This window comes from Thalassophryne amazonica, chromosome 15, assembly GCF_902500255.1.
Source record: "Thalassophryne amazonica chromosome 15, fThaAma1.1, whole genome shotgun sequence".
In the NCBI taxonomy this organism is placed as follows: domain Eukaryota; kingdom Metazoa; phylum Chordata; class Actinopteri; order Batrachoidiformes; family Batrachoididae; genus Thalassophryne; species Thalassophryne amazonica.
Genome location: NC_047117.1, coordinates 4,449,088 through 4,572,140, shown reverse-complemented (window position 1 = coordinate 4,572,140; position 123,053 = coordinate 4,449,088). Strand labels below are relative to the sequence as shown.

Sequence of the window (123,053 nt, the reverse complement as noted above, 5' to 3'; positions counted from 1 at the left end):
AACTGGTTCAAACCATTTTAAATCACATTTCATACTGGTTTAAAGAAAAACAGTTCAAAGCAAATTTGATCAATAATCAAATTAAAAACAGATTACGACTGTTAAAATTAGTTGAAACTACCATTATGTGTAATTTAAACTTGTTCAAAACATGCTGCGAAGAGTTTAAAAATGGTTTAAATGAAGACAAATTATCATTAATAACACATGAAATCTGATTAAATCTGTTGGCTCAGAGTCTTTTAAAACTACTTTATTTATATCTAATTTAAACCAGTTTACATCATGATTAAAAGAGTTTAGTATAGTTGAATAGTTGAAACCAGTAGCATCCTCATGTGAAACAGCTTTAAACCAATTTAAGGAAATTATATCATTAACCAGATTAAGTCTAATAATTTAAAACTAGTTGAAAATATGCTAATATCTGTTTTAATCTCACCAAGTTACAAAAACCCCACTCTAAACAAATTTAAAAAGTTGTACACGTACATAATAAAGTTGTACATAATACACACATTTGTTAATACCGTTATTGTAGGGTTATACTATGCTATTGTACTTTATATGCTAGCTACCAGCTTTGTTTAACCTTGTTGGCTAGCAAGGTACGGTTGGCTTATTAACAGCTACTAATTTAACGGTAGCTCATCTAGCTATAGTTAGCTTATTTTCATGATTTACATTTTTATTTTACATGGTGTAGATTTTTAATGATTCTTCAGTTTATGGGTGCTTTGATAGATATCAACATATAGTATCTAAGTTTAGGGTTTCCATTAGATAGCATATAGAATATGTATTTTGTCTTCCTATAGTAAGCTAGCAGGGTGAACTTCAGATAGATACCTAAAACATATTACATCATAGCTTCTGTTTCTATAATAAAATAACCATATTTATAGCTTAGCCTACTAGCTATAATTTAATTTTACTACTAGTCTACAGACTAGGTATACGTATACTACAATCTTCTCTTGTATGAATATTTAGGTTTTAGAAGCTAACTCCTATAATATTATGTAGTAACTATATTTCTTGTATACATTGTTTATTATCCTTATTGTGTAAATATCACTTATATACATGATGTCCACTTTCTTGAGCCACTTAGGTGGGTAGGGAGAGTTCCCATGGGATAAAAAAGCTTTTCATATCTACCATCCCTGGTTCTGAAGACCAGGCACCTAAGTAGCTCTACTCTACTCTACTCTATTCTACCCGTCTTCTTTTTTTAGATATACCTTAGTATACGCTAGTAGAGTTCTACCTTAGAATTGGACTGTATTATAGAAGATGCACCTTACTGAATTTTCATGTGAAAATGTTTTGAAAAGAGTTTGTCAACAATAAAACAGAAAATAAATAAATTGGAGATGACGAACAAGGCAAACTGTGCGTGTGGTAGAAAATATAGAATGTTGGACAATTCAGACAAAATTAATATTTCAATAATTATCAGACACTCTGTACCAAAATATTTCAAAAATGATATGACAGAATGTGATTAATGAATAGGGAATATTTGTATTATATGTTGTCTAATTAAATTATTTATCTTAATGCAAATGAGAATTACTTGATGTTTTCTGGATGAATGAGGAAAAATGATCCAGAATCACTTCAGAGTAAGAGAACAGTTAATGCTTATTACTGCATCAACTAACAGTGAATTAGGACTTAACTGTAATTAGTAATCATTTATTAAGGGCTTTCACTAGCTTTACAAATTATTAAATAAAGTATATTCATCCATAATTTACTAATTGATAAAGATACTGGATATTGACGCCCTTAATAAATGATTGTTATTAATAATGCTTACTAAGCATACTAAAAACCCTTAATAACTTTAATTAATAAAAGTTATTAGGGGTTTTCAGTGTTTATAAATAAATAATCTATATAAATTTATATATTATTTAATGCATGTTTTACAATTTTATATATATATACTACACACCCTTAATAAATGATTACTAAGCACAGTTAAGTCTTAATTCACTGTCAGTTAATGCTTATTATTAATAAGCATTAACTCATGTGCTCTTATTGTGAAATGGCACTAACAGTGTATTATTGAAAAATGCCATTTACTGAACCTCTTCAAATTTAAAACGAAGTCTTTCACAGTGGTTTTTGTTTTTTAAGATTCGAGTGTCTCTGTGTTGTGGATAAATCAGCCCAGTTACACATTAACATTATCCAGGTGAGTCAAAGTGCACGTTTAGAGCTTAAACAGCAGCACAAAACATTTGATGTTTACCAAAAGAAAAACCAAAAACCGTTCAGTATTTTGTGTTAATGATATTAATTCACTATTTTTATTAACTCACAATTTTCCCCCTTTCTAATTTCTGGATTCAGTACTTTGTAAACTAAAAATACAAATTAATTTTTAATCTGTTTTTTTTTTTATTATTTTTATTATTGACACAACTCTTCAACACAAGCGACAGCGACCTGTAGTGGTCACCAAGATCCTCCGATTAGCAAATACGTTTCACAACTAACTTGACAGGCCTGCGTGTCTTTAGTTTACTGTATATGTTAGAAGACACCAACAAGGCCCAAAATATGAGGTTCTCAGGTCCTCACTGGGTTCTACCAGATCCCCAAATTCCAGAGCGGAACATGCAGTAATTTTTACGTGGTTATGAACGGAATATTTGCAGACCGACTGAGTCTGATGATCCGTTCTGCGAATCGCAGGGAAATAAAATATATTCATATTTTTAGGGATCATTCTGCTCAAAACTATACTTTGCGCAAAATTAAATATGAACAAATGATTATGTTTTCAATTTTTCCACTGTGCAAATATTAAGTGAACTTTTTAAACTACCAACAAACAAAATGCATCAATTTTTCCTGCCAGAATCATTTAAACATAAACGTGTTCAAATTATCAAGAAGAGGGTTTTTTATGTTCATATTCTTCATTAGAGCCGAAACATCAATTCACCAATTAATGGAAATCTGTGTGGATGATCAATTTATCGATCAATTTTTATCAATGCAGATTATTTTCTGTAAATGACATGTGACTTTTTGAACACTGATCATTTCTTCTGATCGATGACAGATTGTTCATTGGAATTTATGTGCTTCCTGTTTATTCTAAAAAACTGCAAAGATTTAGCTGCATGTAAGAGTTTTTCAGTCCATAAAATAAGAAAGTTGGAAAATGACCATTAAAAATTCCCGGAGTGTAATGCAACATGCGGGGGTGTTTTGTTTAGACTGAGCAAAAGTTCAAAGGTGAAAAAAAAAAGAGAAAAGATCCGTGAAAAGAGAAGGTTAAGATCTTTCTTACCTGACACGGGTCCGATCTGGGGTCCATCAGGACACTGGCTCTGAGTTTCTGTTGAGCTTTCCGCGGTGTGAATACCTGAGCTGAAGCAGACAAACAGGTTCCGCCTCCAAAACCCCGCCCCCTGCACCTGTCACACGCCCTCGTGCAAACACACCTTGACGACAGCGGCGGCTGCTGGTAAAAACACACACACACACACACACACACACACACACACACACACACACACACACACACACACACACACACACACACACACACACACTAACAAGCTGAAGCTCCGCCCATCTGTTCAGACACATATGTCGTCACGGCAACAGCCGAAACTGACAGGAATCCAAACACAAGAACATGACGTAAACATGTGAAGGAGTGAAGAAAAAAAAAAAAAAACCCTCTGATCTGTGCCAAGGGCGGGGTGGGCGTCGACCATGTGAGTCACTCAGATTACAAGACACGCAGGCCACGCCCTGCGGCGAGCAGAATTCTGCACTCACACCTGGAGGGCGGGGCAACTGTAAAGGTCAGGTGAAGTCAAACATATCAATGTTTACAAATAGACTGAAAACACACACAAAAAGAAACCCTCATATAATTTTTTGTTTCACACTGTAGCATGCTTAACATAATACACATCAGAGCAAAAAAGTTTTGTTAAAAAATTTTTGCGGTTTGTATTTTTACCACCTTCAATAATTTGGCTCAATGTGTGTTTGTTGGATTGCAGAAAAACATAAACTCATTTCACAAAGTGCAACAAAACTTTAACCTGGAATACAAATGTTTACATTCTGGGTGGGAGCTGCACTAAAAGGGGCGGGGCCAGAGCTGATGACTGACCTGTTATGTGTTATGTCTTTCACTGGGCTCAAACCAACAACTGCTGCTACAGGAGGCAAACATTCAAACCAAGACACCAAAAACCTGCAGCATCCAGCATCTGTTTCCACAACATCTTGTTGCTATATCAGGGAGTGAGGTTGACCCACTGCATAGCACCACCTCCTGGCCACCTTTACACTAGCGGGTCACTGTATGGCGTGTTTGAACACTGACCGATCATCAGCGTGTGAATGTGAGACATCTTTGTAAAGCACTTGAAGCTTCTGCTTCAGATGGAAACATGCTACAAAGACTGAATTATGACACTGTTTCAACAAGTAGGTTTGAGAAATTTTTTTAACAAATACTTTGTAATAATGGAGTACGTTAAGTAACAAGTCAGATATAAACAAAGGAAACATATCTGTAAACATCATGTCGGCCAACAGGGAATGCTCTTCGTGACCAGGGGGAAAAGTTAGTCACTTATGCTCACAAGATGACCAAAAAGCAAAAAAAAAAAAAAAAAAAAATGTTTTTTTTTTTTTTTACAAAAACACTGTGTTTACAGTGATGTTGATAAACTGTATTTTTGCTTTATGAGGAGATAAAATAAAAATTCAAAACCATTCATCATAATCATAAAGAGAAAATAATTTCAATCAAAAACAGACATTTTTTAACCTTTAAAAAGATACAAGAAATAATAATAATAATAATCAAGATTACTAAACATTTTGCAAGATTTTAACTTTACACTTAATCAGAATCACTTACATTTTCTAACCGATTTAGAAAAACAAGGAAGAGACAAGAAATTTCAAACTTGTTGGGACTTAAAAATGTAGAGTTTTGTGTTTTGTTTTCAAAAGTCAGATGTTACTCTCAAGGAGCTGCGACAGAAAAAAGTATAGTTTAACAAGAAGAGCAGGAGATCAAAACCGCTTCCCTGAGGAACGCCAAAACATGTACATCACTATTTACCTGAAATATTCTGATGTATGTAAAATGCTCTTCTTCTACATCCAACCCACTTCTTTAGATGGTTTATGAAAAACGTGCTCACGAGTAAAAGTACTGCACCAAAAAATACACGGATGTCAAGTTCTGTATTTAAATCTAAGAGCAGAACTGAGATTTAAATAACTACAGCTTGAATTACTTCATATTTGCCCCATTGTTTTCCTCCAGAAGGATTTCAACAGCCTTGGTGAAGCATTTGGCTCCCTCTTCATTTTGCCCTCCCCTACAGACTCTACGCACACATGGACAGAGACTGATATGAACTCATCTGCAAACATGATGCATGCCCCCCACCCCTGCCCCTCCTTTGTGTTTCTGTCCCCACCCGCAGCCCACCCTGACCTCTCTGCTCTGTCACTCCGGGAGGCCCCGCAGCAACAGCTGCAGCCCCCCCCCACCAAGCTCAGCTGCTGCGGCCTACACTCACTTTGCCTCGATTCGGATGATGGACTGCTTCAAAATTTAGCGTACATAAACAAATCAAATGTATATATGCAGTTGTTTTAATTCTGATGTGTGCCATTATTACATTTAACCAGTAACAATTGTGGATTAATTGCTGTATTTCTAAGGTAATTGGGTGTGAAGATAATTTCACTGCACTTGTTATAATGACAATAAATCATCATTCATATTTTATACAGCAGTCCCCAAACTGGTGTCAGCACAGAATTTTCTTCACTAGAATGTTAATAATTAAAACAGATCACTGTTCAGCGGGGTTCTTTTTTTAAGAGCTGAGGTAGTGTAAACATTGTGAAGAAAATTCACATAGTTTTCAGTGAACAGTGGAAAAAATGAACCTTCAACAGCAAAATATTAAAGAAAAATCTTATTTTCTTATTTAATTTTATTTTAGGAAATGAAAGTCTGACTATATCCTAGCAAATGTAAACTAGATGATAAAGAATGAAAGAGGAAGGAAGAGGTTAGTGAAAAAGAATTCAGATAGATGGAGAGATAAAGAAAGCAGACAAAAGTAGCAGTCTAGCAGATGTGGTGTAAGTTGAAAATAGATGTGGCAAAGAGCAACAAAAGGTGTGTTTTAGTGAGCTCTGTGTGAAGCAGAATACTAAGGAAGGAGAAAATTTGTTTTGCTGATTGTAAGCTGACAAGGATGTACAGCAGGTTAGCGTGATGAAAGATGCAGGTGGAAATGCTGTGACCTACAAGGAGAGTGTGTTAAGAAGGTGGAGGAAGTATTTTGAGGAGCTGATGACTGAAGAAAATGAGAGTGAGCGAAGACTGGATGATGTGGAGGCAGTGAATCATGAAGAGTGGAAAGGCAGTTGGTCCAGATGGCATTCCAGTGGAGGCATGGAAATGTTTAGGAGAAATGGCAATAGAGGTTTTCAAACAAATAGTTTTCTAAAATCACAGAAAGCCAGAGGGCGCCTAAGAAGTGGAGAAAAAGTGTGCTGGATCTAGTTTTTCAGAACAAGGGTGATGTGCTGAGCTGCAGTAACTACACAGGCATAAAGTTGATAAGCCATAGCATGAGGTTATGGGAAGAGTAGTATAAGTAGAAACAGAAGCTAGGTTTAGAAAACAGGTGAACATCTACGAGCAGAAACATGGTTTCTTGCCAAGAATGAGCAGTACAGCTGCAATGTTTGCTCTGAGAGTGCTGATGAAGAAGTATAGAGTTGGCCAGAGGGAGCTGCATTGTGTGTTTGTGGAGTTAGAGAAAGCTTATGACAGGGTATCAAGAGAAGAGTTGTGGTATTGTATGAGGAAGTCTGGAGTGGCAGAGACGTATGTGAGGGTGGTGCAGGAGATGTACAAGGACAGTGCGACAGCGGTGAGATGCTCAGTGGGAATGACAGATTCATTTGTTTGTAATGGTGATGGACATGTTGACAAATGAGATCAGGCACGAGTGGACTGTGATGTTTGTGGATGATGTTGTGATCTGTTGTGAGAGTTTTCAAAACTTCTGATTATCTGAATCCAAAATGAAACCGAATTTGGGGTACAATTCCAATAATATTAATATGCATCTGACTGAACATTCCACTTTTCAGCTTCATCCTGTTTGGTCTGTAAAGTATATAAATCCACCAATTCTGGATTTTACCAGCTGATGACTGGATCATTTTCTAAATGCATTCTGGGGGGTGAAGTGTTGACTGATCAGCTTATACAAATAATCAATACGAGCAAAGTTGATTTTGTGTTTGCTGTTGGTTAAATAACTTCAAACTCTTTATTTGCAGATGTTTTCCTTTGCAGATGAAAAATGTACCCAAAATTCAAATCAAGCACATAAAAAGTGCCATTTGTGATATAAAAAAAATAAAAAATCTTTCCCAGAGGAATTTTCTTGACTTAAGGAAAAAGTGAATGTCATAAATGTGATGCATCAACAGTGTCATAAAAACACTATTTCCCTTCAGTTTCTGAGAAGGTGACATCCTCAAAAACAAACACGGCGTGATGCTGCTTCAGCAAAAAACAGTGACCTCTGTCTTAAAAAAAAAAAATCACTGAGGAACCCAAACCCTCCAGGATCCACTATGACTTTATCTTCTGTCTTTCTGGGGTCAATCCGCCTCCTCACTTGTCTGTCACGGTGACCAGCCGGTGGAAGATGGAGTCATCAGTTTGACACAGAGCAGCGGGAGTGTCGAACTCCACCACCTTCCCAGCGTGCATCACCAGCACGCGGTCACAGTCCATGATGGTGTTAATCCTGAGGAAAGAAACAAAGCGGGAATCTCGGCTGGATTCCGCCCAAATATAACCACTGATCCAAGAGATTAAAGGAAGGGGTTCAACCACGAGTCGCTATCAATAAAACAACAAACTCATCATCAATTATTCTATTCGTTTAAAATCATCATCAGTCATTTACTTTATAAAAAGCAGAAAAAGTCAAAATGTGGTTAAAAGAAATCATCTCAATTTCTCAGGTGCCAAAAACCCCAAAATATTATTACTGACAAGCAGCTCATATTGAGCCTGTCGACATATTAAACAAGCTTCATACTGATTTAGAGCCAATTTAAACCTGTTTACAGACATTTTTACCTGATTTAACACATATTCCAGGAGTTTTAAAACCAGATTATCTCTCATCTCTTATTATCTCTTATTAAAATTAAATTCATCTTAATGACTTTAGTTCTTGGTTAAAACAAAATCAAGGAGAGTGCAGAACTGATTCCATAGAACCAGAAGGAGTTTGTGGGAGGTTTAAAGTCTCTGAAAAATTAGATATCTAGTTTAAAACCAATTTCCAGTGACCGTTGTGAAATTGGCTCCTCCCACATTCTTCAAATCGAACAAAAATGGTGTCAGTCATTGGTGCTGGTTTATGCTGTTACGATTTTTAGCAGAACCAATGATCAACACCATTTTTGTTTGATTTAAAGAATGTGGGAGGAGTCAACTTCACACAAGTGTCCAAGTGTGTTAAAACCAGATTATCCCGCTTAAATTCAGTTGAATAATTTACTCATAATCTACAGTTGGGTAAGAAAAAAACAAAGATCAAAAACACGTAGAACAAACTCAATATAACAAATGTAACCAGATTCAAGTTTTAAAATCACTTAACAACAAGATATCTGATTTAAAACATGTTAAAAGAGGTTTAAAACCATCTAAACGTCCATCACGTGGAACATTTGTGAAAAGAATCACATAAAAGAGAAGAGCAGCAAATCCTGAAATTATTTTTATTATTATTAAATGACTAATGTGATGACTTTATATAAAAATGATAAACGCAAAAGAAATATCCTTATTTCTGTTAAACATGACACACGTCCGGTCCAAAGAGTCTCTGTGATGTAAAATTGGAGACTCGAGGTTTAAGAGAGTGGATCTGATTCACTGTTTCCGGCTTGGATCAAACAGAATTCCAGCTCCACAACCACACACACACACAGATGGTTTGGAACTCGGAGGTTTTACCTGTGGGCAATGGTGAGGACGGTTTTGTCCTGAAACGTCTCTCTGATAGTTTGCTGCAGAAGTCTGTCCGTCTTGTGATCGACGCTTGCCGTGGCCTCGTCGATGCATAACACCTTCAATAATCATTAAATACAGTCAGAGCAGCGCAGAAACCGCCTGACGCGGAAAGAACATTCAGACAAATTAACGTGTAACTCAGAACAACAATCTCTGACAGGGGGTTGAACACAAGACCCTGAGGTTTCTAACCTTTAGAGGATTTACACCAGAACCATCTGTAATCTGGAGCATGTGTGTGTTGTTCTCACCTTGGCCTGAGTGAGCAGTGCGCGGGACAGACACAGCAGCTGTCTCTGTCCCACTGAGAAAGATTTCCCTCTGTCTCCCACCTCAGCATCCAGACCACCTGATGAAAAGACACATCAGTGAGGAGGCCCGCAACATGAAGAAGACACATCAGCGAGGAGGCCCGCAACATGAAGAAGACACATCAGCGAGGAGGCCCGCCACATGAAGAAGACACATCAGCGAGGAGGCCCGCCACATGAAGAAGACACATCAGCGAGGAGGCCCGCAACATGAAGAAGACACATCAGCGAGGAGGCCCGCAACATGAAGAAGACACATCAGCGAGGAGGCCCGCAACATGAAGAAGACACATCAGCGAGGAGGCCCGCAACATGAAGAAGACACATCAGCGAGGAGGCCCGCAACATGAAGAAGACACATCAGCGAGGAGGCCCGCAACATGAAGAAGACACATCAGCGAGGAGGCCCGCAACATGAAGAAGACACATCAGCGAGGAGGCCCGCAACATGAAGAAGACACATCAGCGAGGAGGCCCGCAACATGAAGAAGACACATCAGCGAGGAGGCCCGCAACATGAAGAAGACACATCAGCGAGGAGGCCCGCAACATGAAGAAGACATCAGCGAGGAGGCCCGCAACATGAAGAAGACACATCAGCGAGGAGGCCCGCAACATGAAGAAGACACATCAGCGAGGAGGCCCGCAACATGAAGAAGACACATCAGCGAGGAGGCCCGCAACATGAAGAAGACACATCAGCGAGGAGGCCCGCAACATGAAGAAGACACATCAGCGAGGAGGCCCGCAACATGAAGAAGACACATCAGCGAGGAGGCCCGCAACATGAAGAAGACACATCAGCGAGGAGGCCCGCAACATGAAGAAGACACATCAGCGAGGAGGCCCGCAACATGAAGAAGACACATCAGTGAGGAGGCCCGCAACATGAAGAAGACACATCAGCGAGGAGGCCCGCAACATGAAGAAGACACATCAGTGAGGAGGCCCGCAACATGAAGAAGACACATCAGGGAGGAGGCCCGCAACATGAAGAAGACACATCAGCGAGGAGGCCCGCAACATGAAGAAGACACATCAGCGAGGAGGCCCGCAACATGAAGAAGACACATCAGCGAGGAGGCCCGCAACATGAAGAAGACACATCAGCGAGGAGGCCCGCAACATGAAGAAGACACATCAGCGAGGAGGCCCGCAACATGAAGAAGACACATCAGCGAGGAGGCCCGCAACATGAAGAAGACACATCAGCGAGGAGGCCCGCAACATGAAGAAGACACATCAGCGAGGAGGCCCGCAACATGAAGAAGACACATCAGCGAGGAGGCCCGCAACATGAAGAAGACACATCAGCGAGGAGGTCCGCAACATGAAGAAGACACATCAGCGAGGAGGCCCGCAACATGAAGAAGACACATCAGCGAGGAGGCCCGCAACATGAAGAAGACACATCAGCGAGGAGGCCCGCAACATGAAGAAGACACATCAGCGAGGAGGCCCGCAACATGAAGAAGACACATCAGCGAGGAGGCCCGCAACATGAAGAAGACACATCAGCGAGGAGGCCCGCAACATGAAGAAGACACATCAGCGAGGAGGCCCGCAACATGAAGAAGACACATCAGCGAGGAGGCCCGCAACATGAAGAAGACACATCAGTGAGGAGGCCCGCAACATGAAGAAGACATCAGCGAGGAGGCCCGCAACATGAAGAAGACACATCAGGGAGGAGGCCCGCAACATGAAGAAGACACATCAGCGAGGAGGCCCGCAACATGAAGAAGACACATCAGCGAGGAGGCCCGCAACATGAAGAAGACACATCAGCGAGGAGGCCCGCAACATGAAGAAGACACATCAGCGAGGAGGCCCGCAACATGAAGAAGACACATCAGTGAGGAGGCCCGCAACATGAAGAAGACACATCAGTGAGGAGGCCCGCAACATGAAGAAGACATCAGCGAGGAGGCCCGCAACATGAAGAAGACACATCAGTGAGGAGGCCCGCAACATGAAGAAGACACATCAGTGAGGAGGCCCGCAACATGAAGAAGACACATCAGTGAGGAGGCCCGCAACATGAAGAAGACATCAGCGAGGAGGCCCGCAACATGAAGAAGACATCAGTGAGGAGGCCCGCAACATGAAGAAGACATCAGCGAGGAGGCCCGCAACATGAAGAAGACACATCAGTGAGGAGGCCCGCAACATGAAGAAGACACATCAGCGAGGAGGCCCGCAACATGAAGAAGACACATCAGTGAGGAGGCCCGTAACATCAAGAAGAGACATCAGCGAGGAGTCATGTGATTCTGATGTGACACTGCGTGCTGTGAAGCTGAACACCTGAAGCTGAACACCTGAAGCTGAACACCTGAAGCTGGACTGGGCCAACTTTTAACTAGGAAGACCGTCAGCGAGCACATTCATCTACCATGAAAGTCTCCAGTAACAGTAATGATGTCGCTCATAACGGTTCATCGTGTTGGTTGGAGAATTTCACTTTGAACGTGACCTTCAGTGTAACTTTGACAGAGGACCACCTGAGAAACACTGTGTGCATTTGGTCCAAATCGGACTGTAATCGCCAGAGGAGACATGTTTTTTTGTTCCATGAACACAGAATCTAACCTTTGACCTTGAACAAGACTTTGAGTCCAACTTTGAAGTATGGTAAATGTGAGGCATCATTGTTAAGCACTCTGAGCTTCTGCTCAATGGAAACGTGCAACAGAAATAGTCTTTCTTCTTCTTGTTCTTCTAAATGTTAATAAAGTGCATCATTTATCCCGATCCAGTCTCACTCCCATCAATGACTCCAGAAATCTCCAATTAATGACGATTTCTCGTCTTTAAGCCGCTTCACTGCTGAGAAGAACAGCCAGAGGCCCTGAAACCGACGGCAGCATTCCAGACGCTGGTCAGGTGACCAAGCTGGAATGATTGTGGGTGGAAATAGCTTAGAGAAATAAAGGCGTGAGTCAAAGCATTACATTTAAGACGGACACACCTCGTCCACAAACGCTCCGATCATCATGTCCGTCCAGGTCTTTGTCTTTCTTAGTTTTCTGAATCCATCCTGAAACTGTTTCCTCTCCCTCCCTCACCCGCTCACTCACCCATCCTCTGGACCACAGTGCTAAGGTGACACTGGTCCAGGACTTCAAGCAGGTTCTGGTCCGGGTGTTTCCCACACGGGTCTAGATTCTCCCTGATGGTCCCGCTGAACAGGAAGGGGTCCTGAGGAATAATAGCCAATCTGGACCTGCAGAGGGTACCACCAACACATACAAAAAATAAACTTGAAATTGTTTCTGCCTGTTTTTAATCAAACAATTAAAAAGTATTCAGTCGAATTATTTAGATTAGATTATACAGAACTTTATTGATCCCTTGGGAAGACTCCCTCAGGGAAACTGATGTTCCAGCGGCGTTGGTAGTAGTACACAGGGTAAGAAACACACAGAGTATAGTTTCATTCTCTCAGACAGTAGTCTGTATGTCTACGATACGTTAGGTAGTCTGTCCGGCAAAAAACTCAAACGCCACACACACAGTCATCCTTTTGTCAGGCAACTTTTTACCTGAAGATAAGCTTTTTCTCAGCAAAAAGTAACTAATTATACTTTTAAACTGCATCATGAATCCTGCTGCACACAATGAAGGCACTCACGTCATGCTAATGTGCGGCTGTTAGCATCACGTTATGTGATGCTAGTGAATTTTCATGCTAACATTAGCCAATTAGCATCGTGTTACGTGATGGCCATTAGCATCGCATTATATGATCCTTGTGAGTTGTCATGCTAATAGTCTGTTATCACCATGTTATGTGACGCCAGTTATCATTATGCTGTATCACGCAAGCAAGATTTCATGGAAACTTTAGCCGGTGAGCAACACATTATGTGATGCCAACATTGTGTTATGTTAGAAAGTTTTCATGCTAATGTTAGCCTGTTAGCACTCTTATCTGACACCATTGCATTATGTGACGCTAGCAGGTTTTCATGCTGACATTAGCCCATTAGCATCATGTTGTGTGATGTCAGTCAGCATCTTGTTAACAAGTATTCATGTTAATGTTATCCCATTAGCACTGTGTTATGTGAGGCTACAGTTTTCAAGACAAGTGAGTGATAAAATCTATTGTGAATCACTGCTTTAAGGCGCTCCCCTCGTGCAGGTCCTCAGCCACCACAACTATGTATTTTTTAAAATCACATTATAGATACCGTTGCTCATAATGGACACATTCAGCTCATGCTAATGTTAGGATGTTAGCAACGCATTGTGACGCTACTAAGCCTAAAAGCCACAAAAAAAAAGACCATTAGCAACACCATTTAGCTTTGTGTTATGCGACTCTTGCGACTTTTCGTGCTAATGACAACTCATTAGCATTATGTTGCGTATAGTGAATTAGCATTGTGTTATGTCACGCTAGCAAGTTTTCATGCTAATGTTAGCCAGTGAACATCACGTTATATGATGCCTGTTAGCGTTGTGTTATGTATCGTTGGCGAGTTTTCATGCTACTTTTAGCCCATTAGCATTGTGTTATGTGAGGCTACAGAGTTTAAGACCTGTAAATGATAAAAACCATCATGAATCACTGCTTTATGACGCTCTCCGCATGCAGCTCCTTGGTCACCACATCTATGTATTTCTTATGTACATTATGAATTCCGTTGCTCACAATGGACACATTCAGCTCATGCTAACGTTAGGTGCATAGTCAACTCCTCAAGGGGGAGAGTCCAACAGTCCTAAGGTCCACTGGTTCTAACCTCTTTTATTATACCTCTTTTATGTTATTCGATTGTGTATATTACAACCATAAACTGATTTTAAAGTTCACCCTAACCCTACCCAGGACTACTGGACGCTAGGACTCGGATAAGAACTTATCCTTGTGGACTGGGATAAGTGGATCCTAGCACCAGTGGACCCTCTCACCTCCTCGACATTGCACCAAAGAGAAGCTAGCACCAATGCAGGACCAGAACACATTATATAAAGAAACAGCACTGCAACACAATGACAAGATTTAAAGACTAATGATTCAACAGATTACTGGCAAATTTATTGGCTGTGATCAAAACAAATCAACTCATATTTCTTAAACACGATGACTAAGCAAACCTGAAATTATTATTTGGGATATTTTATCTAAGTAATTCATTTTATTTAATAAACTTACTAAAACAAAAAGTATCTTCATTTTGGGGGATTTCGGTGAGACCAGAGTGGATTCATCCATGGAGACTGCGCTAGTTATATTTATATTTTCACTATTTTTTCATTTGCATGATTAAAAGAATCTAGTCCTTAATCCACAATAATCTGTAACTAGGCATCTTTTGATCTAAATATGGATCAAATGCAGATTAAAAACTCGAAAGTCACACATCAGAGTGCAAATTCTATCATTCCATCTAATAATGCTCAGAAAAGACCTTCACGATTTTCTGGTTCTGCCCCAAATTATGGATTCTTTTACAAAACCAACTGTGACTTCAGATTAAAAATTAACAACGGATGCAGACAGACGCGGTTAAACCTCCTACCTGAGCTGATCCAGAGCCACAGTGCTGATGTCCAGCTGATCCAGCAGAATCTGACCCTGACTGAGCTCCACCATACGGAACAGGGCCAGGAACAGGGTAGACTTCCCTGAACCAGTGCGGCCAACGATGCCCACCTTCTCCCCGGGTTGTACCACAAAACTCACTCCATCCAGGGCGTTGGGGAGGCCGTCCCTGTAGGCCAGACCCATGTTGTGAAAACACAGGCAGCCATGCTGCGGCCACGCCGGTGGCAACTGATCAAAGTAGGAAGACAAGAAGAATGGCCACGTTATGTCTCCAGCACCAACTCCTTTAGATGATACACCAGTTCACAATGTTGCCAGATTAGGGGGACACACAGAAAAACAGCATTAAGATGGAAAGAAGTTAGTCCTGGTGCAGCCGTGACCACAACACATGGAGACGATTCTGACAGTTGACACAGTAACACGACACCTTAAACAAAGATTAAATGAAGGGCTAAAAATTGGGAAAAGATGTAAAACATCATCTTATTTGTGAAGATTTCCACAAGTAGAACAAAAAAAAAAGTGGTGATCCACTTTGAAATCAGAAACAAACCGGCGTTACTTTTCTGTTCATTCTAGGTCTTATAGTCTGAAGTTATGAAAGAAAGTCGGAACCTTGAGCGTGAGACCAGTTTCAGAACATGAACCACAGGTTCTTGGTCTCTAAACTCCTCGATCATGTCCAGCTGGCGTTGGACTGACCTGAGCACTTTGGCACTGCGGCTCGGCTGGCAGGCAGGTGGAATATTCTTCGGTTCGCTCCACGCTCACCAGCTGCATCTCAGTCTGGGTGAAGCTGAAGATGAGCCCAGACAGGAGGCTGGTGATTGACAGGGCGTAGGACAGCGCCAAACCCACCAGACCTTTCGTATAAAAAAAAAAAAGCATGACCAACATCACCAAAAGCTCCAAAACTCAACCCAGTTCTAGCACCAATAACACTAAAAGACCAAAGAGTTTTAGGAGGAGTCTGACTCAGGAATATGATAAGAAGAAGGAAGTCCTAGAGGCCGTCAGAGACAAATATAGAACACTGCATCATCTGCATAGAACGATATCGCACACTGCGTTTCACAGCAGCTAATTACGTTCATTATGCTGATCTACAGCCAACGATCTCACCTGGATCAACAGAATTAAACTGGTGCTGGATGACAGCAATCACCCCAAGGCCTGTTACCACGGCAACACCAATCATCTGCAAACGGATATCCAGCCACTGCATGGCAGCGCTGGTGAGGAAGACGCACCGTTGGTTCTGCTCCAGACGCCTGGTACTCTCCTCCTCAAACCTGGAACCACCACAAAGATAAAAGGTACCTTTATTCATTTGGTGCAGAGAAAAGCTGAACAATAGCAAAAAGGTTTGAAGAATGCACGCAACTGTAGCAAAACATATAATGCAATACATGACTGTGATAAAAGAAATGTAGAAGAACGGAGTCTGAAATTACACAACATGGTCTCACACTATAATAATAATAATAATAATAATAATAATAATAAAAACTTTTTTCTGGATTACGTTTTTCCAAGACCGTCTTCCACTATCATCCACTCTGAAATGTGGAAACATGAAAACTAAACCACTTTACCTTGAAGAATCCCAGCAGCCTTAAAACTATTCCAAGGAAAAATATAATCTTGCATTTATATTTAAAATCTACATTACCAAAATAAAAAAAATTAAATTAAAAATTGAATGTTGCAAAAAACAAAAATTTTGAACTACTTTTCAGTAGCTGTGGCGACTCCTGCTGGTTAGTGTGAAGATTTTCTGTCCTTTCTGTGGACTCGGATGATGTTGCCAGATTTATGGTCTTTGCTTTGCAAATTTTAAGGTCAGATTGATGTTGATTAGAGTCAAATGTTTTATCAAAATAAATCAATCTAAGCACTTTTTTCCCTTTTTAAAATTGCTATGACCACAATTATGTCGAACAGGGGTGCCCAATTTGGGGCCCAAGGGCAACATTTGGCCAACAGTCCCTTTGTTTTCTCTGAAAATTAACAAATTACTCTTTAATAAATCAAAGAGAAGTGTTTTTTTAATTTAATTCTAAAATCTTATTTCAGCAGCCGGTCTGCTCTGTGTCAGTCTGATCCTGTCAGATCTCAGAAGCTAAGCAGTGTGGGGCCTGGTTAGTACTTGGATGGGAGACCTCTTTGGAACACCAGGGGCTGTGCGAGTCTCTCCAGGTTACACTGGAGGCTTGTCAGGAAGAGCAGCCGGCGTAATACGTGGATCCGGCTGTATCTGCTGTGGCGACCCCGAACAAACGGGAGCAGCCAAAAGGACAACAACAACTAAAATCTTATTTCAGATTTGTAATGTTCATTTTCTATTTCCAGTGTGTGTGTGTGTGTGGGGGGGGGGGGCGCTTGGTCACCTGGTACAGCTGGAGCTGGCCCGGATGGTTCCGAGCCCCGTCAGCGTCTCAGAGAAGTGTGAGTAGACGGGCGACAGGGTGAGGCTGTAGAGCCGCTTCAGCTCACGCGACGTGTGTCGGTAGAAGCTCTGAGTGCGGTGATAAACCAGAGCCAGAGGCAACAGGGGCACTAAGACCCACGGCAGACTGTAGCTCATCACCGCCAGCATGCCCAGCAGGCCGAACACGTTGGCCAGCAGGATGTTCAGGATGAACGGCAGACTATCGTCCACGGTGTACACGTCCGAGGAGAAACGGTTCAGGATGCGACCAAGAGGCGTGGTGTCAAAGAAGGTCATGGTGGCCTGTGCGAGAGCAAACGTCAGACTTTAGTTCATGCACGCGTCATAATTTCACAAACCGCAACAATCAGAATGTGTCAGAATCTTCTGGAGACACCATCTGCACAGAGAAATGTGTTCCAGTTTTATGTGAAAACACGATCCCTCAGTGACGCGATCGAGAGCCAGCAGGAAGACTCTTACTTTGAAAACCTGCAGGTCGACTTTCAAGGACAAATGTTACAATAGAAGAAGTAGTAAGTGATCATGTTATGAAGTATAATATATAAATATACTGTAAATAGGTTGTTCCGATCCAATATACAGTAGTGTTCAGAATAATAGTAGTGCTATGTGACTAAAAAGATTAATCCAGGTTTTGAGTATATTTCTTATTGTTACATGGGAAACAAGGTACCAGTAGATTCAGTAGATTCTCACAAATCCAACAAGACCAAGCATTCATGATATGCACACTCTTAAGGCTATGAAATTGGGCTATTAGTAAAAAAAAAAAAAAGTAGAAAAGGGGGTGTTCACAATAATAGTAGCATCTGCTGTTGACGCTACAAACTCAAAACTATTATGTTCAAACTGCTTTTTTAACAATCCTGTGAATCACTAAACTAGTATTTAGTTGTATAACCACAGTTTTTCATGATTTCTTCACATTAGCGAGGCATTAATTTTGTTGGTTTGGAACCAAGATTTTGCTGGTTTACTAGTGTGCTTGGGGTCATTGTCTTGTTGAAACACCCATTTCAAGGGCATGTCCTCTTCAGCATAAGGCAACATGACCTCTTCAAGTATTTTGACATATCCAAACTGATCCATGATACCTGGGATGCGATATATAGGCCCAACACCATAGTAGGAGAAACATGCCCATATCATGCTGCTTGCACCACCATGCTTCACTGCCTTCACTGTGAACTGTGGCTTGAATTCAGAGTTTGGGGGTCGTCTCACAAACTGTCTGTGGCCCTTGGACCCAAAACGAACAATTTTACTCTCATCAGTCCACAAAATATTCCTCCATTTATCTTTAGGCCAGTTGATGTGTTCTTTGGCAAATTGTAACCTCTTCTGCACATGTCTTTTATTTAACAGAGGGACTTTGCGGAGGATTTCTGCAAATAAATTAGCTTCACACAGGCATCTTCTAACTGTCACAGCACTTACAGGTAACTCCAGACTGTCTTTGATCATCCTGGAGCTGATCAATGGGTGAGCCTTTGCCATTCTGGTTATTCTTCTATCCATTTTGATGGTTGTTTTCCATTTTCTTCCATGTGTCTGGTTTTTTTTTTGTCCATTTTAAAGCATTGGAGATCATTGTAGATGAACAACCTGTAATTTTTTGCACCTGCGTATAAGTTTTCCCCTCTCCAATCAACTTTTTAATCAAACTACGCTGTTCTTCTGAACAATGTCTTGAACGTCCCATTTTCCTCAGGCTTTCAAAGAGAAAAGCATGTTCAACAGCTGCTGACTTCATCCTTACATAGGGGACACCCAGTGGCGGTCCTAGAGTGATTTACTCCCCGGGCGAAACCCCCTGCGTGCCCCCCCGCGCACACTAACGTGGCCACCACCTCCGCCCCACCACCCATGAAAACACTAACTTCGTCCAGAACACCCACAATCAAATCAAATCAATTTTATTTATATAGCGCCAAATCACAACAAACAGTTGCCCCAAGGCGCTTTATATTGTAAGGCAAGGCCATACAATAATTACGGAAAAACCCCAACGGTCAAAACGACTCCCTTGGCAACAGTGGGAAGGAAAAACTCCCTTTTAACAGGAAGAAACCTCCAGCAGAACCAGGCTCAGGGAGGGGCAGTCTTCTGCTGGGACTGGTTGGGGCTGAGGGAGAGAACCAGGAAAAAGACATGCTGTGGAGGGGAGCAGAGATCAATCACTAATGATTAAATGCAGAGTGCTGCATACAGAGCAAAAAGAGAAAGAAACACTCAGTGCATCATGGGAACCCCCCAGCAGTCTAAGTCTATAGCAGCATAATATGCGCATTGAATGACATATCCTGATCAAAAATGACTCCAAGATTTCTCACAGTATTACTAGAGGTCAGGGTAATGCCATCCAGAGTAAGGATCTGGTTAGACACCATGTTTCTAAGATTTGTGGGGCCAAGTACAATAACTTCAGTTTCATTTGAGTTTAAAAGCAGGAAATTAGAGGTCATCCATGTCTTTATGTCTGTAAGACAATCCTGCAGTTTAGCTAATTGGTGTGTGTCCTCTGGCTTCATGGATAGATAAAGCTGGGTATCATCTGAGTAACAATGAAAATTTAAGCAATGCCGTCTAATAATACTGCCTAAGGGAAACATGTATAAAGTGAATAAAATTGGTCCTAGCACAGAACCTTGTGGAACTCCATAATTAACCTTAGTCTGTGAAGAAGATTCCCCATTTACATGAACAAATTGTAATCTATTAGATAAATATGATTCAAACCACTGCAGCGCAGTGCCTTCAATACCTATGGCATGCTCTAATCTCTGTAATAAAATTTTATGGTCAACAGTATCAGAAGCAGCACTGAGGTCTAACAGAACAAGCACAGAGATGAGTCCACTGTCTGAGGCCATAAGAAGATAATTTGTAACCTTCACTAATGCTGTTTCTGTACTATGATGAATTATAAAACCTGACTGAAACTCTTCAAATAGACCATTCCTCTGCAGATGATCAGTTAGCTGTTTTACAACTACCCTTTCAAGAATTTCTGAGAGAAAAGGAAGGTTGGAGATTGGCCTATAATTAGCTAAGATAGCTGGGTCAAGTGATGGCTTTTTAAGTAATGGTTTAATTACTGCCACCTTAAAAGCCTGTGGTACATAGCCAACTAATAAAGATAGATTGATCATATTTAAGATCGAAGCATTAATTAATGGTAGGGCTTCCTTGAGCAGCCTGGTAGGAATGGGGTCTAATAGACATGTTGATGGTTTGGAGGAAGTAACTAATGAAAATAACTCAGAACAATCGGAGAGAAAGAGTCTAACCAAATACCGGCATCACTGAAAGCAGCCAAAGATAACGATACGTCTTTGGGATGGTTATGAGTCATTTTTTCTCTAATGGTTAAAATTTTATTAGCAAAGAAAGTCATGAAGTCATTACTAGTTAAAGTTAAAGGAATACTCGGATCAATAGAGCTCTGACTCTTTGTCAGCCTGGCTACAGTGCTGAAAAGAAACCTGGGGTTGTTCTTATTTTCTTCAATTAGTGATGAGTAGAAAGATGTCCTAGCTTTACGGAGGGCTTTTTTATAGAGCAACAGACTCTTTTTCCAGGCTAAGTGAAGATCTTCTAAATTAGTGAGACGCCATTTCCTCTCCAACTTACGGGTTATCTGCTTTAAGCTACGAGTTTGTGAGTTATACCACGGAGTCAGGCACTTCTGATTTAAAGCTCTCTTTTTCAGAGGACCTACAGCATCCAAAGTTGTCTTCAATGAGGATGTAAAATTACTGATGAGATACTCTATCTTACTTACAGAGTTTAGGTAGCTACTCTGCACTGTGTTGGTACATGGCATTAGAGAACATAAAGAAGGAATCATATCCTTAAACCTAGTTATAGCGCTTTCTGAAAGACTTCTAGTGTAATGAAACTTATTCCCCACTGCTGGGTAGTCCATCAGAGTAAATGTAAATGTTATTAAGAAATGATCAGACAGAAGGGAGTTTTCAGGGAATACTGTTAATTCTTCAATTTCCATACCATAAGTCAGAACAAGATCTAAGATATGATTAAAGTGGTGGGTGGACTCATTTACATTTTGAGCAAAGCCAATTGTGTTATGTGCCGACGCGGGTTGAGGAGCGGACCTGCGTCTGACTGAACCCAGCGCTAAATAACCAGAAAGCGGTTCCAGAAAAAACAAAATTTATTTTTCCCCTTTTGTGCAATACTCAGTGTACAAACAAAAAGTGCGTTTATCTGGCGGAGCGAAGGACGGCGCGCTCTCCAGCGCCCAAAGGGATCGAAGCCCGGCGCTTCTGGACTCACGTTCACCGCCAAACACCCCCCAGGTGGACACGACAAACCGACTCTGCGAAGGATAGAAAAGGTGAGGTAAGTCAGCAGCTACAACTAATATCCTTCAAAGGCACACACTATCAGCAACACATTCAGGTCTGAATTTAAGCTTTATGTAAATGAGCAGCTTCTCACAACAAGTGGAGGATCATCTGTCCGCACGCCACGGCCGTGAGAAGCGAGCTGCACAATTCTCATCAATGTTCAAATATACTGCGTAACAAAATACCAAATTACTGTTAACACTTATTCAGACAATCAATCACCTCTGATGTGTGCTGACAGCATGTATCCCTCACCCGTCCTCCTTCACAGGCACGATGTGTCAAACCCAGGCGCGGTCCTCAGCGTCTCACAAACAAACGTCACAAGGTCGAGTTCCCGATAATTCTGCTCCAATCACACATGGCTTAAATGCAGAACGCCATCTCATTATCTACCTCAGCTGAAAGTCTTAAAGGTTGCACGTGAGCATCATCCACAGGTGCTGCATATCACACTGATGAGGGTGAAGGACTCTTCTGCCAGCACCTTCTCCACAGACAAAAAAACAGTTTGCATACCACCTGGAGAGCAAAGAAAAGAAAAGAACACCAAAATGTCCAGCCAAACCCCCCCAACACACAACAGTGTGTTCCTTCAACGGGAAGCCTCCCGGCGACCGAACAAACCAGGTCCGAGAACAGCACCTCCCTCCGGGGTCCTCGTCAGGAAGCAGACAGCGTAACGCTCCCAAGGTCCACCGCAGACAGCAGGACAGGGCACCGCAGCTGGAAGGCCAGCTGGCATCAACAAAAACCCCAAAAGAGTCCCAAGTACCAACCTAACATACAAGAAAAACACAAAACCCACCCAAAACCTCCCCAGGGGACCGTCCCATCCAACCCCGGGAAGAAAAGAAAAACTCCCAAACGCAAAAACCCAACACAGCCCCAACAACACAATACAAACATAAATTCACAAAGAAAAATAACAAACAACCCCCCCAGAATGACTTGCAGAGCCCAACACCCCCCAGAAGACCTTTACCGCCAGTTCCGGGAGAAACAGCCAAAGCCGGAATCCCACAGAGGTCCCCAGGTACACATGGGGCAACCGCGCCCCCCAGAGAACCGTACCATCAAACCCCAGGAGGCACCCTCCCCACAACCCAGGAACCCCAGACCCAGCCACACTTGGCTAGTTGGCCCCACAAGCCAATTCCCCCCCAGAGGACCGTCCCATCAAACCCTGGAGGTGGAACCTGGAAGGAAACAAAAGAAACACAAAAATCCAACCCCCGGTGGACTTCATTAAACTACCCCGGGGGCAAATAAAACAACCGACAAACCCCATTACCTCCCCCAGCACCCCGAAAGACCCCAGATCACTCCCAGAGCCCTTCGTCGGCTCAATCTTGGCGAACAGCACAAAATTATTAAGCCGGGGAAGGAAACAGGAAAAACTAACCCGGCCCCAACCCCGAAGCGCAGCGGAAAACCGGAAATACGTCCGGTGCCCCAACCCGACCATACCCCCAACCTATCGGGAGGGGTGGAACTACCGAAATGGCGAACGGCAACAGATCGGCCCACCCCTCCGACTGAGGTATGTTCCCGCTGCACCACACCCCGGCAACACCAATGATGAACGGTCAAAGGCCCAGCGAGGCTGGAGTGGAACCGGGCCCTAACCAAACCAAAAAAAATGCCCCTGACAACCACCCCCCCAGGTGCAGAGGTCTTCTGAGAACGCTCAGCGTGACAAACCTGCACCACCCCACAACCCACAAGACGAACGGTCTTAGGGCGAGTGAGGTTGGGGTTAGGGAAGCAGGGAAATAAAAACAACAAAACGACCCCATCCCAAACAGAAAATACCTAAATACAAACAATAAAAACCAACGATTAACTGAGTCCTGCCGAGCTCCGAACCGCCAGTCGTTCACTCCACCAGAACCGCCACTAACACCCCAAACAATCTATAACCCCTTACAAAAAACAAAAACAGCCCAAATAATTTTTTTTTTTTTGTGTGTGTGCATTATTTTGCCTGTCCCAGAACACCTGGAGATACGTCACCACTATTTTTCTTGACGCTTATGTGACGGGGCAATATGGCGGCTTCAGCTCGTCCGAGCTGCATGGGCTCATCCGCAAGAGGAGCCAGAGGTCCCGTCGGAGGAGTCTCAGTGGGGCGAAGAAGAGGCAGCCCAGATCTGTGTCGGGAAAAGCCCAGAGACGAAAAAACCCGCTCTGATGTCCGCCCTCTCTCGCGTCCACGCTCCTTTATCCGATCATCTAGACGAATCACCAAAGATATTAGCTCATCTAAATCGTTTGGTTCGTCACGGACTGCTAGCTCGTCTTTTAATGAATCATTTAAACCATCCACAAACACTCCGCTTAAAGCTGCGGCATTCCAACCGGACTGAGCAGAAAAAATTCGGAAATCCACAGAATAATCCGCCGCACTCCGCCTCCCCTGCCTGAGATTCAGCAACCGTTGGGCAACGGTATGAGCAAAAACCAGAGAACACTGCATCAAAAACGGAGCACAGGCTTCAACATTTCCCGCATAAGGCTCCGGACGACAAATAATCAGTTCGGAAGCCGAATCTCTGGGTGACGGAGTTATCTGCACCGGTATCGATGGTGCCGCAGCTGGAGCAGCAGGAAGCGGAACGGCTTGCGCTGCAAGCTCCGTAACGCGGGCATCTGTTTGTTTAATTTGGTTTGCGAGATGCTGTAATTGCTCCCATATTTTCTCCAAGTGTTCTTGAACTCTTTCGGCAAATGGAACCGCTTCTGCCGCTGGGTCCATTGTAGAATGGCCGGGAACTACTGTTATGTGCCGACGCGGGTTGAGGAGCGGACCTGCGTCTGACTGAACCCAGCACTAAATAACCAGAAAGCGGTTCCAGAAAAAAACAAAACAATTTATTTTCCCCCTTTTGTGCAATACTCAGTGTACAAACAAAAAGTGCGTTTATCTGGCGGAGCGAAGGACGGCGCGCTCTCCAGCGCCCAAAGGGATCGAAGCCTGGCGCTTCTGGACTCACGTTCACCGCCAAACACCCCCCAGGTGGACACGACAAACCGACTCTGCGAAGGATAGAAAAGGTGAGGTAAGTCAGCAGCTACAACTAATATCCTTCAAAGGCACACACTATCAGCAACACATTCAGGTCTGAATTTAAGCTTTATGTAAATGAGCAGCTTCTCACAACAAGTGGAGGATCATCTGTCCGCACGCCACGGCCGTGAGAAGTGAGCTGCACAATTCTCATCAATGTTCAAATATACTGCGTAACAAAATACCAAATTACTGTTAACACTTATTCAGACAATCAATCACCTCTGATGTGTGCTGACAGCATGTATCCCTCACCCGTCCTCCTTCACAGGCACGATGTGTCAAACCAAACCCAGGCGCGGTCCTCAGCGTCTCACAAACGAACGTCACAAGGTCGAGTTCCCGGCAATTCTGCTCCAATCACACATGGCTTAAATGCAGAACGCCATCTCATTATCTACCTCAGCTGAAAGTCTTCAAGGTTGCACGTGAGCATCATCCACAGGTGCTGCATATCACACTGATGAGGGTGAAGGACTCTTCTGCCAGCACCTTCTCCACAGACAAAAAAACAGTTTGCATACCACCGGGAGAGCAAAGAAAAGAAAAGAACACCAAAATGTCCAGTCAAACCCCCCCAACACACAACAAATTGAGTCTAATAATAGATTAAATGCAGTGTTGAGGCCACAAATTAATTAATTAATCAATCCCACAAATTAACTCACAACAGCTATTTTCAAGAACAAATTTCTGGTTTTAATGACTACTGCAATAACAAACACAAAGAAATTGGCACAGTCTAATGTGTCATCATCCATGGATTTATCTGCAATGATCATCTCAAAAGTTTGCAGGAGGGCATCATAATTGTTTGCCACAGTGCTCACTACCCATGATGTGAAATTCCATCCAGTAGGAGCATTTCTGGGCAACCTTGAGCAGCCTGCAGACTCAAGAAAAGACATCCTCTTTGTGGATTTTGAGAAAAATGTGGCAAACCCAGAGAGTGATGCAAAAAATATTCTGCACTCAGATAAGCATTTAGCCCCCTGAGACAGAACCAGATTCAGTCTGTGTGCATAGCAATGCACAAACATTGACCTGGGGGCTGTTGCTTTAACTTTGGCCTGCAAACCATTGAGAGCTGAAGCCATGACAGCAGCCACGGCTTCTTCGTAAGGAAGACTATCAAATGGCTTCACCAAAATCCGGTCCACAACATTCAAATTGTCTGCCATTATGTGCAGCTTGCTACCTAGCTACCTAGCTAGCTGACGGGGGGGGGGTCAGCCGCCCGGGCAGCCCGCCTCCAGGACCGCCCCTGGGGACACCTGATTCACACCTGTTTGGTCCACAAAACTGACGAACTCACTGACTGAATGCCACACTACTATTATTGTGAACACCCCCTTTTCTACTTTTTTTTTACTAACAGCCCAATTTCATAGCCTTAAGAGTGTGCATATGATGAATGCTTGGTCTTGTTGGATTTGTGAGAATCTACTGAATCTACTGGTACCTTGTTTCCCATGTAACAATAAGAAATATACTCAAAACCTGGATTAATCTTTTTAGTCACACAGCACTACTATTATTCTGAACACTACTGTATGATAGTATAACATAAGTGTATATGTTAGTAAGTGATATAAGTTATTAAAAATTCAGAGTAGCGACTGCGACATCTTGAAAAATCCTCTTAACCCATAAAATACACAGTCCTGGGGCCTCAATGATGACCGCTGTACACACACAAAAACACTTTTTAAGCTAAAAGGAATAAATTCTTCCATCAGGGAGTCTCAGGTTTCAAACTAGCAACCAGTCAGTCAGTGGTGTGGTTCTACCAATCAGTTGAGCTGCTGGGTTCCGACTGTCTTGACTGGGTGTTTGTTTGGATGATGCACCTTAAGGACGCGGTCCAGAAGCCTGCTGTGGATGGCCGTGGCAGCGCAGATGGCGCCGTAGGCGAAGAGGAAGGCTCGGAGGGCGGTGAAGACGGTGTTGGCCACGGCAATGGAGCCATACACCATCAGATAAAACTTCACGTCTGAGCTCATTGGTTCTGAAGGCAAAGTTTGCATAGAGGGCAGAAGACACCTGTGCAGGCAGACATTTGGTTACCAAAAACCTGAAAACGTTCTCAACTTATTCAAGAAACTTTAGAACATTACAGAAGCCTTTAAACAGAGCTTTGACTGTGATATTTTCAAAGTTTTTCCCCGTGTCCACTCACATCGTCTGTCCCGTTGAGAAGAGCAGCAGCGATCGCGATGGCGAGCGGAACGGCACTGTGAAGGAACCGTTAGCTGTGGAGGAACCGTTGTTCTTCAGCTCTGAGATCCAGTGGGAAAGCCACCAGTCGGACACGTTCCTGGAGGCTGAATCCAACGAGAAGAGCCGTTCGTTGGGAAAATATAACACAGATGTTCATTAGAGTGCAGACCTCTGCCAACACCACAAACATTTTAAAATTGTTCCTGCCCTCAGTACTTTGGTGATCTGCTGTAGAATTTTTTTTCTCTGTTTCTAAATGTTGGAGTATCTATTCCAGACTCCAGCCAACATTTACAGACACTTCTGTGAACCTACTAATGAATTTATTGGCTTCCTCAGTGATCGGCAGCGTTTCAGGTGACGTCAATGGAACGGTCTCTTAAAGATGGACATCACACTTCTATCTGATGCCTCCAGCTCCTATACGAGTTCCTCAGCCATGATGCTGAGGTTCTGCTGGACCTCTTCAACAAAAGTCCATTAAGTCCTCTGTGGTATTGAAGACCACTGGTGGGAATCGGCATTAGGTGGTATTCATAAGATATCTATTTGTGCCCGCCTAACTCTAATACAATTTAAGGTTGTGTTCAGATGCCATTACTCTAAAACTCGGCTGGCACAGATATTTCCAAATACAGCAGACATCTGTGATAGATGTTCTGGTTCTTCTTGTAATTTGACACATATGTTTTTTCCTGTCCAAGTTTAATAAATATCTGGCAGACATATTTTGACACAATGTCTAAAGTACTTTTGAAGACGATTGCTGTATCTCCCCATATAGCTATTTTTGGCCTTCCTAAAGATTATAATAACTATACAGCTACCCAAAGAGAGGTCTTGGGTTTCACATCTTTAGTTGTGAGACGACATCTCCTCCTAAACTGGAAATCAGTAAATGTTCCATCTAACAAATTCTGGATTAGCGAGGTCATGTCCTTCTTAAAATTAGAAAAAATAAGATTTATCAGGCAAGGAAATGTGAGTAAATTTGACACAAAGTGGCGACCATTCATTTTGTTTTTTGACTCAAATTAGTTCCTACATCTCCTTTCATTTCCCCTTCTTTTTATTTTGGTACCTAATTTTATTTATTTATTTATTTATTTTAGTTTGTATTTATTTACTTTTATTCTTTTTTATTTTTGGGGGGTGGGGGGATGGGGGTGGAAACGGGGGGTTGTCTGTGTGTGAGTTTTGTTTTTTATATTAAGACTACATTTTTCTTTTTTCAGTGCAATACTATTGAAATGCAACATTATGCTGAGGATACGGTATCAATATTTTGAGCACACTTTAAATATCGCTGTTGTTATCTTTACTTTGCACTGTTCTCCAACTTTTTTCTATAAAAATGTAAAAAGGTGTGGAAATGTGGAAATGTATCTATGCACATTGAATTGACTTTTGTTCCATGTACTCCAATAAAAACATATATATAAAAAAAAAGTCATCTGTGGTAGTTCAAGCCTCGTTCTTTAATAACGTGGAGTAAGTGAGATCCCAAGATTCTTAAATTTGTGTAATTTTTTTGTAGTTACTCGTGTTCTTGTGAATCTTTTAGAAATGTCTCATAAGGAAGAACTGGACTCGTGGAGATCCAAAAATTTGCTCTGGAATCCTTGATTTTTTTGTTCGTTCACTTAAACTGAAGAAGTCCTGGTGATAGAGTTTTCTATATATTGTCAATATTATTATCCAATATTAATGTCTTTGTCTTTACTTTTATGAACTGCCTTTGCTCTTGTTTTTGATTCTGTTCTTTAGTAGAGAAGCTTGAATCTTCGTCTGGACTGGGTTGCTTGACGCAAGGACATTTCGCTTCAAATCGCAGAAGCTTCCTCAGCTAAAATTCTTGCTCTGGTAGTCTGACTTCTGTCTTGACTCTTGTAGAGAAGAAATCTGGCCAATTTTTTTGGATCCTCCAAACTGTGACTGTCTAGCGTTGGGACCAGGAGGCAGAGCTGTGGTCTTATACACCTCTCTGCAGCTTCTCTCCCCCTGCCATCCCCTTATTACCCCATCCCCGTAGAGACGGTGCCTGCTCCCAGACCACCAATAACTAGCAAAAATCTATTTAAGCATAAAAATTCAAAAAGAAAAAATAATATAGCACCTTCAATTGCACCACAGACTAAAACAGTTAAATGTGGTCTATTAAACATTAGGTCTCTTTCTTCTAAGTCCCTGTTGGTAAATGATATAATAATTGATCAACGTATTGATTTATTCTGCCTAACAGAAACTTGGTTACAGCAGGATGAATATGTTAGTTTAAATGAGTCAACACCCCCGAGTCACACTAACTGTCAGAATGCTCGTAGCACGGGCCGGGGCGGAGGATTAGCAGCAATCTTCCATTCCAGCTTATTAATTAATCAAAAACCTAGACAGAGCTTTAATTCATTTGAAAGCTTGTCTCTTAGTCTTGTCCATCCAAATTGGAAGTCCCAAAAAACAGTTTTATTTGTTATTATCTATCGTCCACCTGGTCGTTACTGTGAGTTTCTCTGTGAATTTTCAGACCTTTTGTCTGACTTAGTGCTTAGCTCAGATAAGATAATTATAGTGGGCGATTTTAACATCCACACAGATGCTGAGAATGACAGCCTCAACACTGCATTTAATCTATTATTAGACTCTATCGGCTTTGCTCAAAAAGTAAATGAGTCCACCCACCACTTTAATCATATTTTGGATCTTGTTCTGACTTATGGTATGGAAATAGAGGACTTAACAGTATTCCCTGAAAACTCCCTTCTGTCTGATCATTTTTTAATAACATTTACATTTACCCTGATGGACTACCCTGCAGTGGGGAATAAGTTTCATTACACTAGAAGTCTTTCAGAAAGCGCTGTAACTAGGTTTAAGGATATGATTCCTTCTTTATGTCCTCTAATGTCATATACCAACACAGAGCAGAGTAGCTACCTAAACTCTGTAAGTGAGATAGAGTATCTCGTCAATAGTTTTACATCCTCATTGAAGACAACTTTGGATGCTGTAGCTCCTCTGAAAAAGAGAGCTTTAAATCAGAAGTGTCTGACTCCGTGGTATAACTCACAAACTCGTAGCTTAAAGCAGATAACCCGTAAGTTGGAGAGGAAATGGCGTCTCACTAATTTAGAAGATCTTCACTTAGCCTGGAAAAAGAGTTTGTTGCTCTATAAGAAAGCCCTCCGTGAAGCTAGGACATCTTTCTACTCATCACTAATTGAAGAAAATAAGAACAACCCCAGGTTTCTTTTCAGCACTGTAGCCAGGCTGACAAAGAGTCAGAGCTCTATTGAGCTGAGTATTCCATTAACTTTAACTAGTGATGACTTCATGACTTTCTTTGCTAACAAAATTTTGACTATTAGAGAAACAATTACTCATAACCATCCCAAAGATGTATCGTTATCTTTGGCTGCTTTCAGTGATGCCGGTATTTGGTTAGACTCTTTCTCTCCGATTGTTCTGTCTGAGTTATTTTCATTAGTTACTTCATCCAAACCATCAACATGCTTATTAGACCCCATTCCTGCCAGGCTGCTCAAGGAAGTCCTACCATTATTTAATGCTTCAATCTTAAATATGATCAATCTATCTTTGTTAGTTGGTTATGTACCACAGGCCTTTAAGGTGGCAGTAATTAAACCATTACTTAAAAAGCCATCACTTGACCCAGCTATCTTAGCTAATTATAGGCCAATCTCCAACCTTCCTTTTCTCTCAAAGATTCTTGAGAGGGTAGTTGTAAAACAGCTAACTGATCACCTGCAGAGGAATGGTCTATTTGAAGAGTTTCAGTCAGGTTTTAGAATTCATCATAGTACAGAAACAGCATTAGTGAAGGTTACAAATGATCTTCTTATGGCTTCGGACAGTGGACCTATCTCTGTGCTTGTTCTGTTGGACCTCAGTGCTGCTTTTGATACTGTTGACCATAAAATTTTATTACAGAGATTAGAGCATGTCATAGGTATTAAAGGCACTGCGCTGCGGTGGTTTGAATCATATTTGTCTAATAGATTACAGTTTGTTCATGTAAATGGGGAATCTTCTTCACAGACTAAAGTTAATTATGGAGTTCCACAAGGTTCTGTGCTAGGACCAATTTTATTCACTTTATACATGCTTCCCTTGGGCAGTATTATTAGACGGTATTGCTTAAATTTTCATTGTTACGCAGATGATACCCAGCTTTATCTATCCATGAAGCCAGAGGATACACACCAATTAGCTAAACTGCAGGATTGTCTTACAGACATAAAGACATGGATGACCTCTAATTTCCTGCTTTTAAACTCAGATAAAACTGAAGTTATTGTACTTGGCCCCACAAATCTTAGAAGCATGGTGTCTAACCAGATCGTTACTCTGGATGGCATTTCCCTGATCTCTAGTAATACTGTGAGAAATCTTGGAGTTATTTTTGATCAGGATATGTCATTCAAAGCGCATATTAAACAAATATGTAGGACTGCCTTTTTGCATTTACGCAATATCTCTAAAATCAGAAAGGTCTTGTCTCAGAGTGATGCTGAAAAACTAATTCATGCATTTATTTCCTAAAAGTTCCCTAAAAAGCCTTCAGTTGGTTCAGAATGCTGCAGCTAGAGTACTGACGGGGACTAGCAGGAGAGAGCATATCTCACCCGTGTTGGCCTCTCTTCATTGGCTTCCTGTTAATTCTAGAATAGAATTTAAAATTCTTCTTCTTACTTATAAGGTTTTGAATAATCAGGTCCCATCCTATCTTAGGGACCTCGTAGTACCATATTACCCCATTAGAGCGCTTCGCTCTCAGACTGCGGGCTTACTTGTAGTTCCTAGGGTTTGTAAGAGTAGAATGGGAGGCAGAGCCTTCAGCTTTCAGGCTCCTCTCCTGTGGAACCAGCTCCCAATTCAGATCAGGGAGACAGATACCCTCTCTACTTTTAAGATTAGGCTTAAAACTTTCCTTTTCGCTAAGGCTTATAGTTAGGGCTGGATCGGGTGACCCTGGACCATCCCTTGGTTATGTTGCTTTAGACGTAGACTGTGGGGGGGTTCCCATGATGCACTGTTTCTTTCTTTTTTTGCTCCGTATGCATCACTCTGCATTTAATTATTAGTGATCGATCTCTGCCCCCCTTCTCGGCATGTCTTTTTCCTGGTTCTTTCCCTCAGCCCCAACCAGTCTCAGCAGAAGACTGCCCCTCCCTGAGCCTGGTTCTGCTGGAGGTTTCTTCCTGTTAAAAGGGAGTTTTTCCTTCCCACTGTGGCCAAGTGCTTGCTCATAGGGGGTCGTTTTGACCGTTGGGGTTTTTCATGGTTATTGTATGGCCTTGCCTTGCAATATGGAGCGCCTTGGGGCAACTGTTTGTTGTGATTTGGCGCTATATAAGAAAAAAGTTGATTGATTGATTGATTGAAAAGCTGGAATTTTAAACCTAACCAGACCCCTCCTACCGAGAGGAAGACTGCTATAGGCTGGTGACTAAACAACAGCTCTAATTAGCAACTATTGTGCTCTAGTTAGCACCCTCCTAATGACAGGGCAGCTGTCCCTCCTAATGATGGGATGGACCCTCTCCTGATGGCTCCCTTGATGACTCTCCTGATGACGTGAATGACTCACTACCATGAATAAAAGACTGAAACTGCTTTGACCTGAGTACCCCATTGTAAACAGGGGATAAAGCGTGTCTCAGACCCCCTCCCCGGTTAAGGCTGGGTTTCAAACATTTCACAAAGAATGCCTCCTTGACCCCTCTCTCAAACCATTTCTTCTCTCTGGCTAATATTTTAACTTCCTTGTCCTCAAACGTGTGGTTCGTGTCTTTAAGGTGGAGATGAACTGTAGACTGAGGTCCTTTACTTTAAACCAGTTAACACCTTGAGACAGAAATTAGTTCACCCTAAGGACAGGATCCCTAGTTACAAACAGAGCAATGTAGTGTATTCTATCAGATGTCAGGAAAACTGCATGCAACTACATAGGTGAGACTAAGCAACCTTTACACAAAAGGCTATACCAGCACGGCAGAGAGGGTGCCAGTGGGGTTTTTGGGTTTTTATTTGAGAGGAGTTGGGTTATTTTGCTTGTTTGTCGTGGCAGTTGTGGTATTCTGTTCCTGGCCTGGGGTGTTGGAGGAGGAGCGTGTACACACACAGCTGCTGAGGGAAGCTCTAAATGCTCACTTCCCTCCTCCTCCTCCTCTCCCTGCCGCTCCACACACACAACTTGAGGATTTGAGAAACACTGCAGCAATGTTTTGTTGTGCTTTAACACATGAAACACTGGGGTTTTACATGTAATTGCTTACATGTAATTGTTACTAGTGTTTTAAAAGTGTTTGTTACTGTTAAATTTAGAGGGATATTGTTTGATATAATCAATTCCAGCTTTAATGTTGTTTTGCATTAAGTGTAATTTATCACTCCAGCCGAAGAGCAGAGCAGAAGGTTGTACAGTGTGTGAACAGTAAGATTATGTTGATTATTGTAACATGTTTATTGAGCTCCTGTTGAAAGCATTAATGTTGATGAGGGTGAATTGACAGCAATGTAGAAGCAACAAATAATAACAATATTTTGATCATCCTGTGTTCTGACTGAAATAATGTGAATTCTCATGAGATGTAACTAACCCCTGCTGCAAATCAAACAAGAAGCTGCAGGCTTTCATAAAGCATTGATGACCAGTGAAGTGCTTATTAATTATTAGTTGATGTATGCAGATTAAGTTAGGCCTTAAAGGATAGAGATTGTTGGACAACTTTTCACATGATTATTGTCCATCCTGACCCATAGTTATTCCTGCAAACCAAACAGTTTATGTATCAGATTCTGTCATTATTTCTATTTATTATTGGTGTTTAAGCATTGATTAATCCAACAGTTCTATTCTGGGATAAATTGCTAAAAGATACTTCAGTTCACTTTCATTGATCCTGCATGTTTGATGTTCTGTGCAATTAAAGCTGTTTTGACATGACACCTCTTAATGGGTGTTCCCCCACCCCTTGGAACCCCTGCCCGGTATGGAAGGCTGCGAGCCCATGACAGGTAACATCCCATCTTAAACTCTGGGACAACCTAAGGCAGGCCCAGTCACGATTACTCGACCATGTCTCTGTGACGCTCTGACTCACTAGGACATGAGGATATGGCACTGGGGTACTGTGGTGGGGTCAAATTTGCCCGTATGCCTACATGATAGGCAGTGTATTGATCTAATTGGAGTGTTGGATCATTGTCAGGAATTGAATTGTCATATTAAGACTGGCCTGCACGTAATAATCGAGATTAATCAATGCTTATCATTCATCCAATCAATTTTGGCAAATTAATGCGTCACAATGTCCACCAAACCGCTGATGGTGTGTATGCCTAATCCTCAAACAAACCGGTCCTACCCCGCAGCTTTTTCAATTGGGCAGCTGTCTTAAATCATGGACCATGTCCGGTTTCTACGGCTGTGATGGTTGGACTGGTTAATAATCATTTTGTGACATTTGGATTTCAGGCATATGCAAAACATTACTGCAGAGCATGTTTAATTTATGCAAAGCACAACCCACAGGATAATGAGAGACCAAAACGAGGGAAATTTCCAACCCCTCAATACCCGTTTCAAACGATCCATATGGATTTTATTGAATTGAACAAAATGTGAAGAGAAAAAATATTGCCTAGTATTGATTGATGCATATAGCAAATGGGTAGAGGTGTTCCCTGTTAGACATGCAGATGCTTTAACAGTTGCAAAGATACTTTGTAGAGACATCATTCCAAGACATGGACTACCTGAAACAATGTACAGTGATAATGGTACACATTTTGTAAATAAAATCATCCAACATTTAATAGAACATTTGAAAATAAATGCAAAAACATATTGTGCTTATCATCCTCAAAGTGCAGGTTTAGTGGAAAGAACAAATGGGACAATTAAAAGTAAGCTCAGAAAATGTATGGAAGAAACAGGAAAAAATTGGGTTTATTGTTTGGATTTGGTGAAACTGTACATGCATATAAAACCCAACTCAGACTGGCCTGACGCCATTCGAAATTTTGTATGGCAGGCCCTACAGAATACCAGATTTACAGAAAATAGTAGTGGGGCCTGACAGTGAGGATAAGGGATTAGTTGATTACATGAGATGAGTATTGTCCCATAAAAACGTTATACATCCTAACACGATACCAGACTCTCCTATTTCTGTGCAGGGCCCTGAGAATCAGAACCAGATTGGCAACTGGGTGCTGATAAAGACTATTAAGCGAAAGAACTGGTCATCTCCGAGGTGGGAAGGTCCATTCCAAGTGCTGTTAACCACCCCCACTGCAGTGAAAATTGCAGAGAAGTCATCTTGGGTGCATCTATCCCACTACAAAAGACAAAGATACCTGAAAGATCCCGAACAAGACAAGGGGAGCGACGTGTAACAGTGACGGCTGATGGCCTATAGGGCCAGCAATGGCTGGAAGCGCATCATAACAGAGAGAGTGACCAGGAGTGAACAAAGGCAAAGACCAGAGGTTGAAGCAGATATCAGGGTCCTGAAGCAGACGAGTAACCAGCTGTGACCAAGAAGAGGCTGGTCAACTTGAACCAGGATCAGAAGCAGACATACTACAAGCTTGAAATACAGCACTAACGTGACAAGACCAGGAGACAGAAGCAGACGAAACTGCATCTTTGGGAATGGGAGACAAGAGAATCCTGTTCTATTCCTGTACACCTGTGTTTGAAGAAAATGTCAAGAACAGGGCACAGGACAGAATACATGACACATTATTTTAATTACACTTGCAGCATGCCTTACACATACTGATGATAGTACAGATGTATGCACTACAGCTGAAGGGAAATAACAAAAAAAAAAGTTCCAGAGTCCCTCAGTCCCTTGCTGAACTGAACTGTCACCTTCAGCCCCTAAGCCCAGACAAACTGCACCTTTTGAACTGTCACCAAAGAAAGAAGACATCTTTAAGATCAGAACTGTAGTTTCTCTCTGTCCCTTGAAAGCCAAAAAAAAAAACCAAAAAAAAAAAAACACAGGGACAGGAGAGAAATATCAACAGGTTGTTCAAAACACTGTTTTAGCTATGGAGAGCTTTGCTGCCAGAGCAAGATGCAAACTTCGCACCCTGATGATGATTTTGACAATTATTGCTGTGATTGTGGCATTTACTGTGTGGTGGTATGAAAAAAAATATATGAACCATGTTACAATTCAGACCAGAAGAAAGTGATACCTTTATTCAAATCTGGTAACAAGCACCTTTTTACTAACCATAGGCCTGTGTCTTTCTAGTGTCACAATTTTCAAAGATATTGGAAAAAACTTTACAATAACAGATTGGATAAATTTACTGAACAACACAACTTGCTTAATGATAGTCAATATGGGTTTAGATGCAACAGAAGAGATTAATAAACATGTGGACCAAAGGAAAATAGTGATAGGATTATTTGTTGACATAATAAAAAAAAAAAGGCTTTTGACACAATCAATCACAACATATTATTTCAAAAGATGGAGCTTTATGGGATCAGAGAAGTGGCTTTGAATTGGATTAAAAGCTATTTACAAAACCGGAAACAGTTTGTTAAACTTGGGGGCTGCTGTTCTTCATATCTGGACATCGTTTGTGGAGTTCCTCAGGGTTATGTGTTGGCACCAAAGTTATTCATATTGTATATCAGTGATTTATGTAAAGTCTCAGATCTGTTTAGAGCAGTCCTCTTTGGGGATGTTACAAACATATTTTGTTCAGGGGATAATTTGCAACAATTACTAGATGATCTGGGATCAGAAATGATAAAGTTGAAGAGATGGTTCGATATGAACAAACTGTCACTAAATTGGTCTATAAACTAAAATAATGTTATTTGGAAACCATAAAAAAGACGGACGAATACAGTTAAACATACAGGGGGTAAATATGGAACCTGTCAAAGAGAACAAGTCGCCAGGTATGGTCATCGATGACAGAATCAACTGGAAAGCACATATTCAACATAGTCAAAAGAAAGTATGAAAAAGTATGGCAATATTAAGCAGGGCAAACCACATTCTTGATGGTAAATCACTATATGGGTGATTCTTAGACTATGGGCACTTATTATGTCCTTTGATCATATTGTATGAAAAACAGAAAAAAGGGGAAATTTCACACTTTTATAGTTATCTTTACAATGAAAGTGTGTTAAGAAATTTGTTCTAGTAGTCTATGATGACTTTTTTACCTTTTTTCAGCATCATTATATGCAAATATTGCCGTTTTGTGCTTGTCCCACACCCAGACGTTTGATCTTCAATGATAAAAATGAATGGTAAAGAAACGTTTTTTCTAATGTTTTAAAATATCTGTGAATAAAATATCAGTAAAATAATTAAAACATAATTGGGGTATTCAATGTCATACAACTGTTGTGTTTTTTTTTTTAAACAAAATGTAGTTGTCCCACACTATTGCCGTAATTTCCACCACAACACTGTAATGTCCCTAAACAGTTTGTATGAAAGATTGTTTGGGTAGTTTCTATGGAGATAAACAGTGACATCAGAGCACATGTATATAGCGCCAAATCACAACAAACAGTTGCCCCAAGGCGCTTTATATTGTAAGGCAATGGTGTGGTGGAAATTACATTTACAAGGCCAATAGTGACAAAGTTTTTAATTAATTTGGCACACAAAATATTCAAATAGAAAAAAATGAACAATTCCACAAACAAACACAGACAAAACTAGTGAGTCCGAAAGGGTGTGGGCTGAAGCAAAGCTTATTAGCACCCACCCCTGCTAGTACAAGTCCAACAATTCTAATCAGTCATATTTACATAAATATAAATTCACTACTACATGTCGACACACAGACATACACATCAATAGTGCCCGTAGTTAAAGAATCACCCATATACTCTGTATTGCACATTGATTGCACCTTACTTGACTTATGGTGCAAGTATGGGGCAATAACTACATAACTACAGTACAACCATTATTCAACCTTCAAGAGCATTAAGAATAATTTATAATGCAGGTTATCGGGATCATACCAATCCACTGTTTATTACATCACAGATTTTAAAACTCCGTGACATTTAAGCCTGTTTGATTGATGTATAAAGTAAAAAAAAAAAAAAAAAAAATTAATTAAGCAAGTACCTCTTAGAATTCAATGATATTTTATGCAACAAGAAGGAATATATGATTTAAGGGGTTTGTATCGTTTTAAAAGTTGTGGGTGCAAGGATGACCAGGAAATGCTTCTGTGTCTCTATTTGTGGCCAAAAAATTGGAATAAGCTACCTGAGAGACTCCAACGATGTCCAAATATCAATCAGTTTAAATATTTATACAAAGAAATGGTGTTCGACGGACGTGTATCTGTTGGAAAATGTTGAATTGTGTTGTATGATGAATGTGCTTCCTTTAAATTCTTACTATTGAATGTTCTGGGGTAACTAGCTTACTAAGTATTGTGATTTGTCCTCTTGCTTGATCAATGACTCGGATGATTTCCACCACAGTTTATGGTTTATTACTGGCCCGTTACTATATTGCGTTATTGCTATTGGATGGTGAATCATGTCACCCAAACGGGGCAAAATGATGGTTAAGTACACTGTTTGTAAGTTTATTGACGTTTCTACAGTGATGATGTTGAGAATGTAGACATTAAATTCGATAAACAGGGGGGAATAATGATAGAGTTTTCTATATATTGTCAATATTATTATCAAATATTAATGTCTTTGTCTTTACTTTGATTGTTAATGCCTTTACTTTGATGAACTGCCTTTGATCTTGTTTTTGATTCTGTTCTCTATTTTCCATATATACATATATGCATGTGTAAGAGTTCATGCACCATTATTCTTCTAAATAATCACTCATTGTCAAAGCAGAAATATACACTGAACTGTTGAAGTAATCATTACAACTGCTCCCATGAGAAAAGTAACATTTGTCCTTTTGCTTAATGAATGCGCAGACTGTTTTGCTAGAGATATGTTTTTGTCAAGTACAGATTAATATTTCGGCCTTGAGCAAAGAATAACACAGCCTATACACTAGTTCGAGGCTGGCACTGTAAAGTCTCAATTTGAAGAACAATTACTATCTGTCTGAGCAAGACCACAAGGTGCCTTCCAGGTGCGAAGTGATACAAATATGAATTGACTGAAGAAACGCAGCTGTGCCTTGTATATTGTTTTGTAATATGTCTGTGTGTAAATAAATTCAGGAGCAGAGTGGGCGGGCCCTTCAGAGCTGACTGACGGACAGTGACGAGGGGTCATGCTGGCTCTCCCTGATCAGGAAATGAAATTCAGTCTCTAGCGTGATCATTCTTTGTGTTAGTTAACTGAGTTGCTTTTTTTTTTTTTTTTTTACAGATTACAACTCTGACACCTGGTTTTGCAGGCAGCTCTTTAAATACAACCACAGGGAGATCATTCCACAGAACAGGGGCACGATAAGAGAAAGCTCAGTGACCTGCAGACTTTTTATTCACTCTAGGGACACAAAGTAGTCCTGCACCCTGAGAAGGCAGAGCCTGGGCCGGTACGTAGGGTTTAATTAGGTCAGCTAAGTAGGGAGGTGCTAGTCCATGAACAATTTTATAGGTTAGTAGCGGAACCTTAAAATCTGATCGCACAGGGACAGGAAGCCAGTGAAGAGACGCTAAAATGGGTGTAATGTGGTCAAAGTAGGAACAAAGCCTTCATGTTTTTTTGTTTTGTTTTTTTAAAGAAAATGAGACTGTGGACTTAATTAAACATCATGTAGTTCTGCAACAAAACTGTGACAAGACAAAATCTGAACCCTGTCATCATGAGAAAGAGTAAAAGATGAAACACGTGTCGCCGTGTTATTTTTCACTGTCAAACTGAGGTGCCTCATTAAAGGTGAGCGATGGATCCAAACCTTGCATCAGCAGCAGAGACATCAGGACAGAGGCGGCCAGCGCTCGGCCCACTGCCACCCAGTAGGTCTGGTAAACCATCCACGACAAACCACCCGTCTGCTTCTGCTCCTCCCCTGACAGGTCGGGGTCGCTGCCCACGCAGAGGTCAGAGGCTGATCCCGGCTCCGCCTGCTCCTTCACGCCATCTGTTTCAAATCAAACACTTCCTGACAACGACTTCACAATAAATCCTGATCAGCTCAGTTCCAGGTGGGACTGAAGGTTCGATACAGAGAGCAGAATAATCTATATTATAACACGGACCACGGACAAACTGGGGAGAGCTGACATTTGCCGTTTGGTATGCTGATGTAATTTGGGTCAAGGATGAACGCCACCAAAACAGAATGTTGATAGGTCAAATAGTTTTGGAGAAACTACAGATAATAGCTAACAACACTGAATGATGGGCATTGATAACATTCTGGACTCACACACCATTCCAGCAGGAGGCTGTAAATCATCTATATATTAAAAGCGTGCATGTGTGCGTGATTTTATTTAGTAAGATCAGTGTAAGTACACAACAGAACTGTAAATATGTTAAAAATACATGATGACACAAGAAAGTGAAAACACTCCTTTTAACACAGAAGTAATAATAAAATAATAATAAAAATAACACTGATAATAATAATGATGATGATAATAATAGTGTGTATATGATAACAAGAACCTAAACAATACTGGACACTGACGTCTTTGGATCAGCTGTGAGTCCGACTGTAGGACCCAGAAATCAACGTAAAATGGTAGCTGGTGTGGTTCTGGTTTGAATGGGAACTTGATACCTTTCTCATTTGTGTTCTGGTTTTTCTTCCAGTTTTGGGGCACCGCCTCCACCAAAGGAAGGATTTCTGCAGGTGTTCCTGTTTAACAGCACAAACACAGAAGAACCGTTTGAGCCGCCTCCTGCAGGGGAACTGGGACTGTTTCCTGGATCCAGGTCTGGGAGGGGGGTTTGCGTGTGAGAACCCAGGACAGAGCCACAATCATTTAAAACTACTAAAGCTGTTGTTTGTTTTTTTTTAACCTGTTCTGGTGATGGTTCCGTTGTCCATCAGAACCACCACGTCAGCTTTGGCCACAAACTCCACGCGATGCGTGCAGAGGATTCTGGTCTTTTCCCCAAGAAGTTCCATGATGCATTTCTGCATGAGATGTTTGGCCACATCTGTGTCGACAGCTGCCAGTGGATCATCCAGCAGGTAGACCTCTTTATCCTGAAGAAATGTAGTGAACATTTATCTCAGTTCTAACATTTATCACTGACATGCAACCAACGGATTCTGGGAGGATCCAGTTCTGAGACAACTGAGAAGTTAAACACAGCAGCCTCTGAAGCTCACATGGGGGCTAATGGCATAAGACATGTGAAGGCTAACAACATAAGACGCGTGGAGGCTAACGGCGTAAGACGCGTGGAGGCCAACTGCGTAAGACACGTGAAGGCTAATGGCGTAAGACGCGTGGAGGCTAACGGCATAAGACACGTGGAGGCTAATGGCATAACACACGTGGAGGCTAGCAACATATGGACATATGGCCACATGTTACACGTGGAGTCTTTTGTTCTTCATGAAACAAGCACAAAGTAAAGCATTAACTCTTTAAATATGTCAGATCTTTACAATAAATGATTTTAACTATTATTTTGTCTGTGAGACGGCGGCGTCTCAGCTGCTGAAGTGGCCGTCTATCAAGTGCAGTAAGTAAATACCCGTTTCAAATGCACTACATTCAGAGGCTATAACAACCCGCTACATTTCTTTTTCATCTTTATAAATCTCATTGCATGTGCCCCTAGTGGTTGGATTGTGTCTAACTGTAACTAGGATGGTTAAATAGAGGACAAACTTCACTGTATTTATGTACAATGACAATAAAGGCTCTATTCTATTCTATTAAATCCAGAGATAATCAGCGCCACCTACAGAGGACTTACTTCATCTGAACAAAACTTCACTTTGTTGGTTATTTGTTGGTGAAGGTGTTAGGATTTAAGGACTGACCATGTAAACAGCTCTCGCCAGAGCCAGCCGAGCCTTCTGTCCTCCGCTCAGCATCACGCCGTTCTCGCCCACTTCCGTCTTATCACCATTTGGCAAAACCTGCAGACGAGTTTTCAGACAAATGAAACACTGAATTGGTAAAATAATAAAGAACAAATCCTGGTCCACCTGATGATATTACACTCAGCTCAGGAAGAAATGCATGATGGGAAAAAGACAGTGGTCATGCAGTCATAACTGTTCAAAAGTTGAAAAAACATATTTTGGTGTAAATAAAACTAAAACATTTGCACCAATAAGTCCAAAAAAATAATTCAGTGCAATAAGTGCAATCAGGGCTGTGCCACTTGTGAGCACAAGGTGGCGCTGTGAGGCACCACTGTTTGTCATAATGTAAGTTTTGCATCGCTGTAGGTGATGCGTTATGATGAGAGAGAGACGCACAGTGCATGATGGGAAAAGAAGAGTGGACCCAGAGCCTGAAGGTCTTCTGACCAACTGTTGTTGGAGGTGCCAAAAACCAGACTAAGGACTCGAGCTAACAGGACCTTAGTGGCGGCTGCCTCCAAGATCTGGACCCGCCTCAGCCTCCATATTAGGCCGTCCCAGACCCCAGAGACTTTTAAATCCTCCCTAAAAGCCCACTTCTTCTCCCTCACATCTCATAAATGAGCAAAAGCAGAGTCTATGTTTTAGTATTTTTACTGACTGCTGTAATTTTGTTATTATCATCATTGTTATTATTATTTGAAATATATTTGTTTATTTACTTAGCATTGAGCGTAACCTGGTGTCCACGTCTGTACAGCACTTTGGTCAACTGCTGTCATTTTAAATGCGCTCGAGAAATAAAGTTTGAGTTGAGTCGAGTGTAGTTCAGCACCGTGTGTGTGTGTGCGTGTGTAGAAACTTTGTGTCAGTAATTTATCTGTACGTCCTCACAGCCTGCATTATTTTTCTTTCTTCATTTTTTTTTAACCTGAGGTCAACCAACCAAATGATCTGTACATTAAAATATAATGGTGTGACCACAACCATTCAAACTAGGACGTCCCAAACTGAACAATCCGATTATAATCGGGATTGATCCGGACTGAGGGGGTGGAGTTGCCAGAAGACAGGATCATGGACATACAGGACAGGTAGAAGTACCTGGGAATCCCACAAGCCAATGGGCACCATGATGAACATGCAAGAAGGTCAGCCACAGCCAAATACCTCCAGAAGGTAAGACAGGTGCTGAGAAGCCAGCTCAGTGATAGGAATAAGATCTGAGCCATCAATACGTACGGCCTACCAGTCATCAGATACCCAGCTGGGATACTCAGGATGAGAAGGATGCCACTGATGTCAAGACACAAAAACTCCTCACAATGCACGAAGGTTTCCACCCAAAGTCCAGCACCCTGAGGCTCAACACAAGGAGGGAGGGCGAGTGAGTATCAGAGCAACAATCCAGGATGAGACGGGACTCTGTACCGGAAAATATTCAATATTAAGAGACTCAGATTGGAATCAGGGGCAGGAAAAACTGACTGGGACGTCCCTCATATGAAGACAAACAAACCGAAGAACAAACACACTGTGTGTGTGTGTGTGTGTGTGTGTGTGTGTGTGTGTGTGTGTGGGGACCATACGCTAAGGTCTTCTGACAGCGCACACGCCGCGATCACAGCCTGGTAGAAGGCGGGATTAAAGTCCCTGCCAAACAGGATGTTGTCCCGCACCGTGGCGTGCTGGATCCACGGCTCCTGACACACCAGACCGAAACCAGCCTCTCTGTCTGCCACATAGAGACGACCGCCGAGCCTGAACAGGAAGGAGGAACACTGATGGACCTCCTGACCCACAGCTACACAATTGATTCACCAAAACCACATCTGCCGTCTGAGGTACAAAAACGATGTGCTGTGTTTTTGTGTTCCTGTGTTGGACTGTGGCCACATCAAGGCTGTCATCACTCACAATTTAACCATGAAACAGGAGTTTGGTTTGACTAAAATCTCCTCCAAACAGGAAGTGTCCTGAACCCAGTTTAAATTTCAACCTTGCCAAAAAAAAAAAAATTAGGGAGATTTCTTGTCAGTTTAATTATTTTGGAGATGGTTTCTTCATATTTGACTTTTAATTTTGACCTTGAAAGACGTAGGCTAATTTTTAGATTGTATTTGTAACTGAGACTAAAGCATGTTTTGACATTTTTTAAAGTTCAAGGTAAAGGTCATAATCAAATTTTTATTCTATGAACCCAACCTTTTCCATTTCTTAACAATACAAAAAAAAAGTTTTAATTTCCCCACGATACTGAACTACAATGTAAATTTTTTGGCAAATTTTGAGATTATTTATTTGTCTTTAACTACAATGGACTCCCCCGCCCCATTGGAACAATAATCATTTGTCCACTTGTTGCAAAACAATGTCAAGTTTATCAATTTTCCATTGTTTAGTCAATTTGTAAAGTTCATCAATGTTACAATGCACATTTAGTCTTTTTTTCTGTTTGTTTCAAACAGCATTTTTAAACATCCATCCATCCATTTTCTTCCGCTTTATCCGGAGTTGGGTCGCGGGGGCAGCAGCTCAAGCAAAGCCGCCCAGACCTCCCGATCCACACACACCTCCCCCAGCTCCTCCAGGGGAACCCCAAGGCGTTCCCAAGCCAGCCGAGAGACATAGTCTCTCCAGCGTGTCCTGGGTCTTCCCCGGGGCCTCCTCCCAATGGGATGTGCCCGGAACACCTCTCCAGCGAGGCGTCCAGGGGGCAACCGGAAAAGATGCCCGAGCCACCTCAACTGACTCCTTTCGACATGGAGGAGCAGCGGCTCGACTCCGAGCTCCTCCCGAGTGACCGAGCTCCTCACCCTATCTCTAAGGGAGCACCCAGCCACCCTGTGGAGGAAACTCATCTCGGCCTCTTGTACTCACGATCTCGTTCTTTCGGTCATGAGCCAAATCTCATGACCATAGGTGAGGATCAGAACGTAGATCGATCGGTAAATCGAGAGCTTTGCCCCCCTACTCAGCTCTCTCTTCACCACGACGGTCCAATACAGCGACCACATCACTGCAGATGCTGCACCGATCCGTCTATCGATCTCACGCTCCATCTGTCCCTCACTTGTGAACAAGACCCCGAGATACTTAAACTCCTCCACTTGAGGCAAGGACACTCCACCGACCTGAAGAGGGCAAAGCACCTTTTTCTGGTCGAGAACCATGGCCTCGGATTTGGAGGTGCTGATTTTCATCCCGGACGCTTCACACTCTGCTACAAACCACCCCAGTGCACGCTGAAGGTCCTGATTTGACGAAGCCAACAGAACCACATCGTCCGCAAACAGCAGAGACGAGATTCTGTAGTTCCCAAACCAGACCCTCTCTACACCCTGGCTGCGCCTAGAAATTCAGTCCATAAAAATAATGAACAGAACCGGTGACAAAGGGCAGCCCTGGCGGAGGCCAACGTGCACTGGAAACAGGTTTGACTTACTACCAGCAATGCGAACCAAGCTCCTGCTGCGGCTGTACAGGGACCGGATAGCCCTTAGCAAAGGACCCCGGACCCCGTACTCCCGGAGCACTCCCCACAGGGTGCCCCGAGGGACATGGTCGAACGCCTTCTCCAGATCCACAAAACACATGTGGACTGGTTGGGCAAACTCCCATGAACCCTCGAGCACCTGATGGAGCGTGTAGAGCTGGTTCAGTGTGCCGCGACCAGGACGAAAACTACACTGCTCCTCCTGAATCCGAGGTTCAACCATCGGTCGAATTCTCCTCTCCAGTACTCTGGAATAGACCTTACCGGGGAGGCTGAGGAGTGTGATCCCCCTATAGTTGGAACACACCCTCCGGCCCCCCTTCTTAAACAGAGGGACCACCACCCCGGTCTGACAATCCAGAGGCACTGTCCCCGATCGCCACGCGATGTTGCAGAGGTGTGTCAACCAAGACAGTTCCACAACATCCAGAGACTTAAGGTACTCAGGACGGATTTCATCCACCTCAGGAGCCTTGCCACCGAGGAGCTTTCTAACCACCTCGGTGACTTCGGCCTGGGTAATGGATGAGTCTGCCTCTGAGTACCCAGTCTCTGCTTCCTCTTCGGAGGAAGCAGAGACTGGGGACAATTAACAATTGTTTAATTGTTAACAATTAAACAATTGTTAACAATTACATTTTGCACCTTTTTAATAGCAAAGCAAATTTTGTTCATTTTGTTGTGTAACATTGTGAAAGTGAGGGTCAAACATTCTTTAATGTGCAAAGGACCAAAGCTATTGTACCATGTTCTGTGTTCATAATTTTTCTCTTCCACTGAGATGTTTTGGTATATAGAAGAACAAAAGCCTTTTTTAAGTAAACAAATGAAACTATAATATCTTTGCAATAAAACAGTACAAAAACCTTCATATTGTCCACAGAAACAACATTTTCTTTTGTGGTTTAATTAGATAAGGAATGGACCTTAAGTTGTTGCATGTTTCCTTTAAGTTGTTGCATGTTTCCTTTACATTGTTGCACGTTTCATTTAACTTGTTATATGTTTCCTTTAAGTTGTTGCATGTTTTGTTTAACTTGTAACATGTTTCCATTAAGTTGTATCACTCCACAGAGACAGCACTCACTAAAGTAGTGAATGACCTTCTGCAAGCAATGGACTTGGACACCACTACGGTTTTGGTGCTGTCGGATCTTAGTGCTGCGTTTGATACTGTGGATCATCATAGTTTACTGAAGAGGCTGGAGAATCATTTTGGGATTACTAGAACTGCCCTTGCGCGGCTGACATCGTACCTGTCCAGTCGTTCTCACTGTGTTTTGTACAAAACAGTACCTCTGATCTTAGGGACATGACGTTTGGGGTTCCACAGGGATCCATTTTAGGTCCTGTGATTTTTCCGTATATGTAGCACCCCTTGGAATTTACTGCAATGTTTTGGGATTGCCTTTCAATGTTATACTGATGATACTCAACTGTACATGCCGATAACTGCTGGTAATCCCGCTCACATAAAATCTTTAAAAAATTGCCTTCCATCAGTGAGAAGTTGGATGTCTAGTAACTTCCTACTTCTAAATTCTGGTAAGACTGAAATGAAGGTTCTTGGTCCAACGAGGCATCGGCATCAATTTGACCAGGTGGCGCTTAGCTTAGGTTCGTATGTTATACGTCATACAGACAAAGTGAGGAATCTTGGGGTAATTTTTGATCCCACGTTGTCTTTTGACCTCCACATTAGAGACATTATGAGGACTGATTTCTTCTATTTGTGAAATATAGCAATGATTTGTCCCATCCTGTCTACGGCTGATGCTGAGACTTTGATACATGCATTTGTTTCTTCAAGACTGGACTATTGTAATGCTCTATTTTCTGGTTTGCTGCAGTCCAACATTAGGGCTCTCCAACTGGTTCAAAATGCTGCTGCCAGACTTTTGACTTGAGGCAGAATGTTTGACCACATTACGTCCACTTTGGCGTCTGTTCACTGGCTTACTGTTGCTACATGATCAGATTTTAAGATTCTGTTATTGGCTTTTAAAATTTTTAAATGTTTTTAAAAATTTTATTTAAAACTAAAACTTACTGCACACTGGATTTTTTCCCCCGTCTATATGTTAATCTGTGATTAAATCCAAAATTAAGCAAAACAGACAAAAATAAGACGTTAGATGGTGGACAGAAACAAGGGAGACACATGCAGAAAGATCACCCGGGCTAGGATTTAAACATGTGGACCCTGCAAACCGCATTCTTTGGCATGTGGTACTTTGACCCCTCAGAATGAAGGTGGATTAAAAAAAAAAAAAAAAAAAAAAAAAAGGAAAATACATACATTCCCTTAACTTTGTATTTTATGTGAAATAAATGTGAAATGTTTGAGGAGGTGTCAGATGTGCTGCACCTGTTGAGCTCCCCGGTGAGAGCAGCCAGCAAAGAACTCTTCCCGCAGCCGACTTTCCCCACGACAGCAACTAGAGATCCCTGAAGCACAAACAGGTGACTTACAGCACCGGAACCAAAGCGGACTCTAAAAACCAGTGGTGGGCACAGCTAACCAAAAAGTTAGCTTTGATAACCGCTAATCAGCTAATTGAAAAGTTATCTTTTATAATGCTAAACTGATAAACCACCAAAAAATTTATCAGAAGCTACAGCTAACCGCTAACTTTCAGTATTATCTCCGGTATACTCTTAGCTATTAACAAGCCGATTTTGAGTTTAAACACCGTCAACGCTTCTGATAGAATCAAAGGTGATCACAAACCTAAACAAAGCTAATGAGTCAAAGCGCTTCTGTCTTTGTGTGCCCTGCCCCCTGCTGTAGGGAAGCCTCATTATCCTTGACAGCATACGGTGGACCAGCCATGAGGCAGACTCTTGAAAAGGAAAGCAGGTTTGATTTATGGTTTTGATTTATAAATCAATTAATCCGGATAGAATAACGACAATGTAAACTCTGTCATGTGTACAAAGTGAAAATATAACACATATATGTTCATTTTAACATAATGCACTAATTCGGAGGTTTTGAACATTAACACACAGTGTTGGTGTTTACAAATAAATGTGCTTTTGTAAAATATGTCTTTTTTCCCATTTGTAAAAAAAAAGGCATTTGTAAAACCGAAAAGTCTATTAAGTTGTGATTTGACTTATATTCTAAGGTACCAAGAGTTAATTTAGATCAAACTGACACTTATCTAAATTCTTTAGAGCTGCCCACATTAAATGAGGAACAAAATTAAATAATGATCGCTGATATAACAGAAGGGGAATTAATAAATGCAATTACTAGACTCAAATTAAATAAATCACCAGGATCAGATGGCTATACAGCTGAGTGGTATAAGAAATTTAGAGATGAATTAACACCTATTATACTTCCCACATTGAATTGGGTTTTAAAAAAGGCACAAACACCGCCCAGTTGGAAGGAGGCGATCATATTGGCTATACCAAAAGAAGGCAAAGATAAAATGGAGTGTGGATCCTATCGACCAATATCTGTTCTTAACATAAACCACCGATTATTCACCTCGATTTTAATACATAATGACCAGACAGGTTTTATATAAGAACGCCAAACACAAGATAATATACGAAAGACATTACACATCATAGATCATATACAAAAAAATAAGACTAAGGCAATAGTGATAAGTGTCGATGCGGAAAAAGTATTTGACTTGGTTAATTGGGATTTTTTGTATAGGGTGTTATATAGGTTTGGCTTCCATGATACAACTGTTAAAACTATACAGGCATTGTACAACAATCCTACTGCTAGAATCAAAATAAATGGATCCTTATCAAAGAGCTTTACTCTGGACAGAGGCTCCAGACAGGGCTGTGCATGGTCACCTCTACTTTTTGCATTATATTTAGAACCGTTGGCTCAGCACATTAGACAAAATAATAAAATTAAGGGAATCTTTATAAAAGGTACAGAGTATAAATTATTCTGCTATGCGGATGATATTTTAGTGTATTTAGGACAACCAACATATGCTTTACCTGAATTGATGAAATCATTTGAGCAATATGGCATATTATCAGGATACAAAGTTAACATGGGTAAGACTCAATTGCTTGCATATAATTATAACCCACCAGATGTAATAAAGAATGAATACCCATTGATATGGCAAACAAAATCCATCAGATATTTAGGCATAAACATCCCATAAACAATCCCATAAACATTGCTGTTATAAAGTTATAACAGCAATCTACTCCCTAACTGTTTCGGTTCTGCTTGGGTTGTTTTTTGTTGTTGTTGTTGTTTTTCTCTAATATTGCTTTACAGCATTTTGTGTCGAGGTATGTGTGTACATTGATGTTGATAGTATGAGGATGATGAACACACAGTGGTTACAGTATGTTATGTATATATTTGACACGAAATGCTAATAACAAAAAAAAAAGTTGTGATTTGACCACCGTGTGATATAACCGGGGGCCAGTAGATGGCAGTGTTCTATGCATTTTGACAAATCTACTGGATGGCCGTGGGAATGGCGCCAGGATGCCCAGTGTGGTCAGCACCTGTGTGAGACAACCCCTGGCTCCTCACCGTATTGCCATCTGGGACGGACGCAGTTCTGCACGCAAGTCCAGTTAACAGTGGCCTTCGCAACTGAAATCGGCTTATGAACAAATTATCTTCATTTGGAAATAATTCCTCGCGTTCCCTGAATACACGCTCACGTTGGATTGCACCACTTACAAGGTCTTCTAACAACACTAACGCAGCCAGTTGGTGCCATTTCACTCATCACTTTGCGCATGTTTTTATATCCACATAAATAATTGCAAACACGTGGGTGTGTTAATTATTCATCAGTGTGTCTATGATGTGCACATCACTGTAATGACTTCATGTTTTCACATTATTAACGGTTCCCAGCATCACCTCTATGTGTTGGCAGAGGAACAATAGCTGTAGAAACATGCGTACGCCAACCAGGATTTTGGTGTGGCGCACCGCACATTTCCACAGTCACTTTTGATACGTGGAGACGAACGTACGACAAGTTTTTGTGCATATGCACGCTTTGTACATGAGGCCCCAGATGAGTTAGAAGCTGTTCAGATGGTAGAATCTGGTTAATGATGGTTTGTTACCACGGTGACTGCAGCTCAGATGTTCCCTAACAATCAAAGGTTGTTAGTTAAATTCCCATCTCATCCGGTCTCCATGACGATGTCCCTGAAGAAGACACTGAAGGCCAACGTGCATTCAGGTGTGAATGTGAGTAAAGTGGTTTGAGCTGAGTCGTTCCTGAACGAGCTGGCGAAATGTGAGGATGCAATAAAAACGTGCACGTTGCTTTTTTCGGAGACGTGTTCGTACCTTCCTGACGTGCAGATTCAAACCGTGGAGCAGCAGACTTCCTTCAGCAGCTCCAGCTTCACTTCCTTCATCTTTGTTTGTGTTTGCACCATCGGACCCCTTCCAGGAAAACATCCCCTGACTTAAGAGGACAGACGTCTGTCTGTCGTCATGGAGACAGACTGTGGACACACAGAATTCAGTTTTAAAAAATTATGTTTAGAAACAATATGCAAACTGCATCTGGAACACTAAGAGTCTCCACGGAAACCTGAAGACGGCGTACCCGTGCTGTAATACGTCTCCAGATCCTGGTCAGTCAGTTTGAAGAAGCGCTGGATTCGCTCCAGCGACACTTTGGCCTCCAGGATGCTGCTGAGCACCCACGGAAAGCTGTTGAGTGGGATGATCAGCATTCCCACCAGAGCCAGCGTGGTGAAGACCTGCAGGGACAGCGAGGATGTGTCAGATCCGTTCACCACACAGCGGTAAAGGTGGCGGCTGTGCACGCTACTCTACCTTGGCAGCCGTCAGCTGGTGTCCCAGCAGCACGTACGTAACAAAGGTGAGGATGGCGATGACCACGGGCAGAGCGGCCCACGTGTACACGCACATGGCGTCCAGGTACTTAATGGCTTTGAGGTGGGAAACTTCTTGTTTGCGACAGTCGGCGACCTTCTGAGCGAAGTGGCGCTCCCAGTTGTAAAACTTGACGATCCGAATGCCGAAGAGGATCTCTGTCATCAGCTGCCAGGGAAGATTTTAGTTTGTTATTCCAGAAAAAAAAGTTGGAGCACCAAAAAGAAAATAAAGACACATTACACTTTTTGCAACATCAGATATCGAAACCAGATTTAAAAAAAGACACTCAAACTCAAATAAAAATACAAATACATCAAATATAAAATTTTAACTAAACATACACTATGCAACATTATTTCTATTTCATATCAAATGATTCTTCTGGAATCTTGTTTTAACAATCCCTGAATGGTTATAAGCCAACTGGCTGTAAAAGTGATCATTTCTTTGCACTATACAAAAAGGAGTCAGGATTTTAAAAGCGTAGTGAGTTTATAACTTTTTTTATTTAAAATCACATTTTCTTTTTTCCACTTTCACATTAAAACTTTATATTTTTTGAAAGAAGCCTAATTTTTTTATATTTTTCTCAAAAAAAAAAAAAAAAAATTCTTGATCCAAAAAGAAAAAAAAAATTTAAATCAACTATTGCCTTGCTTGCCTCTACTGGTGGTTGGCTCTCACTGCGGTATTGTATCACTTCCTGTTCCGGAGCACAGCGGTGTTTTGCTGTATCTGTTTAATCTGCGCAGTTAGATTGATCTAGTTAACTAGATAACGATTTGTTTCACAGTGTAATCTTCACGTGCCTTAACTAAAGCACTCCCTCTGCTGAATCACCTCTAAATTATTTACACATTATTAATTTTGTGTGTTTTTAGGAATCCGCTAGCTTAGCGCAGCTACTAGCTCTTAGCCGGTTTAGCATGGCGGCTTCTCCTGTCTCTCCCGCGCTTTTCTGCTCTGGGTGTGAAATGTTTAGTTATTCCTCGGCCTCCTTTAGCAGTAACGGTACTTGTAATAAGTGTAGCTTATTCGTAGCTTTGGAGGCCAGGCTGGGCGAATTGGAGACTCGGCTCCGCACCGTGGAAAATTCTACAGCTAGCCAGGCCCCTGTAGTCGGTGCGGACCAAGGTAGCTTAGCCGCCGTTAGTTCCCTTCCAGCAGATCCCAAGCAGCCGGGAAAGCAGGCCGACTGGGTGACTGTGAGGAGGAAGCGTAAACCTAAACAGAAGCCCCGTGTACACCGCCAACCCGTTCACATCTCTAACCGTTTTTCCCCACTCGACGACACACCCACCGAGGATCAAACTCTGGTTATTGGCGACTCTGTTTTGAGAAATGTGAAGTTAGCGACACCAGCAACCATAGTCAATTGTCTTCCGGGGGCCAGAGCAGGCGACATTGAAGGAAATTTGAAACTGCTGGCTAAGGCTAAGCGTAAATTTGGCAAGATTGTAATTCACGTTGGCAGTAATGACACCCGGTTACGCCAATCGGAGGTCACTAAAATTAACATTGAATCGTGTGTAACTTTGCAAAAACAATGTCAGACTCTGTAGTTTTCTCTGGGCCTCTCCCCAATCGGGCCGGGAGTGACATGTTTAGCCGCATGTTCTCCTTGAATTGCTGGCTGTCTGAGTGGTGTCCAAAAAATGAGGTGGGCTTCATAGCTAATTGACAAAGCTTCTGGGGGAAACCTGGTCTTGTTAGGAGAGACGGCATCCATCCCACTTTGGATGGAGCAGCTCTCATTTCTAGAAATCTGGCCAATTTTCTTAAATCCTCCAAACGGTGACTATCCAGGGTTGGGACCAGGAAGCAGAGTTCTAGTCTTACACACCTCTCTGCAGCTTCTCTCCCCCTGCCATCCCCTCATTACCCCATCCCCGTAGAGACGGTGCCTGCTCCCAGACCACCAATAACCACCAAAAATATATTTAAGCATAAAAATTCAAAAAGAAAAAATAATATAGCACCTTCAACTGCACCACAGACTAAAACAGTTAAATGTGGTCTATTAAACATTAGGTCTCTCTCTTCTAAGTCCCTGTTAGTAAATGATATAATAATTGATCAACATATTGATTTATTCTGCCTTACAGAAACCTGGTTACAGCAGGATGAATATGTTAGTTTAAATGAGTCAACACCCCCGAGTCACACTAACTGTCAGAATGCTCGTAGCACGGGCCGAGGGGGAGGATTAGCAGCAATCTTCCATTCCAGCTTATTAATTAATCAAAAACCCAGACAGAGCTTTAATTCATTTGAAAGCTTGACTCTTAGTCTTGTCCATCCAAATTGGAAGTCCCAAAAACCAGTTTTATTTGTTATTATCTATCGTCCACCTGGTCGTTACTGTGAGTTTCTCTGTGAATTTTCAGACCTTTTGTCTGACTTAGTGCTTAGCTCAGATAAGATAATTATAGTGGGCGATTTTAACATCCACACAGATGCTGAGAATGACAGCCTCAACACTGCATTTAATCTATTATTAGACTCTATTGGCTTTGCTCAAAAAGTAAATGAGTCCACCCACCACTTTAATCATATCTTAGATCTTGTTCTGACTTATGGTATGGAAATAGAAGACTTAACAGTATTCCCTGAAAACTCCCTTCTGTCTGATCATTTCTTAATAACATTTACATTTACTCTGATGGACTACCCAGCAGTGGGGAATAAGTTTTATTACACTAGAAGTCTTTCAGAAAGCGCTGTAACTAGGTTTAAGGATATGATTCCTTCTTTATGTTCTCTAATGCCATATACCAACACAGTGCAGAGTAGCTACCTAAACTCTGTAAGTGAGATAGAGTATCTCGTCAATGGTTTTACATCCTCATTGAGGACAACTTTGGATGCTGTGGCTCCTCTAAAAAGGAGAGCTTTAAATCAGAGGTGCCTGACTCCGTGGTATAGCTCACAAACTCGTAGCTTAAAGCAGATAACCCGTAGGTTGGAGAGGAAATGGCGTCTCACTAATTTAGAAGATCTTCACTTAGCCTGGAAAAAGAGTCTGTTGCTCTATAAAAAAGCCCTCAGTAAAGCTAGGACATCTTTCTACTCATCACTAATTGAAGAAAATAAGAACAACCCCAGGTTTCTTTTCAGCACTGTAGCCAGGCTGACAAAGAGTCAGAGCTCTATTGAGCTGAGTATTCCATTAACTTTAACTAGTAATGACTTCATGACTTTCTTTGCTAACAAAACTATTAGAGAAAAAATTACTCATAACCATCCCAAAGACGTATCGTTATCTTTGGCTGCTTTCAGTGATGCCGGTATTTGGTTAGACTCTTTCTCTCCGATTGTTCTGTCTGAGTTATTTTCATTAGTTACTTCATCCAAACCATCAACATGTTTATTAGACCCCATTCCTACCAGGCTGCTCAAGGAAGCCCTACCATTGTTTAATGCTTCGATCTTAAATATGATCAATCTATCTTTGTTAGTTGGCTATGTACCACAGGCTTTTAAGGTGGCAGTAATTAAACCATTACTTAAAAAGCCATCACTTGACCCAGCTATCTTAGCTAATTATAGGCCAATCTCCAACCTTCCTTTTCTCTCAAAAATTCTTGAAAGGGTAGTTGTAAAACAGCTAACTGATCATCTGCAGAGGAATGGTCTATTTGAAGAGTTTCAGTCAGGTTTTAGAATTCATCATAGTACAGAAACAGCATTAGTGAAGGTTACAAATGATCTTCTTATGGCCTCGGACAGTGGACTCATCTCTGTGCTTGTTCTGTTAGACCTCAGTGCTGCTTTTGATACTGTTGACCATAAAATTTTATTACAGAGATTAGAGCATGCCATAGGTATTAAAGGCACTGCGCTGCAGTGGTTTGAATCATATTTGTCTAATAGATTACAATTTGTTCATGTAAATGGGGAATCTTCTTCACAGACTAAAGTTAATTATGGAGTTCCACAAGGTTCTGTGCTAGGACCAATTTTATTCACTTTATACATGCTTCCCTTAGGCAGTATTATTAGACGGTATTGCTTAAATTTTCATTGTTACGCAGATGATACCCAGCTTTATCTATCCATGAAGCCAGAGGACACACACCAATTAGCTAAACTGCAGGATTGTCTTACAGACATAAAGACATGGATGACCTCTAATTTCCTGCTTTTAAACTCAGATAAAACTGAAGTTATTGTACTTGGCCCCACAAATCTTAGAAACATGGTGTCTAACCAGATCCTTACTGTGGATGGCATTACCCTGACCTCTAGTAATACTGTGAGAAATCTTGATCAGGATATGTCATTCAAAGCGCATATTAAACAAATATGTAGGACTGCTTTTTTGCATTTACGCAATATCTCTAAAATCAGAAAGGTCTTGTCTCAGAGTGATGCTGAAAAACTAATTCATGCATTTATTTCCTCTAGGCTGGACTATTGTAATTCATTATTATCAGGTTGTCCTAAAAGTTCCCTAAAAAGCCTTCAGTTAATTCAAAATGCTGCAGCTAGAGTACTGACGGGGACTAGAAGGAGAGAGCATATCTCACCCATATTGGCCTCTCTTCATTGGCTTCCTGTTAATTCTAGAATAGAATTTAAAATTCTTCTTCTTACTTATAAGGTTTTGAATAATCAGGTCCCATCTTATCTTAGGGACTTCGTAGTACCATATCACCCCAATAGAGCGCTTCGCTCTCAGACTGCAGGCTTACTTGTAGTTCCTAGGGTTTGTAAGAGTAGAATGGGAGGCAGAGCCTTCAGCTTTCAGGCTCCTCTCCTGTGGAACCAGCTCCCAATTCAGATCAGGGAGACAGACACCCTCTCTACTTTTAAGATTAGGCTTAAAACTTTCCTTTTTGCTAAAGCTTATAGTTAGGGCTGGATCAGGTGACCCTGAACCATCCCTTAGTTATGCTGCTATAGACGTAGACTGCTGGGGATTCCCATGATGCACTGTTTCTTTCTCTTTTTGCTCTGTATGCACCACTCTGCATTTAATCATTAGTGATCGATCTCTGCTCCCCTCCACAGCATGTCTTTTTCCTGGTTCTCTCCCTCAGCCCCAACCAGTCCCAGCAGAAGACTGCCCCTCCCTGAGCCTGGTTCTGCTGGAGGTTTCTTCCTGTTAAAAGGGAGTTTTTCCTTCCCACTGTAGCCAAGTGCTTGCTCACAGGGGGTCGTTTTGACCGTTGGGGTTTTACATAATTATTGTATGGCCTTGCCTTACAATATAAAGCGCCTTGGGGCAACTGTTTGTTGTGATTTGGCGCTATATAAAAAAATTGATTGATTGATTGATTGAAATTGAAGACTTAACAGTATTCCCTGAAAACTCCCTTCTGTTTGATCATTTCTTAATAACATTTACATTTACTCTGATGGACTACCCAGCAGTGGGGAATAAGTTTCATTACACTAGAAGTCTTTCAGAAAGCGCTGTAACTAGGTTTAAGGATATGATTCCTTCTTTATGTTCTCTAATGCCATATTCCAACACAGTGCAGAGTAGCTACCTAAACTCTGTAAGTGAGATAGAGTATCTCGTCAATAGTTTTACATCCTCATTGAAGACAACTTTGGATGCTGTAGCTCCTCTGAAAAAGAGAGCTTTAAATCAGAAGTGCCTGACTCTGTGGTATAACTCACAAACTCGCAGCTTAAAGCAGATAACCCGTAAGTTGGAGAGGAAATGGCATGTCACTAATTTAGAAGATCTTCACTTAGCCTGGAAAAAGAGTCTGTTGCTCTATAAAAAAAAGCCCTCCGTAAAGCTAGGACATCTTACTACTCATCACTAATTGAAGAAAATAACCCCAGGTTTCTTTTCAGCACTGTAGCCAGGCTGACAGAGTCAGAGCTCTATTGAGCCGAGTATTCCTTTAACATTAACTAGTAATGACTTTATGACTTTCTTTGCTAATAAAAATTTAACTATTAGAGAAAAAATTACTCATAACCATCCCAAAGACGTATCGTTATCTTTGGCTGCTTTCAGTGATGCCGGTATTTGGTTAGACTCTTTCTCTCCGATTGTTCTGAGTTATTTTCATTAGTTACTTCCTCCAAACCATCAACATGTCTATTAGACCCCATTCCTACCAGGCTGCTCAAGGAAGCCCTACCATTAATTAATGCTTCGGTCGTAAATATGATCAATCTATCTTTATTAGTTGGCTATGTACCACAGGCTTTTAAGGTGGTAGTAATTAAACCATTACTTAAAAAGCCATCACTTGACCCAGCTATCTTAGCTAATTATAGGCCAATCTCCAACCTTCCTTTTCTCTCAAAAATTCTTGAAAGGGTAGTTGTAAAACAGCTAACTGATCATCTGCAGAGGAATGGTCTATTTGAAGAGTTTCAGTCAGGTTTTAGAATTCATCATAGTACAGAAACAGCATTAGTGAAGGTTACAAATGATCTTCTTATGGCCTCAGACAGTGGACTCATCTCTGTGCTTGTTCTGTTAGACCTCAGTGCTGCTTTTGATACTGTTGACCATAAAATTTTATTACAGAGATTAGAGCATGCCATAGGTATTAAAGGCACTGCACTGCGGTGGTTTGAATCATATTTATCTAATAGATTACAATTTGTTCATGTAAATGGGGAATCTTCTTAACAGACTAAGGTTAATTATGGAGTTCCACAACGTTCTGTGCTAGGACCAATTTTATTCACTTTATACATGTTTCCCTTAGGCAGTATTATTAGACGGCATTGCTTAAATTTTCATTGTTACGCAGATGATACCCAGCTTTATCTATCCATGAAGCCAGAGGACACACACCAATTAGCTAAACTGCAGGATTGTCTTACAGACATAAAGACATGGATGACCTCTAATTTCCTGCTTTTAAACTCAGATAAAACTGAAGTTATTGTACTTGGCCCCACAAATCTTAGAAACATGGTGTCTAACCAGATCCTTACTCTGGATGGCATTACCCTGACCTCTAGTAATACTGTGAGAAATCTTTGAGTCATTTTTGATCAGGATATCATTCAATGCGCATATTAAACAAATATGTAGGACTGCTTTTTTGCATTTGTGCAATATCTCTAAAATTAGAAAGGTCTTGTCTCAGAGTGATGCTGAAAAACTAATTCATGCATTTATTTCCTCTAGGCTGGACTATTGTAATTCATTATTATCAGGTTGTCCTAAAAGTTCCCTGAAAAGCCTTCAGTTAAATCAAAATGCTGCAGCTAGAGTACTAACGGGGACTAGAAGGAGAGAGCATATCTCACCCATATTGGCTTCTCTTCATTGGCTTCCTGTTAATTCTAGAATAGAATTTAAAATTCTTCTTCTTACTTATAAGGTTTTGAATAATCAGGTCCCATCTTATCTTAGGGACCTCATAGTACCATATCACCCCAATAGAGCGCTTCGCTCTCAGACTGCAGGCTTACTTGTTGTTCTTAGTGTTTGTAAGAGTAGAATGGGAGGCAGAGCCTTCAGCTTTCAATTCAATTCAATTCAATTCAATTTTTTTTTTATATAGCGCCAAATCACAACAAACAGTTGCCCCAAGGCGCTTTATATTGTAAGGCAAAGCCATACAATAATGATGTAAAACCCCAACGGTCAAAACGACCCCCTGTGAGCAAGCACTTGGCTACAGTGGGAAGGAAAAACTCCCTTTTAACAGGAAGAAACCTCCAGCAGAACCAGGCTCAGGGAGGGGCAGTCTTCTGCTGGGACTGGTTGGGGCTGAGGGAGAGAACCAGGAAAAAGACATGCTGTGGAGGGGAGCAGAGATCGATCACTAATGATTAAATGCAGAGTGGTGCATACAGAGCAAAAAGAGAAAGAAACAGTGCATCATGGGAACCCCCCAGCAGTCTACGTCTATAGCAGCATAACTAAGGGATGGTTCAGGGTCACCTGATCCAGCCCTAACTATAAGCTTTAGCAAAAAGGAAAGTTTTAAGCCTAATCTTAAAAGTAGAGAGGGTGTCTGTCTCCCTGATCTGAATTGGGAGCTGGTTCCACAGGAGAGGAGCCTGAAAGCTGAAGGCTCTGCCTCCCATTCTACTCTTACAAACCCTAGGAACTACAAGTAAGCCTGCAGTCTGAGAGCGAAGTGCTCTATTGGGGTGATATGGTACTACGAGGTCCCTAAGATAAGATGGGACCTGATTATTCAAAACCTTATAAGTAAGAAGAAGAATTTTAAATTCTATTCTAGAATTAACAGGAAGCCAATGAAGAGAGGCCAATATGGGTGAGATATGCTCTCTCCTTCTAGTCCCCGTCAGTACTCTAGCTGCAGCATTTTGAATTAACTGAAGGCTTTTTAGGGAACTTTTAGGACAACCTGATAATAATGAATTACAATAGTCCAGCCTAGAGGAAATAAATGCATGAATTAGTTTTTCAGCATCACTCTGAGACAAGACCTTTCTGATTTTAGAGATATTGCGTAAATGCAAAAAAGCAGTCCTACATATTTGTTTAATATGCGCTTTGAATGACATATCCTGATCAAAAATGACTCCAAGATTTCTCACAGTATTACTAGAGGTCAGGGTAATGCCATCCACAGTAAGGATCTGGTTAGACACCATGTTTCTAAGATTTGTGGGGCCAAGTACAATAACTTCAGTTTTATCTGAGTTTAAAAGCAGGAAATTAGAGGTCATCCATGTCTTTATGTCTGTAAGACAATCCTGCAGTTTAGCTAATTGGTGTGTGTCCTCTGGCTTCATGGATAGATAAAGCTGGGTATCATCTGCGTAACAATGAAAATTTAAGCAATACCGTCTAATAATACTGCCTAAGGGAAGCATGTATAAAGTGAATAAAATTGGTCCTAGCACAGAACCTTGTGGAACTCCATAATTAACTTTAGTCTGTGAAGAAGATTCCCCATTTACATGAACAAATTGTAATCTATTAGACAAATATGATTCAAACCACCTCAGTGCAGTGCCTTTAATACCTATGGCATGCTCTAATCTCTGTAATAAAATTTTATGGTCAACAGTATCAAAAGCAGCACTGAGGTCTAACAGAACAAGCACAGAGATGAGTCCACTGTCCGAGGCCATAAGAAGATCATTTGTAACCTTCACTAATGCTGTTTCTGTACTATGATGAATTCTAAAACCTGACTGAAACTCTTCAAATAGACCATTCCTCTGCAGATGATCAGTTAGCTGTTTTACAACTACCCTTTCAAGAATTTTTGAGAGAAAAGGAAGGTTGGAGATTGGCCTATAATTAGCTAAGATAGCTGGGTCAAGTGATGGCTTTTTAAGTAATGGTTTAATTACTGCCACCTTAAAAGCCTGTGGTACATAGCCAACTAACAAAGATAGATTGATCATATTTAAGATCGAAGCATTAAATAATGGTAGGGCTTCCTTGAGCAGCCTGGTAGGAATGGGGTCTAATAAACATGTTGATGGTTTGGATGAAGTAACTAATGAAAATAACTCAGACAGAACAATCGGAGAGAAAGAGTCTAACCAAATACCGGCATCACTGAAAGCAGCCAAAGATAACGATACGTCTTTGGGATGGTTATGAGTAATTTTTTCTCTAATAGTTAAAATTTTGTTAGCAAAGAAAGTCATGAAGTCATTACTAGTTAAAGTTAATGGAATACTCAGCTCAATAGAGCTCTGACTCTTTGTCAGCCTGGCTACAGTGCTGAAAAGAAACCTGGGGTTGTTCTTATTTTCTTCAATTAGTGATGAGTAGAAAGATGTCCTAGCTTTACTGAGGGCTTTGTTATAGAGCAACAAACTCTTTTTCCAGGCTAAGTGAAGATCTTCTAAATTAGTGAGACGCCATTTCCTCTCCAACTTACGGGTTATCTGCTTTAAGCTACGAGTTTGTGAGTTATACCACGGAGTCAGGCACTTCTGATTTAAAGCTCTCTTTTTTAGAGGAGCTACAGCATCCAAAGTTGTCTTCAATGAGGATGTAAAACTATTGACGAGATACTCTATCTCACTTACAGAGTTTAGGTAGCTACTCTGCACTGTGTTGGTATATGGCATTAGAGAACATAAAGAAGGAATCATATCCTTAAACCTAGTTACAGCGCTTTCTGAAAGACTTCTAGTGTAATGAAACTTATTCCCCACTGCTGGGTAGTCCATCAGAGTAAATGTTATTAAGAAATGATCAGACAGAAGGGAGTTTTCAGGGAATACTGTTAAGTCTTCTATTTCCATACCATAAGTCAGAACAAGATCTAAGATATGATTAAAGTGGTGGGTGGACTCATTTACTTTTTGAGCAAAGCCAATAGAGTCTAATAATAGATTAAATGCAGTGTTGAGGCTGTCATTCTCAGCATCTGTGTGGATGTTAAAATCGCCCACTATAATTATCTTATCTGAGCTAAGCACTAAGTCAGACAAAAGGTCTGAAAATTCACAGAGAAACTCACAGTAACGACCAGGTGGACGATAGATAATAACAAATAAAACTGGTTTTTGGGACTTCCAATTTGGATGGACAAGACTAAGAGTCAAACTTTCAAATGAATTAAAGCTCTGTCTGGGTTTTTGATTAATTAATAAGCTGGAATGGAAGATTGCTGCTAATCCTCCGCCCCGGCCCGTGCTACGAGCATTCTGACAGTTAGTGTGACTCGGGGGTGTTGACTCATTTAAACTAACATATTCATCCTGCTGTAACCAGGTTTCTGTAAGGCAGAATAAATCAATATGTTGATCAATTATTATATCATTTACCAACAGGGACTTAGAAGAGAGAGACCTAATGTTTAATAGACCACATTTAACTGTTTTAGTCTGTGGTGCAGTTGAAGGTGCTATATTATTTTTTCTTTTTGAATTTTTATGCTTAAATAGATTTTTGCTGGTTATTGGTAGTCTGGGAGCAGGCACCGTCTCTACGGGGATGGGGTAATGAGGGGATGGCAGGGGGAGAGAAGCTGCAGAGAGGTGTGTAAGACTACATAAATACTAATAAAGAAGCGAACATGTGCGACAACTTAAAACTAAATAACGTGATGATTAACGGCTGCAGTAGATTCACACTGTTTGAGATCAACAACGTAAAATAAAACATGACCTAATTTAACTCCGTCTCCCGTATCAGCTGTTATTTTCAAATATAAAAACAGCTTATTAAGTAAGAAACTCTTAACATATTTCACAAGTTTGCAAAAAACACACTGCAATTCCCTTAAAAATACACAAGCGGAATCTGTGGAAAAAAAACCTGATCCTTTCTGATAAGTCTGCTAATCTTGAATCTGCAGATGATTTCAGCCTGTGACGTTCTAAAACTCTACAAACAGCTCTCACCTTAACACGACTGTCCTTGTATCTCAGCATGCTTCTGTTGTTGCTGAGGATACGGGACGCCAGGAACTTGTTGAAGGGAACGAGTAGCAGCGCCACACCGAGCCCTCCCACGAAAGCCACACCCACCTGCAGGTAGAGCAGGTAGAGGGTGACGGTGAACTGCAAGGGGAGGCTCCACAGCTCATGGAAACTTCTGAAGAAGTTGACCACACGATCCGTGTCTGTGCTCATGAGGTTCACCACCTCCCCCAGGGTGAAGGCCGCCAGGCTGCTGCTGCTGACCCGAAGAGCTTTGCCGTAGATGGCTGAAACCAGAGCGGCGCGAGCCGACAACGCCACCTTAAAGACCTCAAAGACAAAGATATTTTGGAGGATAGATATGAGTAGGGCGCTGGTAAAGAGGCCAAAGGTGCACCAGGCTCCCCAGCTGATAGACGCCCCCTTTTCACCAATAAAGTTAACCAAACTGCTGAGGAGCAGCGGCCCCACAAAGTTCAGCATGTTTATGAGAAACTTCAACACCCCGAGAATGTAATAACGCACGCCAAATGCTTTGTGCAGCACCCTCAGCAGTCCCACATCTTTGTCCAGCTCTTTACGTCCTTCCTGGGATTGTGAAGGCCACGTGCCATTAAGTACGTTTCTGCTGACCGGCCTAGGCCACGGATCCTGTCTGTTACTCACAGGCACTCCCCGCTGGCAAGATTCCCAACACCGACGAAAGTACTGACAAACCACAGCAGTGCGCAGTTTCCAAGGAAGGTGATATACATCGTCCGGTCTGTTGAGCTCGCCACGCTTCCCTCGCGAGAGGAGTGGACTCAACCACAGATAGAAGATCCGGGAGAAGAAGCCACTGCCGTCCTCAGCCACCATTGCACCTGTATCCTGCTCAGCGCTCTCTGGAATGAGCGGGGATCCATCCGCAGTGTTTATATGCAAGGTATACCCATCATCACTGCTGCAGGGAAAGGCAAACGCCAAGATGTAAAGCAGAAGCGGGACGGTCCGTGCTGCCGCTAGCACAAAGCGTGCCATATCAATAGGCTCTGTAAAGTGCAAGACTTTTCCACTGACACAGTAGATGACTAAAGTAATGACCAGGTTTGGGACTGATAGAAGAACCAACATGAGCAACCCTGGAGGACCTCTGGTTCTTCTGGAAACAGATGCTTGGAGGACCATTATGGCACTGAAGTGGACCAGCCAAGACAAGATAGCGAAGCTGTCTGTCAGGATGTCCAGGTACATGTTGCCCTGATGCTGGAGGATCACCAGGATGATATCTGCAGTGAACAACAGTGCCAAGATCAGGGCAGCTGCCAGCCTGAGGCTCCAGCTGCAGGGAGGAGACGTTTGGAGGCGACGACATCTGAGGAAACACAAGTGATACTTTTGTTTAGTCACAGAAGTACATACAGCCTTTAAAATGCAACACTGGCGGCTGAAAAGCCCAAAACAGGTCACAGGATTAACTGTCTCAGAAGAAGAACCAAGTCCTGTATAGGCCCTGAGGCCCATTGGTGCTTATCACTGGAGTCCATAGGGTGAGTCTATAACTCCCTCCAGACCAGACACCAGCCTGACACAAGTTACTTTCATAGACAAGGCCAGTACCCCTTTACAGCTGGGTGGACTCACTGAGACAATGCAGATTAAGTGCCTCGTCCAAATGGGTCATCATACTAGTGGCCCAGTTCCTTATCCAATGAGCTACCTGCTCGACTCCCAGGAGTCACACATTTAAAACTTTGGCAACTCGTAGCAATTTCCAGTGAGCTTGTTTGTACTCCAGCATCGACGTAACTTTCCCACAATTCACCACAGTTATCTATAAGTAAGCCAAGAGTAGTTAAGTGTAACCATGGGCTCACTAGGACATCAACAAGAGTGACAGGGGAGTTGTCACAAAATGGCTAGAAGCTGTGTAACACCCCTAGAAGAAATTTCAACGATGGTGCAAGGATTTTCCACTTTTAGCAACCACCGTAGCCCACATCATGATATGGGTTTTGATCTCATGACCTGTCAAACTGAGCAGTAGCTGACATGCTAATGCAACACAGTGACCCAACAATCATTGGAAGGTTGACACCACATCAGTGTGGAAGAAACCCACAGTGTGATGAGACCGGTGGCCTCCAAGTGTCAGGACGTCTCTGGCTGTGAAGGATTTTCAAACAAATATTAAACCTGAGAATTTTTTTTTTTTCTATGTTACTTTAACAAAAACTGGATGATTAAACTTCATTTCAGTCAGGATTGTACTTCAGTCTATCTGTCTGTGCTTTGAGAAGACACTTCAGCTGTTTCGTCCCAGTCCACTCAGCTGTCAATGGTAACTGGGCTTGACTGGGGAAGGAAACTGCCATGGACTAGCGTCCCGTCCAGCTTCATAATACAGAATCCAGATATGCACCTGTCCAGGACTTGTCTTGCTTTACCCCTTTATGTCACACCCCGAGCAAACAGTCAAAAAAACATCTGTGTGATTTCTGGACTTTACCGGACAGTTAAAATTTCCACCTACTTGGTCATGCCGAGGTAACAGGCGCTGTAAACGGCCAGCGATGCATGAGGCAGCATGCCGAGGATGAGCTGGTTAAAACAGGAGCTGATGTGTCCGTCCTGCCACACAGGGAAAGGATTCTGCTCCTCTGTATAACAAAGACCGGTGAGCAGCTGCGCCGGACCAAAGTCCCCCATGGCTCACACTATTGCCCCGCTGCCGCCGTCATTCTGAGACACACAAAATATCATTGTCCATATGCCTATAATATAACAATACATATATTGTATTCGGCCTTGCTGATTTCACATCAGGACGGCGTAAATGTGAATCATGAGTCAATCAGAAAAAACACTTCTGCTGTCCCAGGAGCATCACTCAAATATGTTGACTGCTGACCAGATTTCATTCAAAACGCATCTGAAAATTAACTTGCCACATCGGGCGAGAAAAGGGTGTGACACACCAGTCCGACAGCACCGTTCACTTGCCAGTGTCGAGTGGACAAGCATTACTGTCAAGCCCTGATGTCGTCGCTTAAAGATGTATCACAGGAAAATAATGGCGCAGAATAAAATGCAATGTCAAAACCCAACGCCAAAAGACTCTGTCGACAGACGCTAGTCAACCGCACTCCCCAACACCAAAAGACTCTGGTGACAGACACTAGTCAACCACACTCCCCAACGCCAAAAGACTCTGGCGACAGACGCTAGTTAACTGCACTCCCCAATGACAAAAGACTCTGGCGACAGACGCTACTCAACCTCAGTTCCCAACATCAAAAGACTCTGGCAACAGATGCTAGTCAACCTCACTTCCCAATAAGACTCTCTGATGACAACATACTTGTCAACCGCACTCCCTAATGAGAATAGACTCTGATGACAGACACAAGTCAACCACACTCCCCAATGCCAAAAGACTCTCTGGTGACAGACACAAGTCAACTGCACTGCCCAACACCAAAAGACTCTGGTGACAGACACTAGTCAACCGCACTCCCCAACGCCAAAAGACTCTGGCGACAGACGCTAGTTAACCGCACCCCCCAATGACAAAAGACTCTGGCGACAGATGCTAGTTAACCGCACTCCCCAACGCCAAAAGACTCTGGTGACAGACGCTAGCTAACCGCACTCCCCAACAACAAAAGACTCTGGCGACAGATGCTAGTCAACTGCACTCCCCAACGCCAAAAGACTCTGACAACAGACGCTAGTTAACCGCACTCCCCAGTGACAAAAGACTGTTTGGCGACATACGCTAGTCAACCGCACTTCTCAACACCAAAAGACTCTCTGGCAACAGACACTAGTCAACCTCAGTCCCCAACATCAAAAGACTCTGGCAACAGATGCTAGTCAACCTCACTTCCCAATAAGACTCTCTGATGACAACATACTTGTCAACCGCACTCCCCAATACCAAAAGACTCTCTGGTGACAGACACAAGTCAAGAGCACTCCCTAAGGACAATAGACTCTGACGACAGACACAAGTCAACCACACTCCCCAACGCCAAAAGACTCTGGCGACAGACGCTAGTCAGCCGCACTCCCCAACGTCAAAAGACTCTGGCAACAGATGCTAGTCAACCTCACTTCCCAAAAAAGACTATGGCGACAGACACAAGTCAACCGCACTCCCCAACGCCAAAAGATTCTCTGGTGACAGACAAGTCAACCGCACTCCCCAACGCCAAAAGATTCTCTGGCGACAGACACAAGTCAACCGCACTCCCCAACGCCAAAACATTCTCTGGCGACAGACACAAGTCAACCGCACTCCCCAACGCCAAAAGATTCTCTGGCGACAGACGCAAGTCAACCGCACTCCCCAACGCCAAAAGATTCTCTGGCGACAGACGCAAGTCAACCGCACTCCCCAACGCCAAAAGATTCTCTGGCGACAGACGCAAGTCAACCGCACTCCCCAACGCCAAAAGATTCTCTGGCGACAGACGCAAGTCAACCGCACTCCCCAACGCCAAAAGATTCTCTGGCGACAGACGCAAGTCAACCGCACTCCCCAACGCCAAAAGATTCTCTGGCGACAGACGCAAGTCAACCGCACTCCCCAACGGCAAAAGATTCTCTGGCGACAGACGCAAGTCAACCGCACTCCCCAACGCCAAAAGATTCTCTGGCGACAGACGCAAGTCAACCGCACTCCCCAACGCCAAAAGATTCTCTGGAGACAGACAGAGTCAATCTCACCTCCCAACGCCAAAAGACTCTCTGGCGACAGACGCTAGTCAACCTCACTCCCCAACACCAAAAGATGCTTGTCTTTTGGTGTTGGAGAGTGAAGTTGACCAACTTCTTCTGCACAACACCACCTGCTGGCCTCAGTTACATATGCATGTGTGACCGTTCTTTGTTGTGCTTTGTTTTAAGTTGTCCAAAGCAGATGGTCGCCCTGCGGAGTCTGGTCTTCTTGAGGGGTTTTTCCTGAGCACTGCTGTCACTGATCTTGCTCTGGAGGTGGGTAAGACCAGACCAGTGACCTGTGTTGTGATTTGACTGTAAAAGTTGAATTTCATCGCTTAGACCTGAGAGGAGACAAAGAATTAAAGAAGTGGCTCCAGGTATGGAAGCTGCTGACCATCATCATGCGACAACTGATCTTTGACCTGGACACAAACCCTGATCCAGATCCTGATTCACTGGACTTGAAATTCTGTACAAATATTTCTCGTAACTCTCGTTTTCCTGCCATACGTTTAGAATGTCTGCCGTTTGCGGTACGATAAGTACCTGTAGACACTTTAAAGAATTAATTATCAAAATACTTCTTATCCTTCTGGAGAACCAGAAAAATTAACTGTAATTTCTTCAGCCGGGAACTTCGAATCTGTGAATTTGTTTTCTGACTTTAGCCGTTCTTGTCAGTGAAATGCCGAGTTTACACAAATGAGTCACAATCCAAACACTACAAACACGAACATGTGTTGTTAAGATATAAACCGCAGAAATCAAAAATAAAAGCAAAATTAAGGAAAGCTTTTTGCTGAACTTACCTCGTACAGCCGTCGCCTCCTGTCGACGTCACACCTTTTCAAAATAAGGGCCTCGTGAGGCGTTGCTGTTTTCTTAGCAACATTTTTGCAAAACTAATTGTAAATAAAATTGAAGTTAAAATAATCATATTATAAAGTATATTTTCGTGTGAACGTGGTTTAAATTATTATTCAGGTATTGAACTGAAAACTGCAACACAAAGAGCTTAATTTGTGAAATAACGCGTTTATTGCATCACTTCAGGTAAAAGCATTGTTGGAAACAAATCAAAATACAGATATACATGCTTAAAGGCAATTAACATTATAAAACAACAAACCACATTTGTGTTTGTTATGGCGTTTTACAGATAATGGAAAGAGGATTTCTAATTTATTATACAGTATTTAGCTAATTGTTTTCATTTCAAAGGGACAGTTATAAGTGTGTCTCCATCAAAGCTTAGTGGTGTCATAAGGCACAGATGACACAAATGTTATCCCCAAGAATCATATACCCGCAAGATTGAGATTAACTCTACAATTTTATTTCTGTGAAAATTCCCCCACCCCAAAAAAGGTTTTGAGATTTGCCAAACACAAATAAGGTTTTAAATTTGAATTATATGGATACCAAGTTAAAATTATTTACTGCACTTTTTTTCAAAAAGCTATTAAACTGCCCAGTTTAATCTTCTTCCTTCAACTTGCCAGGTATATATAATTTTGAGCATCATTTTAACAGTATACAATTTAATGTTATATAATTTTTATCATATAAAATATATTTGATTATATATAATTTAAAAATATTTTTATTAAAAATATTTTAGCATTTTATATTTTAATATAATTTATAAAACATTTTTATATATAAAATCTGATATAAAATATATAATTTTAGCAATATTATTCATTACTTTTTATTCTTTTGGCTTTTAAAACACATTTTCAGTTTAAAATTTTGTGTAATTCTTAATAGAAGACATTGGTGTATTTTCTGACTGCGTGGCTCTGTGTTATTAAAACCACATTGTAATAACATTGAGAAATTATGAGAACAGCTGCTAAGAGAAAATAGCAGCTGCACAAAGTGAAATGTTTCTGCAAAAATAACAGAATTTTAATTCTTAAGAAGAAACTGCAATTTATCCTAAGATTGAATAAACAAAGAAACTCATTGAAACTCTTTGAGGGCAGGGATGGGTGTTGAGTAAAACTGAGCTTTAGCACCTTTACACCAGTTTGAGAGTTACGTGTTGGGTTTCAGAGTTTCCACAAAGGTCGGCCGACCTTTGAAAGAAGACAAAGATCTCATTTACAGAAATCAGGCAATCAATCTCTGCAGCTGTAAAATCTGGATTCAATTTCCAAATTCAGAGTGGGACTGTAGCAATTCTGCACATAAGATAAATTAAAGCAAAGCAGGAATTTTACAAAGTGGGAGTAGCTGACTAAGGCATCTTTAATTCAATAGAAAAAAGATCCATAAAACATATACAAGGCAGGAATGAAGCTATACAATGCCATATTAGATTTTATTTCTTACATGTACAAAATTAACTCCTTCAGGGTCAGCCAGGCCGACCACCACGCCAGGCAGCGTATCTTCTTTTTACCGTGTCGAGCAGACACACACACGCACACGCAGACACACAGTATGTACACAATCATACATAAAATACAAACATAAATAACAGCAGCCTGTGGACAGCCATCGGCCATGGCGCCGCGCACCTTTAAAAAAAGAAAAAGAAAATCCAGTGACCTTGGTGCAGCTCAACGTAAAAGCACTTTGGAGGTAAATCTTCAAAGCGTGTCAATGTGACAAAGCTCTTTAATCAACTCTTTTTTTTGTTCAGTATTGTGAACACAAACCTTCTGAAACAGGTTTTAGTGAAAAACCAAACCTGACTACCAGCTCCACCACTTGACCAAAGAGCTTATTACCACAAATTCAGTATGTCTCCTTAAAAAAAAAAAAAATCCTAAAAGTTCAGAAAGAAAACTAAAAAGTATTCGTTAAACATCGTACATCTTTATATTAAAAACTATCAGCAACATTTTGTGTAAAGCAGATTATATGGCGGCGTATCAGTACGGCGGGCCGAGTGCTGGTCGTCTGTTCACCAACAGGAAGCTGTTCATTAAAGCTATAACATAGCCGTAAATATCTACAAACTGACTGACCGCAGGCCTGAGAAAAGATTCCGATGGATTTTCTCCCCTGTTCTGTGACAATTGTCAATCAGGCCAATCAGTGGAAATCTCGTCATATATACAGTAATGCATAGACTACAAACACAACAGCACGGTCACCCCTGACTACGGTTTTTGCGGGTACCTATTGTGTCTGAGGAGGTTAAAGGAGCACACGGCGGGTTTGTCAACTCCTCACATCGCTGAGATTTTCTACTGAATCCTCAAAATGCTCTGAATAATCCTCTCGGGCATGTCGGCGGAAATTAGAACAATTTCAGCGAAAAGGTAAAAACTTCTGTATGATTCGTCTTAAGGTAGTATTATTTAACATGTTTGTCCTCAAGCTTTTTCTCAAGTATACGACATCAACACCTACCTTGCACACTTTTTATTACATTTGTGTTCATTTTTTAACCAACTTCGACAGGAAAAGTGACAACATGCATCTCCAGGCTCTCTCTGTACACTAGTAGTTCTCAAAACTGCCATTTTGGACCAAGAGACTTCACATTGGTTCCTCCACAGTCTGAAACAGTCAGGTGGACTTCAGTCCGGAATACAGACTGTCTGCAAGCTCAGAAAGACCTCCTTCCAGACATCCTTTCATGATTTGGAGATGTACATTTCTGAACACTATCAAATTTGGTGTTCCTCAAGGATTATACCTAGAGCCTCAAATATTTTTAATTTCAACATGGCACCATTTTCACCAATGCTTCATGTTCACGATGTGTAAATATAAGTCAACCATGTTGTTTTCCAACGTCACCAGAAAATATATTTGTTCTCACTGTCACAAAAGTGCCATAATCAAGGAAGGCCAAAGAAAAACCTTCTTTGTATGTTTTAAGATTTCTGAACCGTTTCAGCTATGGTAGGCTTTAGTACCTCAGACACGGAGCTAGTGAGAGCTGACTCAAGTCTACCTTTAACATCACTTGGACAAATTAACAGGACATTTAAAAACATTTTTGATCCAATATGCTTCTGCTTTATCATATCAGTTCCATTCATTGTAATTAGCACTGAGCAAACCCTTTACGTACGAGCTGAACCATAAAACACCTCAAAGAGGACATGTTCTATTTGGTAGACATGGCCAGTGTTCCTCCAGGTTTCTGGGCTCTTAATCACAGAGACACAAAACCACACATGAAACCATGATGTGTTAATAAGATCAAAATTACATACAAATGTACTTATGTGACTCTGATCCAGATCTTTGTTCTGTTGCATTCAGATTGTCCCCCCCCCCCTGCAGGAAGATCCTCACCAAATCAATAACTATAATGCTCCAATTTTCATCTGGAACTTCCCGTTTCCACGCTCTTTAAAACAGAGTTACAATTATTATTATTGTTTTTGTTTTTTTTTACAGACGAGTTTAAGGCACAGTGAGTTTTGTCCCCATTAGGAGGCCACGTGTGTCTTAAACTCCTACAAGACTCCTAAATGTCTCAGAGAGACCTCAGCTCAGACCTCACCTCGGTCAGATCGAGGTTAAAATCTTCTTTTTATAGCCTTTTGATGTTTTTAATATAAGTTTCCCATTTTAATTGAAAACATTGTGTTAATTCAGGCCCACTTTCTAAATTAATTTAAAACAATTGTATGAAAAAGGTGTTATAAATAGTTTATGAACATTATTAATAGTATTAATTATGTCTATTTGTACATGGCTTAAAAAACAGCAGATGTAAACTAAGTGGTTTTCAAGAGGAAGAAGAGTTTCATGTAATGGTCCCAAAGTTTTGGGTTAGAACTCAATCAGCAGAAACTCCTGCTGAAGCAAACAAGCAGTAACAGGAAAAAAGAAAAAGAAGAAAAATCGAAAATCCAGTAATATCAAAGTCTTTTTTTTTCTATTTCAAAAGCATCATTTAGGATTTTTCTTTCTTGAGCTCAGTGGCCTGTTTCTGAACTCACGGAGTTCCACAATAAAAGTTAAAGCGTAAAACCAGAGCAGAGTTTGGGAATAAGTGATGAGAAACCACGATCGACTTCCTGCGGGTTCACGTCTGAATAATTACCTTCCTGTTTCACACCTGGTCATAAATAAACAAACTCACTCCAGCGTGTGACGTCTCACCGTCTGACATGAGGTTTTGATGATGCTGGTGCCAGGGAAAAAAAAAAAAACTAAACTAATTAAATAAAATCTCCTGGGTCAGTCTGAAGTCCACGGGTTTGTCGTGTCCCAGAGGAGTTTTGGGGGTGGGGTGTAGGAGTCTTTCCCCACTATGGGAAACGGGCGGACGCTCCGGCCTTCAGGCTGCACAGTCTGAGACTCGCGGCTCGGCGTGGAGTCTGCTCACAGGTTCTTGGTGTTTATGTGAGTCTTGTAATGCTTCGTCAGGTGGTCACTCCTCATGAAGCGTTTCTGACACTGGCTGCACTCGAAGCGTTTATCTCCTGTGCCACAAAAACAGAAAGACCAAGTCAATTATAAAGCCGGGAGGAATTTTAACACTGTTCCATCTGAATCAGAAGTTCAAAGTGCTTTACAATGATGCCTCATATTCCCCCCACACACTGATGTCAGGGTGCTGTCATGTAAGGTGCTCACTACACACCAGGAGCAACGCTGTAATTAAGGACCCACACATCAAGTAAAATGTTTCCCCAGCTCCTCACAAGTCCTTTGGCCAATTTCCCCCAAATTCAGTCAGTATGTGGGTAACAGTCAACCCCAGAACTGCTGTTCAACAGGACGCAGTTCTACTACAGTCACCCACCATCCAAAAAAGTGCAAAAAGAGACAAAACGGCTTAACCCGGCTTGCCTCTTGACAGGCTGGTTTATATAAGTGCAGACTTGACAACCCGCCTGGCAACGAAAGAAAGGAGCTCGAACTGTTCAACGTTGAAGAAAACCACAACACACGCTGCTTTGAGTTCAAATCTTTACCTCGATGAAGCTGTACCAAATAAGATTCAAGCCATAGTCACTACAAATACCCCGTTTAAAGTAGTTCAAACATGATTGAAGCCAAAGTACTATCAACGAAAAAGACATTTTTGAATAGTTCAAAAACTGGATCCTGATTTCAAATCCGGTGCCGATGGTGGTCGTAACTACTACGTATACCAAGAAGGACAAAGATGGATCAAGAAGTTACTGTGATGCTTCCAAACATGCCCTAATTTGCTGTTCGGGATTAAACGGGAAGGAACAGCACTCTGTAGAATAGCCTCGTAAAAAAGTTTTGGGAAAGCTGAAGGTCACAGGGGTTAAAGGTCAAAACTTTGATTTTTATGCAAAGCCAAAAATATGGCCATCAGGTAATGTGAAGGCCGTCTGTCCGTCCGTACATCTGTCTGTGCTCAGCATAAGTCCAGTCCTCTTACTGCCAGAGTCTTCAAATTGACAGGGAACATTCTTGGGACACAGACCTTGGACAAGTTCAAAGATGGCTAACCTTGACCTATTTAAAGAGGTCAAAAAGTCACATTCTGTTTACTATTGTCATGGTCATACGGCCAACAGCATGAATCATGCAAATCTGCATGGGGGTGGGGGGGTGCAATCCTGTCAAGGACACAGTGACAGCCCATCAGAGCAGAGAGGTGCAGGCTGGTGTCTCTCTGGCTGCTAATCCAACATGGCGGAATCTGCTCAGAAACCGCTGTTTCTGTGTAAAGTTAACATCTTTTTCATATATGATGTAAAAGCGAGAGAGAAATAAACACTTCTAAAACTGAAAACACTGTTTTTGTAACCTGATGACACCTCTGGAGTGATTTACAAGACATCTCGTGGATGTCAGCGTGCACGCATATCACACATGGTCAAAAGTAACTTCCGGTCTTTTCAAAAGCTCATGTATGCACACACGCACGCCCTCCTGCAGACGTACACGCTCATACAGCCGAGGGCGACTTCATACACGCACGTAGGCAGGTTCTGGTATTAAATTTACCTAAGGGCAATGACTGGGGTCAAAGGTCACTGGGTCTGCATATATGGGACTAACTTCCAGAATTACACAGCAAGGCCAAATTTGCACAAGGTCAGTAACTGGGGTCAAAGGTTAAAAGTGAACTTTTTCCACTCTAATATGCACTGCAACTGGCACACAAATGGAGCTTGGTTCTGGAAGTCTAGCAAGATCAAATTTACCAAAGTTCATTCATGAGGGCAATGGTCATGTCTGATTTCAGGAAAAAAAAAAAAAAAAACTTTTCTTGCCAAATGAAGGTTGACCTCGAAGGTGCTCTTAAATAACTCATTTTGGAAAAGGTCAAAGTAAAGGAACTTGATTTTCAAATCAATTTGGACCAAATGTTGTGAATACTTGGCTCAAGAACTGGCCTGGCAGGGTCAGCCACAGTGTGGGTCAACCGGGCGAAGGTCACTGGGGTCAAAGGTCAGACTGTCGTAAACCTTACTGACACGGGTACAGTACGATGAGTGTTGAGACGGTTGTTGGATTAAGACCAGTTTGCATTTGTTCCGACCTAAAAGACGTTTGAAGGCGCTGACGTGTGCAGCAGACCGACCTGTGTGTGTCCTCGCGTGCCGCTGCAGCTCATCGCTGCGTGTGAAACGTTTCCCGCAGAAAACCCAGTTGCAGACGAACGGCCTCTCGCCGGTGTGCAGCCGGACGTGAGCTCTGAGCAGTGATGTTTTCCTGAATGTCTTCTCACAGCCGGGGACGTGGCAGATGTGCTTCCTCATCCCCACCTCGCCGGGCCTGCGCGCCAAAACAAAACCAGGGGAAAAAAAAAAGAAAAAAAGAAAAAAAAAAATCAGACCCTGGCTCACAGAAAGAGGAGCTGCTAAACACATTACAGCAAACGGTACGAAGTGGACACTGAGTCATGGTTTGGTTGGGTCTTTACAGCACAGAGTTTAGTAATGAATCTGCTGGAGGATGGTAGCACGTCCTCAGACTAACCACCCACGAACCCCAAAACAACTCACACTGTGTCACATAGTCAACTCCACTGCTACGCTGTCCGGATCGGGCCTCAGCAGCCGACTCACCTTTTATCTGCATCTTTACAGTTTGGGCAGGTGCAGGCCATACGCCGCTTCTTTTCTCCTGAGGGGCTGGGCAGCTCCAGGGTAAGGGTCTGGTCCACCTGGACGGCCTGCTGGCCGTGCGAGGTTGCCAGCTGGAGGCCTCCGCCCTGCACGGTCTGAACAGTGAGGTGCTGCTGTCCTGGAAAACACACAGGAAGAAATAAGCCCCCTGAAGGAAAGTGGAGGCGGTGACACGAGCAGGACCGACAGTTTTATGAGTGACCTTCAGCACCTTCAACCCACATCACAAGAAAACTGTCACCCAGCCACAGTATTTTAATTGCACGGTGGCTTAGTGTTTAGCACCGCTGTCTGACAGTGAGAAGGTTCTGGGTTTGTTTCCCGTCTGGTTCTTTCCACGTGCAGTCTGTGTATTCTCACTGTTTTTGTGGCTTCCCTCAGTTTGTTCTGGCTTCCACCCACTTCCAGAGACGTGCAGGTTGGTGACTCGAACTTGAAGGTAGATGTGAATGAGTTTGTCAGACAGGCAGCCTGTCCTGGATGGACCCGCCCGACTGCTGGGACAGGCTCCAGCCCCGTGTCCCTTAACCGAAATCAATGAGCGGGTGGATCTGGAACTTCTTTAGCTTCAGTTTGGGAGGTGTCGGCCGCCATCTGACCTGTTCTGTTTGTATGAAAGTCCTTCTCAGCTCCACTCCACCATGAAGGAGTGCACAATTTCTCCAACCGCAGCCACAGAGGACGACGAGTCCTTCAGAGTCCTCTGGGTGTCTTCCCTCGTGAGTCCTTCTGACACAGATATTCAGTGTGTGTTTGTATTTCTTCATGACTGACTGAAATGAAAACCGGATTTGGAAATGTTCATGTGTTCATCCCTTCTTGAATAAAGAAAACTGGCTGTAAAAGTGATGGTTTATCGTGTTTCACACTAACAGGTGCCGTTACGTATGCACACCATTATCTTGGTGTTTATATTTTCATTTCATTTATTAGGACCTATAATCAGACCATCGTTGTGAAAATCTGGTGAAAATTAATCATGGTTCTCCTCAGGCAATGGAACAAGGGCGCTGCGTCGTTATACTCTCATCATAGTGCCATTATACTATGGCGTCATCTCGCGATGTTCCTTTAGATTTGACATTCTTCAACTTTCTTCTAAGCCCAGGGTTCTCACTAGCGATATATCAATCAATCAATCAAACTTTATTTCTATAGGCCTTTCCACAGCCCAGAGTGTGACCAAAGTGCTTCACAGTCAGATAAAAACATAAAGAATAACTTAAGACAATAAGCAAATTTAAAACAGACACATCAATAAAAAGATACATCCAAAATATGTGCAGATAAGAACCAAACAGAGTAATGATCCGTTACGCTGCTGCCTGAAAAAATTACGCTGCAACTGGGCTGTTACCTTGTTTTCGAGGGTGTGTAGGGAGAAAATGTCGTCATTTCTTTACGTTGATTGTGGACTCGCTGCTTGTCCACAATTTATTCTTCGACCTCCATGAAAGCCATTTAAAGATGACTCACCTTTCTGCTGATTAGAGTCGCTAAACGGGACTCTTCTATTGTTGCGGGCAGAAGAGAGAATCATCCATTTTTGCACACGGACAGTTTTTATTCGTTCCTCATTAATGTGCCTTTTTTTGTGGGGCAGCCAACAACACGGTTCTCTGGCACGTACCATCAATATCTCCCAGTTCACCAGTTCATAGACTGAAGTTACTGTCCCTCATATAAAGGAAAAAATTAAATAAAATAATATCCTCTGCTCCACGTGTGTTGTGGGATTCACTGCGTCTCTCTGCCGAGTCAAGTTGGAATGATAGATCATTCCAGAATCAATAACTTCAAAGCCAAATCACCATTTTAAAATCAAATGACACCTCTTTCCAAACACTGTAATACAGACAAACTATAACCGAACCGTTTTTTCCTCAAAATGAGACGTCCTCCGTTCTTTATGAATTACATTAATCCTGATGTGCAGCCGGCTGAGAGATCACAGCTCAGCGACCGTCAACAAATTACCACGGCGAAAGGAAATGTTTTGATATAAAAACTCTACAGCATCACATTTATGGTTTGTAGTGCCACCAAACATCAATGAGCTCCCTCTGGTTGTACTACAACACTTAGATTGGAAAAAGATACTATTATTACAATTTGGGGGATTTTTTTTATTCAGATAAATATGAATAAAATCTCTGTTTATTTATTGCTTGTAGTGCCACCAACCTTACATCACACATCAATGAGCTCCCTCTACTTGTACAACCCCTGGCAAAAATTATGGAATCACCGGCCTCGGAGGATGTTCATTCAGTTGTTTAATTTTGTAGAAAAAAAAGCAGATCACAGACATGACACAAAACTAAAGTCATTTCAAATGGCAACTTTCTGGCTTTAAGAAACACTATAAGAAATCAGGAAAAAAAATTGTGGCAGTCAGTAACGGTTACTTTTTTAGACCAAGCAGAGGGAAAAAATATGGAATCACTCAATTCTGAGGAAAAAATTATGGAATCATGAAAAACAAAAGAACGCTCCAACACATCACTAGTATTTTGTTGCACCACCTCTGGCTTTTATAACAGCTTGCAGTCTCTGAGGCATGGACTTAATGAGTGACAAACAGTACTCTTCATCAATCTGGCTCCAACTTTCTCTGAATGCTGTTGCCAGATCAGCTTTGCAGGTTGGAGCCTTGTCATGGACCATTTTCTTCAACTTCCACCAAAGATTTTCAATTGGATTAAGATCCAGACTATTTGCAGGCCATGACATTGACCCTGTGTGTCTTTTTGCAAGAAATGTATTCACAGTTTTTGCTCTATGGCAAGATGCATTATCATCTTGAAAAATGATTTCATCATCCCCAAACATCCTTTCAATTGATGGGATAAGAAAAGTGTCCAAAATATCAACGTAAACTTGTGCATTTATTGATGATGTAATGACAGCCATCTCCCCAGTGCCTTTACCTGACATGTAGCCCCATATCATCAATGACTGTGGAAATTTACATGTTCTCTTCAGGCAGTCATCTTTATAAATCTCATTGGAACGGCACCAAACAAAAGTTCCAGCATCATCACCTTGCCCAATGCAGATTCGAGATTCATCACTGAATATGACTTTCATCCAGTCATCCACAGTCCACGATTGCTTTTCCTTAGCCCATTGTAACCTTGTTTGTTTCTGTTTAGGTGTTAATGATGGCTTTCGTTTAGCTTTTCTGTATGTAAATCCCATTTCCTTTAGGCGGTTTCTTACAGTTCGCTTTGATGTCTTCCTTGGTCTACCAGTATGTTTGCCTTTAACAACCTTCCCATGTTGTTTGTATTTGGTCCAGAGTTTAGACACAGCTGACTCTGAACAACCAACATCTTTTGCAACATTGCGTGATGATTTACTCTCTTTTAAGAGTTTGATAATCCTCTCCTTTGTTTCAATTGACATCTCTCGTGTTGGAGCCATGATTCATGTCAGTCCACTTGGTGCAACAGCTCTCCAAGGTGTGATCACTCCTTTTTAGATGCAGACTAACGAGCAGATCTGATTTGATGCAGGTGTTAGTTTTGGGGATGAAAATTTACAGGGTGATTCCATAATTTATTCCTCAGAATTGAGTGATTCCATATTTTTTTCCCTTTGCTTGGTCTAAAAAAGTAACCGTTACTGACTGCCACAATTTTTTTTCTTGATTTCTTATAGTGTTTCTTAAAGCCAGAAAGTTGCCATTTGAAATGACTTTAGTTTTGTGTCATGTCTGTGATCTGCTTTTTTTCTACAAAATTAAACTGAATGAAAATCCTCCGAGGCCGGTGATTCCATAATTTTTGCTAGGGGTTGTACTTGGGAGCAAATATAAGGTTTTTGTCAGTTGTAGTTTACCCCATTTAAAACTGGTTTATAAACCAGTGTACCACTTCCACAAAACACATACAGGTGGAGCAAGTAGCTGAGCCGTTTTGAGAAATAAATTAGGTACCTCCTGCATTGGTGATGGTGACAGGAACCCCCTGAACTGGAACGCCGTTGATGCTGATCGTCTGGACGCCCTGCGCTGCAGAGGACAGCTGAGCCGTGTTCAGAGCAATCATCCCACCTGCTGGGGCAATTTTTGCAAAAGTCCTCTCCTTCTTTCCCGCTCCCAGCATCCTCTTTGGGGTAGCCGTTGGTGAGGTGGTGGCGGCGGTGGTAGTAGTGACAGCACCAATTGGGCTGGTGGGGGTCGTTGCCGTGGAGACAGCGTCCTGGATCTGGACAGACTGCCACTCACCCGATGCCGTTTTGAACAGAATCTGATGATCAAACACATAAAAATTAGACTCTTAATGATTATTGATTGATTGTTTAAGTCATTTATAAAGAGCAAATGCCACATTCTGACCTTTCCAGCTTCCTAAATAAATGGGATTACTTCTTTTCTTTTGAGATAAACTGGTTATGACCACAGATCGTGGGTAATGACTAGTTTAAACAGATTTTTTTTTGTTTAATGAATGTGGGCTCATTTTTAACTCCACCTGTAAGTGGTCTTTTGCACAGAGTAACAGTGAAGTCATAAATCATGAAAGATAAAAATGTTGACTTTCTGCAAATTCATTTTACAACAGCAGCAATGCACAGCGTGGCTGCACCCCCGCTCATACGCTACGCCAGTGTTGCTTTTACAGCAGAGGTGAAAATGAAGTTTGGAAATGTTTTCTGGAGTGAAACACTGGTGCTTCAAAGATGGTGTACGGTGTTTTTGTATTGCTGCTTTACAGTTAGTATGTGATGCATTGTGCTCTCCCCCCCACCCACATTTTCAAAAGGAACCGTCCTCTAGTCTCACAGGGGGCACCACCAAAAAAAAAAAAAAAAAAAAAATACTTTCAATCAAACGAGGCATTCTTCAGTTGCTTTGTGGAGACAAAAAAAGTTTACAGCTGTACGCCCAGATGGACGGAAGCCTTGACGGGGTGAGAACATAACCCCCCCCCCCAAAATCTTCGTTGAAACAACATTTCTAAGTTTTCCCCACAGTAACTCCATCCCCGTCTCTCTGCTGCATCCTGCAGGTTGAAGATTCACAGGATTTCTGTCACATGACTGTTGGTTTCCGTAGATTCTGTCACATGATGGAACATCGCAGCAACGACGATGAAAACACTTCGTGCCAACAAAAACATTTAAACAAGAAATTCTAATCTGGTCCCAGAATCTGGTGTTCAGGAGAATTATGTGTGAGAGCAGCCAGGCTTCTCCTTACAGCTGACCACACCCACTCGACGTATCTGCCAATCACAAATTTCCTGTCACACATTAATAAGATGGAAGGATCTACCTGTTTGGAGGTACCGAGAGCGTAACGTTACCTTCAAAATAAACCTGACAGTAAACAAGATGGAGCTGTGTGTCCAGCCTAAAGGGCCTTTTAATGATGTCATGTTTGGGTGGGGACCGTGAGTCTGAACGCAAACCTGCGTCGGGGTGGTGTCCGGTGTGGCCACCTGCAGACTGGAGGAGGCCGAATGTCTCTGTGGGACAGGAGGAAGCGTGGCAGAGGCGGCTTGCACCACGTTCAGGGCCTGCTGGGGAATCTGAACCACCTGAGGGTCCTGTTTGGGTGGGACCAGCTGGACTTGCTGCACCACAGGCGGCTGCCCGGGACTCTGCACGATCAACAGGTTGTTGCCTGCCTGCAAACAGAGAAGAAGAATTGCCGTCGGTTACATTCCACCAGCATTTTCTCTCTGACAACACAGAGTGCAACAAATCCTCAGTCAATAGGACTCAGGACATCTGCTAATTTGGTGGATCAGAGTGTTGTTCTGAACTGATGTCACATGTTGGAAGGTCTTTACCCAAGTCTCAGTACGAGTCATCAAAAAAAAAAAAAAAAAAAAAAAGGGGGATCAAAGTGCTACTTGAGTAATATTCACATGATCTTCACGTCAAGATGATTTCATGAGGGATGATCTTCTTCTGAACAGAACAGCTAAGATGGTATTTGCCAGTGGTGTATCAATCACCACGTAAACCAGGTGAGCTCTACCAGCTCAATGGGTGGTAGAGTTCAGTCTCAAACCAGAACCCACTGTCACGATCAATCAGGGTCGAGTCTGACGGACGTGCCTCCACCAAGGCAGGCACAACCGACTCACTGGCCAGTCAGGTTGGGGAGCATGCACTGGTGCCGCGTGTCACCACATTCACCACACTACAGGAACATCTTGGATCCTGGATGACAACCACCCAGGCAGGAAACTGGTCCAACAATAACATATCGACCCTGGTCAGTCTTCAGTTACTCATGCATTTTATGCTGCTCATTTATTCTATTTTGTATATATCTATTATTATTATTATCCTGTATTTTCTTGTATACATTGTCACTGGAAGAAAATGCTAAACTGCCTTTCACAGTATTTGGCTTTTACAGTGACAATAAAGATCTATCCAGGAGAAACAAAATTCTGTGGTCTGATGTGACAAAGACTGAAGTCTTTGGTGTCATGTTTGGAGGAAACCAGGCACCATCCCTACAGTGAAGCATGGTGGTGGCAGCATCATGCTGTGGGGATGTTTTTCAGCAGCAGGAACTGGGAGACTAGTCAGGATTGAGGGAAAGATGAATGCAGCAATGTACAGAGACATCCTGGATGAAAACCTGCTCCAGAGCGCTCTTGACCTCAGACTGGTTCGACGTTTCATCTTTCAGCAGGACAATGACCCTAAACACACAGCCAAGATATCAAATGAGTGTCTTCAGGACAACTCTGTGAATGTCCCTGAGTGGCCCAGCCAGAACCCAGATCACAAACACAAACATCCCTGGTTCTCAAGACCAGGCACCTAAGTGGCTCTACTCTACTCTTTTCTACTCTCCTATTTTACTCTTCCTTTTTTAGATATTTGGATATACCTTTGTATACTGGTATAGGTCCACCTTAGAATTAGAATATAATATATAAGATATACCTTACTGAATTTTCATGCAAGCAGCAGTGCACCAAAAAACAACAAAACAGAATCAATAAACCTAATTTAACATGCCACAGCAAGTAATCAAATAATTTGTATAGAGTGTTTAAAAAACAAGCAAACTCCCAAGTGATTTTATGTTATCTGGGCAATTATGCCAAATATTTACACCTTTAGAGGTGCTGCAAGAGGAATGAGCAAAACTGCCCAAAGATAGGTGCACCAAGCTTGTGGCATCATATTCAAGAAGACTTGAGGCTGTAACTGCTGCCAAAAGTGCATCAGCAAAATATTGAACAAAAGGCTATGAATACTTATTGTACACATGATTTCTTAGTTTTTTTATTTTAATAAATTTGCAATAATAAAAAAAATAAAAATTCATGCTGTCATTATGGGGTGTTGTAAGTAGAATTTTGAGGGAAAAATCAATTTACTCCATTTTGGAAGAAGACTGTAACATAACAAAATGTGGGAAAAGTGAAGCACTGAATACTTTCTGGACTCACTAAAAAACTTTCACAACAATGGCCACAATGAATCATCACTGGAAGCTTTACATGTTTCACTTCCTGCTAGCTGCTGCAGAAAAACAAAACAGTAAAACTGCTGGCTACAGCGCTGTTTCTGCTTGTTTGGGGTTCCCCATCAGAGACTCACTTATGCTCCAGTTACACAAAATGCACACTAACAATCGTAACATACTAAGAGTAATATACTAAGCATAATATATCAGTATATTATTGACTCTTTTACAGTTTAGCCAGTACGCAGACGCATGACGACTTCTATTTTTACAGCAAACATCAAATTACAGGTCAGCTCAGGGAGCATGCACGGGTGCACCGCTTCATCCAACACACTGTGCAAACCAACTTGGGTCTTGCACAGAACAACCCAGGCTGACAAATGGCCCGTCCCCACCTCTTGAAAGTAACCATCTGCCGCAGCCAGGTGAAACATGAGCGAGTCCTTAACCTTCTCTAGTTACTGGGGCCCTCAACACTCAGGCACCTGCGTGCTGGACTGAGACCAGAGAAATGCACCACTTCTCCAAAAAGATCTAAGTTGATGCTCCCTCACAATGCAAGTGATGATCTCAGTCTCACCAAGTAACCACTTGTCTGACAGAAAGTCCTTCTGGCAGTCCCCAAGGGTCCGCTGAAGCAACCTGGTATCAAAGACATCTAGTCTTCACTTTAGGTCACTGGTTAGACAATCATACAGTGAGACAGGAAGCACCAGGAATATAGATTACAACCTAGTGGACTTCTTAGACCCGTTTGGACAGCAACCAACTAAGGATCACGTCTACTGTGTCAATCAACATCTTTAGGTCAAAAATGTTACAGAAGAGTGGATGTATTCGTCTGTCTATACGTGGCCCTGCATCAAACTGGCAGTCGGTGCAGAGAGCACCGCACCTGCAACCCAGTGACCACTGGGATCGGCTTCAGCTCCCCCGCGACCCTTAATTGAATAACCAAGTATATAAAATTAATGAATGTTATAGAACAGATTAACCCACATTAACTAACCCACGGTGTCCTGGATAAATGATAAGCTTACCACTGACAAGTGAGGCTTTTCTGCAGAAAGTCTTTACAAAGTACACTTCAGTGATTTTGACCTTTGACCACAAATCAATGGGCTACTTGGGGTCTCCGTATTTAACACACATGCCAAGTTTGGTGACAATCAGGAAAGAAGTTAATGTGCTCACAAGACTTTTACAAAAGTATGCTTCAGTGTCCTCAAAATCAATCAGCTCCTTAAGGTCACCATGTGTACTGCATGTACCAAGTTTGGTGACAATCAACACAATCACTTGAAATTAATGTATTTCTGTTATCCAGTCCCATCTTATAGCTTTAAAGGACACTGATGATTTGGAAGTTTTATACTTTGACATTTTGTTCGCTTGTTTGTTGTTTTTGTTTTTTTTTTTTAAACGTAGGTTGTATACTACATAATACTCCAAGCTAATGAGACAAACACATTCATGTTGGACACTGTCATCATTTATCACCTGAAAGGTCATGTGATTGGGCACAAATTCAGTTGTGAAAAATCTATGTCACAAATAGCACTTTCAAATTTTGCATCCAAAATGCCAGTGTGACATGCCCACGCCCAAAACCAGTCCAGCTTTTGTGAAATATGAGAATTTTTTACTAATTACTTGAATCACTCTGGAGTTTGGACCAAAGAGGACATTTATAGACAGCACCGGGGCCTCTGGAAAACAGAGAAGGGGAGTTTTTTGACATTTATTGGACAATAATCAGTTTATTCAGTGATTGAAATAATGAAATTGACAGCACTAATGTGTCGCCAAAGCCTATTTGACCTGTAGAATGTTGTCACCAGCTTCTATCACGATGGTCTCCATCTGCTCAGGGGGCGGGGAGGCAGCCTGTGTGGGCGGGGGCAAAGGCTGAGCGGCGACAACCACCTTCTTCTTCCTCCCTCGCCGTCCCTTCGCCAGACTGGGAAGAGCAGCCGGCGTCTCTGTGACGAGCTGGGTCCCACCCACCTCTCCGGTAGCCACATTCAGCGGTAGCGTGAGCCCGCTGGGAAGCTGCACTACATTCGCTGCAGCGTTATTTGTCTTCTGCAGCTTGGGTGACGGCTTTAGGGTGAGAGTCTTTTGCGGCGTAACCGGGGCGGTGGCAGCCACTGGGGCTGGCATAGTCATAGGAGTGGTTATGATGGCTTGGTTGGTGCCTGGTATGAGCTGGATCTGGCCTCCTTGTGGCATCACCTGTATAGTCTGTGTACCCTGGATCTGTGGCACCACCTGATACTGGATGTTGGCTGGGGCAGCAGTCCCAGTACGGGCTGGGCTCTGGATAGTGAGGACGATGGGGCTACCCGGTGCCGTGGAGCCCAAGCCAGCGGGAAGCTGGATCACATTGCCTTTGGCTGAGAGGAAGCCCAGGTTTTTGGGTGGAGCAGGAGCAATTGGAGCCGGTTTTATTGGGAGGAGCCTGCGAGGCTGCGGCTGTACAGGAGGAGACGTGACTGGAGCCTGAGCTGCAGGGGGGCCGATCTTACTGCAGGTGGCAGCCAGGAGGGCCAGAGGGGAGGGCTGAGAGTCCTGCAGGGACAAACACAAAAAATGAAAGAAAAACAAGGAATTAAATATATATGTATACACACACACACATATGAAAAAAGTGTAAAAATTAAATAAATAAATCTGAATAATGATCTATGTTAATGTTCTGTTAAAGTCACTGCAGGTAAAGAATAAAAAACCAAAGAGTTGAAAAGTTTCAGGTTCTACCTGTGTTGTTTTTGTGTCCCTCTGTGGTCCATATGTGTGATCTTCAAGCTGAAGGACAAAGAAGAATTACACATAAACGTCTGTTCAGCAGCTATGCTAACATGTTTAACTACCACCAAAAATAACACGTTTTTTTTTATTATTATTATTAATTTGGGTTGAGACAAAAAATATCCACCCTCCCTCATAACTTTTTTCTAATGTCAAGGATGATAAACTAATGTTTTGTTTTTTTTAAATGGGACCTAATAAAAAAAAAAAGACTCGATATAGACTTCACGATACAATCATCACGATTCATCATTAAAGTCCTACTCAAGATTAAATTTGAACTTTTAATTGACTAAAGGAAATGACCAAAATTAGCACATGAGCTCTGCCCACGCAACGCCACAGATGCAAATGTTCTTCAGAATCGGTTTCATGAACAAGGACATTTTTTTCCTCTTTCAGCACATAAACACAATGTGATAATAAGTATCAGGACACTCAACCAAAGAAGAAACCACACAAACTTGGAAGAAGTTACCACACTGTTGACATTACCACTTTAATCTTGAAATTTATTTATTGATTTATTTTACGTGACCCAATACACCTTCATAATTAACACTTTATACAAATGTGACCATAAACTGTATCTGGGATGAAAACTGAGTCTCTTTGCACATTTTGACATCAGATGAATAAATTGTACAAAAAGAGGTTTTATGAGGGTTTTTGCACAAAGTACCTTGAAGTTAAAAACAAACGAACTCATCCATGACAGCCTCACACAGATACATTTCCCATCCATCTTATATCTACATGGAACAGTTTGTGTGAAACACACCAGTCTGCAGCTGCTCACACACTCCCACAGCACAGAAATGGCGCGCACAGACAGTCAGCACGCAGCTCGCTGTTGTTGTGACTCACTTTTGTGGAAGCAGACTGCAGGTATTCACTCGGACTCACAGCAACAGTGGCCATACTGTCCTGTTGTTCTGAAAACACAAAGCAGAGTCCGTCTGAAACTCTCAAGTCCTTCACGTTCCAACCAGACCGGCACATCTCTGACAATACTTGGAGATGATATAAGGAAAACCTCCCATGTGCGATATCACTATTTGATATTGCAATGAAAAGATGACTTGAGATAAATAAACACGCATAAATGAACCAACATCATTTCTGGCTCTTCCATTTCCCCCGACATAACAGTTTGGCCAAAAAAAAAAAAAAGTTGAACAACTCCTGCTGACTTCCCAAAAACACACTGGGCGCCAGCACTTCACATCATAGTGTGTGCAAATGAAATGATTTTTCTTATTCACTGCACCGCTTTCATGATGTTTTTAATTGCACATACTCATATTGAGATGATGATGAAAATGTGATTTAACTTTGCAGTCTACCAGAAAACAAATCCAAAGTGACATGTCCACATGAGGTCTAATTTTGTATTTCCCCTTCATCAGCATCAGTTGTACAAGAATAATAACCATGATTATAAATTGTGTTAAACTCTTGATAATTTTGTTGTAATAACTTTCTAAAGAATTGAGACAAAATGCTGTTACTGAGCATAATTCTAGACCTCAAGTTAGCTTGTCATTATGTAAGTGAACACTAAAATATGAAGGGAAAAATAAGATTGGCCTTTAAAAAAAAAAAAAATTACCCGTGAGATTTTGTCATGTTGAATTTCTGCATTAGTCTGATAGAAGAGGTTTCATAAACAGTCTGTGAAATCACATGTATTGATGATGTCACTCCTAATTTATAAAACATCCACTTATTAAATTGAAGAACGGAAAATGGAATATTTTGTTTCATGTTCTAATTAATTAACAACAGGACAGATTCCGTTTTGACAAGACCCAAAGGATTTTTATGACCAAACCAGGAGATGAGAAACATCCAATGAAAAGAGAGACTAGTTCAACAGACACCAGATCAAATATTTAAATACTGCTGTAACATGGCCATGGACAGAACCTGCAGGAGCAGGCCAGGGTTGGACTGTGACACTAACATCTTTGCTTTGTGCAGACAGTGTAGTTCTAATGCCCTCTTCAGAACACGAGCTGAAGTGATCACTGGGACAATTTGTAGCCGAGTTGTGAAGGGGTTCAGTGGAGCATCAGCACCTCCGAATGTCAGGCCACGATACTCTTCACAGAAGCTGAAGAATGTTTCTTTTGGTGCTGGGAGAAAGCTACCGACGCTAATGAAGGCATTTAACTGTCTTGGGTCTTTGGTGAACTTTGGACTTAAACTTTGGACAATCGTGATGAGGACAGACCTGACTCAGGAGGTAAAGTTTTTACTTTACTCATCAACAGATTGTATACTAATGGGACATCCAGGTTTTTTGTAAGATTTCTCAAAAAGTTACATTAAAAACTGGCTTATACACAGGTAATGTGAATACTGTGCAGAGTGGAGGTGAAGTTTCTGACTTCTTACCACTGATTTCAAGCATTTATTACGAATGTGTACTGGTTCCTACTCTTTTCCGTGTTTGCATGAATTTGGTTCTGGGTGAGGTCATGGAGTCTTGCAACTCTGGCATCTTTGTTGGACTACAGAGGACTACCATTCTAGTACAGCTTTTATGAAAACTGCAACCCCAATAGTGATGGCAACAGAAGGGTAAGTCCCACTAAATATTAGCTGGTTTGTTTTTTTTTTCCCCCAATGTTGCCCAAATGTCATCTCTTATAATGTTGGCTGCAGATATTGTTACAGTAGCTGTAACTATGTGTTGGCAGGTTATTATTGCAGCAGCGGCGTGACATCCTAACTTTCACCCTAACCCTAATAGCCCAAATCTTAGAGAGAACCGTGAACCCAAATAACTGAAACAAAAATGTTGGTCAATATGAAAGGAGTGAAAAAACAAAGCGTCTTCCGTCAGAGAATCAAACCCGTCTCCCATATGACAGGCCAGTGTAATTACCACTATACAACCCCTGGCAAAAATTATGGAATCACCGGCCTCGGAGGATGTTCATTCAGTTGTTTAATTTTGTAGAAAAAAAGCAGATCACAGACATGACAGAAAAACTAAAGTCATTTCAAATGGCAACTTTCTGGCTTTAAGAAACACTATAAGAAATCAGGAAAAAAAATTGTGGCAGTCAGTAACGGTTACTTTTTTAGTCCAAGCAGAGGGAAAAAAAATATGGAATCATGGAATCATGAAAAACAAAAGAACGCTCCAACACATCACTAGTATTTTGTTGCACCACCTCTGGCTTTTATAACAGCTTGCAGTCTCTGAGGCATGGACTTAATGAGTGACAAACAGTACTCTTCATCAATCTGGCTCCAACTTTCTCTGATTGCTGTTGCCAGATCAGCTTTGCAGGTTGGAGCCTTGTCATGGACCATTTTCTTCAACTTCCACCAAAGATTTTTAATTGGATTAAGATCCGGACTATTTGCAGGCCATGACATTGACCCTATGTGTCTTTTTGCAAGGAATGTTTTCACAGTTTTTGCTCTATGGCAAGATGCATTATCATCTTGAAAAGTGATTTCATCATCCCCAAACATCCTTTCAATTGATGGGATAAGAAAAGTGTCCAAAATATCAACATAAACCTGTGCATTTACTGATGATGTAATGACAGCCATCTCCCCAGTGCCTTTACCTGACATGCAGCCCCATATCATCAATGACTGTGGAAATTTACATGTTCTCTTCAGGCAGTCATCTTTATAAATCTCATTGGAACGGCACCAAACAAAAGTTCCAGCATCATCACCTTGCCCAATGCAGATTCGAGATTCATCACTGAATGACTTTCATCCAGTCATCCACAGTCCACGACTGCTTTTCCTTAGCCCATTGTAACCTTGTTTTTTTTCTGTTTAGGTGTTAATGATGGCTTTCGTTTAGCTTTTCTGTATGTACATCCCATTTCCTTTAGGCGGTTTCTTACAGTTCGGTCACAGATGTTTTAATTTATTTATTTATATAGCGCCAAATCACAACAAACAGTTGCCCCAAGGCGCTTTATATTGTAAGGCAAGGCCATACAATAATTACGTAAAAACCCCAACGGTCAAAACGACCCCCTGTGAGCAAGCACTTGGCGACAGTGGGAAAGAAAAACTCCCTTTTAACAGGAAGAAACCTCCAGCAGAACCAGGCTCAGGGAGGGGCAGTCTTCTGCTGGGACTGGTTAGGGCTGAGGGAGAGAACCAAGAAAAAGACATGCTGTGGAGGGGAGCAGAGATCAATCACTAATGATTAAATGCAGAGTGGTGCATACAGAGCAAAAAGAGAAAGAAACACTCAGTGCATCATGGGAACCCCCCAGCAGTCTACGTCTATAGCAGCATAACTAAGGGATGGTTCAGGGTCACCTGATCCAGCCCTAACTATAAGCTTTAGCAAAAAGGAAAGTTTTAAGCCTAATCTTAAAAGTAGAGAGGGTGTCTGTCTCCCTGATCCGAAATGGGAGCTGGTTCCACAGGAGAGGAGCCTGAAAGCTCCCATTCTACTCTTACAAACCCTAGGAACTACAAGTAAGCCTGCAGTCTGAGAGCGAAGCGCTCTATTGGGGTGATATGGTACTATGAGGTCCCTAAGATAAGATGGGACCTGATTATTCAAAACCTTATAAGTAAGAAGAAGAATTTTAAATTCTATTCTAGAATTAACAGGAAGCCAATGAAGAGAGGCCAATATGGGTGAGATATGCTCTCTCCTTCTAGTCCCTGTTAGTACTCTAGCTGCAGCATTTTGAATTAACTGAAGGCTTTTCAGGGAACTTTTAGGACAACCTGATAATAATGAATTACAATAGTCCAGCCTAGAGGAAATAAATGCATGAATTAGTTTTTCAGCATCACTCTGAGACAAGACCTTTCTAATTTTAGAGATATTGCACAAATGCAAAAAAAGCAGTCCTACATATTTGTTTAAGATGCGCTTTGAATGACATATCCTGATCAAAAATGACTCCAAGATTTCTCACAGTATTACTAGAGGTCAGGGTAATGCCATCCAGAGTAAGGATCTGGTTAGACACCATGTTTCTAAGATTTGTGGGGCCAAGTACAATAACTTCAGTTTTATCTGAGTTTAAAAGCAGGAAATTAGAGGTCATCCATGTCTTTATGTCTGTAAGACAATCCTGCAGTTTAGCTAATTGGTGTGTGTCCTCTGGCTTCATGGATAGATAAAGCTGGGTATCATCTGCGTAACAATGAAAATTTAAGCAATGCCGTCTAATAATACTGCCTAAGGGAAGCATGTATAAAGTGAATAAAATTGGTCCTAGCACAGAACCTTGTGGAACTCCATAATTAACCTTAGTCTGTGAAGAAGATTCCCCATTTACATGAACAAATTGTAATCTATTAGACAAATATGATTCAAACCACCGCAGCGCAGTGCCTTTAATACCTATGGCATGCTCTAATCTCTGTAATAAAATTTTATGGCCAACAGTATCAAAAGCAGCACTGAGGTCTAACAGAACAAGCACAGAGTCCACTGTCTGAGGCCATAAGAAGATCATTTGTAACCTTCACTAATGCTGTTTCTGTACTATGATGAATTCTAAAACCTGACTGAAACTCTTCAAATAGACCATTCCTCTGCAGATGATCAGTTAGCTGTTTTACAACTACCCTTTCAAGAATTTTTGAGAGAAAAGGAAGGTTGGAGATTGGCCTATAATTAGCTAAGATAGCTGGGTCAAGTGATGGCTTTTTAAGTAATGGTTTAATTACTGCCACCTTAAAAGCCTGTGGTACATAGCCAACTAACAAAGATAGATTGATCATATTTAAGACGAAGCATTAAATAATGGTAGGGCTTCCTTGAGCAGCCTGGTAGGAATGGGGTCTAATAGACATGTTGATGGTTTGGATGAAGTAACTAATGAAAATAACTCAGAACAATCTGAGAGAAAGAGTCTAACCAAATACCGGCATCACTGAAAGCAGCCAAAGATAACGATACGTCTTTGGGGTGGTTATGAGTAATTTTTTCTCTAATAGTTAAATTTTATTAGCAAAGAAAGTCATGAAGTCATTACTAGTTAAAGTTAAAGGAATACTCTGCTCAATAGAGCTCTGACTCTTTGTCAGCCTGGCTACAGTGCTGAAAAGAAACCTGGGGTTGTTCTTATTTTCTTCAATTAGTGATGAGTAGTAAGATGTCCTAGCTTTACAGAGGGCTTTTTTATACAGCAACAGACTCTTTTTCCAGGCTAAGTAAAGATCTTCTAAATTAGTGAGACGCCATTTCCTCTCCAACTTACGGGTTATCTGCTTTAAGCTGCGAGTTTGTGAGTTATACCACGGAGTCAGGCACTTCTGATTTAAAGCTCTCTTTTTCAGAGGAGCTACAGCATCCAAAGTTGTCTTCATGAGGATGTAAAACTATTGACGAGATACTCTATCTCACTTACAGAGTTTAGGTAGCTACTCTGCACTGTGTTGGTATATGGCATTAGAGAACATAAAGAAGGAATCATATCCTTAAACCTAGTTACAGCGCTTTCTGAAAGACTTCTAGTGTAATGAAACTTATTCCCCACTGCTGGGTAGTCCATCAGAGTAAATGTAAATGTTATTAAGAAATGATCAGACAGAAGGGAGTTTTCAGGGAATACTGTTAAGTCTTCAATTTCCATACCATAAGTCAGAACAAGATCTAAGATATGATTAAAGTGGTGGGTGGACTCATTTACATTATGAGCAAAGCCAACTGAGTCTAATAATAGATTAAATGCAGTGTTGACGTTGACTCCAGTTTCCTCCCTTTCGTTCCTCATTTGTTTTGTTGTGCATTTTCAATTTTTGAGACATATTGCTTTAAGTTTTCTGTCTTGATGCTTTGATGTCTTCCTTGGTCTACCAGTATGTTTGCCTTTAACAACCTTCCCATGTTGTTTGTATTTGGTCCAGAGTTTAGACACAGCTGACTGTGAACAACCAACATCTTTTGCAACATTGCGTGATGATTTTCCCTCTTAAGAGTTTGATAATCCTCTCCTTTGTTTCAATTGACATCTCTCATGTTGGAGCCATGATTCATGTCAGTCCACTTGGTGCTCTCCAAGCTGTGATCACTCCTTTTTAGATGCAGACTAACAAGCAGATCTGATTTGATGCAGGTGTTAGTTTTGGGGATGAAAATTTACAGGGTGATTCCATAATTTTTTTTCTCAGAATTGAGAGTCCATATTTTTTTCCCTCTGCTTGGTCTAAAAAGTAACCGTTACTGACTGCCACAATTTTTTTTTCTTGATTTCTTGCCAGAAAGTTGCCATTTGAAATGACTTTAGTTTTGTGTCATGTCTGTGATCTGCTTTTTTTCTACAAAATTAAACAACTGAATGAACATCCTCTGAGGCCGGTGATTCCATAATTATTGCCAGGGGTTGTACTAACGAGGAGAAAGCAACACACACACAGTCACAGAACATAAATTACGGCAGCTGCCATAAGAATATCCCCAAGATTTAGAGTTACGGCTGCCATAACTGAAACGTTGTCATATAATGTTTAACAAGCACCCGGTCTCATACTTCGTCCAAATATAGTGTCATGTATCCTAGAATGTTATGCGACGCTTTCTGCAAGTCACGTGACCTGTGCAATAGTGGAACAACTGTTTCTATTGCAGTTTTTCCTAAATAAGGCTTTTTTAATTCATCTGAATTCATCATGCAAGTATAAATACTTTTTGAATTATTACAAATAAAAAAAATACATGTTTCCACAAAGCTTATTTTCTATTTGTTGCTTCAGTTCGAGCAATTTGGATAGTAATGGAATATCTCTGGGGCTCAAAAACTGTCAACAAGTGGAGATAACAGTCACATTTTGGGGAACTGGGTCCATCTAAGTAGGTAGGATGTATTTTAAGGCATTTAATCAGATGGTACAGCCCCATTTCACAATTAAAATTTTTGACCATATCTTCCAGCCAAAGTTACAATCAACAGGAACAGGTCCACTGACGGCATGAGGAATGCTGGATGACTCCTGCCTGTAGCATAACCGTCTGCATGGACTTATCAAATGCATATTCTTTTGTTATTATGTCATGTTTTGAATTCCTGTTTTCTGTTTGCTCACCCTTGTAAAAACCCTGTAACTGTTCGAATAGCCTAAGTAGAGGGTCACCCCTTTGAGCCTGGTCTGTTTGAGGTTTCTTCCTCAATATCAGAGGGTGTTTTTCCTTACTGTTGCCTGTGTGCATGCTCTGGGGTTGGTAAGGTTAGACCTTGCTTTTGTGAAGTGCCTTGAAGCCATTTTGTTGTGATCTGGTGGTATATAGATGAAATAAATTAAATCAACACAAGTTCATTTAGGTTAAATGCAAACCTCCAACAGTAGGAAATGTTTCAAAACCACTGACAAATCATAACCTGCTGAACAAATATTAGAAATATTAGATTTTCACTATTTGGGAAAGTTTTACACAGTGCTGTACAGCACAGATCTGATAAAGAAATAAAATGTGAACATTATTTTAAATATGCATTATTTAGTATATTATTATGCTTATGCCACTAGTTCCAAATTACTTGTGGCACTTTCAACACGGAATACTTAAACATTACTGATATAAAAGAATAAAACGTAAATCCTCACACTTATAAAAGCTGTTTTGTCTTTTCCCCCCCATCATAAAATAAAGCATTTTCCGTATCAGTCATTTTCTGACAGTTACTTTTAACTCTAATCTGCCCAATCAGCAGCTAGCTTTAGCTTGCTAGCACCTAACTGTGTTAGCAGTGGAAAGTAGCTAGCAACTAGCCTTAGCTTATACTTTCTGCTGAAATGCTTGTGTTGAGATTTTATTCATGCTAACTAAATAACTGCGTATTTTGCTGAAAACTAAGCGCAAAAAAAAAAAATGCACGTCCACATTTAGCACAGCTAACATTTGCATATTAGCTAATGCGCAGCTACAGCTAGCCAGTCAAACACTTTGATAACGTTAAAAAAAAAAAAAAAAGCAGCCCTTTTCCGGAACTGCTCTGCTTTTGGGGGTCAGACGACTACTCGAGCCGTTCTGAAACATACTTATTTACAGCACAACGCGTTCCTACCCAATGCAAATACAACGTTTAACCAAGTAGAATGCAATATAAACACCAATGTTTTAATTCCTACCCACCGCTCATGACGACATTCGCTGTCCGTGAGCCTCGAAGACCGAGCCCATGGAGAAACCCGCCCTCGCTGATCCACCAATCACCGTGCGACACAGCCCTAAACGACAGCTGCTTCGTCCAATCGACTTCAGCTGTCTTTATGATTGAAGTTCAACTCTCCCAATCGGACCGCGGCATTGTATTGCGTCGGACAATAGATGACAGGTTGACCAATAGCGTGATGAGATTCTGTTCGGCAGGGGCGTTTCCAAAAGGGAAGCCACGGAGAATTGAGGAGCCTATCACAGCAAGATTCATGTTTCACAGACGGCTGGAGCGACCAATGAAATGTCTGAGAGGCAGAACCTTCAAAACAAGAGTGACATCTGCGCTGAGCAATGAGCTAAACTCACCACAGTGTGCGACCGCCTGCTTCAGGCGACCCCTGCTGGTCATCAGGGACAGTTACAGGCTGAACTGCAGGAGCACTCGGGACAGATCTTTGTGATGTCATAAGGCAAACATGTTAAATAATTAAATCAAAGGAAAACTTCTTACATTGTTGAAGACGAATTAGAAACTTAAATCGATGGGAAATGGAAGTGATATAATATTTAAAGTAACGAGCACCTTGTTATTTTTATTGTACTGTACTTTTTTCCTTGAGCATGACCTCACTTTCTCAGCAGGAAACCGATGTTGTGCCTACTCCGGGTAGGGAATGCAACCTTGCCCCAAGTGAAGGAGTTCAAGTACCTCAGGGTCTCGTTCACGAGTGAGGGGACAATGGAGTGTGAGATTGGCCGGAGAATCAGTGCAGCAGGGGCAGTGTTGCATTTGCTCTACCGTACTGTTGTGACGAAGCTCAAAAGGCGAAGCTCTCAATCTACTGGTCAATCTTTGTTCCTACTCTCACCGAATGGTCATGAGTGTTGGGTCATGACCGAAAGAACTAGATCATGGGTACAAGCGGCCGAAATGGGCTTCCTCAGGAGGGTGGCTGGTGTCTCCCTTAGAGATAAGGTGAGAAGCTCAGTCATTCGTGGGAGGCTCGGAGTAGAGTCGCTGCTCCTTCGCGTTGAAAGGAGCCCGCTGAGGTGGTTCGGGCATCTGGTAAGGATGCCTCCTGGGCACCTCCCAAGATAGGTGTTCCAGGCACGTCCATCTGGGAGGAGACCCCGGGGAAGACCCAGGACTAGGTGGAGAGATTACATCTCCACACTGGCTTGGGAATGCCTCAGGATCCACCAGTCAGAGGTGATCAATGTGGCCTGAGAAAGGGAAGTCTGGGGTCCCTTGCTGGAGCTGTTTCCCCTGCAACCCGAACCCGGAAAAGCGGTTGAAGATGAATGAATGACCTCACTTTGGATTCATGCAATAGCATCATGCCACTCATCTTAAGACTGAGCTGAGGAAGTCTGGTCCTGGTCCTAGTTCTGCACTGCAGGTGTCCCACTGTGGACGATATGATCCTGCCATGGCTCTCAGTCCTCACTGTCTAAAACACCCGCTGGGTCTGACTCCAGTTTTTTTTCAGCTATTGCAAAGCCTACGATCAGCTAATCCATTCCAATTTTCTTATTGGATCTCTACCTGTATGGCTTAGTGGTTTTCACTGTTGCCTCAAAGCAAGAAGGTCGTGGGTTTGAGTCCCACCTGTGACCTTTCTGTGTGGAGTTTGCATGTTCTCCTCGTGTTTGCATGGGTTCCCTCCGGGCGCTCCGGCTTCCTCCCACATCCAAAGACCTGCAGGTTAGATGGATTGGACACTTTAAATTGTCCATAGGTGTGATTGTGTTTGTTTGTCTGTGGTCTTGTGACAGACTGGCGTCCTGTCCAGGGTGAACTCCACCTCACGCCCTCTGACTGCTGGGACAGGCTCCACCCTTGTGACCCTTAATTGGAGTAAGCGGGTATAGAAAATGGATGGATGGATCGCCACATGTAACTTTCTACACTTGAGTGTGTCCCATAGGTGGACCCCCCCCCCCCCCCAACTGATCCATCCTGACTTTGTTTTTTGATGTATGTGATGGACTGTAATTTGTCTTTTGTTCTGCCTGAAGCCTTCCTCAAATTTTCATTTGTTAAGAGTTTGTTATTGTCATTCTGACAATCGCGGCAATCCCTCTGGAACGAGGAGGACCGCTCCCCGATCGACTCTTGGACGGAATGGCGGTCGAGGAGAAAATACACATCCAGGGTTGATCCAGAGCTTCCTGTGTGTGGATTTGTTAAACATGGGAATGTTGCTGCACACCAACAACACCTTGAATGGTCCTTGAGGGATCAGGGTCTGAGGACCTGCTGCAACCTCGTCCGCCTTCATCTGCCCGTTGGATTCACAGGCATCATCTCCACCGCCTGAGCCGCCATTTTCAGCCCGAAAGATTCCAAAGGGAACAGCTGATACTAAAAATGAAACATGTCCACCAGAAACTGTTTCACACGTTTAGAGACAAGGAATCTGATCTCACTGTGCAAAGTTCAAACAGTTATGGTGTACTGGATTCAGTAAGTCAGGTTTCGGAAGATGTGCTGCTTTCTCAGGTCCTGGATGGCAACCACCCAGCAGACAACCAGTCCATCCCCACACCACCAAAGTAACCATCTACATGTGCTGCAGCCAGGTGAAACGTGAACATGTTCTTGACCTTCTCTAGTTGTTGGGGTCCACTGAGGCATCGATGTGAAGGATCACGACCAGAGAAACAGACCGCGTGGACGAAATGTCGACTCCGATGTTTTCTCGCAGCACAAGCGATCTGTTGGGAAAGTGTAGTGACACGGACCCACAACAGGGGGCGTAAATGAACGGACAATGGAAGGAGTCAAATTATAACACTTTACTGGTGTGAATTTCACAACCAAACACAGCAGATTCAGAATGTGCAACAGTCAATTAATAAAGGTGTGGTGTGGGCAGGCTCGACGATAGGAGACGCCCGTCTGGAAACGAACCGGAACCACACGATTTCCACCGCCACCTGAACCCGAGGAATACTGGAGCCGCCAAGTCCCGGAGTCCCCAGGTGGCCACCTTCCCGGCGTGTCGGATCTGGTACTGCTGGCAGAAAGCAGAAGACAGTCAAAGGGTGGGTGTGTGAACACCCAGTAACAATGGTGGGAATGCCACCTCCACCTCTCACTCAACACGTTGCAGCGGTCTCAGATGAAAAGGAGCGCCGTCTTGCACAGCCTCCTCAAAAACGACCGGTTCTCCTGCAAACACTCACAATAACAGATTTACAAAAGGCTGAGGATATTACCTCCAGATGAAGATGATATCTCGGCAGTTTGGTGGAGGTATCTTCCTGCTTTTATACCAGATGTGTTGATTAGTGACAGATGTCACGGATGATGGGTGACAGCTGTCATCACGGCTTGTTCCTGAGGCGGCAGCGCCCTCTCGTGCCTGAAGCCCGCACTTCAGGCAGGGCGCCTTCTGGTGGTGGGCCAGCAGTACCTCCTCTTCTGGCAGCCCACACAACACGATCCTCCTCATCTGAGTCTCACTAAGTAACTGCTCATTTGACACTAAGTCATTCCAGCAGGATCCAAGGTTCCTCAAAAGAGACCTAACAAACACACAGTCCTCACCTTTGGTCAGTGGGTCACTGGCCTCATAAGATTATCACAATATTATTATCACAATGAGATTATCATGATATGATTATCATGATAAGATTATAACGATGAGATTATCACAATATTATTATCACAGTGAGATTATCATGATAAGATTATAATGATAAAATTATCACAATGAAATTATCATATGATTATCATGAGATTATCACAATAAAATTATCACAGTGTGATTATCACAATATGATTATAACAATAAGATTATCACAATGAGATTATTACAATAAGATTATCACGGTGAGATTATCACAATATGATTATCACAGTGAGATTATCACAATGAGATTATCATGGTGAGATTATCATGATATGATTATCATGGTGAGATTATGACCATGAGATTCTCAGGATAAGATTATCATGATGAGATTATGATGAAATGATTATCACAATAAGATTATAATACTAATATTATCACAATGAGATTATCACAATAAGATTACAATGATAATATTATCACAATGGGATGATCATTTTTCAGGTTTAATGTGTCAAAGCGTCAGGTGAACCAGCTTTGGGTCTTTAATGATCACAGCAGAGTTCTTACTTATTTACAAGTTGTCATAAAGACCATTTGAACCGAACAGACTTGAAATACTGTGTTTATGTTTGTATTTACTGTTCAGTAAATAAATGAAAAGCACAAAGCAAATCATTTTGCTTTTTATTAGTAAAAATGTTGAATGAGTCCCCGGCCTCAGGGTTCAGAGAAACACAAAGAGCAAAATACAATGGAATAAAAGTGAGAGTCTGAAGTCAGATATACACACAGTGGACCAACCAGGCCTCTGAATCTCATTAAAAGCCCAACTCATTAAAGCCCAGCTCATTAAAGCTCAACTCATTAAAGCCCAGCTCATTAAAGCCCAACTCAGGAACAAATTCAAAAAAATAGCTGTATATTGTTGTAGTTCACAGAAGAAAACAGGTACTTTTCCCCTGGTGACGGTTCTCTGTGGTACCTTCTGTACACAGCGTTTCAGACATGAACTTTAAGTTTTTAATTTGCCTCCCAGCTTGACTCCATACTGTCTCTCTCTCTCTCTCTCTCACACACACACACACACACACACACACACACACACACACACACACACACACACACACACACACACACACACACACACACACAAAAAGAAAGAATTATGTTGGAATTAATATCGATAAATGTGTCATTTTGTGGGTTAAGCTGCACTGGTGCAGCATCCACAAGAACCTGTGGAGCTTCCCCGGGTCCTGGTTGGCAGACCTCCGGTCCATCCTCACCTCTCCAGAGTAACCATCTACCTCAGGTCCAGAGAAACGCACCTCGTGTCCAACTGTCTCACGTTGAGTTGGTGGAACTATGCAAAGTTCTAAATGGCTCCAGTCGGCACAAACCTCCTCACACTGCAGAGACGAGCACAAGATCACAACAGTGCACAGCGTTTTTAGTGCCTGAGCCAATCACAAGCGAGTAGGAAGTGAGGGATTTAAATCTGCAGCTTCACCACAGGGACACCACTAAAGCAAACTGGACCCGATGGAAAAGTGGTCCAGAAACGTTTCTGCAGGCTGCAGTACAATTTTCACAAAGACCTCGTTTGACCCTGACCTCAGTATTTGTGGATATTTTGGTTTATAACTCATTTAAGAGCAGAGTTATTGGAAAATAAACTTTATAACCATTGACACAAAACTTTTTTTTTTACTGCATACTCGATTTCAGAATGCAAAATAAATCAATTAAAAATCTGATTTTTACTGAAATAAAATTCCAGCTGTGCTTAACAGAGTAATTCTGTAATAATCAACTAAACACAAGTTTATGGTATAAAGCTGCTGTCATTTTTAAAAGTATACATTTTAAACCAGTAAATCCAGTAGTATTTTTTGATAAATGTACATTATTAAGATTTTTTTAAATGAATTCTTTCTGTAGAATTTAAATGCAGTTGTCGCTTGTTGTACACTAAATAAATCCCATTCAATGAAATTTTGTTGTGCTGCTCCCATTTTGCTCAGGATCGCCACAGGAGGTTTGACGTGGAATCCACATGTTGATCTGGTTTTTCGAACACATCTCCAGCTGTTGAAGGTTAACGGGACTCAGGCTGCCTTCAGCCAGGGCTATTTTACTTGGGAGGCATATTAACATATATTTACTCTATTTCTCCTTGTAGTAATTTTATTTAAATTACACCCATTTTATACGGTAAAATTTACAGTATTTTCTGTAAAAGAACTGACATATTTTTACAGAATTATTCTGAGAATAACAGCTGCCATTTTCCCCATTTAAAAAAAAAATTTTTTTTTTGAAGAAATGTAAATTTTGTCATTTTCAGAGCTCAAGCTGAAGGTCAAGGTCAAAAATCTAAAATGTGTCGGGACCACGAGGGAGGGATGATTCGCTCGATCTGGATCCTGTATGATGTTTTTTGGAGCTGTGCACATTTTTTGATGCCTGTGATGTCCTCAGCAGCGTGTCCCGTGTGTATGTCTGTCCCGAGCGCCTCTTTCAGTCCATTTTGACTGAATTAAAAGGAAAAGGAAGGAAACCACAGTTGTATCAATTTGACCAGTGCACTGGTTCTGAAGGTCCGTGTCAGCAGTTGGAGGAAGCGTCCTGTTCACACGCTCCTCGTTGTCCAGGTAACGTGTCTGCAGACGAGAAGATCTCTGCAGTCTCTCCTCAAAGGAGGCAGAGTCCTCTGCATCTGTACCTTTTTGTCGACAGCTTTCCCAGCGTGCACCTGCAAAACGCTCTCCGTCCCATCACTATTTCACATCGACAGAGGGGCGGGGCCATCCCGCCTGGGTGCAGAGATTTTCAGGGACTCTGATTGGCTGATGCTGGAAGACTGGCAGACCAGCAGAGGTCAGTCTTCCATTCAGAAACCTGGGGAGGGAAGTTTTGAGTTATCCTGGTAACAAACAAACAAACAAAGGCCGTAATGAAGTCGTTAATCAGACTCACTTCAGCGGAGACCGTCCCAGCTGCTACGTTTCTGACTCCGCCTCCTGCTCGATGACCACAGCTCGGACACTCTTGATTGACACATACATCTCCTCCTCTGGGTCGTAGTAATAAAACTTACTCAGGTACGAGATCAGCGGTCTGGTGAAAGGCGGAGTCAGATGGAAAATCATTCCTTCTGGTAGTGCAGTTATATTTGTGGTACTACGGGAGCCTGTGAGCCAGAGGACCCACCTGGGCAGTGGAAGCTCCTGGATGTGGTCGATGCGGACGATTTGTCGGATGCAGAAACGGCAGAGATGCTGCAGAGACTTCACATTGCTGAAACGAGATACGGGATGCAGAAGCTGGACTGGGGTCGGAGGAAGCCCTGCAAAACAGTCCCGGGTCATAAAAAACGTTGTACCCTATGAAACTGTAGTTACAGTACTGTTATCTTACTTTACTGTGTAGGTAAAACTCTCCATTACGCAGCTTCACAATGAGTCTGTTCTTTAAAAATCTCAAACAGAATCTAGGATGATTTCCAACTGACAGTGTTTGACTTTGGACTGAGAAGATGCCCTCATGGACCAGGTAAGACAAAACTATTCATGTTCCTACAACAAAGACACCCAGAGGAACCTGGATAGCTGCAGGGTGGATTAGTGGTTAGCACTGTTGTCTCACAGCAAGAAGGTCATGGGATCGATTCCCACCTTGGCCTTTCTGTGTGGAGTTTGCATGTTCCCCTCGTGTTTGTGTGGGTTTCCTCCGGGAGCTTCGGCTTCCTCCCACATCCAAAGACATGCAGGTTAGGTGGACTGGAAACTTTATCCAGGTCTCCCTTGTAAAAGAGATCTTAATCTCAGTGGGACTAACCTGGATAAATAAAGGTTAACAAAAAGGTCTTCTCCAACTGCACAAACCACATGTAGATTAGACAGGCAAACTCCAGTGACCCCTCCAGGATCCCCCCAAAGACAAAGAGCTGGTCTTCTGTTCCAGGTCCTGGATGGAATCTGCTTTGTTCTTCCTGATTCTGAGGTTTCACAGCACACACAATCTCCTTTCCAGCACAGAGGAGGAGAGGTGGACACGGGAAGGTATCGCTGCCTCTTGTGGATCAGGTACTGTTTGCTGCATGAAGCTCTTTTGATGGGAATCATTATCTCCAAATTTCAGGCCTTAGGATTCTATAAAAAATTGGCAGATTGCTCAAACTGGGTTGGGAATGAGTTACTGCCCCAAGTCAAGGAGTTCAAGTGTCTCGAGGTCTAGTTCACGAGTATTGTTAAATAACGGAGCATAAGCTGAATCAGAGGGGCAACAGCAACAGGAAAGAAGACCTTGCTTCTGGCAGTCATGGTGAACAAGGACCCGAGACCAAACATACCTGCTGAGGTTCTAAACCTCAGCATGGCCTCAGATTTCTGGACACTGGGTTCCATCACAACCATGAACTTCATGAACTTCGGGTATGGACTGAAAGAATGAGATCACAAATACAAATGGATGACACTTTCCTCTGGAGGATCCAGAAAGTCACCCTCAAGGACAGGATGAGGAATCCTGACATCCAGGTGCCACTTTAGGTAGTTTGGCCATCTGTGTAGAATACCTTGTGGACACCTCCCTCTGGAGGATTTCTGGATATGTTCACCTGACAGAAGGTGAGGGTCTGAACTGCCTCACGTAATGTGGTCCTACTATGACCAGACTGGACCAGACATGACCCAGGGTAAGAGGTGGAAATGTAGAGGATGGACACAGAGAGAAGTAAAGATGAAGTGGTTTGGTCACTGAGGGTGTGACATCAGGAGAGTGACAACATTTATTATCTCCATCTGCTAACAGACGTCAGAAGGACACGAGATGATGGAAACAGCAAAAATCACGTCTGCTCAATAACTCTAGATGATCTAGAAATGACCTGAATGCTGTGAAATCACCTCCACACACACACACACACACACACAGTAATTTTATTTCTCAGCACAAGTTCCACCTGGTACTCGAGAGCGCAGGAAGTAGAGGAATTTGCCGTTTTTGGAGTGCATGATGGCTCGCTCGATAAACTCCACCACAGAGTGACAGCGGTCCTCAAACTTCGGGTGACACCACAAACTGAACGTCCCTGGAGACGAACAGAAATGTTAAGTTATGAATCCCATTGTCTCATATCAAGTAAAAATCAGTCAGTCATTAGAAACGTGAGCAGCTTTCGTTTATTTGTCACCAAAAGAACAAATCCTGATTTTAACAGACGTCATGAAACTGATGAAATACCTGAAGGTGGATTCTTATTTTTGGCACTGAATTGAACTGAACTGAAATTGTGTGAATGTGTCCAGACCATGCATTGGATCAAAAATCAAGACACACATTGGGCCGCATGTATCAAAGTTGCGCACTTGTGGCGTAAATTTACGGTGTAAATTTGAAGTACACCAAAGTTACCGTGACATTATCAAGCAGTGCGCACCTGCCCATTTCCGGCGTACGCCTGACGTGACCTTGATAAATGCGGCGGGTGAAAAAAAATCGTAATTATAATAAACACGCCCATAAATATTCAGACTCCACTTCAGACACACCCTCATTTTACGACATGGAAGCCAGGAAGACGGCAAAGAAAAAGAACTCCACCAATCACGACGCGTGCCAATAGAGCGTCAAAAGCGGCCGTCGTATCAATTGTTTTGTAGTATAATCAAAAAAGTGTTACAGTGGTCCCTCATTTATCGCGGGAGTTACGTTTTAAAAATAGTCCGCAAAAAGCGAAGTCCGCGACGTAGTCAGCGTTATTTTTTACAATTATTATAGACGTTTTAAAGCTGTAAAACCACTTTATACACTTTCTCAATCAGGCATGAACATTTTCTCACTTTTCTCTCGTATGTAAACACTCTCAAAGTTCAAACCTTAGTAGAAAAATAAGACCAAACTGTTTTCAGGCCCAAACATTTGTTTGAGAAATAAAAATAGAACATTTTCCTATAAATAATTATGATGGCTTTTAGAACTAATGAATTTAATTTTAACGATCAACCTACGAGGTTGGACACATAAATTATTAATAGTGACTGACCAGTATGTCACAGATCGCGCCTCTGCGTCCTGACGCCGCGCCTTTTCCCACTCACATCTGGCTGCAGGTGTCTGTTTCCGAGTAACAAACACAGTTATGAGTAGTTGTTGGCGCTCTTTTTTCTTCTGGGTGAGAAGATTCTTATAAACAGACACGCAGAACACTGTAAAAAAAAAAAAGCATGCAAAATTGGACTAAAAACTCCACAAAACGACGAGGCCGCGAAAGGTGAACGGCGTTATAGTGAGGGACCACTGTATTCTCTTTTCACATGTCAATCATTCTTGACATGTGGATATTTGCTCGCTCAATTAATGAGACACGCCTAATTTTTCAGATTTCTTTATTCTTAAAATGTATTTCTTTATTTATTTTATTGTGACAAACGAAGAGACGACACAACCTGATTGCAGCACGGACGAAGGGAATGACAACACTACAGTTGTTATCAATTTCACTGTCTAAAACAATCACACCACATAAAGTTAAGCTCAGTGCTGCTCTGGTTCCAGGCTCTGGAGAAAAAGGCGAGCAGCGCTTTCTTTGTGGTCAGCGCTGTGACCACGGATCGTGCTCGATAGACAAGCAATCCTTCAAAAGCAAGATTTGTATTGATTATTATGTAGTATAATCAGGAAAGTGTTATTTATGTAACATATGCATTGATTTGTATAATGTCACTGTTTATCATGTTGATCATTTTCATTTTTATGTGGATTCCAGTGCTGGTTCATTTTGGTGTATAATTTACGCCACCTCTCGACCTGGTGTACGAGTATATTTTCAGCGCAGCGTACGCCAACGACCACATTGATAAATGCCAAGTAACACAGCCGTTTTGGCGTACACCCCATATACGCTCAAATATCGCCGTACGCAACGTTGATACATGAGGCCCAATGTGTGTGCGTGCGTGTGTGCGTGCGTGTGTGTGTGTGTGTCTCACCGCGGTAATGCTCCATGCGTGTGTGGTGTGTGACCCCCTGTGACCTGAAGCTGAGGCTGAGGATGTATCGTGGGTCCGAACTGTCTCGGACCAGAAAGGACCCGTCCGGTTTCCCCTTCAGCTTCATCTCTGCGTCCTCCCAGGTCATCGGCCCCCAGTACCAGCCGCACTGCAGACAGAGAGCCCCACAGCATCGTCAGAACCATCCCCAGGTCGCTCAGTCCTGCGGTCTGTCCCGGGTCACCTCTTGTCTTACCTTCTCCAGCTCTCTCAGACTGGCGGTGAAGTTGCTGGCCTCGGACCTTCGCAGGGCGCACAACACGGGGGGTGGGGCCCGTCTGACAGGTTGTGGAGCATCAGCCATTGAGGGGTGGGACTGAGGCAGCGCCCGGAGGAAGGCATCTAAATCCGACAGTCAGACACAGAAAGTTCAGTCACCAAACCAGACCTGCTGCTGCCTCTCGGCTCAGGAGCTTTTCTTTCCCGTCTTCGGTTGTCTTACCATTGAGGCTGAGACTGTGCTGGATGGTGGCGTGGGACGGAGGGGGAGGAGGGGGGAGAGGCAGGGGGAGGGACTGCAGGGACGCGCCCATAACACTGACCAGGAAAGGCCCAGGCTGCGGCCCGGCTATGTCATCTGGAAGGAAGGAAGGAAGGAAGGAAGGAAGGAAGGAAGGACAGCAAATGGTTTGAGTAGGACAGAATAAAGGCAGTGGCATAAGAAGGAAGGCACGGATTAATCATGGACACAAAATGTCGCAGGTCAGAAAGAAAATAAAAGAAAGTAAGAACAAAAACAGGGATGGAAGCAGAGACATTTGTCAACACCCTCAGACAGAAAACCTCAGACAGTGTCCACCTTCCTCCACATTTGTTCATGACTTGTTTTGGATCCTGTAGTTCCTGTCACGTTACCATGGTGATGCTAATCAGATTAATATCTCACATCAAGTGCAGTTAGAGGTTTTGGTAACATCACTGACTGACGTGACACAACAAATTACCCACAACGAAGCAGCTACATGCTAACAAGCCAAGTTAGCAGGCTGGACAACAGACTCCCAGTCTGAGAGACCTCCTGCAGTCTGAGAGACCTCCTGCAGTTTAAGAGACCTCCTGCAGTCTGAGAGACCTCCTGCAGTTTGAGAGACCTCCTGCAGTCTGAGAGACCTCCTGCAGTTTCAGAGACTTCTTGCAGTCTGAGAGACCTCCTGCAGTTTGAGAGACCTCCTGCAGTTTGACAGACTTCCTGCAGTCTCAGAGACCTGAGACATTATGAGTGACCTCCTCTGGTCTGTAAAATCTGTAGTTTTTGACACCTTTCCCTGTCTGTCAGATCTTCTGCAGTCTGTGAGATCTCCTCTAATAAGTGAGAACTCCTGCAGTCTGTATGACCTCCTCTTCCATAGCCACTGGACACAACAGACTGGTGACATACATGTTGTTTGTTTGCACTGAAGTCTTCAGGAACCATGAGTCAGTCATTCCACGTTTATCTTTAGTCTTCAGCAAGCAGGAGAGAGGTTTTTGTTCTAAATTATATGGTATCTGAGGAGGAACTCCCGGGAGGAGTGAGGAGGTGTGAGGAGGAGCAAGGAGGTGTGAGGAGAAGTGAAGAAGAGTGAGGCGTGAGGAGGTATGAGGTGGTGTGAGGAGGAGGGAGGAGGTGTGAGGAAGAGTGAAGAGGAATGAGGCGTGAGGAGGTATGAAGTGGTGTGAGGAGGTATGAGGTGGAGTGAGGAGGAGGGAGGAGGTGTGAGGAGGAGTGAAGAGGAGTAAGGCGTGAGGAGGTGTGAAGAGGAGTGAGGTGTAAGGAGGTGTGAGGAGGAGTGAAGAGGAGTGAGGCGTGAGGAGGTGTGAAGAGGAGTGAGGTGTAAGGAGGTGTGAGGAGGTGTGAAGAGGAGTGAGGTGTGAGGAGGAGTGAAGAGGAGTGAGGCGTGAGGAGGTATGAGGTGGTGTGAGGAGGTATGAGGTGGTGTGAGGAGGAGGGAGGAGGTGTGAGGAGGAGTGAAGAGGAGTGAGGTGTAAGGAGGTGTGAGGAGGAGTGAAGAGGAGTGAGGCGTGAGGAGGTGTGAAGAGGAGTGAGGTGTAAGGAGGTGTGAGGAGGAGTGAAGAGGAGTGAGGTGTAAGGAGGTGTGAGGAGGAGTGAAGAGGTGTGAGGAGTGAGAAGGAGAGAGGTGTGAGGAGTGAGAAAGAGTGAGGAGGTGTGAGGAAGACTGAAGTGTGAGGAGGAGTGGGGTGTGAGGAATGAGGAGGTGTGAGGTGTGAGGAAGAGTGAGGAGGTGTGAGGTGTGAGGAGGAGTGAGAAGGAGTGAGGAGGTGTGAGGAGTGAGAAGGAGTGAGGAGGTATGAGATGTGAGGAAGTGTGAGGTGTGAGGAGGAGTGAGGAGGTGTGAGGAGGTATGAGATGTGAGGAGGTATGAGGTGTGAGGAGGTGTGAGGGGAATACCTAACAGATTGAGGCTTCGGTGTGGAGGAGGGGGAGGTGTGAGGAGGTATGAGGTGTGAGGAAGAGTGAGGTGTGAGGTGGAGTGGGAGGTGTGAGGAATAAGGAGGTGTGAGGTGTGAGGAGGAGTGAGGAGGTGTGAGGAGGTATGAGGAGTGAGGGGTATGAGATGTGAGGAGGTGTGAGGGGAATACCTAACAGACTGAGGCTTCTGTGTGGAGGAGGGGGAGGTGTGAGGAGGTATGAGGTGTGAGGAGGAGTGAGGAGGTGTGAGGAGTGAGAAGGAGTGAGGAGGTATGAAGTGTGAGGAGGAGTGGGGAGGTGTGAGGAATGAGGAGGTGTGAGGAATGATGAAGTGTGAGGAGGAGTGAGGAGGTGTGAGGAGTGAAAAGGAGTGAGGAGGAGTGAGCAGGTATGAGGTGTGAGGAGGAGTGAGGAGGTGTGAGGAGTGAGGAAGTGTGAGGAGGTATGAGGAGTGAGGAGGTATGAGATGTGAGGAGGTATGAGGTGTGAGGAAGAGTGAGAGGAATACCTAACAGACTGAGGCTTCGGCGTGGAGGACGGGGAGGTGTGAGGAGGTATGAGGTGTGAGAAGGAGTGAGGAGGTGTGAGGAGTGAGGAGGTATGAAGTGTGAGGAGGAGTGAGGAGGTGTGAGGAGTGAGGAGGAGTGAGGAGGTATGAGGTGTGAGGAGGTGTGAGGAGGAGTGAGGAGGTGTGAGGAGTGAGGTGTGAGGAGGAGTGAGGAAGTGTGAGGAGTGAGGAGGTGTGAGGAGGTATAAGGTGTGAGGAGGAGTGAGGAGGTAGGAGGTGTGAGGATGAGTGAGGAGGTGTGAGGAGTGAGGAGGAGTGAGGAGGTATGAGGTGTGAGGAGGAGTGAGGAGGTAGGAGGTAGGAGGTGTGAGGAGGAGTGAGGAGGTGTGAGGAGTGAGGAGGAGTGAGGAGGTATGAGGTGTGAGGAGGAATGAGGAGGTAGGAGGTGTGAGGAGGTGTGAGGAGTGAGGAGGAGTGAGGAGGTATGAGGTGTGAGGAGTGAGAAGGTGTGAGGAGTGAGGAGGTGTGAGGAAGAGTGAGGAGGTGTGAGGAGTGAGGAGGAGTGAGGAGGTATGAGGTGTGAGGAGGAGTGAGGAGGTATGAGGTGTGAGGAGGTGTGAGGAGGTATGAGGTGTGAGGAGGAGTGAGGAGGTGTGAGGAGTGCGGTGTGAGGAGGAGTGAGGAGTGAGGAGGTGTGAGGAGGTATAAGGTGTGAGGAGGAGGTATGAGATGTGAGGAGGAGTGAGAAGGTATGAGGAGGTGTGAGGAGTGAGGAGGAGTGAGGAGAAGTGAGGAGGTATGAGGTGTGAGGAGTGAGGAGGTGTTAGGAGGAGTGAGGAGGTGTGAGGAGTGAGAAAGAGTGAGGAGGTATGAGGTGTGAGGTGTGAGGAGGTGTGAGGTGTGAGGAGGTGTGAGGAGGTATGAGGTGTGAGAAGGAGGTATGAGATGTGAGGAGGAGTGAGGAGGAGTGAGAAGGTATGAGGAGGTGTGAGGAGTGAGGAGGTATGAGGTGTGAGGAGGAGTGAGGAGGTGTGAGGAGTGAGGAGGAGTGAGGTGTGAGGAGGAGTGAGGAGGTGTGAGGAGTGAGGTGTGAGGAGGAGTGAGGAAGTGTGAGGAGGTATAAGGTGTGAGGAGGAGGTATGAGATGTGAGGAGGAGTGAGAAGGTATGAGGAGGTATGAGGAGGTGTGAGGAAGTGTGAGGAGTGAGGAAGAGTGAGGAGGTATGAGGTGTGAGGAGGAGTGAGGAGGTAGGAGGTGTGAGGAGGAGTGAGGAGGTATTGAGGTGTGAGGTGGAGTGAGGAGGTATGAGGTGTGAGGAGGAGTGAGGAGGTGTGAGGAGTGAGGTGTGAGGAGGAGTGAGGAAGTGTGAGTAGTGAGGAGGTGTGAGGAGGTATAAGGTGTGAGGAGGAGGTATGAGATGTGAGGAGGAGTGAGAAGGTATGAGGAGGTGTGAGGAGTGAGGAAGAGTGAGGAGGTATGAGGTGTGAGGAGGAGTGAAGAGAAGTGAGGAGGTATGAGGTTTGAGGAGTGAGGAGGTGTTAGGAGGAGTGAGGAGGTGTGAGGAGTGAGAAAGAGTGAGGAGGTATGAGGTGTGAGGAGGAGGTATGAGATGTGAGGAGGAGTGAGGAGGAGTGAAGGTGTGAGGAGGTGTGAGGAGTGAGGAAGAGTGAGGAGGTATGAGGTGTGAGGAGGTGTGAGGAGTGAGGAGGAGTGAGGAGGTATGAGGTGTGAGGAGGTGTGAGGAGGAGTAAGGAGGTGTGAGGAGTGAGGAGGAGTGAGGAAGTGTGAGGAGTGAGGAGGTATAAGGTGTGAGGAGGAGGTATGAGATGTGAGGAGGAGTGAGGAGGAGTGAGAAGGTATGAGGAGGTGTGAGGAGAGAGGAAGAGTGAGGAGGTATGAGGTGTGAGGAGGTGTGAGGAGTGAGGAGGAGTGAGGAGGTATGAGGTGTGAGGAGGTGTGAGGAGGTGTGAGGAGTGAGGTGTGAGGAGGAGTGAGGAAGTGTGAGGAGTGAGGAGGTGTGAGGAGGTATAAGGTGTGAGGAGGAGGTATGAGATGTGAGGAGGAGTGAGGAGGAGTGAGAAGGTATGAGGAGGTGTGAGGAGTGAGGAAGAGTGAGGAGGTATGAGGTGTGAGGAGGAGTGAGGAGGTAGGAGGTGTGAGGAGGAGTGAGGAGGTATGAGGTGTGAGGAGGAGTGAGGAGGTATGAGGTGTGAGGAGGTGTGAGGAGGTATGAGTTGTGAGGAGGAGTGAGGAGGTGTGAGGAGTGAGGTGTGAGGAGGAGTGAGGAAGTGTGAGGAGTGAGGAGGTGTGAGGAGGAGGTATGAGATGTGAGGAGGAGTGAGAAGGTATGAGGAGGTGTGAGGAGTGAGGAAGAGTGAGGAGGTATGAGGTGTGAGGAGGAGTGAGGAGAAGTGAGGAGGTATGAGGTGTGAGGAAGAGTGAGGAGGTAGGAGGTGTGAGGAGGAGTGAGGAGGTGTGAGGAGTGAGGAGGTGTGAGGAGTGAGGAGGAATGAGGTGTGAGGAGGAGTAAGGAGGTATGAGGTGTGAGGAGGTGTGAGGAGGTACGAGGTGTGAGGAGGAGTGAGGAGGTGTGAGGAGTGAGGTGTGAGGAGGAGTGAGGAAGTGTGAGGAGTGAGGAGGTGTGAGGAGGTATAAGGTGTGAGGAGGAGGTATGAGATGTGAGGAGGAGTGAGAAGGTATGAGGAGGTGTGAGGAGTGAGGAAGAGTGAGGAGGTATGAGGTGTGAGGAGGAGTGAGGAGGTATGAGGTGTGAGGAGGAGTGAGGAGGAGTGAAGTGTGAGGAGGAGTGAGGAAGTGTGAGGAGTGAGGAAGTGTGAGGAGGTATAAGGTGTGAGGAGGAGGTATGAGATGTGAGGAGGAGTGAGAAGGTATGAGGAGGTGTGAGGAGTGAGGAAGAGTGAGGAGGTATGAGGTGTGAGGAGGAGTGAGGAGGTATGAGGTGTGAGGAGGGGTGAGGAGAAGTGAGGAGGTATGAGGTGTGAGGAGTGAGGAGGTGTTAGGAGGAGTGAGGAGGTGTGAGGAGTGAGAAAGAGTGAGGATGTATGAGGTGTGAGGAGTGAGGAGGTATGAGGTGTGAGGAGTGAGGAGGTGTGAGGTGTGAGGAGGTGTGAGGAGGTATGAGGTGTGAGGAGGAGTGAGGAGAAGTGAGGAGGTATGAGGTGTGAGGAGGAGTGGGGAGGTGTGAGGAATGAGGAGGTGTGAGGAGGAGTGACGAGGTGTGAGGAGTGAGGAGTGAGGCGTGAGAAGGAGTGAGCAGGTATGAGATGTGAGGAGGTGTGAGGAGGTATGAGGTGTGAGGAGGTGTGAGGAGAATACCTAACAGACTGAGGCTTCGGCGTGGAGGAGGGGGAGGTGTGGGAGGATGTGGTGTGTTGGTGCCTCGTTGAGAAATGTCCACGTCCAGCAGGGACACAGTCTCACCTGAAGCCAGAAGAAAAGGAGAAAAACTCAAAGACAGACAGACGACAAAGACAAGTCACAAGTTTTCCGAGTTGATACAGTTACAAAAAAAAAAAAAAAAAAAACACAATAAAATCAAACCTGAGACGAAATGAGGTTCCACTTTTCTTACAGGTTTTAACCCAAAAGACAACTTCTGGAAGTGTCCTGGTACAAGCGGCTCTGTACGAAATATTAAACTGTCAGTCCAGATGAGAATGTCCTCGTTAACCTGAATCTCGTTACATTAACAGTTTCCAAAACGTTTGCTTGTCCTGCCGTGCATCTCCATTCCTGCGTGCTCTCTGAGACACACCTACTGCACTCGCCTGGGTTCAGTGAGACACACCCACATGGTCTGTGGGAGGGGGTGTGGCCACCAGCAACTTCTTTTGATTTACAACAACAGTGACAAATTTTAAATTTTCCTATTTTTCACAGTGAATTCAAGGTGTTCATCAGGGACATGTTCTGGTTTCACTTGAGAAGCTGAGTGAGGACTCAGAGTATTTGGGTTTCAGATAGTCCTGGATCCAGACTAAGATCCTGGACTCACCCATCAGAAGTGTGTCTGTAGGTGGAGACAGTGTTGAACTTGTAGAGACATTGCCTGGTGTCACCAGGGACGTTCATGTCTCTGGATCCTCAACCTTTGAGATCCAGAGACACGTGGGAAGAACTAATGGAGTTAGGAGGTCAAAGGTCAGAGGTGTTTGGTGATGGTGTTGTCTTTGCAGAAGAATGAAGGTCCAAGTCTTTAGGCTCCTGGTGCTTCTTGTTGTCCTGTGTGGCTGAACGTTTTCGGTACCAGGTCTCTGTGGAGGATCTTTGGGTCCCGCTGGAATGACTCTGTATGAAATAAGCGGTATACCGTGTGGTGAAAAAGGAGATTTTAAGAAGAAGAAAATGTGTTTTGATAAATTACTTCAAGAATTCATGATTTAAAAAATACTTAAAGGTTATATTTCTGTGTATCCTGATGAAAAAAGCAGAGTAGTGAGGGAAGCCACCAAGACACCCAGAGACAACTCTGAACCAGCTCTAGAAGATGTGAAATTTCAGCTACAGTTTGCCAGAAGGCACATGGGAGAATAGAGCCCAAAACTGATGTTTTCCTTTGTGATTAAACAAAATCAGTTCATTTACTTTTAAACTTTTTAAATTCTGAACTTAACATTCAGTGATGTAATAATTCTGAGCAGGTCTGTGTTTATCGATGTCGTTATAGAACCGTTTTAAAAGACAAACCAGCTCCAAGTTATGAACAAACTGCAAAATAGTATTTTTAACTTCCATGTGGGCCTTTTGCTGCCCCCTGCTGGCTGTATGAAAGCCATGACATTTAGCAGCCCTTCCTGGCTGTTTACATGACGATCTGATTGAACTTGTTCTTCTCTCATTGTTTCATGGAATGAGGATTTTGGAGGTGCAGAAAGAGTTTGTTACCTGTGAAAGCAGAGAGGGGGGCGGCAGAGAAGGCACTGTGAGCTCGGCTCAGGCTGAGCGGCACGCTGTGGCTGCAGACAGCAGGAGAAGACACACAGAGAAGAAGAAGAGGAGGAAGAGGAGTGCACCGTTAGTAAGCACTGGTTGTAGTGGTGCAGCGTCTTTTAGACCTTTTCCTGTTTGATGCACTTAACTGTGCCACGTGAGGACTTGTGCTGTTTAAATCACTGCCTTCCTTCAGAGTGCAGCTCTAAATAATAACGAAGTGCTGAGTCAGACACACGGCCAAAAGCCACAAAGGCTCCAACCGGCCCTGCAGCTGATCCGGGTCCAGGCTCACAAGAACAACAAATAATTTGGAACAGGTGCAAAGTCAACAAGACGTATTGAGTCCAAAACTGACCGACACTTTTTCTGCTGGTGAGACGTGACATTCTTCTCATGCACTCAGCTTCCTTTTTTTTTTCTTTTTTTTTGGGGGGGGGGGGGTCTCTAACTCTTATCTGTGGGGGAGGGATTTTGCACAGTGATGTAAATTCCACACAGGCCTGAATGTTGCGCAGGAATGATTTTATCATCATAAAGCAAGTTGAAATAAAAACAACAGCAAAACTACCCACCACTTTACTTTGCATGAGATACTAAGTGATAATAATGAGACACTAAGTCAACATATTTGAGACACTAAGTCAAAATAGTGACACCCTAAACCATAATAACGAGACACTAAACCATAATAATAACACACTAAACTATAATAACTAGACACTAAGTCATATTAATGAGACACTAAGTCATAATAATGAGACACTAAACCATAATAAAAAGACACTAAGTCATATTAATGAAACTCAAACCATAATAACGAGACACTGTCATATAAATGAGACACTAAGTCATAATAACGAGACACTAAACCATAATAACAAGACACTAAGCCATATTAATGAGACTCAAACCATAATAATGAGACACTAAGTCATATTAATGAGACTCAAACTATAATAATGACACACTAAGTCATATTAATGAGACACTAACTCATAATAATGAGACACTAAACCATAATAACGAGACACTAAGTAATATTAATGAGACACTACGTCATAATAATGAGACACTAAACCATAATAACAACACACTAAGCCATATTAATGAGATTCAAACCATAGTAACGAGACACTAAGTCATATTAATGAGACTCAAACCATAATAACAAGACACTGTCATATTAATGAGACACTAAACCATAATAACAAGACACTAAACCATAATAACGAGACACTAAGCCATAATAACAAGACACTAAACCATAATAACGAGACACTAAGTTATATTAATGAGACACTAACTCATAATAATGAGACACTAAACCATAATAACAAGACACTAAGCCATATTAATGAGACTCAAACCATAATAACGAGACACTAAGTCATATTAATGAGACACTAAACCATAATAACAAGACACTAAGTCATAATAATAAGACACTAAGTCATAATAATGAGACACTAAACCATAATGAGACACTAAGTCATATTAATGACACACTAAGTCATACTAATCAGACATTAAACCATAATAATGAGATACTACGTCATAATACTGCAACACTAAACCATAATAATAAGACACTAAACCAAAATAATGAGATACTAAGTCATACTAATGAGACACTAAGTCATATTAATGAGACACTACTAGACCATAATAATGACACACTAAGTCATACTAATGAGACACTAAGTCATACTAATGAAACAGTACTAGACCATAATAATGACACACTATGTCATACTAATCAGACACTAAACCATAATAATGTGATACTATGTCATAATACTAAGACACTAAACCATAATAATGAGACTACATCATAATAATGAGATACTAAATCATACTAATGAGACACAAAGCCATAATGATGAGACACTAAGTCATATTAATGAGACACTAAACCATAATATTGAGACACTAAACCAAAATAATGAGATACTACAGTCATACTAATGAGACACTAAGTTGTAATAATGGGACACTATGTCATATTAATGAGACACTAAGTCATATTAATGAGACACTACTAAACCATAATAATGAGACACTGAGTCATACTAATGAGACATTAAACCATAATAATGAGACACTAAACCATAATAACGAGACACTAAGTCAAAATATTTGAGACACTAAGTCAAAACAATGAGATACTAAACCATAATAGCAAGAGACTAAGTCATAATAATGAGACACTAAACCATAGTAACGAGACACTAAACCATAATAACAAGATACTAAGTCAAAATATTTGCGACATTAAACCATAATAAGACACTAAGTCATACTAATGAAACACTACTAGACCATAATAATGACACACTAAGTCATACTAATCAGACACTAAATCATAATAATGAGATACCACGTCATAATAATGAGACACTAACTCATACTAATGAGACACTACTAGACCATAATAATGACACACTAAGTCATACTAATCAGACACTAAATCATAATAACGAGATACCACGTCATAATACTGAGACACTAAACCATAATAACGAGACACTATATCATAATAATGTGATACTAAGACTAAATAATTGGACACTAAACCACACAAAGCCATAATAATGACACACTACGTCATACTAATGAGACACAAAGCCATAATAATGAGACACTAAGTCATATCAGTGAGACACTAAGTCATACTAATAAGACACTTAACCATAATTATGAGACACTAAACCCTACTAATGAGACACTAAATCATACTAATGAGACACTAAATTACAATGAGTCAGTAATTCATAAAATGAGATACTAAGTCATAATAATGAGATACTAAGTTGACATACACTATGTCATAATAATGAGATACTAAGTTGACATACACTGTCATAATAATGAGATAACCCAATGATGACACATTGTCATTATAACAAAGTATCAAGTCTTATGTGAGATTCTAATCCCTATTTATGAGACACTACATAATTAAGAGTAAAATAATAATCATTTGATGCTAAGTTCTAATTACATAATTACATACATGTGAGTTACATAATAAGTAATGAGACGCCAACTCAATATACTATGATATACTGACTCATGATTATAAGACAGTATTTGTTATTATGCCATCATTATGAAATACTAAATCATAATTACAAGATAGTTAATTACTAAGTCATTACTGAGGTATCACGGTGGATTAGTGGTTAGCACTGTTGCCTCACAAGAAGGTCATGGGATTGATTCCCACCTATGGCCTTTCTGTGTGGAGTTTTCATGTTCTCCCCATGTCTGGGTGGGTTTCCTCCGGGTGCTCTGGCTTCCTCCCACATCCAAAGACACGCAGGTAAAAAGGCAGGCTTACACTGTGAGTTTAGGTGGACTGGAAACTTTAAGTCCGTAGGTGTGCTGTGGACTGCTGGGATAGACTCCAGCCCTCATGTGACCCCTGACTGGAGTAAGTGGTTGAAGATGAATGAGTGAGTAAAGTCATTACTGCAAGATTTATGACCTAATATGAGATGCCATGTCAACATTTTGAAATGTTACCTCATAACTAAAAGATATTGTTATGTAGAGGTGACTTACTCTAAGTAAAAGACATAAGTATGAAATACTTTGTCATAGATGTACAAAGTACATATGACATCCTGATCCTGATCCTGGAGTCTTGCAGCTCTACTCACGTGTCCGTTTCCTGCTCAGGACCGGAAGTGCTCGTCATGTCCACCAGACTCCCCGCTGAGGACACGGAGTCCGTCACTGAGGGTCTTTTGTCCAGGAGGTGACTGGAGCCGCTGCAGCTTTTAGTCCGGAGCAGTTTGCTCAGTCGGATCTTTAGGGAACCCTTTTTAGACTTTCCTGGAACTTTGAGAGTCTTGTCCCCACCTGTGGGGGTCCGCGGCGCGCTGGCGCAGCGCTCCGGGCGTCTCCTGGGCGTGGACGCTTGGCTCGGGTTTGGGCTCATGCTCAGGGGTGAGATCTGGTCCGGGGTGGGTGACGATGACACTGACAGCACCTGGGCCACAACCTCAGATTCTCCTGGTCGAACTTGCAGGAATTGACCGGCTAAATTCCGGTGCAAACTGCACACCGCTTGTGCGCTCCGGTGCGGGACCACATCCGGGGCCACGGCTTCCACCCGCCTGAGCTCCGCCTGAAAGCCGCCGAGGGAGAATCCGGACATCTTCTGAACGATTTCTCTTTTCCTGTGGAGCAGAAACTCTCGTCGTGCGCTCTCGTCCGCCTCACCGTCCGGACACTCGTCCAGGCCCAGGCCCGAGACATCCCCGCTGCTCAGACCCTCCAGGACCAGCAGGGCGTCGCTGGTCTCCGTGGGGTCCTCGCCGGGTTCCAGTCCCCCTCCGCTCGGCCTGTGCGCCTCCTGACACGAACACTGAGGGAGCTCCGCCGGTTTGAACAGCATCTTGGGAACCGTTCCGACCCCGAGCTCCCCGAACCGTCGTGCCAACTCAAACACGGCCCCCTCCGGGTCCATGTCGGCGCAGCCCCATTTGGAGTCGAACACGGAGAGATGGTTCGATCCCTCCGACAACAAGGGCCACTCGGGAGGGGTCGTGATGAGTCGGTGTCGGCGGCACAGCTCCGCAGCTCCCTGCGTGTCCGCGGGCACCGTCAGCGGCGGGTGCGCGCCCCAGGTCTGGTCCTGCTGGCTCTCCCGCTGCGCGGATGCGGCGCGCGGGGTGCCGCTGTCTCCAGCCGGGGCTGAGCATCCGGATCCCGCGCTCTGGTCCGACGCCAGCGGCTCCCTCGCGTGGTTCCGACGCTCCAACTCCAAAATGACGTCGCCGCTGCGCATTATGTTGGAGAAGACGAGCAGCTGAGGCCGGAGGCCGGGGCTGGCAGCGAACCCAAAGCCCTGGGCCTCCATGGGGCTCTGCGGCGGCGGCGGCGGTGCGGCGGCTCGGTCCTCCGGCAGCGCGCCGTCAGGTGCAACCGTCGTACCCTCTTTGTTGCTCAGGCGGCTGCTGGGATCGAGACCCGGTGTGGGATCGCGGCTGATGTCCAGACCTGCTTTGGCGCCGCCGTGAGCCAGGACCTCCTTTCCGATCCCGATCCCGGACACCCGTCCGGCCGCGGGCACGGTGCCGCCGTCCGCGTCCGGACGATCCTCCTCAGCGGAAACCAGGCGCATCAACACGAAGTCAGGCGACATTTCCTGCGCGTTTGTCATCATTGTGGGAAGCGACGCAGCGACGTTCACACACCGAACCGCGGAGAACGACGAGCGGAACAACAAAGCGAGCGGCGGTCCATCCTCACGTGCGCAGGTCCGGAGTCACCGAGCGGCGGGCGGACCTCCGGGTCAGACACGCGGTCCGATCAGAATTACAAACGCGATATGGTCTGCAGGCCCCGCCCGCTCCAAACCAGGACACCCCCCCCCCCAAAAAAAAAATAAAAAATAAAAATAAAAAAAATAAAAACGCACACTTCATGGGACCGGGGCTCGAACACGCGACCACTTAAATGGTATTTTTCTTCACAAACCAAACGTCATTCTGACCCTTTGTTTCGAATGTTTAAGAGCCAAACGTCATTAATCCTGACCCGCATCTTTTATAGGGGAGTCTGGGGTCAGAAGTAACGTCTCAAAGTTTGACCCATTTTTAGAAAAATAAACGACTAAAAACGAACCTGCACATTCATTCATCTCACATCTTTAACTACAAACATGATTAATAAACATGATTAATAAATATACACAATTACTGATCTTTCAGTCTTTCAGGTTTTTTTTCTTCCCACAAATTGCCTTCAAGTTCAAAATGAACTCAAACTGCATTTTTGTCCAAAACTAAAAATTAGGTAGTGTTCTTATTCTGTAGGTTTCATTCATCAAAATCCAAAAAGACTTCCAACAGCTTTCAGAAAAACGTTCCTTATGAGTTAAAACCAGTCTGCCCATATTCCAGATCCACCCCAACATTCCAAAGGATCCAAAGATTTCAGTAAATGGATGAGCTGTGCTTTTATTCTGAAATGCATATCAAACCTCAGATTCAGGTCAAGTCAGGTCATCAAGCATGCTCGGTGCACCAGAGACAGATTTTTTCCCCCCTTGTTGTTCTGATTGATCTCTATTTGCTTGTTTGTTTGTCTGAGGTTTGCTTTGACAGGTAACTGAGTATTTCATTGAGAGCTGCAAAAAGATAAACTACTTGGGATCAATAAAGTTGTCTAAATCTTATCACTCACCATTGTTTCTCATAGCAAATCTGTGACCCTGATCTTTGGTCTTTGATGCTGATAGCTGAATTTAGATCTCGTTTCCTGAACTTTGATATCAAACTTTCAACTAAATCCCTGAAACTGATTCCTGGTCTCCAGGCTTGTTGACCTTTAATCCTGACCACTAACATTTGATTGTCATCACTCATATATGATCTTGAACTTTGATCCTGGTCGGTCATTCTCTATCTTGAAGTTTCATTCTGTGGACCTTTGATCCTGATCACTGAACTTTGATCCTTATTGAACTTTTATACTGGTGGCTGGCCTTTGATCCCAGCCAGTTATCTTTGATCATGCTGAATCAAAAAGCTTGAACTTTTTTCAAGATCTTTGATTTAAAATGAACTTTATTAAAAGTTCTGACTTTGTTAAAAGAACTGACTTTTGATCCTAATTACTCATCTATGATCTTTGTTCCTGATGATTTAGCTTTGATGCTTTCACTCATGTATGATTTTGAGTTTTGATCCGGATCTGTCATCCTTTATCCTGACCTTTGATTCTGATAACTGACCTTGATCCTAATAAAGGGTTAATGGGCAGGCCCTAACACTAATTACTCATCTATGACCTTTGATCCTGATGACTGAGCTTTTGATTCTTATCATTCATGTATCTTTGATCCTGATCGATCATCCTTTATTTTGGAGTTTGATCCAAATGAGTTGTCTATGATCTTTGATCCTGATGACTGATCTTTGATAAATCACTCGTAGCTTTGATCCTGATCAATCATACTTTATTTTGAACATTTATCCTGGTTGTTGACCTTTGATCCTGATCACGGACCTTTGATGCTGATTGCTGAATATTGATCCTAATGACTGATCTTTGATCCTGACCACTTATCCTGATCCATGAATTTAGATTCAGACTTTTTTGATCTTGCAATCAGCGTCTGTCCTTACACTCATGATCACTACCCTGTAATTCAAGTAGAAAACATCTATGATCATGGTCTTTGATCCTGATCACCCTCATTTCATTCTGAAATTAGATTCTGATTGCTTAACTTTGATACTTATGACTGACCATTATCCATAATTACTTATTGCTGATCGCAGTCTTTGATTTGGATTACAGATCCTTTGTTGTCAATTTGATCTTAGTTGCTGACCTTTGATCCTGATCACTAACCTTTGATCCTGATTCCTGAACTTTGATACTAATGACTGACATTTAATCCTCATCTTTAACAATCCTTGAACATAAATTCTGTTTTCTTTGAGGCTGGCTGGCTAGCATCTCTCCTTACACTCATAACCACCACTCGCCTGTAAATGAGACAGAAAACATGACATCATCCTTAGCAATGATATTAGCTCCACCCTCTTTTTTGCATGCATGTTCTCTGTCAGGAACATTTGGCAGGTGACTTTAAGGAGAAACACTGAGCTACAAACCTCAAGTGTGAGTTCAGAAACTCTCTATGCTTTCTGAATACAGCTTTGGGTTTTAAAGCACTCACGGTGTGTGTGTGTGTGTGTGTGTGTGTGTGTGTGTGTGTGTGTGTGTGTGTGTGTGTGTGTGTGTGTGTGTGTGTGTGTGTGTGTGTGTGTGTGTGTGTGTGTGTGTGTGTGTGTGTGTGTGTGTGTGAGCGCACATTGCCACAATAACTACACAATAGAAAGAGTGTGAAGCAAACACTAATTTGTCTTTGATGTGAATCAATATCTTTAATTTTTATTGTGAGGCCCCTTTAAAAATATTTCAGTAAAGACGTGTTTTGCATTTCATTGCCGTTGTAGGTTTTAATGCATAATAGCACTGTTATTAGCATTAGCGTGACAATTAGCAGTCCAATCACAGGTTGTGGGTGGAACTATATTGCTACAAATAAAACCTAAATCTCCGTATCTTCAAACAAGCTTCCTGATCGTCTCTGGAACCAGTTCAGATTTTAAGTAATCCAACTCCTAAGTGTTAACTGGACGGACTGGACGGGAGCGTCACACTAAGCAGCTCAGCGCTGAACAACCATCTGTCATCTAAACCCGCTCTGCACGGATGCAGTGGGCGTGTTAACGCTGTGTGTCCGGCAGATGGTGCTACTGGCCATCCGGCAGCACGGCTGCTGTGGGAAACCCACTGAGAGCCACATGAAGCCACATTAATCCTCACACTGAATTCCATCTATAAATAAAAGTGCATTCACATTAGTGATCCACACAGGCCTTTACCACCCCAGAAGTGTAGGTGGCGCTCTAATTCCTTCTGCTTTGTGAACACTAGCTGTGTTATTTCAGACTTTAAACAATCATTTTTAGAATAATCAGGAATGCTTTGTGTTGGCTACGTGTTAAATGGGAGGAGATGCTCCCAAAATACGTATGTTTTGCCCAGATAACATGAACCCGGATTCGCGCTCACGGCCCTTCGGGGGTCCAACACAAACCAAGAGCACTGTAACGTTTCTACGCGGTCAGTTAACTCAGGAAGGCATATTAAAAAAATTTTTTAGAACTTCTGGGTCACAACCTCGGTGTTACCATGGCAACATCTTCTAAGCCTGGTGGCGCCACCTGGGGAAAATAGATGGAATTGCTTTTTTATACCAGCCCTGTGACATCTCAAGGCACCAAGGACAAAGACTAAAAAGAACACTTTGAAGGAGATGCAGATCACCGCTGAAACTTGACTAAGTGTTTCTTGTCCCAAAAGCTTCACTGCGATTTGTGAGTGAGCTTTTGAGGTTCAGCATCTGCGAATCAATCAATCAATCAATCAATCAATCAATCAATCAAAAAGCGAAGATCTCAAGAACAGGTGAACAGGAATGTGTGTGTGTGTGTGTGTGTGTGTGTGCATAACTGGTTGCCATGGTCACAGAAATGAGGATCCTTGCTGCATCCTCCCAGTGAACAGTTTAGTCCATCTGTGAAGAGAAGAGTGAGAGGAGTCACATCTCTTTTTATATCTTCCTGTTTTTCCTGCAGACTCCTCATGCAGTATCTCTCTCTCTCTCTGACTTTTGTGCACGCACAAACACACAACAGCAAACACAGTTTATGTTCATATGTGCATGTGCACACACATGCATGCACACACACGTGCACACACACAGGATGGCTGAACATGGCTAAAACATGCAAACAACATGTTTTGCTGCTGCTGCAGCTACAGTGCACGTGCCACTGTGCACGTGGGTGCTGTTAAAAACACAGCACCGCATGTTGTGTAGGATGATTAATCTGTCCATCACAGGGGCCTGACGGACACATGATGCAGCAGCTTATCGCTTCTCTGAGAGCGCGCACACACACACCTAGGAAAACTCAGGGTGAATCCACAGAAAGTTACATTGAAATCATTTTAAAGATGGTCCTCATAAAGACGTGAAAACAGGTATATAGACACACACACACACACACACACACACACACACAC

At 42.6% G+C, this 123,053-nt stretch overlaps 4 protein-coding genes across 4 annotated transcripts in view; all 4 read right to left on the bottom strand.

Moving 5' to 3' along the window:
- The window catches only part of si:ch211-69b7.6 (neuroblast differentiation-associated protein AHNAK), a 19,625-nt gene extending 16,122 nt beyond the window's left edge, over positions 1-3,503 (bottom strand). The window contains exon 1 of the mRNA XM_034187882.1: positions 3,317-3,503. The gene's annotated coding sequence lies outside the window, so the exon portion shown is untranslated. The remainder of the gene's footprint in view (positions 1-3,316) is intronic.
- A 2,750-nt stretch (positions 3,504-6,253) lies between these two features.
- On the bottom strand, positions 6,254-68,355 carry abcc10 (ATP-binding cassette, sub-family C (CFTR/MRP), member 10). The gene is made up of 22 exons (XM_034187885.1): positions 68,328-68,355; positions 65,327-65,535; positions 62,797-64,168; positions 51,457-51,684; positions 51,224-51,380; positions 50,959-51,119; positions 48,007-48,086; positions 43,732-43,903; positions 42,095-42,193; positions 41,116-41,305; positions 40,874-40,951; positions 40,043-40,228; positions 27,085-27,229; positions 26,756-26,948; positions 17,398-17,741; positions 16,130-16,299; positions 15,710-15,870; positions 14,979-15,232; positions 12,528-12,673; positions 9,388-9,485; positions 9,080-9,192; positions 6,254-7,853 (listed from the first exon to the last, which is right to left on the bottom strand). The coding sequence occupies exons 2-22, from the start codon at positions 65,500-65,502 to the stop codon at positions 7,718-7,720; spliced, it is 4,659 nt and encodes a 1,552-aa protein (XP_034043776.1). The 5' UTR covers positions 65,503-65,535; positions 68,328-68,355; the 3' UTR covers positions 6,254-7,717.
- A 4,165-nt stretch (positions 68,356-72,520) lies between these two features.
- Positions 72,521-94,971, bottom strand: sp2 (sp2 transcription factor). The gene is made up of 9 exons (XM_034187913.1): positions 94,904-94,971; positions 86,683-86,750; positions 85,765-85,812; positions 84,826-85,575; positions 80,972-81,190; positions 79,495-79,807; positions 75,495-75,672; positions 75,008-75,201; positions 72,521-72,920 (listed from the first exon to the last, which is right to left on the bottom strand). The coding sequence occupies exons 1-9, from the start codon at positions 94,908-94,910 to the stop codon at positions 72,820-72,822; spliced, it is 1,878 nt and encodes a 625-aa protein (XP_034043804.1). The 5' UTR covers positions 94,911-94,971; the 3' UTR covers positions 72,521-72,819.
- A 5,537-nt stretch (positions 94,972-100,508) lies between these two features.
- On the bottom strand, positions 100,509-118,810 carry socs7 (suppressor of cytokine signaling 7). Its single transcript, XM_034187903.1, has 10 exons — positions 117,098-118,810; positions 113,388-113,458; positions 111,819-111,923; positions 106,006-106,140; positions 105,760-105,905; positions 105,504-105,672; positions 103,475-103,603; positions 101,722-101,857; positions 101,488-101,628; positions 100,509-101,409 (listed from the first exon to the last, which is right to left on the bottom strand). Exons 1-9 carry the CDS (start codon positions 118,606-118,608, stop codon positions 101,511-101,513), a joined length of 2,520 nt encoding a protein of 839 aa, XP_034043794.1. The 5' UTR covers positions 118,609-118,810; the 3' UTR covers positions 100,509-101,409; positions 101,488-101,510.
- Positions 118,811-123,053: the final 4,243 nt, after the last annotated feature.

Coding starts and splice junctions, on each gene's coding strand:
- abcc10 (XM_034187885.1), bottom strand. CDS start 65,502: ATGGGGGACTTTGGTCCGGCGCAGCTGCTCACCGGTCTTTGTTATACA. Junction 48,087..50,958: donor TGAATCTGCACGTCAGGAAG/GTACGAACACGT, acceptor TTTGTGCTTCAG/GGATCTCTAGTTGCTGTCGT. Junction 15,871..16,129: donor GTTTAATTCTGTTGATCCAG/GTGAGATCGTTG, acceptor TTTATACGAAAG/GTCTGGTGGGTTTGGCGCTG.
- sp2 (XM_034187913.1), bottom strand. Junction 79,808..80,971: donor CGGACACCACCCCGACGCAG/GTTTGCGTTCAG, acceptor TTTGATCATCAG/ATTCTGTTCAAAACGGCATC. Junction 72,921..75,007: donor GCACGCGAGGACACACACAG/GTCGGTCTGCTG, acceptor TTTGTGGCACAG/GAGATAAACGCTTCGAGTGC.
- socs7 (XM_034187903.1), bottom strand. CDS start 118,608: ATGATGACAAACGCGCAGGAAATGTCGCCTGACTTCGTGTTGATGCGC. Junction 105,906..106,005: donor GCACAGTCTCAGCCTCAATG/GTAAGACAACCG, acceptor TGTCGGATTTAG/ATGCCTTCCTCCGGGCGCTG. Junction 101,858..103,474: donor CCTGCGCTCTCGAGTACCAG/GTGGAACTTGTG, acceptor ACTGTTTTGCAG/GGCTTCCTCCGACCCCAGTC.